This window comes from Tetrao urogallus, assembly GCF_951394365.1.
Source record: "Tetrao urogallus genome assembly, chromosome: 27".
Lineage (NCBI taxonomy): Eukaryota > Metazoa > Chordata > Aves > Galliformes > Phasianidae > Tetrao > Tetrao urogallus.
Window position 1 is genome coordinate 2,253,081 of NC_136840.1, and position 137,920 is coordinate 2,391,000.

Genomic DNA, 137,920 nt, shown 5'->3' on the forward strand with positions numbered 1-137,920 from the left:
AGGTTGGAGGCTGCAAACAACACCTTTTGAATAGTGCAAATAATGAAATACAACAGAGGACAAACAAATGGATGCTATGGAAACAAGGCTTGTCACCCCATGCAGGGCAGAAGTCAGCAGGAGGGATGTGGCTCTTTCCAAAGGCTGCAGTGACCTTAATGCCACTGAAACGTTTTCCCCCTGCCTGCTCTGAGGCTCCAGCTGCAGCCTGGCAGTGGTTTGGGTCACAGGGAACTGATCACCTGGGGCTCTCTGTTGCCCTTGGAGGAGAGCTAACACAAAACAGCAAGGTGTGGGCTGTGCTGCTTGCTGGACTGCTTGAATCTCTTCCGTGGAGTCACTGAGGCAGTGCTCAGACCCAACAGATCTGGGCTTTGCCTTCGCTGGCAGCATTTGCTGTACTTGCCAACAAAACCACTGGCTGGAGCCTGACGGGCATGAGATCCCTGTGGCCACTTTGAACCCAGCACTGCTGCGTGCTCCTGCAGAGCAGAGGAGGGCTGTCCCTACAGGGCCCAGTGCCTGGAGCAGCTGCTTTCTCCAATCCAGTTTGGATCTGGAGGTAAAGCTTTCCTGGGGTGCTGTGCACGTGGCCGTGAGCAATGGTCCTTATCTGCACCTCCCAAAGGCTGCAGCACTCCAGCCCAGTGCTACAGCAGGAGAGCAGTGCCTCATCCTTCTCCCATGAGAAGTCAGCATCTCCTTTGCTCAAGGCTGCTATTGCTCTCTCCATGCTGTGTGTTTAAGGCTTTTATTTCTCAAGGTCCCAAGCTAAGAGTATCCTTGCTAAGCCCACAGCTGGGATCAGGCCCTTGTATCGCGTTTCCTAGCCCAAGCAGCTGTCTGCATCAGTACTGCAAAGCCTGTGATAACCTACAAGCTGGGCAGACAAGTTCAGGGCTGACAGCACGTGTTGCCACAGGGAGTCACAGTGTAAGTGCTGTGTGTGTGTTTGCAGAAGTGGATTTTGGTTGGTTGGTTTTTTTCCTACCCAAAATGGAGGAAAACCATCTTTATCTCCAGGCAGCAGCAAGTACTGGGGAAGCAGCATGCGGGGCACGGCAGCAGAGGAGAGAGGAAGGCAGAGAAGAAATCTGAACTTTCCTGGTGAGTACTCAATTGAATTGTATCTAAGAAAGCAAAGGGAGAACAGTGGAGTAAATCTTGCGTCTTGACGTGCTTTTGTGCACAATAAAAGAGGAAGGAAGCCCTGTGTGCTGAAAGGCCAAAGGAAAGCCCAACCAGTGCTGTAAATAAGGAACATTATTCCCTCCAATGGACTTTATGTCATCTGGGGTCTCCTAGGAAGGTTGGAAGTGTAGGCATAAGGTGACTTACAAGAAGTGGCTGAACAGCAAGGGTGGTCATTGGCTTCCTGGCAAAGGCTGGTCCAGTGTAACACCTATTGTCTGGTAGATCTCCTTCAGAACCAGCAGAACGGTGTCCTCTGACTCCCTGGAGGTGGGGACACAGGCGTGAGCAGGCAATGCTTCTCCTCACCTTGGTGTTAAGAATGGCAGCGTTCTGCCTACAGCAGACACGAATCTGAAGCTTGACAGTTAGGCAGGAGCTTACCAGTAGCAGAGATGCCCTTGCAGTGCAAATAAATACTCATTAAAGCTCTCAATGGGCTTTTCCTGCAGCACGTAGTCAATGCGATTCCCCCCGTTCAGCTTCCCCACGTTAATGAGGGAGGGATCCTCCTTTGCTGGTGCCTGGGCCTCCTCCGGCTTTGGATCTGGAGGAAGGAACAGCAGTTTGTCTCAGCAGCAGCACACAGCAAAGCGCTGCCTGGTGCTCCTCCAGCCCTGTGCTCACTGACCTGGCTGCTTCTCTGCGCTCGCCTCCGTCTCTGCCTCCCCCTCACTGCTTGTTCCTTCCACAGCTGCCAGCGGGGCGCGGGTGAAGGACTGCCAGGCCACCCGCAGGGACCCCAGCAGGTTGTTCTTCAGATCCACGCTCATACGCGTCAGCCCTTCTTTCAGCTCTGCAAAGGCAAGGGGCTGCTCTCAGGCACGAGGCCGTGGCTTTGGGCTGGGGCGAGGGGTGGCCGTGCTCCTTACCGAGGTGCATCCTCTTCCTGCCTTTGTGGTGTGGGAGCAGCATGGGCTCAAATTCCAGATCTGGGACAATCATGGGCTCAATCCTGTATGCCACCGGGTCGAACTGTGGGGAGAGCAGTGAGCGTGGGCTGAGCGCTGTGCCTCGCACCGGAGGGCTGCAGCTCTTATACCTACGGGGTGGAAGATGTTGAAGAAGCCCTTGCAGGTGGGCAGGCTGTAATCCGGGTTGATTCGCTTCACCCCTCGCACCGTGAGGAACATCCCAATGGGAGACCCAAAGGCAAAGAAGATGGCGGGCTTGTAGAGCAGCTGAGGGTAGTTGGCAGAGACCTACAGAGAGAAGGGAGGGTTGGGTTTTTGTTTCATGAGACACGTTCCGTGCTGCTGTGGTCCCACTGCTCCCAGCTCAGCTGTTACCTGCCCCAGGCTGATGTCTGGGTATGGGCCATCCCTGCTGGCAGTGGTGCTGTGCTGCCTGGCAGCGCTGTGTTCTTTGGTGCCCTGCACAACACAGAGGAGCCCTGGTGAGGGCAGGTCCTGCAGGCTGCATGGGGACCCTGCACGAGTCTGAGCTGAGTGATGTGGCTGGGAAGGAGGAGACTGAGCCGTGCAGAAGCCATACCTGCATCTCCCTCCTGGAGCTGATGTAATGGAGGAGCTTCATTCGTGGTCCTAAGGGAATTCCCATTTCTTCAAGGTTTTTCTCTCCGCACAAGAGCTAGAAAGTAAGCAGTGCAGATATCAGCACGCGCCGCTCTGCTCCTGTGCAGTCAGACCTTTGTTCTTTGTCCTTCTGCTCCTGCTGTGCTAAGAGACATTTTGTGTGCAGGTGATTCAGTATTGGGAAGATGCACCCAGGTGGGGAGGACTGGAAAGTAAAACAAAGAAACACAAAGACAGCAAAACAACGGAGCTGCTCACCAGCGCTTCCCCATCTATTTTCTCCTTCTCAAAAGCAGGGCAGTACTCAGACAGATCCAACTTCTGGAGGATTTCTTTTACTTCCTCAGCACCCCTGCTGCTTGAAGTTACCTCGGATCCCTGCAAACGAAGCCCACAGGGATTGTGCTTTTTTCTCTTGGTGCATTTCAGAACTTCTCTACCTTCCCCACTGCCATGCATGGTGCATGGGAACGCCTGTACTCAGCTGCAGAGCTCGTACCTCCCTGCTGTGCTCATCCTCGGGAGCAGCCTTCTGGTTCGTCAGGAGATCAAACAAAATGAGGGACCCTAAAACCCAGGACAGAGCATCATTGGCTCCTAAGGGAAAAGCCTGAGGATCAGGACAGTCCCTGCTCAACACGACAGGGATATCTGTGGGACTTACCCAAGCTGTGACCTGCAATGGAAACCCCCCCTTTAAAGTCTGGGTTCCTCTGCAGGAAGAGGAGGTAGAGGCGGTTCATTTCTGAGGCCACCGTGTCCAGGATGGTCTGGCAATAAGTGGAGCTGTTGTAGAAGAAAGCATCCAGGATGGTGTCGTTGATGAAGTGACGCAGGCGGCTGATGCTCGGCAAAGTGATTCGCTCCAGATCCCTGTGGGGGCAAAAAAAGAGCAGAGGAAACTGCAGTCAGAGGTGCCCGTGAGCCCTCCCACATCTCTAAGGCAAAGCTTGAGTTCAGAGGAGGCCTGCTGCCATCCTGATATTGCAATCCTTCATTGGAGGCCAAAGCACAACGCCCAGGAGCCCCCGTAGAGGAGTGTCAGAGCCCCTTCCTCCCAATGGAAGCCAAGAGAAGGCAGCAGCCTCCCAGGGCTGTGGGCACTCACACGTCCACACCGGTGGAGTGCAGGGAGCTGTGCCAATTGACAGGCAGGAATTCCACCCGGCCGATCTGCTGCTGCTCCTGTGCCTTCCTGAAGTGTGCTTGCAGCATGCTCAGGGAAACGCTCCTGAAGTCGTTGACTGGAAAACAAGGCATGAACTCTTAGCAAAGCAGCAGGGCTGCAGGGCAAGGCTTGTGCATCAACAACGCTTAATAAGATAAAAGAAAAGATCATTACCGGGGGAAATCCCAGCAGGGTCTTTAATCTGCTGCTGCCACCCTAAGACCTTGAATCTTTAACTACAAGCTCAAGGGAAGCTCCATGTCCTTACATGTGTGTTTACTGGATTCTGCTGCCCCATCTGTGACAAGCCTCCTGCCCCATGTGCAATGCTTTAAGACGGCACACGGGGCAAGAAAAGCACTCTTAGGAACGTAAAGGGAAGAACAAATGTTGTGAAGATGCCTATTTTACAAGGGGAAGCCTGAGGGAGAACAGATCACTCTGTTTTGAGAAGGGGGAGAGATTGATTTCCATGATTTTAATTGGGCAGCCGTGGAAACAGTTGTGCTAGATGAACGTATGGAAGAACAGACTGCATTTGAGCAGATGTAATCAGTTCCTGTGTCATAGCTTAGCAGGTTTAGACAGCTGGAAAACCCACATCCAGTGTGAAAAAACACCCATTTTGGAGCAGCAGCAGAATGCGACGATGAAAAGCAGTTGCCCAAACCTTTCCAGACAGTGGGATTTCATGGCTTAGTGAGCATTGATTCACTCTCCCCACTGCAGTCAGCAAATCGGGCCACGCAGCCAGCCCAGCTGAGCGCCAGGATGCTTTGAATTGCGCTCTGACAGCGTTTCTCATTGTCCAAGGCTTTACCCTCAGCTCAAAGCAGCCTGTGGATGGGAGCAGCAGCCCTGCCTGGCTCCACACCTACCGCACTGCACGATGCTCCTGAAGCGGATGTCACAGGCCGGGCCGATGCCATGCACCACAAAAACCAGGTGGTCAATCTGCAGAGGTTCTCCTGAGGGTAGAAAGAGGTCGGAGCTCAGCCCTAGAGACCGAGGCTCGGAAAGGAACTGACCCAGTGACCCCACCTGCAGCTCTGACGGGCACCAGGTGGGGCAACATTCTGTTCTCTACTTCCCACACACTTTGGTTTGCATAAGTACTTTCCCAAGTGGAAAATGAAGGGGTTAGACAGGAAGACGTGCCTGTCCTCACTGCCAGGTTAGCTCGCAGAGCTGGGTCACGGCTGCAGAGCAGGGAAAGGGCGAGCAGCAGGCAGCCACCAGCCTGGAGCTGAGAGCTGTGCTCCCTTCATGCTTTGGATAACTGTAAGGGAGGCTCCAAGTTTACCCCACGCTCACCGTTGGGGATCTCAGCAGCGATGTTCTCCACTCCTCTCTTCACAGTCCTTGGTCGCCCTTGTTCTGTAGGAGTTGAGCCCCAGTCGTCGGAGGTGGCAACGGGGTGGTAGTGAACCATCAGCTGTGAGCAAGGAGGGCTGATCACTGTGCTGCACTGGGTGCTGGAGCCAAGAGCATCACCGGGCTCCCAGGAAGGCTGGCAAGTGGCACTGATGGCCAAAGGCTGTCCCTGCCCGGCCACCAGGCTCTGCTCACCTTGGGGTTGTGCAAAATGATGACTTCTCTGCTTGGGGATTCCAACTTCTTCTTCCACTCATCCAAGGTTACAGCAATCATGTACGCTTCCTGAGGAAGAGAACGTCCTCTCTGAGTCAGCTGAGGGCATTCCTATGAATATTCAACCACTTGAGACCTTTCCCACCCATTTCAAGTGCTGCTTTGTGAAAGAGGCATAGAAATCATCCAGGCCCAAACTGGTGAGGCCGCAGGATTCTCTGTGTATCGCCTGCTAAAGTTTCCAAAAAGCCACTGTTGTGAATAGAAGCAGAAAGCTTCCCCACCAGAGCCATGTATTTTGATACATTAGGATACAGATGACTGTAATCACAGCAGAGAAAGCCCCCAGCCTTTACAGCAGGGACCAGCAAGCATTCTGTGGGTCCCTGCAGCAGGAAGAACTGTTTCTTGCATTTACAAAGCTGTGAGCAGAGTGAGGGTGGCTGTGCTACGACAGCAAGAACCGAATTGTGGTACCAGGCAGGGTCAGGGGGAAACACAGAACAAAGACAGCAGGGAGAGGCTGCAGGATGGGCCAGAGCTGCATGGCTGGCAAAGAACAACCGGGCATTGAGCAGAACGCTCTGGGAATGGGGAGGAAGGGGAAGCAGAGGAGTATTTAGTTATGTTAATCAGCCGTGAAAACGCCAAAGCCTGTTGTGAGTTCGTGTCCTCAGGTGCAACAGCAGCGCAGATGGAGTTTGGGATGTCAGGGCAGCATTTGGCAGGGAGAAGCAGAGCTTGTTGGTGAGCTGTGTGCTCCCGGGATGTGTTTACCTCCAGTTCCTGGCTGAAGCTCTCCGAGTAGGGGACGTATTTGTTATCCTTGTCCCCTTTGTAGAACCAGGTGCAGCGGCGCACCTCGGACACCTCCTCCTCCCAGAACACTGCCAGGCGCTGCCTCTGCTTCAGGTGCACGTCGTACCTCCCGCCCGACGTCGGCACCACCACGTCTCCTTTATCCTTCCCTGAAGACCACAATGAATCGTGTGAGGGCCAAAAAGTTGAGCTGTGTGCTGAACCAGAGGCAGGAGACTGCAGCAGCTCTGCGGGTTCACACCATGAAAGAGCAGCAGCAGCAGCAACCACCAGTGCTGCCCTTACAGCCTGCGGGGAGATGCCCAAACATCCCCGGGGCAGCAGGTGAGAGGAAAGCACTCAGCTGTAAGCAGCCACCTCCCTTCCAGCTTTGGGCACAGCCTTTCAGGGGCTCTCCCTGCCTGGGCTGAGGTGGCAACGTGTGAAATTGTGGCCCTGGCATCCTGGAGGGCTGCAGATCTCCGCGTTCAAAGCGTTCCCCTCCAGAACCCAGAGCTCTGCTCAGATCCCAGCACAGCCCCCACTGCCCGTGCTGTGAAGCAGCAGTGTCTCCTCGGACAGATCTCCCTGCTGCCATTTCTGCCCTCCTGCTCATGTTTTTGTCCCCCCTTTCAAAGGTGCTTCGCAACACAAAGGTGTATAATTAACAGCACGTGCTAAATTAACGAGGCCGGACCTTACATTCCCTCCTCCATCCTCACTGTCCGTTCACTTACAGCTCCAGCACTGGATGCGCTGCCACCAAACACAAGTCTCAATTACAAATTCCAAAGGGGGAATGTGGCAACCCAGGCAGGAGCTGTGGGCTTTCCCCGTGCATCACCACCCTGCTTCCCTCGGGCACGCACCTGATGCTTCCCATCGACCTCACCAGGCCGGTTCCCCATCACGCATGCAGGGGATGAGGTGTTTACAGCAGGAAGCTATCGAAGCACAGCCCTGACAGCTGAAGGCAATGGCTGCAGCACCGTCACAGTGTCGGATCGCATTGGCTGCACTCAGGCTGCGATGGAGGCAGCCGGGGCTGCGGACGGCTCCCTTACCTGCACCGTGAGCCTCTTCCAGCCGCTCCGAGTCCTGAACGCTGAACGGCAGCCACCGTTCCCTCCCGCCGGTCACCTTGCAGTAAAACCAATGCGGAGCGACCGCTTCGTACCCATTCCCCGCGTCCCACTCCGCAGCTTCGGCAGCGATCCGCGAGGGCACCGTCGGATTTTGCTCCTGAGCAGACATGACGCTCCTGGACAAAAGGAAAGGACGGACAGATGGACGGAGCCGCGGATCTCTACGCCCACCCTCACGCACTCCGCAACGGGAGGCCGCACTCCGCTTCCCCACCGCGTTTCCCTCCGCTCTCAATGACGGACGCACCGACGCTGGCCGTTCACGCACGTCGGGTGCGTCCGCCGCTCCCGCACCGCGCGGCTCCCCGGCCCGAGCGGCGGCACGGCGCTGCTTCCCGGCCCCGCTCTCAGCCCGGCTCCTCGCTCCGCTCCGTTCTCCGCCCGCTCGGGGCGGCGCTTCTCCTCCCCGCCCCCGGCGCTGCCTCCGTTCCGCGTTGCGCCTGCTCGTGGGGCCGGGCGGGGATCGGGGCGGTGCACCCCGCACACGCGTGGATACGGCGGCCGTTTCACCCCGCGGGGGCCGCGATAACGCCTCGCCCGATTGCGAGGCCGGCGTTAATTAAAGGCCGGCGTTAATTAATTACAGCCCTGAGCCGGATGCGCGACCGCGGTTCGGGGCTGCGGTCACTGCGGGGTTCTCCCGCGGCCGGGGACGCCGCCGTGCCCGTCGTGCTTTTTGAGCAGCTTACCATCACTCCCTTCCCCACCCTCAGCCAACCCTTCCCGCAGCGGAGGCTCAGCGCCGGAAGAGGAAGCATTGCAAAGGAATTCGTTACCTGGATGAGTTTGACACTAAAACGCCCCAAAAGAGCCCCCCGTGCCCCCCAGTACCGTGTACACACGGCACAGCTTTTCCTACAGTCAGGTATCAGATACCTTTCCTACCACATCGCTGCAGAAGAAAACCTTTGCCCCGACCCACGGAGCGCTGCCGACGCGGCAGTTTGTGCGCAGCTCTTCTGCTCTGCCTGCCCGCATTGCGGTGTCACCGCTCCAAGGTAACCGGGGCTGCTCCACGTGTCTCCCTGCACGGCTAGAACCCACCGACCTCTTTATCTGACAGCGAGCCTTGGAGCAAAGAGGGTGCAAGGAGATGATGTGGGTTTGTTCCCGGTGTGATCCCGGCTGCTGGAAATGAAACAAATGTCAGAAAATAGTTTCAATCAGCTCCTCAGATTCTAAAGCGACCAAATCTTCTGCCTTCACAGCCCTGGAAGCAGGGACTGCCCGTGGAAGCAGCAGCACTGTCAGCCCCTTGTGGCATTTGGACCTGGTGATGCTCACACAACAGACAACAGGGGATGCTGTAGGGCCGACTGCAGCCATCTCACATCTGCTCCCCTTGGCTGCAGCGTGACTCACACAGACCAGCTTTTGCAAGAGCAAATTCCAGTCCTCGTTGAGATCCTACCCAAAAGGAATGAGAAGCTTTGTGCCAACAGCTGTGCTGGTCTGATAGAAAACAAGCGGGGTAACGGAGGAAGAAATTGGCTTTGGTAATTCCTTGGCAATTCCAGCTCCTTCCCACCCCCCAGGGATGCCTCAGTGTGCGTCTGACTGCTACCTGTGACCTCAGCCACATCCAAAGAGCTGCAAAGGTCAATCCATGCGTGCTCTCCATCACTGCCCTGCAAGCTGCCCTGAGGGTGGCAGCCAAGAGTAAATCCCTAAACAGCAGCCAGCAGTCCTGCAGTGGGGCTGCAGCACTCAGAGCCCCCCAGCAGCACCCAACGAGGGCTCCATGTGCCACATTCATCCCTAAACTCCACCTATTGCTGCAGCCTGGCTGGGCTCTGCCTGCAGGGCAGCTCTAAGCTGAGCAAACTGCACAAAACTTCCCTTTAAAAGAAGAAGAAAAAAACCAAAACCAAACGAGGAGACTTTGAGAAACTGAATTACAAAATAACATTTAAAAGTCATCAGGGTTTATTATCTCATTACACACAGCAATGATTCGCTTAACGTGTTGTAACCAGAAGATTAACAGTAATTAAAAAGTGGATTCGACCCACGCGACCTGAAAAGCATTTCTGCACCTCCCATTGACCAGGGCTGCGCTGCTGCACGGCTCTGCCTGCACCTCTCTGTTTTCCAGGTGAAGAATTCACAGTTCCAGGCTGTGTTCCCACATCCACGTGGCATCACAGGACAGCTTCACACCAGCTGCTGTCTGCAGCACATCATCATCAGCAGCAGCAGAGCTACAGGAACGCACTGGAAACAAAAAGAACCCTGGGGTGACACACAGCAGCGAGGGATCTGAGGCTGAAAGCAGTGATGGACAACCAAGAGCCTTCATTTACGGCTGCACGGTGACAAATGTGACGAGTGCTGCAGCACCGTGGATTGGGCCTGGTTTGGGGAACTTTGTGCAGTGAATTTTCTTCTTGCTGAGGGAAGGATGCTGACCTCCAGAGAGCCCCACAGCGCTGAGCACCTCAGGTTGGTGCTGCTTCTTCACATCCCAGAACAAACAACTCAATTTGCTGCTTTCATCCTCTCTTAATTGGTCCACTGCTGAGCTGTTGGTTGGGGCTGGGCTTTCCTGTGGGTTTGGGTTGGTTGTTTTCTTTTTCTTTTCAATCAGGATTTATTGCTTTTTCATTGTCAGTAGTGCTTAGCAGAAAGAGCTGAGATGTGGAAAAACTCTTTGGAACCTCCACAACAGGCTGCGTTGTGGCTGATACGCTTTCACAATCCCTTCCTTTCCAGCTTTTCCAGTATGGCCTGAATTCTGTGGACAGCTTCCTTCCTGGCCTGCCGGACGCCGTCCTGCCCACCAGTCTCAATGGAATCCAGTTCTAACAGCAGCTTGGTCAGCATCTCCTCCAGAAGCCGGTAGGATTTATCTGTCTTTTTTCCTACAAATTCATCCACCTCTTGTTCCAGTTGTTCAGCCTGCTCTGTGACGTGCAGGATTCTCTGAATCTCTGGCTGGATGGCTGCAGAATTCATTGAAGTGTGGTTGCCAGCTTTGCAGCCTGCCTCCTGGTTTCCAGCCAACTGCCTCCGCGTTGTGCTGTTGTACAATTGAGGCTGTGCGCTGTACTGCACCTTGGGGTTGGATGGAGAGGACTTGGCATTGAGCAGAGTGGGTGGTTTGTGGTCATTCACTGTCCCAGAGTGCTGGTGATTGCCCTCAGAATAGTAGCTGTGTTGGTTTGCACTTTGCTCGGGTTTGTCGTAAGCAGATTCCTACAATCAGAGGAGAAAAAAACCCAAAATCTGCGTTACAGAGGCTTTAGATGAGATCCACCCCACTTCAAGACCTGCCCCTCAAGGTCTGCTATCAGTGCTTTCTGGAATTACAGTCCTGAGATTTTGCTGGCAGTACTCAGAACTGCTGCTTTGTTTCTGCCTCCTGGGAGCCGACTCTGCTTGTAGAAAGGAGCACTGAGGAGCTGCGTGCGTGTTTTGGGAAAGGCAGCACGATCTGAGCTCTGGTTGCAACCAGAACCTGTGTGTCAAAACCATCAGAGCATCACTGTACCTTTGAGTCCCACGCAGGAGGATGAGATGCAGCCCCACTGCCAGTCCAGGGCGGTTGTGATTCGGTGAGGAATTGGTTCCCATGTGCTGGAGCTGTGGGCCATGCATACTGTGGCTGCACCCCATAGGTGGGGGGAACCCAAGCCTCCTCCTGTGCCCTGGGCTGTGGGTTGGCCCCGGGGCTGTGGTCTCCATACGGATATTGTGGAACAGGCATCCCTGGGGTCTGCGGGGAGAAGGGGGACAGGCGTTAATCCCAAGTCACTCCCAGCACCACTATTCTGTGCCAGACAGCTCTGGGAAGAACCCCAGCACTGGGATTGCTGTCTGCTTTCTGTTCTACAGCCCACGACCTCAGAGCTCCCTGCAGAAAGGGGCAAGTCCAAGTTTTTACAAGAGCTCGCAGAGCGAACCGGTTGGGTTCAGAAACCATTTGGACCCCACAGAGGTGTGCACTGCAGGTTCTTCCTCTGTGGGGCAGCGCGGGAGCTGTGCCATGCAAACCCCAAATGCTGCACAGTGGTGTCTCATGGTGTCTCACCTGAGGTGGGGAGTATCCAGCAGGCTGCTGCCTGCGCTGTGAGCAGCCCTCTGCAGGGCAGTCCTGTGTGCCACAGCCCCACGGAGGGGCAGGAGGGGGGGGTCGGTACGGGGCTGTGCTGTCAGTGCTGTAGGATGGCCCCGAGCAGCTGTAGGTTCGTGTCTGTGGCAGTGCTGTGTAATGCGGAGCGGCCGGAGGGTACGGGGCGGTGTAGGATCCGTTGGTGTAGGGAGAATCCATGCCCTGGGAAGGAGAAAAGGGAGAAAACGGAGGGAAAACGTGTTGGGATGCACATTAGGAGGTTTAGTTGGGTTCTGTCAGTCCCTGAGTGTGGCTGATGGGGGGGAGAAACACCCCAGGAAAGTTCTTTTCCAAGCTACAAACGACGCGAGGAGGTGAGATTTTCCAACCCCCAAACCCGAGCTGCAGGGATTCCAGCGCCGAGCTGCAGCCACCGCATGAAATCGGGGCTTTGAAACGTTTGTATGAAGGGTGACTGCATCGCAAGCGGCGGGGTTTTATGGCACAGCAGCCTTCGATGCGCATCCCACGGCATGGAAACAACGCGCAGCTCGGTTCGGGACGGAGCAGAACGGGAGGGAAGTGGAACTGCACCCGCAACCCCCCGCCCCGCATACCGACCTGCCGCTCCTGCGCGTCCGCTCCGCCGGGAAAACGCCTGAAGCCGAACGCTCGGGGCTGCGCGGGGTTCCAATAGCCGGGACCCGGCGGCTCCTGTAGGGAAAACGCCGTTACGCGGTGCGCTCAACCCGAGCAGCGGTGTAACGGGCCGTACTCGGCTCCACCCGTCCTTACCTGCCCGCCCGCCGGGCCCCAGGGCGCGGTACGGCCGCGGGGCTCCATGTCTGCCTCCCGGCACGGCCGAGACAGCCCCGCAGCGCGACGAATGGATGGAAAGCCCCCAAGAAGCGACCAATAGGATGCGAGGACCCCGGGGCTCAACCAATGGGAGGCCGTTCTGCGCGCAGTACCGGCGCTGTTTTTAAAGGGGCAGAGCACTTTTCAGCGCCGCCTTTATCCGCCCGGTGCGGGGCGGTTCCGCGGTGCGCGGCGGCGCTTCCGCCACCATGAACTACATGCCGGGTACGGCCAGCCTCATCCAGGACATCGACAGTGAGTGCGACCGCGGTTCCGTTGTACTGCAGGGAGCGAAGGGTAAAACTGTCGGGGGCGCGGTTTTACCGTTCGTTCCCTGGGTTGATCCCTTCCCGGTTTCCCGCAGAGAAACACCTGGTCCTGCTGCGGGACGGTCGGACGCTGATCGGCTTCCTACGCAGCATCGATCAGTTCGGTACGTTGCGGGAGGGGGGGAGGGAGGGGAGCAGCACCGGGAGCGGAGCTCTGATGGAACCCACGTGGCCGTGCATAGCGATAGGAGCGCAGTTTACGATCCCCCTCCATCCCGAGTTATGATCTCACCTCGGGGCGGCACCGTCTGAGCACATCCTTCCCCCTCAGTGCCTGGGGACAGCACTTGTGCCTATGGCTGAGCCTCTCAATCCTTGCCCCGCACCCCACAGCACCGGGGATGCCTTCATCAGCCCTGGGTTGGGGCTGTTTTGGGGTCCCGTTTTGGGGCTGGAAGGGCTGCAGGCTTTGGGGATGGTGGGGTTTAGAGGGTGCTCAACATATGGGGTGCGTGGTCATGCAGTCCAGGAGCTGCTCCCCATGCTTTGGGCCGTGGTTTGATTCAGGTGAGGTGCTCTGTTTGGTGAAAAAGCAATTAAAAAAATGGGGCTTTTCTTTGTTTTTTTTTTTTAATTGCCACAGCAAATCTGGTGCTGCATCAAACCGTGGAGCGCATTCACGTGGGCAAGAAATATGGAGACATCCCTCGAGGGATCTTTGTCGTGAGAGGAGAGAACGTGGTGCTGCTGGGGGAGATCGTGAGTGAGCCCCGTGCCCTGCAGCCCCACAGCCTGCAGCTCTGCTAACACAACTCCTTGCTTGCAGGACCTGGAAAAAGAGAGCGACACGCTGCTGCAGCAGGTATCCATCGAGGAGATCCTGGAGGAGCAGCGAGTGGAGCTGCAGGCCAAGCAGGAATCAGAGAAGCTGAAGGTGCAGGCGTTGAAGGAACGTGGCCTGGTGGTGCCCAGGGCTGACACGTTGGATGAGTACTGATGGGATGGGAACGGCTGCCCACAGAACTCAGCTCTGTGCTGCGTGGTGCAGGCACTGAAATCGTGGTTTCTGTTCCTCCTTGAGGAAAAGGAGGAGAGATGACATCGGGGCGCCCTCGGAGGTAACCGGACGCTCCGGGGTGCGTGGCAGTTTCTGTTCAGAGATGAACACCTCTGTTCTTTTTTGGTTTGTGTCTTCCGGCTCCTCGCATGGAGCTGAGTGAGAGCTTCCCTTCACCTGTAAATAAATCCCTGACCTCAGCAGCAACAGCTTTGCCTGTGTTTGGGGTGTTGCTCTGTGTGATGCCGGGCACAGCGGGACTCTCCAGGACACAGTGAGGTCCCTGCGGGACAGCTCAGGTGCTGTGCCTCCTCCCTTGTTCAGCCCTGTTCACCCAGGCGCAGCTGTTTGCCTACATCTGTGGCCACTAATTAGCTAATTACCTGCTGAGTTGCTCCCAAACAGCAGAGCTGCCTCACCTGGCTGTTCCTGCTGCCCCTCTCATCCTCCTGCAGCACCTCCAAACTTGAGGGAGGACCACGTGTGTGGCTCAGACAAGTAGGAGCTGAACTGGGTGCTGCGGGCTCCAGCACTTGGAGGCAAGGCAGGAAAAAAGAGAGCTTGAGGTCTTTTGTTGCCACACGTCCTCTGCTCTGTGATGTTGTCGGGCTCCCATTGGTGTCTGTTTCTGCATCGGTGCTGCCTTTCAGCCCATGTTATCTTATCACCTGCTCCCTGCGAGGGGGGGGGGGGGGGGGGGAGGGCTGTGGGTTGATCTCTGCTCTCCAAATAGCATCAAAGCAGCCTTGGGACGGTGGGGGGGCACCCCAGGGCCCCTGCACAGGGAGGGGACATGGCTTCAGCCTCCCCCCTGCTGGAACCTCTCCTGGGGACTGAGTACTGAGATGTGGAATGGGGGTAGAAAAGGGAATTGTCCTGGTGGCTCAGGGCGCTGTGTGAGCAGAGGTGAGCGATGTGTGAGGTGCAGGCAGTGCATTGAGATGCTGAATGTCAAAAGGGATGTGAGGTTTGACATTCAGGGCTGTACAGTGGGGCTGGGACCCCTCCTTTCTTGCAGCTCCTGGGCATGGTGGTGTTGTGGGACACCTGAGGAGGTGCTGATGTGACACTGTGCAGTCGGTGAGCGTTCAGGGGCACCTCAGTTTTGCAGGTATCCCTAAGTTTTGCCCTAGAATAAAGGCACCCTGGAGCTGAAGGGGTGGCTCTGTGAGGGAGCAGTTCAGTTCCTCTCAAAAACAAGTGCATGTCCTTGCTCCGAGGCCGTGTGTTCGGGGCTGCTGCTCCATTAGGATAACAGCAGTGCAGAGCTGGAAATCTCTGAGCTGGGAAGGCCTGTGCTGCTGCATTGCCAGGGCAGCAATCTGGGAAGGAGATGCTCAGCTGCTGCCTTCCTGTGGTCCCTCCATACCCCGTCCCATCGCAGGTGAGATGTGAGATGTGCTGTGCTCAGTCTGATTGGAGAGGATCCATCCAGATCCCTCCTGGAGGTGTGGGCAGGAGCAGCGCAGCCATTTCCAGGCACAGGTAGGGCTGAGCACCACAGGGCTGTGCTGCAGTTCCCCCTGTGCCCTCAGCACCACAGTGAGTGGGTGACCTCCCCCCCCTCACCAAACTGTTGCGACAGCAAAGAGGAGCAAGGTCAGCATCCCCGCAGCAGAGTGCAGGAGCTGACGTCAAAGGAAGCAGCTGTGATTCACAGCTTTTGGGGAGCACTCAGTGCTGGGGCTGTAACTCATCCCACAGATGTCATTTCAGCCTTGAACATTATCGCTGCTCTTGCACCACCCCCAGGAGATGTGGGGCTGCCCCCCTCAGTGCAGCAGAACGTGGCTGGGACCCCCACCCCACAGCCTCCCTCTGCGCTTTGCAGCCCTGCTCTGCATGCACAACCCTCAGCTGCAGCTCCATGCAAGCTGTCTACAAAGTTCTCTCAGCCTCATAACGTGCACAGAGCATCCATGTGCATTCCCCACGTGCCGTGCAGCAGCAGAGGGGGACAGCAGAGTTTGCCCCACGTATCTGGGCAGCAGCAGCTGCATAAGGATGTGCGCATGCGCTGCTGCTGACACCCACTGTGACCCACAGCCCCCAGCAGATGCATGGGGAGATGGAACTGCCCTTGGCCTGCAGGGCACTGCCGTAAGTGATGGCTCTTATCTCGGTGCTGACAAGCCAGCATCCTTCAGCTGGTGGATTTAAGGCCCAGCCTTGGGGCTGAGGCACAGCAGTATTTGCAGCAGTCACCAGAACTGAGCTCCACTGCGCTGCAGAGATGCTGCCTGCCACCTTCAAGCTGTGTGCTGCCATCTCCTACCAACACCTGCGCAACGTGACCGGTGAGAGGCCCGCGCCACGCGTTTTGCTGTCTGCACGACTCCTTTCTGCTCTACTTCTGGACTGGGGGATGGAGGCTGTGTGATGTTTCCAGTGGGGCTGCAGCTCTGGAGCGTGCAGTCACTCTTCAGCTGCTCTCAGGCTGTTGCATGCTCTCCACGTGGTGCTTGGAGCAAAGCCTGAGCAGCACGGATCCGCTCCCATCCTCCAGTATTGCGATGGGGGGAAGCTTCTCTCCCAGGGACTTCAGCAGCCGGGCTGGGTGCAAGCAAACAAGCGAGACTTTTTCCAACCTGACACCTCAGGGCTGTGTTGTGATGTGCTCTCTGCCCTCAGGGCTGCGCAGACAGGCTGCAGTGGCCATCAGCCAGGAGCTCAGCAAGCTGTCGTGCCGCAGCGTGGGGCCCAGCACGTGGATCAGCCAGGTCCGCAGGCGAAGCTCTCTGCTCAGTAAGTGCCGCTTTCCTGGGATCTGCCTCCTCCAGGTCGGTGCTTGGGAGGAAATCTGCTCGTGGTGCTGTGAGCTTTGCTAATGGAAATGCAGCGGGTGGTGGGAACTGAGCTCCAGGCCGAGTCGTGGGGCACGGAGAGGTTGGTTTGATAGAGGTAGAGCTGGCGGGTATTGTGATGTGTCAGCGCTCTTATTCCTGCTTCTGCCTGCTCTTTCTCAGGCTCCAGGCTGGAGGAGAAGCCCTTCAGCGAGATGGAGATGTCCTACATCAAACAAGGAGAGGAAGCCCTGCAGAAATCACTCAGCATCCTCGGGGATCAGGAGGGCTGGAAGACGGAGACGGTGGTGGTGAGCCCTCCTGTGGCCGCGCAGCGATGCGGTGGCTTTCGTGTGAGTATCTGCGGTGCTGATCTGCCTTTCCCCCGTCAGGACAACGGAGACAAAGTGCTGAGCAAAGTGCTGCCGGACGTGGGCAAGGTGTTCCGACTGGAGGTGGTGGTGGATCAGCCCCTGGATGCTGTGTACAGTGAGCTGGTGGACAACATGGAGCAGATGGGAGACTGGAATCCCAGCGTCCAAGAGGTGAAGGTAGGAGGAAAACGGGGTGTTCGTGGGGACAGCAGAATCCTGCTGTGCTGCTTGATGCACGTTCACACAGCTCTGTGTGCTGTCACAACAGCCAAAGAGTGGCTGTGAGCATTGCTGCAGGCGCAGGGGTTTTCCCTCCCATTCCTTGGGGGAAGTCAGACGCACAGACACGATGCCACGAGGGGGATTTTTTGCAGCATGTCGTTGTTTGAATTGCTCAGATCCTCCAGAAGGTTGGGAAGGACACCCTGATAACCCACGAGACAGCAGCTGCTGTACCTGGGAACATCGTTGGGCCGCGGGATTTTGTGAGTGTGAGGTGCTCCCGACGCCGAGGCTCCACCTGCGTGCTGGCAGGGATGTCCACCAAGCACGGAGCCATGCCCGAGCAGCAGGGATTTATCAGGTAATTAATTACCACCTGGGGTGTTTAATGAACTCCGAATTCACACCTCGGCTTTCAGCAGGGGCTCAGGGTTGGGTTGACGTTTCAAAGCGGTCAGTTTGCGTTTTGGGAAGGGAGAAGTTGTTGTGAAGGAGCTCCAAGTGCTCTGGCAGTGTCAGCTTTTGCTGTCTGACACGGGTGCTCCTGTCCTCCTAACAGAGCTGAGAATGGCCCCACATGCATGGTGCTGCGCCCGCTGGCTGGCAGTCCCTCGCAGACCAAGTTAACGTGGCTTCTTAGCATTGACCTGAAGGTAAATCCTGCACTGAACTGCTTCAAAGGCAAGGCAGGAGTTGTGGCTGAGGCACTGATGGGCTGCTTGTTCCTCTGCAGGGCTGGCTGCCAAAGACCATCATCAACCAGGTCCTGTCCCAGACCCAGGTGGACTTTGCCAAGCACCTCCGGCAGCGCATGGCGCGGGCTGCTGAGTGCACAGGCTGCCACTGAGAGCTTCGTTCAGGGCTGACAGCTGGGATCTCGTCCCTAGATAAGTCAGATACAACTCGATTCTGGCCTGTGCTAACAAGACAGGCCTTTAATAGTAGGCAGTAGTAATAAAGCTTAACTAATTAGCCAGGAGCCTGATTCAGAAGGCAGTGCCAGCAGCAAGCGGATGCCGTACCTGAAGGAGCACGTTGTTGCTGGGACCTCCCAGCTAATTACTTGAAGCTTTATTAGTCTGCAGTAAAAAGGCCTTGGCTAATTAGTTATTAGGGAAGAGTCCCAGGAGCCTCGTTCAGAAGGCAGGGCCAGGCAGTGCTGCTCCGTGTGCAGAACACAGGGCTTAGCCTCAAATGCATTCCCCTCCTTTCCCCTAGCGAAGCAGCTCTAAGTTATTTGATGTGATTTTGCACAGGAAGATTATTTATTCAAAGTTGTGCAATGATTGTCATTAGCAGGAGTCCCTGGGAAACTCGTCATTGCTTCCATAGACAGCTTCAGATTTAAAGTAGGTACTTTAAGGTTGCAGGTTATGAAGGGGGAACTGCGATACTTCAACAAAAAGCACAAGGCAGAAACGAGGGAAGAGTTTAAAAGAAGAGTTTATGGTTCAACTGGCTGCCAGTTTATGTAAAAAAACAAAAGAAAAACAAAAAATCCAGCTTGGGCAGAAGCCCAAATTTCAGTCTTACATGCAGTAGTCTCGTTACAACACAATCCTGGATGGGAACTGTTGAGATTTAGCCAAGCACAGCTAAGCAGAAGTGGCAGAGTTGCTTCTGCAGGGATGGAGACAGCAGGTGGGTCCAAGCACACAGCTGGTCCCACTGAACGACGACTGTTGTGAGTCAGATGGGGAAATGATCTCAACACAGTCGTTGCTTCTTCAGCTAGCCACACTGTGAGCTCCTGGAGCCTCGCAGAGATGCTCACAAACAGCACAATACACACTAGGACAGCATTGACTTGGACTCAGCACAGTGGCACTGCATGAATCTCCAGCATGCACGCGCTGCACCTGCTGCCCAGAGCTGCGTTGGCTTCGTGTTTGTTCGTTATGGGTTGTTCTGAGCTGCACGTTCCTCCAGAATAAAATCCACCTGGGTTGAGTCGCTGCCTTATTGTGCTGCCCCTGCTTTCTTCAAGGCTCCCAGGGGGGGCTTCGTCTTCCATCCACTTCTGTCTCCACATGATACAGGACGTCTGCCAGCGTGTGTTCCACTACAGCTCCCCAGCCCATGTCGCTCATCTGCAAAGGGAGCAGAAGGCCAAGACAAAAACACGTTTGCTTAAACAAAGCCAGGCTTAACCACCAAGTTTGTTTCTCATCCTTGTTCTGCTTTTCTCTTGCTATTGCCTCTCCCAGATTTTTAAATGCATTCCTTCTGGCTGCACCATCAAGCTGTGAGTAGAAGCGACGATGCTAAGTGCAGCCCTGCTGTAAATCTCCCCTCCCAGCATTGAATTCCCACTCCCTTTCTGTTGAAATGCTGTGCTGTGAGGTGAGGGAGATGCATGCTGTTACTTACGGGGCGGTAGGTGACATCTCTGGGGGGGTACTTGAAATATGGCCCAAAGTTGATAGAAACCTACAGAAAACATTTATTTGTCAGTACAAAGCTGGACAACTTTGCTTGCTTTATTTCCCCCCCCCCCATTCTTCAACCCTGACCCTCTTACACTCCTGAGCATAACTGCACCCTGCACAGATACCTGTAAATATACATCTCTGCATTAAAGGACAGCATTAATTAGGAGCTTGATGAGGTTAAATAACACAAGGTGAATAAATGCATTGTTCTGGGCTGCCTCCACCACCATAAAACTCTGCCTCTCCTCTCTGCTCACTTCACTGGGCTTGCTTGGCCCGTTCCCAGCACGCACACACTCTGCATCACCAGAACTATGGCTGGACTGGGGCATTATCTTTGAAAGCATGTTGTTACCGTGCAGCCTTTGTACAAAGAAATAGCAGGGAAATAAACTCCTTCAAAAATGTCTTTAAAAGCGACTCCTTGGCTGGCGCCGTTCTTGAAGAATATGATCTGAAAGGGAAAAGGAGAAGTTTTGCAGTCGGTTCCTTGGCAAAAGGCAGCTTATCAACAAGGGTAACGTGGAATAAACAGAAACAGAAAGCAGCCTCAGCAGGTTCTCCACCCATACTGAGTGCTGCATCTGCACTGACCAGTGCTCAGCTCACCTGGCTTCCCGGCGCTTGTTTCAGGCTCTTTTCTGCTTTGTCCACAAAATCCTTCTCTTCAAAGTACAAATAGCTTTTAAATTTGATCAAAGCCTGAAATGTATCAAGAAACCATGATTTCAGAAATGGGGACATGTCACAGAATGGCAAAGCTGCAGGGGCTCTGCCCTGGGACAGGCGTGCCTGATGGCTGACGGTGCCCCAAAGTGCTTCACCTTATCTTTGTAAGTGTCAGGCAGCGACTTGGCAGTCTCAGTATCTTCTGGAAGACTGATGTAAAAACCCAGAACGTCCCCCTGTCCGTAGCCAGATGAATAATGCTTCCCTATGGACTGGTGAAACTTTGTTCCCTTTTTGCTGCGCCAGGAGTAACTGAATTTGTCGTAGCCCAGAGGTGCCTGGAGGTTCCCTGCAGAAACCAGAGTTTCCTCATGAACACACAAAGCATGGAACAGCCCAGAAGGTGTCCTTTCAGGTGCTGAGCTCACAGTTCCATTCAACACAGCACAAGTGTTAAGCAAAGCCAAGCACATAACAGCAGAAAGATCTGCCAGCAGTGAAGTTCTGCACAGTTTAGAGAACCAAAAGAGTTTATCCTAGGCAAGGGGCAAATTAGACATCACTCAATAGTCTAGGTTGAAAGTGCTGAAGAAAAAAATAAAGTACCAACATCTGGTTAGAACCCAAGGCCTGCTAAAAACGTTTGGTGAAGTTATTTACCCAGTGGCTGCGACCAGCCTAATCTGGCAGCTGTGTCTGGGGGCATCTCATCCATGGAGATCTCAAAGTACCACGCTCCCTTCCTCACCCCGTGCGAGGCTCGTACCATGGAGTAGCCCTTCTCCCCGACAACAGTCAGCCTGTCATCTGAGATCTTCAGCTGAGGAGCTGCACGAGGGAACAGGAAACACAACACAGCTCATTTCTGACCCCTAAAACAGGCAGTGATACCAGAAGGAAGCGAATGTAAAGAAGTGGGTTTCACGTTTTTCACCTCTTAAGCCGACGTTTGCAAGCTCAGCACACGGGGTTACAGGAGACAGCTGACCCCAGGAAGAGCTGCAGCACGACCTGCACGCCATCAGCAAACCCCATACCTCGGTCATGCAGCGCCAGGAGGACCCTTTCATACAGGCAGGCTCTGTACAGATCCCCAGGAATGGGTTTTCCTGCCCAGCAATCCAGCTCCAGCTTCTCTGGGTCGGGTGCGTGGGGATCTGGCTCAGCCAAGATGTAACGATAGCCGTCCTTGTTGAAGGGGTGCTCCAAGGGGTAACCGTGGGGCGGCAAACGCTGCGCAGAGAACAACGGGTCACTGTGAAACACAAAAGCTACAGGTTGGCATCTCGCTGTGCCTACAGTTTGTTCACGACCCGACTGAGTCCCTGTGCTGCTCCAGCCCTCCTCACCTCCGGGTTTTTTTGGCTGTTCCAGTCGTTGAGCCGTCTTGCTGTTTGCGTTTCGCTCCCCTTCCTTTCCCGCTGCCTCCTGCTGCGATGCCTCCTTTCCAAGAGGAAAACAAACACCTCGTTCAGCAGCTGCTGAGCAGGGAGAGCCTGTGAGCATGGAATCTCCACAAGGACAGAAAAAGCCTCGTTCCCATCAGTTGGGGTCGCTTATGGTTCCTCCTACACGGTTATGACCAAAAAGGACATCAGGGAGGATGAGCGCAGCAACCACCATCAGCTCTGTTCTTTCCCTTTGTGGAGATTCCAGTCACACAGCTTGGATTATTTCTGCAAAAAGCAGCAGAGAAACCCACTCCACAGCACAGCACCGCCTGATTCTAAGCACAAAGTGTCACCCCAGTGACGTTGCTGTGCTGCAGAAACACCGGCACTGATAGCATCTTTCAATCTGCAAAACGAAATACGCCCAAGTCGTATAAAACAAGACAGCAATGCAGGTGTTTCTCTTCAGTATGGTCCAAACTGGCACTGTGTCACCTCACACTGCAGCAGCTGATGTCCAGGATGAGCTGTGTGTCAAATCTCACCAAGCTAACACAGGTATCGATGTTTTCATGGGTGAAATGGCACGTGCAGTTTATCATGACACTATTTCATAGAGAAATCTCTTGATTTGCAAGGAGAACTGTGGGGTCTGTGGGCACTGCAGACAAACACCTTCAGGAACCACGCAATGTGCTGTAACTACAGCAAGCTTTTGCATCAGCAGCACCAGCCCTGTGCTGTGAGGGATTCAGACCTCGAAGGGACGCCACATTCTGCACGCACCTGACACCAGCTGAGCTGCACTCATGGACTTGAGCAAGAAATACACAGCCTTTCCAGTTTCTCATCACTTCTTTATGCAAGGAATCCAAGCAGCACACACAGCTTCCAGCCCACGGGCGTTATGATTTAAAATAGCCAAAGATATCAGGTCAAATCTTACAGAGTGAAAGATCAACACAACTGGAAACAAAACCTTAAGCCAGTCGAGTGGGGGCAGAATATGATGCACTAAAAGCTTCTAACTGCTAAACGTTAGGAAGTGAAATGCTTGGTTTGCATCTTTCTCACAGTCACACCAGGACACACCTCTGATCTTTCATTCAATTCAAGCTTTTAACTGAACTGAGCACAAAAGCTTTCCAGAACACAGCAATACTTAAGTGTTAGAAGCTGAAAGGTAAACATTCACCTCCGAGAGAGGCTCCATCTGTAGGAACAGAAGTGGCACCACATACGTGACAAACTTCCAGTAAAGAAAACAACAAGCAGTGCATGAAATGGAGACAGTGCAGCTTCAACCCTCTTGTTAAAAGCCCCAGCCACTTCCTGCTAGCTGTTCAGCAGGCTTCACACTCAATGGCACAGCCTTGGGCACAAAGAAACCTCATCAGCTCTTCAGTTTCCTACAGCAGGATGGCTGAGATTCATCTTAATGAGTGAGGGAAAGCTCTCAGCACAGCTGTCCTTGCATAAAAATGGAACAGCAGCAAAATGCAAGCAGCAAGTTTGAGGAAAACAGATCACAAATATTTCCCCTGGCTCCCTGCAAGTCCCAGAGTGAGGAGAGCAGCAAAAGGGCAGCAAGATTGGCTGGGTGTGTTTGGAAAGCACGACACAGAACCTCAGCTCACAGTGGGTTTAATTGCTGCACGCCCAGCTACAGGGCTGGGGAAGTGCAGCTCTGCCCCAAACCCTGAGGGGAAAAAAAAACCATAAAGAGCCTCGTTAAAGAACTTGCCATTTAAATTGCCACTCGTGGACACAGCGTTGTTCTGCTTCTGGTTGTCGTACGCAGGACCAATATTGGCAAGATCCTGGAAAAGGAAAGAAAGAGAACTAAGCAGATGCACACATTGAGACAAACAGCACCTCCTCGTGCTGCACTCCTCCTGGCACAACACTGGCTCGTGTGACCTTGGAAACTTTATTTCACAGAGCATAAGACAGCAGCAAAACCAGCCTCCCTCCCTTCCTCTTCCCCCCCCAGTCAGGATGCTCTCCTTCCATCTGCCATCACACACTTGGTCCAGAAGCCCAAACTTTGGGTAGTCTTCTTCAGGATCCTTACTCCCTGGGTCTGGGTGCTCCTTCACTAAGAACACATCTCTTTCTTTACACTGAAACAGAGAACACAATGAGATCATATCAAGTTTTGTTAACAAATCTTCCCCATTTTGCTCTCCTTGAGCGTCAGGCCGCAGTTCTCACTCACAGAAAACCCCCCATGAACCCCAACTACGTACCATAGTTTTGACAATATTATTAGGCCAAGTCATCTTCCCTGGTCTCTGTCTCGTGGTCATGCACTCCCAGTATTTATCAATGAATGGAATAATATCCTGTTAAAAAAACAACCACCCAAATCCAGTCTTAAATACAGAGTCTGAAAGCCAACATTTGGCTGAAGCTGCTCTTCAGTGAAAGCACAGCTGACTTGAACACGTGCTGACTGTTGTGACACAAGTACCTTATCTTTGGAGAACATGGTTTTTGGATGCTCATCTTGTGTCCTTGACTGCCACGTTAAGTTGGCCAGAGCACTAAGGCACATTTCCTTGAGATCTTCAAAACAAAGATAACCCAAAGCTCCAGTTGCATTCCACAGAGGAGATCAGCACACAAACACAAGCACAGCCTCACTGGATGCACAGCACCACTCCAAACCCAACCTCATCCCACACCACACACAGCATTTCCATGCCTTATGAAGTCAGCAGCAGAGCAGCAATGTTTCAGACAGAGCTGCCCAATGCCTGCTGCTAAATTCTCTGGTCATTTCTGCCAGTTTCAGCTGACATCAGGCAACTTCACCTCATGCAAGGCTTCCATGAGTGAAACTCTGACACTTACTTGCTTGCTTCCTTAAGAAATACGTGTTCCCACTGTGGTGGCAAACGTTGCAATGGAAACTGTAGTTGGTCATGAAAGGCAAACAAGAGCTGGAAAAGAGCAGATCAGTTTGTAAGTTCTACTGCATGCCTTATGTGCTGCTTCAGGTAAGAGATGAATGCTCCCTCTCTATAAATAACACTTTCTTGGGTCAGCAATCATTGCAGCAGACGAAGTTGATCGCTGGAAAACAGTAAACTTCTTTCCTCCCCCACCTGTTTGCCTAACGACTGAATCTCACTGAGCAGCACGCAGTGCTCCAATGAGGGCTGCACAGAAGCACAGAGACCTCATTAACAACGTTCAAACTTTTGTCTTCGTGGGGTTTTAGTGTCTGTGTGGCTGTCAGCTGCCTCGAGCAACTCTGAGCTCTGACAGGAGAGGGGAAAGGGCAGCACCAACTGAAAGCTCTTCATGTGGTATGCAGGGAGGAGGTTTGGTTATGAAAGAAATGAGTGGGGGGCTGCCAATGCCAAACCACAGGGCCACTGTAGGGCACCCAAGGGCCACTTGAAGGCCACTAATGAGGGACCTGAAGGCTATTAGCATCCAAAGGCCACCCAAGGGGCCACCAGTGGGGCACCTGATGGCCACCCAAAGGCCACCAAAGAGGGACCCGGGGATCATCAACATCCAAGGGCCACTCAAGGGGCCATCGTAGGGCACTCAAGGGGCCACTGTAAGGTACCCAAGGGGCCACCTGAGGGCCACCAATGGGGCACTTGAGGGCCACCAACATCAGAGGGCCACACAAGAGGCCACCATAGGGCACCCAAGGGCCACCTGAGAGCCATCCAAAGGCCACCCACTGGCCACAACCGGGGCACCTGAGCATCATCAACATCCAAAGGCCAACCAAGGGACCACCAATGGGGCACCCAAGGGCCATCATCATCCAAGGGCCACACAAGGAGCCACTGTAGGGCACCCAAGGGCCACCTGAGAGCCTCCCAGAGGCCACCAATGGGGCACCTGAGGGCCATCAACACCCAAGGGGCCAACGTAAGGTACCCAAAGGCCACCTGAGAGCCTCCCAAAGGCCACCAAAGGGGCACCTGAAGGCCATCAACACCCAAAAGCCACACAAGGGGCCACCAGTGGGGCACCTGAGGGCCACCCAAAGGCCACCCAAAGGCCACCAGGGGGCCACCCGAGCCCCACGCCGCACACATACGTGGTGTCGATGCCGAAGGTGTCCGCCGTGAACCACTTGGTGCAGATGCCGCACTGCAGTTCGATCTCTCCCAGCTGCCGCCCGTTCTCCTCGTCCACCGACCCCGCCTGTGTGTCCATGGCCTCGGGGCCGTCAGGGGCGGCCTCCTGCGGGCGGCACAGCGCCGGTTATCGCCGTCAAAGCCCTCACCCCCCCGCCCCGCTATGTACCCCACGTACCATCGGGTCCTTTCCGCTCGCGGTTTCGGTCTCCACAGCGGCGGCGGCGGCGGTGGCGGCGTCCCCCGGCGCGGCCTCCCCCCTGCAAGGCCACAAACGACTCCTCAGCGCGGCTCAACCCCGGGCCGCGGCCTCCCAGCCCCGCGCTCCGTTCCCGCCCTACCCGCTCTCGGCGTCGGCTGCGCTCGGTTCGGGCGGGGCGGGCGGTTCAGAGGCCGGAGGCTCGGGAGCCGCCTCAGCGCTCTCCTCCGCGGGAGCCGCCATCGCCGCCGCAGCAGCCGCCGCCGCCATTGCTGTGGACGTTCTCGCGAGAGTTGGTCCCAAGCTCTGCTCTCGCGAGATTTCCGGTTTCATGGTCCCAAGAGCTGCTCTCGCGCGATTCTCGGCTTAAAAGGGCGATGCTCGCGGTGGGACCCACATCCCGAGGGCGGCGGCGCCCCCTACAGGCGGCCGGCGGAGAGAGGGAGGTGACGTCACCGCGTAGATGTGACGTCATCATGCTCAGCCATGACGTCACGCAGCCAGCCGGCCAGCGGGCGGGGCTTCCGAGCCTCTAGGAGGTAGAGAAATGGGACAAAGAGCCAAAAAGATCACAAAGCAACTGAGGTTGGAAGGGACATCAGGGGGTGGCGTGGGACAACAACTCTGCTCAGAAAGAACACCTACAATGGGCTGCCCTGCTGTAACTGCTGTAGTTACAGTCACAACAGATGAAAACAGCCCAGAAGCAGCTGAAAAAAAGTGAATCACGTGTCAGAGATCATGAAGAAAAGAGCAGAGAAAGGCAGACCAGTCTGAGAGTCCCACATGGGCTCTGCGGGTTCTTCTGGTCCCCTCTTCTCAAAATGACAGTGAAAGTGGAAGAGTCCAGAGGAGAGCATCAATGGCTTCTACAGCACAACGCCCCATAACTGCGTGGGGCTCCGCAGCCCCAATGGAGATTATATAGAGAAGGAAGGGAATGGATGGGATCGTTCATTCTTTGGGAGGAATCAATAGAAGCTCTGTGAGCCCCCCCAGGCTCCTTCCAGGGCCGGTGCTGCATGCAGGGGATAAAGCTGAGCAGATGAACTGTGCCAAAGAACACTGACTGCTTAACACTGGCCTAAATCCGAGAGCAAAATACAGACGAGGAATCTGTTGGGGTTGGTAAACGTGGAGAAGATGGCCAGGCAGGGGATCTGCTCAGAAATACATAAATAAATAAGTACTACTAATAATAATTAACGAGTTTTTGTGCCATCGGATGTAAGAGTGGGGCTGGGGGATCCCGGGAGGGACGGGAACGCGGGGAGGGGTGGGGAGGAGGAGGGATGGGGGGTGGACAGGGACGGGAAAAAGAGGGGAGGGGGCTCTCGGGGCGGCGCTCGGGTCCTCGCTACAAATAGCGAGCGGTGCTCGTCCCGGTGCAGCCATGCGGACCCCACTGCGCCCCGCGCTGCTGCTGCTGCTTCTTCTCTGCGGCTCCGTCCTGCTGCGCTCTGCACCCCCGCGCTGTCCCCCGCTGATGCTGCAGCTGCTCCGCGCTCCCCCCGCACCGCTCCGCGCAGCCTCCGCCACCGCGCTCAGCATCGCCCCGCACGGTGAGTCAGACCCGATCCGGCGCTGTCCCTGCGCGTCCCTCTGCACTGGGACGGCGCTGTGTCTCACACACCCCTGTCCCGGGACTGGCATCTCTGCCTGAGCATCTCCTTCCCCGAGCTCCCCTACCGCGGGATCAGCGCTGTCCGTGAGCATCCCCGTTCCTGAGCATCCCTGTCCCGGGACCGGCGCTGTCCCTGCACATCCCTCTGAGCTGGAACAGCACAGTCCCCATGCCTCCCTGTCTCAGGACAGACACTGACCCCGAGCATCCCCATCCTGAGCATCCCCATCCTGAGTATCCCCATCCCAGCCCCATGGGTGCTCACCGTCCCCACTTGCCTTCCAGGCTCCCTGCAGAATGGCTCCCGCTGGGCTTTTTCCTTTGATATGACGTCCCTGTCTGGCAGCCAGGAGGTGAGCCTGGCCGAGCTGCGCATCCGTCCACATGCTCTGTCCTTGTCCTTGTCCCACAACATCACCATGGACATCTACCACAGCCCGCGGCAGCCGTGCCAGGGCACCAAGGAACTCTTCCTGGGCACCGTGGCTGGTGGTCCCTCATCCCGTCAGGCCGGTTGGGCAGTGTTCAACATCACCAGCACCCTCAGGGCATGGCTGCACCAGGACACAGATCCTGATCCTTCAGCCACCCCGCTCACTGCCCCACCGGATCCCCAAGAGACAGCAGTGCCCCAGGAGCTGGCAGACAGCGTCCTGCTGCTCGTCTTCTCCAAGGACAAAGCACCTGGAGAGCACAGCCTCCTCAAGGCAGTGGAGAACTCCAAGCACGTCATGCGTGATGGTCCCAGGGATGTCGGCACTCGTCGGCACCGCCGCACCGGGAAGGAGAGGCAGAAGCTCAGGATGAACGATGCTCCTGCTGCCAGCCAGGGGGACGAGGCCAAGTCCCTGTGCAGGAGGGTGGACATGACGGTGGACTTTGAACAGACGGGCTGGGGCAGCTGGATCGTCTACCCCAAAAAGTACAACGCCTACCGCTGTGAGGGGCTGTGCCCATCACCTGTGGATGAGAGCTTCAAGCCCACCAATCACGCATACATGCAGGTAAGAGGGTCTTGCTGCCCCGTGCTCCCACCTTCCCTGTACCCTTACAGGGATGGGACCTGATGCCATGTCCCCATGTGTCCCTCAGAGCCTGCTGCAGCTCTACAAGCCCAACCAGGTGCCGTGCCCTGCCTGTTCCCCCGTCAGGATGAGCCCCCTCTCCATGCTGTACTACGAGAAGGGTGAGATCGTCGTCCGCCACCACGAGGATATGGTCATCGAGGAGTGCGGCTGCAACTGAGGGAGCTCAGCCCCCACTGCACCCAGCCCACAGCTCCTCTGCATCCCACACGCCTGCAGGTCTGGCTGTGCTGGGACAGAAGCGGGGATGCAGCAGGGAACGTCCCTGCAGTGGCGGTGCTGCAGGGCACAGCCAGACCCAGGTGATGCGTGGGGAGGTCACTGGGTGCTGCTCTGCAGGAGAAGTCTGAGCTCCCCGAGCTCCCTGCTGGTGAATGCTGTGCAGGGCTCTGTGTGTTGCACACCATGAACACCTCCTGGTGCTGGAGGGTCTCCGAGGGACACCTGCAGCACTGATATCCATCCACGCTCAGCATCCAAAGAACTGAGATTTGCAGCGTTCTTCAAGGCTCTGGGCATTTTCTTTGATGTTTTCTATTGTACTTGGAATAAAATTCTATCCGATTTGTATTAAAAGTTTCCAGTAAAAACCCAGGTGAGCTGGGTGCCCCTGGAAGCAGCATATCTGAGCCCCCCTGCCCTCCTGCCTGTCCCAGAGCCCCATCCATTGCCGTTCCCATCTGCACTGGGCTCACACTTTCCCAGCCCCTCGCTGGATCGGGTGGTAGAGAAAGAGCTGTGTTTGTACAACCCCTCAATAAATTATGTATTTAAGCAATAGTCGCTCAATCTGTGCCTCTTCCCACCTTCTCACCCCTCCTCTCTTCGCTGCTGGGTGGTCTTTGGGATGCACCCCCCGAGCTCTTGTGCGAGCAGCTGGGCAGCAAATGGGTATCCCGACCTCCCAGGAGCAATGCACAATCGCAGCCCCCCTCCCCAGTGCTCTGCCACGAGACACAGCCTCAGGCATGGGGTGGGGGGGGGGGTCTGGGGGCTCCCTGCGTGCAGCACACGAAGGGCTTTTGTAGAACAAAGGGACCCCCAAACGATGCCACGGCAGTAGATATCGCCCTGCCTGCTCCAGGAACGGGAAACCGAGGGTGATGAAGGAGGTGTTCCCACCCTGATCGCAGATTGCGGGTTGCTCAACAGCAAGCCGGGAAGCACCTGCAGCCTTTGAAGGGAAATGGAAGGCTGAGTGGATTTTCCATTTATTTACCCCTCGGAGATAAGGGCAGGGCTGCGCTCTCGCGCTGCGGTAACCTCGAGCCGGGAGGAGGGGGGGGGGAGAGGATGGAATGGGGCTGAAACCGCTGCCCCGTCGGACCCCCTGCCCCGATTCCACATCTCCAATCCACATCCCGGCGGCGGGGAAACAAAGCTCGTCTGTGTCCCCTCTCCGTCATTAGAGGGTCATTTGCGGGAGCTGTTAAGCGCTGGGAGAGGGCGGCCGTGCTGCTAACCCCCGGCGGGGGGCACACACCCGCGGTCTGGGCTCTGCGCTCCTCCTGCGGTGGATCCCACATTATTTCACCCTTCCTTTGCATTCTAGGAATGCGCTCTTAGATGCTATTGCACCGAGAGGGCACCGAGCATCTCCCTCCCTTGCTTGCCAGCTTCCTGCCCTCTGCCCCTCGCATCCCCTCGTGGCCCCCAGACCCTCTCCAGGAGCCGTATCTCCGACATCTCAGCCCCTCCATCACCTCTGTCTGAAAGGAGCCTCGGGTTCAAAAGTTATCGTGGGCAGACAGGCCCCGTGAGAGCAGGGGGGGGGAAACACAGACTGGGATTGTGGCTGTTGGGGACATCAAAGCTGCGCCGTGACAGGTATCAGAGCTGGGGATGGGGATGGATCTGCGAGCTGCTCTGCCCAATACACATCAACTGCAGGACAGACTCAGGACAGTCAAACTGTAAGGGCAGCTGCAGCCCTTGGTGCTGCTTGCTGTGGGGTCTTGCTCTCCAAGGAGCACAGCCAGGCTGTGCTTATGGGCCCAACACCAACTCTAACCTCAGATCCAACCCAGTGTCAACCCTTCAGCACTCCATCAGGGGCAACGCGTGGTAGGGATGGGTGGAGGGGATGCAGGAACCCAATGGCTCCAACCCCGCCACAGCCTTCCCATGGGCACCGTCTCCTGCCCCATGTTTTGTACCCAGGTGCTGCTCTCTGCTCTGCAGAGCCCAAGGCTGCACGCGCCCCAGGAGGCGATGATAAGCGCAGTTTATTTTGGATGCACGGGGAAAGAAGGAGTGAGAACAAACAGATGGAAGGGCTTATCAAAGGCACAGGGCAATATTTGCTCAGTGGGTTGATTAAGGCACTATTCAGGTCCGGCAGGCAGCGCCAATCCCATGACTGGAACGTGGAGCAGGACGGAGGCTCTCCGCTCTGCCTTGCTGCAGACAAAAGGGGCAGGGAGGGAAAATGCAGCGACAAAAGCAACACTTGTCCCCTTGTACCACCCTGAGAGCATCCCAGCTGTGCCATGCAGCCACCCACAGCCACTTCACCTCCCGCCGTGCACACAGCAGCGCCGCCTGCCCCCTCTCCTGGTGCAAAGCAGTGGGTGAGGAGCAAACGCTGACCCAGAAGGGGCCTTCGTGGGAGCACCAAGCTGCTCTCTGCTTGGCTCGGGGCCCCAGGCACGCAGGAGATGAACCCAAAGAGCCTGGCTGAAGGATGTGGGGCTGCAAAGAGGCGCTGGGGACGCACAGTTCCACACCACCACCGACCTCCCACAGCTGCGTGGTGCAGCACTGAGGGCGCTGATGTGCCCATGGCCCCAGGGCCCCACTCTGCCCATCCTGCAGGAATCCCAACCTGCACAGAGCCCGATTCACACCCGGCCAGGTGCTCCTCCCTCTGCCCCACATCGCTGGGGCGGGCAGCAGGGGCTTTGATGCTCCCCCAGATCTACATATGCACGCAGACACCGATGCATAGCTATCTCGGGCATGGACAAAATACTTAGCACCTAAATGCACGCTGCTGCATGCTGCGACCCCCTGAGCATGGGGGGGGGGGGAAGGTAACAGGGCTTAGAGGAATTACTTGCAATAGCTGTCACTCGTTCCAAAAACAAACCAACAAACCCTCAGAGCTGCTTCTGTACTGATACAGGAACCCACGGTTTGCACCAGCAGGCAGCACCCAAAGGCACGAGCACTTGGCAGGGCTCTGCCCATCTCTGTACCTTACAGATAACTAAGGGCATCTGTTCACCTCAAGATAGGGGACTTCTTTTGCTTTTCTACCACGCCTGATCTCAAAGGTCATGCAACTCCTTTAAGCTGGAAAGCCGTGCTTGTGATGAATGACAAACGTTTAGGTTAGGGCACAGCAGGACAGCAAGCTTCAGCACCAAATGCACGCAGCTCACTGCTGCAAACGTCATCTGTGAGCCTGTCACAGCTCTTTGCTCTACCCAAAACAACCAGATCAGACAAATTAACACCACGGGGGCGAGGTCTCCTCTCAACTAACTTGCTATCTGGGCCAGAAAGCGCAGCTGGAGCTGCTGTGGTTGTGTAGAAAGCAGGTGAACTCCAGGTTAACTCCAAGCACACGTGGAGCCGCAGCCTCTGCAATTCAGCAGCGCCATTCCTCTGGATGCGTTAATTCGAGCTGGAAAGATGAGCCAGGCCCAGCTGCAGGGCACAGCACACAGCAAGAGCAGCTGCTCGCCTCAAAACCCAGTGACACCGAAGGCAGGGAGACTGAATGCGTCCCCATTAAGGCTTCAAAAAACACCGAATCTTATCTTAACAAATGCGAGCTTTATCTGCATCAATTGCTCTGTTCTGTTTCTTTTGTTACTTGTTATTAAAGGCTTGCAGGTCATAATGCCACCATTGAGCTCAATTAGCAGATATTTAAGTATTATCGGCCAAGAGTGATTTAAAGAGACGCTCATTGTCTTTTAGGAAGTCCCAAGTTCAGGCCATGTCCTAACAGGCTTTCTTTTCCTTTGAAACGCCTCCTCAGGCATTAGCACCACCTCTAAAGCAATGGAACAGCAGCACGTTAGAGACTACTGCATAATTCACATTCGTTACACTGCACAGAGACCAGAAATGTAAATGTATTTTTTGGGGGAAGAGCTGAAAATCCCTCAAAATCAAGCAAATTTATTTCCAGCCTCCCAAGTTAAACTCACAAACCTTAATTCCTTCCCATTACACGATAAGGATACCTAAAGACACGAGTTTCAGCACGAATCATAAAGAAAGCCTAGGAAACGTGACAGTTTGCTCACATGCTGGAGAAGATGGGCAGTTTTGGAAGGGCAGGAGCTGCAGCACAGAGCATCAGGGCACTCAGCTGCAGGTGGCTCCTATTGAACTCGATGAGACACTTCTCCTAAAGCCTGATTGAGCCTTGAGAGGATGAGCAGGAGAAAAAACTCAGGGGACGTCTGCACCACGACCTGGCAAAAGAATGACCTGAAAGCACACGATGGAGAGTTTTTGATCACTGTTTCTGGAAGCAGGCTCAGAGCACACATTTCCTGCAGTCATCAGGTGTTGATCCCAAGCCTGACTGCAAAACCACCCCAATTCTGCAACAGGCTGCTAGTTGCCGTGAGCTGGAATGAATACAGACCAGAACCAATATTTATTGCATACCAGGAGAGTCCAAATGATTTATTTCTCCCTCATATTGCATTTCTGTAACTTTTACAGTATTAAAATGATTAACAAAAGCATAAAACTGGAAACAAAAACAATCATTGAGGCTGTCTCCCCTGGCACCCCAGCATCAGCAGGGTCTGCACTGTATTCACACCCACACGGAGAGGCTGAGCTTCAGTCCTTGTAACAGGATGCACTCTGTTCTCAGAAGGGAATAAACTGCCTTTCCCAAGAAACAGGAAGGCACTGAAGGCATGGGCTGCTGTAAGCCTGGCTGGTGGGAATCCTCAAACAAGGTCCTGGTTCTTCATTGGAGAAGCACTCTCAGGGCACGTGCTTTAGATGTCCATGTCAAACTGCTCTTCTTCACCTGCTGAGACAGAGCAAACGTAGGAGAGTCCTAAAAGCTTCAAATTAAGCACCAAATATTGTAGTCAAACAGCCTTCAGGTGTGCCTAAGAAATGCATTCGTTTGGACTTCAGGTCTGCAGTCAGGAAGCGAGTCTGGCACCAAGAGCAGGCTGTGCAAGCAGAATGCAGGCCCTCTGCTCAGAGTGAACCTCAGGCAGACAGCCAGGAGCAGAAGAAACGCCCTTTGTGTCACTTCTACACCTGGATTTCACTGCTGCAGACTTCTGTTGCCAGTGACAGGAGAGATATTTTACCTCAGTTACCTGTATAGATGTCTCCCTAGCTCATGCAACCTGATAGGATGCCAGCAGGAACAGCAGGGCTCTATTTCTGACACCAGAACTTGTCTGGATTAAAAACCAAAAAGGCAGAGCCAAGCAGGCACACAGCATGCAGCCAATGCTTCAGTTTGCCAGTGAGCCACTAAAGGTCACCAGTGTGTAAAAAAGCCATTAAGCAATACTGACCCTGCAAAGATTTTGCTTAGAGTAAGCAGGGAAGCCAGCTAATGAGCGTTCAGACCTTTATTTTTAGGGATTAGGACCATCAATCACACTTGGTAGGTTCAGGTTCCTTCAAGGAGCAATCTCAACAACAGCAGCTGCTCTTTTTGCTCCAATAACTTCAGATGTGTTCACGTGCACACTGGTCAATGCCCTCTATTCTGCTGTGAACCAACTTCCACCCTGCAATCTGAAGCAGAGCTGCAAGCTTCTGCAGAAAGCACCCAAAAAACTCCCAACCAATTCCTGCCCTGAATTATAACTCGATTTAAAAAGAAGGTAAACAGCTGAGATGTGGCAGAGGATAAAGGCCAAAAAAAAACAGCTGCACCCGTTCTCTCACCACAGGAGAGATCCCAAATGCTTAATTAACGAGTAGCAACAGCACAAATTACAGTGAAATGATTGAGAACTTGTTGGTGTTAGCCGTGGTTTACAGGGATCTCCTGGCTCCATGTAGGAAGCAGCAGCACTCTCACTTGTCCTCGTGTACCCACCTACGTTTGCTTTCTCATCGTAGTTCTGGACGTGGTTGTTTTCAATCTTTAACTCCTCCACAATGGGGCTGGTAACACCTGGAATGTCCGGAAGGTCAGAAGGTGGTGTTTTGGCAACCGGAGAATTACGGCACTCCATCAGGAATTTACGATCATAAATAATCCTGGTTCCTGGAAGGAAAAAGCAACGAGGTCAGATTTTAGGATTTTGATGTACATTTGTGTCACCTCCCAAGCAGCAGCAAAGAGGGAAAGAGAGACTCCAAAACTCTGCTTGCAGCGGATCTTATGTTAGAATGGTGCAGAGCACAGGAAAACCCGCAGCAAACAGTGAATGTTCAACCAGAGGACATCCTGCCCCCCTCCTGCCTGAGCAGCACAGCTCCAGCAAGGCACAGAGGGAGCTGCAGAGCTGGAACTCCGTGCTGTTTTCTAGGAATAACACCACAACCAACAGCACATTCCTAGTAAAGGAACTGGTGCTGGAAAAAGCTCAAAACCACGCACAGAAAACGGATTCCTCCAAACAGACCACGGCCCTCATTCAGGGAATTACTGACAAACATCTTTTTTGTCCCTAGAAGGAATGCTGCAAACCGCCCTGCTGCTCTGCTTCCCTCCAGGCACAAGGGAAAAGCAACTTCTTGAGCACTGCCTGAAAAGCTTCAGCTACAAGCACACAAATGCAGGCAAACAAACTCCAAGAACATCTGCCCAGCAACATTAAACTCACTTTGCTTTGAAGCACCGTTAAAAAAACCCCAAGCAACGGTGTATTACGTTTCAAGGACATCGAATCACCCTGCTAATGAGCTCCCAAAACAAATGGAAGCTACTCCCCAATAAAATATTTTGAGTTTGAGCCGTTCTGCTTGATCACAGAGGGGAATGAATCCAATTCAGAACTGCAGCGTGGCAGCTGGCCTGGATTCGATAAGGACAACTGACAGCCTGAGCACTAAGTGTTAAATTACAGGGAGGTTGCGACAGCAAGGACAGCAGTTCCTAGAACTGCAGCTCATGTACCAAGTATCAGGAGCACAGTCCATAACAGGCAGACGCAGCTCTCCCTCCCATGCATTCATCTGCTGGTTCACGTGCCCGGCGCTCCTGAAAGCTGACACCCACAGCAAGCAGAGCAGAGGGGCTCAAAGCTTCCAAAAGGGGTTTGCATGCACAGAGCAGCTCTTGCTGCATGTTGCTGAGGCGCACGTGGGCTCGGGGAAAGACAAAGTGTGCCCTCAGCAAAGGGCATGGTGCCAAGGCAAGCATGAAGGGAATAGCAAAGAACAGGGCTCTGCTGAGAGGTCACACGTCACCTTTTACACGCTCCTCGTTCCCTTACACTGTGCTTTTTTTTTTTTTAACCTCTGCTGCCTACAGTCAGGAAAACCAGCTTTTTCCTGTGCTATCAGGGACTCTCCTCACCCCACCAACCCTTTGCTGACCCTGCAGATCGCTGGGGCTGACGCTGCCCCAGTAGGGCTGGCACTGAGCACTCCTTCCACCCCTCAGCCGAGCGCTGCCTGCAGGCAGAGGGGGCTTCAAAGATCCCAGTGCTCAGTTATTCTTTGGCACAGCAACGATTTGCTTCTTCCTCCTGACTTCAGCAACTTTGCAGTAAGTCCCAGGCTTCTCTCAGCAGACATTTGCTGTTGCTCTCCAGGCTCGAGCTGGCTCACCCCCAAGCACCTCTAATGAACCTCAGCGTTTCAACACAGGCAGTTCGGTGTGAAAGGAATTGAAAACCACTCTCAGAACTGCTCTCCTTTGGGACCCGGGCACAAAAGCATTGCGCTGTCACAGGAGAGCCCAGGGCTTTGCCAGGCGTGCACACCCTCATAGCAAACAGCTCCGTGCTTTCCTTCCACACTCTGGACATTCATTAACTCTGCAGCACAGAAAAACAAGCGATAACCCTGGAGGGCTCGTTGTGCTGCACTGCAGCCTTATTATCCATCTCCATTCAGCTACTCGGAGCACGCCTAAGAAGCATTCTGTTTCTCCTCTCTTCCATGACATGATTACTGTGAGTGCTATTTAAGTGCCTTCAGCTATTTGCTGCTTTCATCGGAGGGAGGACGTGGCAGAAATAACACACAAACCCTTCAGTTTCCCCAACCCAAAACACGCCTGCATCAGCAGCACAGACTTCCCTTTTCTCTCTACGTTTTACCCCACGGAACATTTTATGCTGTGAAGAGAACGCGCGCCCGAACGGCCCACAGAACACAATGCTCTGCCTCCGTTCGGTTTGCTCTCCTGGCACGGCTTCAAGAACGGTTTCATCATTCCCGCTCCTCACATCAAACCTTTTTCAGCAGCGGAGCTGATTTTCTAAGAGGCGAAAAAAGAGAAAAGCACAAATCCGAGCCCTGGGAGCGGGAGGGCGGCCCCGAAAACCCCGGCACGGCCCCGCTGGGCCACGAGGACCCCCGCAAAGGGGAAACCCCCCCCCCAAAAAAACCCCAACCCTCGGCCCCACCGCACAGCCCTCCTCCCCCCCACACCGGACCCCTCAGCTCGAGTCCAGGCCCACAGCCCGGGCCCAAGCGCTCACCGCCCGGCGTGGTCCCGAAGACGGTGCCCCCCGGCGTGGTGCTGTAATCGCCGGGCGGCAGCGGGGCGCCGTCGGGCAGGGCAAGGCGCTTGCCGGGACCCGGGATGTCGCGGCTCGGTGTCTGTCCCTGGCAGCAGCGGCCCGACATGGCGCCGGGACACGGGCTGCTGCTGCTGCGGCCGCCCCGCCGCCTGCCCGCCGCTTCCGGTGCAAGCCACGCCCCTTCCGCCGCGCGGTGCGATGGGAAACGGAGGGGGGCGGTGTCTTCGCTCATGGGCGGGGCCTAAGCTGTTGAGGGCGTGGCCGACAGAGAGGCGTGGTCCAATGAGGGGGCGTGACGTCAGGAGCGTGGTCCAATGAGGGGGCGTGGCTTATAGAGAGGCGGAGCACGCGTGGTTTCTGTGCCCGCTGCTGCCGGTGCCCCTTACCGGTACCGGATGGTCCTGCAGGACGCGAAATCAATGCGCTGTTACAGGGATCATGTGCTCCCAGTAACCCCCCAGTGCTCCCAGTGCGCTTAAGAATTCCCCACTGCTCCCTGTTGTCCCAGTGCCTCCTGCCTACCCCAGGGTCTCTGCATGTGGCAGCGCCCAACCCCTCTCCTCGCTGTCTGCTGCATCGATCACCGTGCACTGGGCAGGAAAACACCACGTCCGGCCATGCAGCCTTGACCCCCGACCCAGCGAGGCGCCCAGGCACCGCTTAACGAGGCCTGAGGCCATTTCCTCCTCCTGCTCACAGAGAATAGACCATTATGGGGTCAAGGAGCTGCGGGGAGGTCATCTGTTGGGGCACATCCTGGCTGGGGTGGGGTTGGGAGCCGTGATCTCTGTGCTGTCTTGGCATCAGTGCCTGGCATCCCATGGGATCTCGGGTCAGGGGGGACAGGACTGTGGGCTACTGGGAGCCCCCAGCCCCAAAAGAGGGTCGGGGGACAGCCCTGAGCTGGAAGCAATGTCATTCCCATATATGCTGATAACATCTCCGCATCAGGGATGGAGCTGGCACTGAGCAGCCTCAGGAATGCACAGTCCTAACAATGGCCCTTCCTCCTCATCCCTCCCTGCCACTCATTTCCCACTTGGACTGAAGATAAAAAGCAGAGAGAAGGGGGAGAAGTCACCTGGACCAGGGCAGGAGCAGCCAACTGTGGGCAATACATCAGCAGTAGTTCCATTGGAAATAAGGCACTTACGTTGGGAGCATCAATTCATGTTGACAGCACCCATTGGTGACAACGTGCTCATCTCTGGGGTATTTCAGCTTTCCAAAAGAGCTGGAAAGCTTTTATCATCCTCGTGTGATAGAAGGTTATCGCTTTATTGCCTTCTAAATTGGGAACAGAAATGCACTTGTAGGTGTTTGTCCTTTCTGCACACCGCTGATTTGGCCACTGCTGGGAATTGCTGCCTGTGGAAACAGGGAAGGGGTGTTGTGAAAATCTTTCTCCTCTGGCAGGTTCCCATTGGAGGCAGCTCCCTGCTATGGCTCATAGAAAACACATCCCTTGGGTCATGAAATATTGGGTATTTCTTCATGGGTGCCCCATGGCACCCACCCATGGCCAAGGGGAAGGCAGCTGGGGGTGTTATGTGCTGCGGCATTTCCACCCCATCCGTGTTTACATTCCTCTCTGATCACCAGTGCAGATAACGCCAAACCCACATCCACTTTGCCCGCCCAAGGGCTGTTTGTGCAGATCAAAGTTGCCCCCAGTAAACAAACCCATCCTGCCCATGGGAAGTGCCTCCGCCCTGCGAGGGAGAAATCCTGGGGACGATGTGTGCAGGGGATGCTGTGCACCCCTAAATGGACCCTGAGTGCTGCTTGGCTCGTGCTCTGCAGAGGAATTTGGCACGGCAGGGAATGGCACAGCGTGAGCTGTGTTTTCAGGAGCCACATCTCATGCTCACAGCTGCTTGGCACGAATAGTGGGGTTCAGCCACACGTCAGGTGCCGGAGCATCCCTCACTGCCCCACTGCTAACTCCTGCCCACTGCCTGAACCCAGCAGCACAGCCCTCAGGAATGAACCTTCTCCCCATTTGCAACGCATTTCTGAGAAAGCTCCCAGAACCAGGAGGAGCGTGGGGTGAAAAATAGCCGTGATGACATGGGAGAGCTGAGCCTGACGTGGCCGCTGCCATTGCTGCTGTTGTTTCCCTGTTTCTGCACATGGAGCAAATACAGCAGGGACAGGCATGGGCAGGCTGCAGGGCTGCGGTAGATGAGGATAAAGATGGGAATGGGGATGGCACAGGTGGTGCGTGGGGCTGTGTTGGGGTTTTGGATATCTGAAAGCAGCAGGATCCAACCCCAGTCTGGAGATACTGCCTGGTCTCACCCTGCTGTCACCCGAAGGATTTTTTGCCCTCTCTGTCTGCAAACCCAGATGTTTTCAGATGTTATTTTTGCTGTTTTTTTTTTTTTTAATAGAATTTTCCACATTATTATTATTATTTTTTTTGTGTGTGTGTGTGAAATTGGTGCCGCTGTTACTGCAGACTCGTCCCTCCTTCCCCTCCACTTCTGTTTTTCTTTAGCAATAGCTGCTGGAAAACCAGTCAGCAGGAGAGAGGGAGAAGCACTTGTGAGTGTGTCTGCAAAGCCTTGGCAGAGCACATAAAAGTGAGCAAATCCCTTCAGCCCAGGGGATGGAAATGCCCTGGAAGCTTTGCCATGTGCTCTGTGTTCCATACCTGACTGCGCTCCCACCTGAAGCATCCGCCCACCCCACAGGGCTGGGATGGGAAGGGCAGGAGCACACCGTGCATCCCTTGCAGATGTGGTGGATTTGGAGCCTGCCTTGGCCAACTTGGTTCTAAAAATGGCTGCTTGCACGGAAGCCAGCAGAACATCCCATTTTTATTAGTTTGAATTGTTTGGTGCAGAGAATGCTTCACTTCCTGCAGCTGGCTGAGCCCATCCGACAACCCTCGGGGAGGAGAGTTTATAGAGAGCTCAGAGTTTATGCAGTGCTTCCTCCGGCCTTCCTGGGACAGGCAGTACCCAGGGGTTAATGCTCCCTCACAGCCTGTTTATGTGCTGACAAGGAAACGTGCTGACAGATCGTCCCAAACAACTTCAAAGAAAGATTTGGGAATCCGATATGGAAACTATTCCCAATGTTTCAGCACGGCGACTAATCACCAGCACAAACAGTAAAGGCAGAGAGGGACCACTGCCAACAGCCACTGCCATTGCCCTGCCCCCTGCCCATCCCAGTGCTCCATCCCAATGCCACGCCATAGGGTTTGGGTTAAACCCATGCTCCCTGAGCAACTCCTGCCCTACCAGTGTGGCCATGTGGCCCTGGGGATGCGCTGCACTTTGCAATGCAGCCCTGGCTCCAGCAGCCCTTTGGCACCATCCCTTACTGGTGCAAAGCTGAACTGGGTGCAGCTCTGCCCTGCTCTGTGCAGAGCTCTTCTTTTTCCTGTCCTGATGAGGAAGAGGAGCTGGCAGCACCCAGCCTGTGTCCCAGCCTGCGGTGGCAGCGGCGATGCTGCAGTGGCTCATGCTGCTTTTATCACTTGTTCTGTAACAGCAAGCGTGCAGACAGTGCGCTGGGGAGAGCAAGAGTTCCCAGCTATAAAAAGCTTTTGTTTTATCCTGATGTGGCATCAGCCTGACTCAGGCTTGGCAGGATTCAGTGTGCTGCTTTTAATGACGCTGGGAGGAGAAGCTGGCGTGTGCCCATCACTTCTACGCTGCCTTCCCTCCTCTCTGCCTCCTCCATGCCTTGGAGCCAGGGCGCAGCCAGCTCTGTGGGGCTCATGGGTGCAGTTACAAACTGAACATGAGAGGTGGAGGATTAAAGCTCACAGGAGTGCTCCCCCCTACCTGCACTGTGCCAGGCACTGCTGTATGCCTCATCCCCTCGCTGGGTACAGGGGATTAATAGGACCTGAGCACTCCCTGTGGGCCTTACACACATTGTTAGGGTTTGCTGTGTGCACGCTGCCTCCTTGGCATGGGGGAAGGCTGCAGGACAGGAGCTAGCTGGCTCTACATCCCCATAGGCAGCAGTGCCAGTGTGCCCAGACTGTCAGGACCAGGTGAGGGCTTCTCCCCTCCAAACACACCCATGGGTGCTGGTAGCTCCCAGAGCACAGAGCTGTGCTGCTCTGCCTGTTCCCACTGCAATTCTGCTCTCTCCAAGAAGGGATCTTCTCTAATCCATCCTGTCTCTATCTATAAAGATGTATTTTTAAAACATCCATTGTTTATTCTGTAGCAACAGAGCAGCCAAGGGAGCTGCTCTGATCTGTGGCATAAACATATTTTCCCAGAGTTTTTCAAACAGCCACTTGACCCCATGGGTCCCCGTGGCTGGCAGGGCTCCCACTGCTCAGCACTGTGCAGGTGGCACATGGCAGAGGTGGCAGAGGGGACACATGCCGTGGTGGCTGCTGGGCCTTGGAGGGGGACAGCAGGGAGACAAAGGGGGCAGGAGGAGAAAGCAAGAGAGAGCTGTGCAGGATCTCTGCTTTGCAGGAGGCATTTCCAGCCTCTTTGCTGGTGGGTTCCTGCTCGTTGCCAGGAGCCGAATGCTGTGCTGGTGGAGCAGCCATCTGGGCTTCAGCTTTTCCAGCTGCAGAAGTGGGATGAAAACACTGAGCCACACTCAGTGTTTTCAGGAGGAAGGATCTCATATAGGTGTCCACATGGCAGCAGGCAGGTGGTCAGAGTGTGCCATGAACATGCAAACACCCCAAAGCCTTCATTTTCTGTTATCCACTGTCATTCCCACAGCACTTTATTCTTTCAGGCACACTCACTATGGCTCCACGTGCCAACACACACTGGGGCTACGTGTGCCATCACACTAAGAAGATTGTGGCTCTCCCTGTGCACGTTTTGCTCATGCCATGCGTCGTTTGAGCCCAGTGACACCTCACACTGGAAATAGTAAGCTCAGAACTCAGCCTGTGCCAGCAATTAGTGCCAGAGGTGGAGCTGAAGGGGTTGTTTGCATCAGGAGTTCATCTGACCGCTTTGAAGAACCCAAACAGCCTTGTAAAGATAAAGCTTGTAAAAAAAGCGGGCTCTGTTTTGCTAGCTCATGAATGGGAAGAAATGCCAACTGGATAATTATTTACACATTTCCTTTCCTTCTTTGTCAACATTCCCCCCATTTGGCCAAAACTTCAAAACGCCATATTTGGAGAGCGCCCGTCTTAGAAGTTCCAGTATTTGTATAAATAGCTGATAGTGAAAAAATTGCCCTGCCCTGGAGTCTGCCCAGGGGCCTTTGGAAGGAGCAGCACTGGGAACAGGGGCAGGAATGGGAGCAGCACGGTGCACAACTCCCTGGGCATCCCAAAGGATGGATTATGGGGATCCCAAAATCACCAGCACTGACTCAAACTTAAGGGGGTAGCAGTGCGTGGTTACAGAAGCTGGGGAAAGGGTTCGGGCATTAAATGTGGCGGTGAAAGAGCGGCTGTTGGATGATTTCTTTGGGGCGAGGCTGTCATTTTGCCATCCCTGTTCTGATGGCAGCCGGGTCAGTGTCTTCACTGCGTACCCTGGAATGCGAGGAGAACAGAGAGGAGCACGGAGCAAAGAGCTGGGATGCAGGGCAGGATGCACAATAAGGAACTAGGAGCCGTGTACGTGGAGAATAAAGGCGAGTGGTGTGAGGGGCGCAGTTGGGTCCGGCTACGCAGCGTCGGGGGTATCCGGCCCGGGGGCAGCAGGGAGGCGGTGCTCCCGCTTTGCTTTCATTGATCTCCGCATAGGGGCAGCCCGGGGCCGCCCCGTGCCTTTAAAGGCTCCTCCTCCGAGTAGCGGCCACGGACGGAGTCCGACGTCGGTGCAGCCTCGACGGCGGCGGCCGCCCCGAGCCCCGCTCCGGCCCCGGCAGCCGTGGAGCGCACGGGGGGCAAAGGAACGCACGGAGCTGGGCCGCCCCCCCTCTCCCCCCGCCGAAGTGATGACCCCGCTTCCCGCAGGCAACGGCACCGTCCCTAATTGCAGCTGGGCCGCCGTTCTGAGCCGGCAGTGGGCGGTGGGAGCCGCGCTGAGCATCACCATTCTGGTCATCGTGGCCGGCAACCTGCTGGTCATCGTGGCCATCGCCAAGACGCCGCGGCTGCAGACCATGACCAACGTCTTTGTCACCTCGTTGGCCTGCGCCGACCTGGTCATGGGCTTGCTGGTGGTGCCACCGGGGGCCACCATCCTGCTGAGCGGCCACTGGCCCTATGGGACGGTGGTGTGTGAGCTGTGGACCTCTCTGGATGTGCTGTGTGTGACGGCGAGCATCGAGACGCTGTGCGCCATCGCCGTGGATCGCTACCTGGCCATCACGGCACCGCTGCAGTACGAGGCGCTGGTGACCAAGGGCAGAGCGTGGGCTGTGGTGTGCATGGTGTGGGCCATCTCTGCCTTCATCTCCTTCCTGCCCATCATGAACCACTGGTGGCGGGACGGGGCGGACGAGCAGGCGGTGCGCTGTTACGATGATCCACGCTGCTGTGACTTTGTCACCAACATGACCTACGCCATCGTCTCCTCCACCGTCTCCTTCTACGTGCCGCTGCTCGTCATGATCTTCGTCTACGTCCGTGTCTTTGCTGTGGCCACACGCCACGTCCAGCTCATCGGCAAGGACAAGGTGAGGTTCCTGCAGGAGAACCCCAGCCTCAGCTCCAGGGGAGGGCGGTGGCGTCGGCCGTCCCGCCTGTTGGCCATCAAGGAGCACAAGGCGCTCAAGACCTTGGGCATCATCATGGGCACCTTCACGCTCTGCTGGCTGCCCTTCTTCGTGGCCAACATCATCAAGGTGTTCTGCCGGCCACTGGTGCCCGACCAGCTGTTCCTCTTCCTCAATTGGTTGGGCTACGTCAACTCAGCCTTCAATCCCATCATCTACTGCCGCAGCCCCGACTTCAGGAGCGCTTTCCGCAAGCTGCTTTGCTGCCCGCGCCGCGCCGACCGCCGGCTGCACGCTGCCCCACAGGACCCACAGCACTGCTCCTGTGCCTTCAGCCCTCGGGGGGACCCCGTGGAGGACGGCAAGGCTGTGGACCCCGGGCAGCTCAGGGAGGACAGCGAGGTGCAGGGGAGCGGCAGGAGGGAGGAGAATGCCTCATCACATGCTGGTGGCCACCAGCAGCGGCCTCTGGGCGAGTGCTGGCTGCAGGGCACGCAGAACATGCTGTGCGAGCAGCTGGATGAGTGAGTACTGTGTGCGTGCTTGGGGTGCAGGGTGCTGTTCTGGGGGACTGCTGGTGATGGGGCTGCGGTCTGATGAATGCAGAGCTGGTGAGCACTGGGATGGGGTATAGAATGGGAACTGCTGCCCAACGCCTTTGGGCTTCCCTAAAGCCCCCTGCCAGGCTGCAGAGCTGAGGTTCTTTGTGCCTCCCTGGGCACTTTGTCCCTTTCTGGGAGTGCCCCAACAACCGGAATGAGGTTCATTTCCTCAGGTAGTAAAACGCTGCTGGGACACCAGGAGTGTGTTCCTGTCCCTGGGATCTTTTCCCTTCTCCCCTCACTCCCGATGACTTCAGGGAGCCCCTGCTGTTATGGGGAGGATGTGGGCTCTTTACACTCTATGCTCTCTCATTTAAGGTTCACCAGCAGAGAGATGCCGGCGGGTCCCTCGGTCTGACTGGGAATGCAGCAGAGCAGGGAGCACTGTAAGTGTGTGTTCCATCTGGGAGCAGTGCCACAGGAGACCCAAGAGTCTGGCTGCAGCAGGGCCACCCCTGTCTCTGCAACAGTCCCCTCTGACCAGCTTGGCTGTCCCCTTCCCTGGGGGAGCTCAGCCCTTGGCTGGGTCACAGCCATGTGCCTGCATCGGGCATGTGAGCTGACGCAGGCGTCTGCTGACACGTTTCTGTGCTGCCCAGAGTGCTTAACCCCCTTCAGAGCAGCTTGCTCTGCTGCTGAGGCCAGGACCCCCCTTTGCACTCTCTCCTTCTAGGGGCTCAGCTCCTGGAGTGGTTGCTTTGCATCCCCAGAGTTGTGATGCTGGGGGGATGCACACCGTCAGCTCCTGCTGTCTTCTTGCAGATGTTGGGATGGGGACGCTGTGTGGGGAAGGAGTGGCACTGAGGGTACAACGCTGGAAGGACCCTCTGGTGCACGCACCCACACGGAGAGCAAAGGGGATCCTCCGGTGCTGGAGAGATAAAGGCAGCAGCAAAAAGATCCTGAGCCCCTCACGATGAGGTTCCAGCACAGCTTCTGGGGATGGGGACGCTGCCACCACAGATGGATTGGCACTGGGACGTGGTGACCAGCAGCTCTGCTTGCCCACGGGACCCCATCTTCCCAGGTTGTGTCGCTGACAAAGGAAAAGAGGATCTCCTGCTGGCAAGAAACTGCTCCGTGATCTGCACTGGGTCCTGCCCCAAACAATGCAGTGAGCTCCCGGGGCCGGGTGTGATGCTGGGAGCCACAGCAAGGGAAAAGCACAGGCGGAAGAGCAGCGAGGGATAAAAAGTGCTGCAGGAGAGGCTTTCCCCAGAGCCCTGCACGATGCTGTGGGTTCTGGCGGCGGTGATGCTCTGCTCTTGCTCTGAAGCCTCTGCGTGCTGTAGGAACAGGCAGCAGCACCGCACCGCTGCACGGCCGTTCCATGCACAGCACGGAGCACAGCGGCACAGAGGGCGCTGTGCAAAAAAAACACGGGTGTTTGTGACCGCACCGTCCCACCTCGCTGGGACTTCGGGGATGATATCGGTTGTAAACGTGCGTCGTGGTGACTGTAATGCTTTTGTGTGAAATAAACCTCGGGAATCACTCGGCAGCTTTCACCTGCATCACCGGCGCCTTGCCCTTCCTAAGGGTAGGGGGCTGCCTGAGGCTGGATGCTCACGGGCACCCATCCCCATAGCGCCTGGGGGTCCCTCCCAAGGACCGGGCACAGCCTCTGTGCTGCTCGCAGCCCCAGGGAGGCTCTGCGCCCCATCCCGGGGGTTTGCCAGCCCAGCAAATAGCCGTATCGTCCCATTCACATTCGGAATCAGGCTGCGGGGTCCGAGCGGAGCCACGGCGACCATCCGGAGCCTCAGTGCCACCTCCCGGCGCTGCGCGGAACTCGTAACGTGTAACGGGAATAAAGAGAAAAGCAAATCCGCCGGGGTGGTCCTGCAGCTTCGAACCACTTGTGGCTCTTCGCTGCTGTCTGCAGCCGCCCCGAGCGCTGAGCAAAGGAGCTCTGAGGATACACTGACAGCACCTGAGAGCCTCTATTTGTCCTCCGCAGCACCTGCGCTGCATTTCCGATTTACAGCGCTGATGGGCTGCCGCTGCTCTTTATTTGCAGCACAAGGGGAGCTCGTGTTCGGTGCTTTTTCTGGCCAGGTGGGGGCTGCAGGGCAATGTGTGGGGCTGGGGTTGGTTTCCATTGAGACCTTAGTGCTGGACGAGCCTCCTTCAATGGGCTGTGCTGTTCTTAATGCTGTTCTTAATGCTGTCATTGTGGTTTTATTTCTCATTTAACAGTGCTATCCCAGCCAACAAGGCATTGCTCTATTTGCCTCCAACTCTTGCAGAAAGCAAGCTGTGCTGGTGGGAGCTGCCAGCACGATGCTGCCCTGGCTCTGGACTTTGGGAACCTTCTCTAAGCATTCTAAAGTCACTTTTCTTCTGCCTGTTACAATTACAGACCAGCTGAAGGCTGCTTTCTCTGGTGCTTGTTCTGTAGGGCCTGGTTCCTGGTGCTGTGCAGGATGAGCAGCTCTTCCCCTGCTCTCAGGTCACTGTCAGAGGACAGGACAGCTGCTGTGCTGTGGGGTGAGCAGCAGCCCCCAGTGCATTGTAGGGGGGAGGCAAAGGGTGCTTTTCCCTTTGCTTTCTGCACCCCTGAGGTTTGCAGGGGAAGCAGCTGGTGCACGCAGGGACTGAGCTGTGTGTCCACAGGCTGTGAGCTGGGTGTGAACAGCCAGAGCTGCGTGGTGAAGGAGGATGATGACTTCCTAGAGCACCTGGTCCTGCTGAAGACGGTAAGGTGTGGGGCTTGCTGGTGTCACCTTGCTGCCCCACTGTAGGGCCTCTGCTCTGTCATGGGGGCTCTGCCCAACCCACAGATCTCCCTGGGGGCCGATGCCAGGGATGAGTTGCACGTGGTGGCTGTGGAGTCCAAGAACACCTACGGAGACCACAAACCGGTGCCCATCGCATCCCTGCGTGTCTCAGTGCTCCCCATGGTAAGAACAGGGAATGATTCACCCTGGGTAATCTGTGGACTTTTTCCAGCTCTGGAATTGTCCAGGCTGTGCCTGCAAAGCGCTCTGTGCTGCAGTGCATCTCCTGTCTTGTGGCTGTTGTGGAGGCTGGGTGGATCTGGGGGGTTGCTCTGAGCTTTGGCTCTTTGCAGATCAGTCTCAAAGGTCTGGAGTTTGTCCCTCCTGTCACCTTCATGCTGCAGTGTGGAACTGGACCGGTTTATCTCAGCGGGCAGCACGTTACCTGTGAGTCCTAACTGGGCTATGGGGCTGGACAGCAGCAGGGCTGGTCCTGCAGTGGCTTTGTGGCAGCTTCTGCCCTGGGGATGGGGAGCCCTGCCCTGTAGGAAGCACCCACACCAGGGTGCTGGGCCTGACTATGCTCCTCCCCATAGTGGAAGATGTCCCCAAGTGCAAAGCCCACGAGGAAGAGCTGTTGGATATGGATGGAGGTGATGAGGACGATGCCAGGGCAGCGCAGGATGGAGAATAGTTGCAGCTCTGGATGGGATGGATCCTTACACAAGGACACAACGGGCTTCTGCTTTGGATAGATCCTTCTCTCCATCTCAATCGTGTTCTGATTGTGCTGCTGCTGGGATGCTGTGGGTTGTGCTGCTGAGCTGTGGGTCTCAGAGCATCCTATTGAGCACCATTGCCCCTTCCCTACACTGGCACCTCCCAGATGGTCTTAAAATGTGTGTGTTGTGTCCCCCCTGTGCAGCCCTTTTGCCAATCAATCTGCAGTCATAATGGTGGTTTTGTTCCAGTCGGAATTACTCTGGCAATTGCTTGGATAAACAGAGTAAAGTTACGTTGCAGCTTTCACAGCAGCCCAGGGAAATGCAGCCAAAGTCTGTTCAGAACAAGCAGCCATTGAAGTAATCAAATTAAAGCTCCTAATTGAGGAAAATTGCCCAAATCAGTTATTTGCATGATAGCAGCTGGCTGGGAATTTCTCTGCAGCGGAATGAGGAGCAGAGCTGGGTGTGGGCTGGTGGCACACTGGGCTGACAGCAATGGGATGAGTTTGGAAAGATGCCCCCTGGGCACAGCACTGCTTCCCCACTCACCTTCCCTACTCTGGGTTTTAATACCCCAGCCCTGTGTGAGAGCCATCCTTGCTGCTCTAAAAAATCAAAGGGTGACAGTTTCTCCTGTTGTGTGCTGGCAGGAGAAGCAAACAGGTAAAGTGCTGTAAGATTGTGATGCAGCTCCTTGCCTTGCTGTGGTACCCTGAAAGGAGCAGCTCTCTGCCCCATGGGGTTGTGGGGACAGAACTCACTCTGCACAAACCGTGAGCCATCAATTAGACTTGGCTGCAAAAGCAGTGTGGTCCCTGCATGGCTGCAGCTGCGCCCTGAAACAGGAGGGCTGTGCTTGGCCATGCCTTCACCCCTCCTGTGGCCGCATCCTGCAACACAGAGAGGGCTTTGGCATAACCATGGCAACTGCCAGGTAAGTAATAGATGGCACTCAGTGCCATGGGAACCAAAGAGGAGTGAGCGGGGTGCTGGGCTCTGCACCTTCCTGGTGCCCCAGTGTGAGGTGTGTGGTCCCATCTGTGTCACTGTGAGGGTGGCACTGGGTGCAGGTGAAGGTTGGGGCTGACACCAATAGGAGCCCTGTGCAGTTCATTCAGCACACAGCACAGACTTCTGAAATCTTTGGAGTGGGTTTTTCTTCACTTAATCGGACTCGGGAGCCAAACGACAGCTGATACGGGGAGAAACGGTCAGAGCTGTGAGCTCTGTGTGGAGGAAGAGCGGGAGGCGATGTGTGGAAATAGCTCAGGAAATTAAAGTTTGCCTGCGGTGTGGTTTGAGATGATTCAGTTGGGGGGGGGGGGGGGGGTGGAAGCTGTGCTGTGCTGGGGATGCTCTCCCCATGGGCAGAGCCGGCGCCGGTGAGTTCCCTCCTTCCCTCCCCCCCCCTCTCTTTCCCTTTGCGGCTGATTGAACGAAAGTCCGGCGTGGCTTCGGGGAGGACGGCGGGTTACCCTCAGTGCAGCCTCTCGGATCGCAGCAGAGGAGAGGTGCAGCCCGGCTGCTGCCAGCCCTGACGTTTGGATTGCCTGGCTAATCTCGTTACGGGGACGGATGAGCGGAGTGCAGGCGCGCAGGGCTGCAACAGTGCAAAAGTAGCAGAGCATCCTTATTCGTTTACCCATTAACGTCCTTTGTGATTTCCAGAAGCATTAGGAGCTCCTTTCTGGCGGAGCTGCGATTCCCTCCTGCAGTGCCGCCGGAGTGCTCCGTGTTCTGCTGCTGAGCCCGGGCTGAGGTGAGTGCATCCCTCCCAGTTTTGGGGCCAGAGCTCCTCTTTCTCCTTTCTCTTCCCTCCGTGGAGCTGTTCCACTTTGTGCTGCCATCCCTAAGGGGCTGCTTGCTGGCACTGCCTCTCTTCTGACCCCCTTGCACACCATTCCCTTGCCAGCAGGCTGCAGCGGAGAACTCCCAGGCTCAGGACATGTCCATGGGAGCCACCTGAGCCATTGGGTTTTGGAGTCCTGGGATATCCTACAGCCACCCCAAAGAGGCCATGGAGCCCGGTGGCGATGGTGCCAATGCCAGCTCCTCTGGACTGGCCCTGCAGAGCCGCCCCAACGGCAGCACACAGTTCACTGGGGTGCAGCTCATCCAGTCCTTCAAGCCCCTCATCATCCCCTGCTATGCCCTGGTGGTCCTGATCGGCATCTTCGGCAACTACCTGCTGCTCTACGTCATCTGCAAGAGCAAGAAGATGCACAACGTCACCAATTTCTTCATTGGGAACCTGGCCTTCTCGGACATGTTGATGTGTGCCACCTGCGTGCCCTTCACCCTGGCGTACGCCTTCAACCCGCAGGGATGGATTTTTGGGAAGTTCCTGTGCTACTTTGTGTTCCTGATGCAGCCCATGACAGTCTATGTCTCTGTGTTCACACTCACGGCCATCGCAGTTGATAGGTAAGGGGACATGGGGGTGGCACGGGGTCCCCACCATGGGCAGGATGGGGCTGATGCTGCTCAGTGGTGCAGCTCAGGGTGCTCAGTGCTGGGCATAGAGCTGGAAAAGGAAAATCCCAGGGCTTCTGCTGCATGGGTGCTACAGAAGAGCTGCTGTTTGATGGGTTCGTGCTCCCAGCTGTAGCACTTCTGGTGCTGTTTGCACTATGCAGTGGGCAATGCTACCAAACTGGGTGTGGGCATCCAGGGGCTTTGTCACTGGGCAGCAGTGCCCCTGCTCTGAGCTCAGGCTGGATGTTGCCTTCTCTGGTGATGCCTGTGGTTTAGAAATGTGCAGATCTGCCCCCATATAAAAGTTCCATGGACCCAAAACGGGAGGCTGTGCTGTACAAGCAACTTCACTGTGCTCAAATCAATGGTGGTGGCACTGCTGTGACTGTGCCAATGGAGCTGACGCCTGGGTCTGCAATGTTCCCATGCCACCAGCTCTATCGTGAGCACAGCAGGGATGGGCTCCAGCAAAGTGCCCCAGCGCAGCCTTCTTCCTCCACCTCAGAGCAGAGAGATTTTCATCCTGGGTTTTCATCCTTTGCTGCACCAATTTGCACCAAAATTACATTGTGTTCTGTCACCTGAATGGAGAGTGCTTGTGCTTTCTGAAATGGACACAGGCAGGACCTGATGGTAGTGGGAGGGAGGGGGAGGGAATGTATGAAAACTGTGTTTCCATAAATACATGGCTTCATCAGAGAAGCTGCACAAGCCAGGCAGGGCCCAAACCACTGATATTGGGGGAGAGAGCCCTAGAGCAAAGGGGAAAGGCAGAACCAAGGGAGGATGAGGTGGAATAGCTGAGAAAACTCTGTGGAGCTGAGCTTCTGTGCCAGTGGGTTTGAGGTATAACTTGCATGAGCTTGCCCTGTTCTTTTGCTCTTCATCAAAGCCGCTTTTTGGGGATGGAAGCAGAAATTTGAGCTCTTCCTACTACAGAGGCATCCACGGTCCTCACCGTGAATCATTACTGAGCTTCATCTTGTGTGGCTTCATCCCAGTCCCTTTGGCTGTGGCACACCCTGGCTGGAGCTCTGCTGCATTCCCAGCCCATGCCCAGCTCAGTGGCTGTGCCCTGACCGCAGGCAGAGGGTTCAGTCTCTCCCTCAGTGAGGCACAGCTGTCATGCAGGATAGAATGGGAAGGAGCCACGTGAAATCCCAGCCTTGCCGTGATGATGATCTGGGGTGGGAAACGCGCCCTAACCCTCCATCCCCACACTTTAAGGGCTATGGGGTGCTCTCTCCCACAGGTACTATGCCACCGTGCACCCCCTGAAGAAGCGCCTGTCGCTCACCAGCTGCATCTATGTGGTGGGGGCCATCTGGCTGCTGTCCTGTGCTCTGGTGGCCCCTGCTGTGGCCCACACGTACCACGTGGAGTTCGAGCAGCAGGGCTTTGCCATCTGTGAGGAGTTCTGGATGGAGCAGGAGGAGCAGCGCCTGGCCTATGCCTACAGCACGCTGATTGTCACCTACATCCTGCCTCTCTCTGCTGTCTCCCTGTCTTACCTCTGCATCTCTGTGAAGCTGCGGAACCGCGTGGTGCCCGGGCATCCCACGCAGAGCCAAGCTCAATCTGACCGCTTGAGGAAGAGGAAGATTTTCCGCCTCATCGTGCTGGTGGTGGCTGCTTTCGGGGTTTGCTGGCTGCCCATCCACGTCTTCAACATCATCCGTGACATCGACATCGACCTCATCGACAAGCATTATTTCCTGCTCATCCAGCTGCTGTGCCACTGGTTTGCTATGAGCTCCGCCTGCTGCAACCCTTTCCTCTACGCCTGGCTGCACGACCGCTTCCGTGGGGAGCTGCGCAAGATGTTCTCCTGCGAGCCACGAATCCTCCCAGCCAGCCACTGTGCTGCTGCTGTGCTCTGAGCTTGGCTCCAGCACTGGGGTATTGTAGTCCTGAATGAATGAAATAATGCCCTGGGAAAGCCAGGAGGAGTTTGGTTGGGTTGTAATTAGCTGCCTGTCGTGTTAATTTAATAGTATGACTTCCATTAAATCCAGGATTGGGTGTTGAGAATGGAATTTTGCATGAGGTGGTCACACCTGGAGTGTCTCTATGCGTACCAGCAAGCTGGCAGTGTGTGCCCTGCACGCATGGAGCTGTGCTCGGGGTCATGGAATCGTGGAGTCATAGGGTCATTTGAGCTGGAAGGGACCCTTAAAGGCCATCTGGTCCAACTCCCCTGCCATGAACTGGGGTGCTTACAGCTCCATCAGATGCTCAGAGCCCCATGCTGACTGACCTTGAATGTCTCTAGGTTGCATCTCTCTGAGTGACCTATGCCAGCACCTCCCCACCCTTGCTGTAAGCAGCTTTTTCCTTATACTCAGCCTAAATCTCCCTCTTTTAGCTTGAAACTGTTTCCCTTTGTCCTGTCACAACAGACCCTGCTGAAGTGTTGGTCCCCATCTTCCTTCCAGCTCTGTTGGGTACCAAAAGGTGCTCTCAGGTGCAGCTCCTTGTCCCTATAACCCACACCATTGGAGCTGTCCCCATTCCAGGCAGCTGTGGGCAGCAGAAGCCATGCTGACCCTTCCCTGACTCATTTGGCCACTGCCTGGGTGCAATTTGCTGTGGGCTTGAGTCTCAATTTGCACCGCCTGTGATTGCACATTGTGTACCTAATGGAGCTGGCTATTTATAGCTGATGGGTTCTGCTCTCCAAGGCAGGGACACGGCTCCAAAACTGCTGTTTTCATACTTAATTCCAGCTGCTGGAGGGGCTGTGCTCAGCCATGGCCCAGAGGGGAGGGCAGAAGTGTGGGCACAGGTGGGGCGACCCATGTGCAGCCTGGGGGCTGAATCTGGGGGTAAAAGAGGTAGTGGGGATGGATGGTATGGGGGTCAATGTGGGGCTCACAGCCCAGGTGGGTTCTGGGGGTGGAGGAGGAAGAAAAGGAGGAGAAATAGGTGCTCCTGGTGGCAGGAATGGGTGAAGAAGGGGTTGGAAACATTCCTGCCATGCACCTGTGCAGAAACATATTCCTGTGTGGACACGTGTACCTATACACACACCCCTATATGCACACACACACACACACACACACCTGTGCCCTTTACAAACATCTGTATGCACACACATGCACACCTGTACTCACACACACCTGCACTCACACACCTTTATATGCACACACCTGCACTCACACACCTCTATATGCACTAACACACCTGCACACACCTCTATATGCACTCACACACCTGCAGTCACACACCTGCAATCACACACCTCTATATGCACACACCTGCACTCACCTCTATATGCACTCACACACCTCTATATGCACACACACCTGCACTCATACACCTCTATATGCACACACACACCTCTACATGCACACACCTGCACACACACACCTCTATATGCACACATACACCTTTATATGCACACACCTGCACTCACACATCTCTATATGCACACACACCTGCACTCATACACCTCTATATGCACACATACACCTTTATATGCACACACCTGCACTCACACACCTCTATATGCACACACACCTCTACATGCACACACCTGCACTCACACACCTCTATATGCACACATACACCTTTATATGCACACACCTGCACTCACACATCTCTATATGCACACACACCTTTATATGCACACACCTGCACTCACACGCCTTTATATGCACACACACACCTCTATATGCACACACCTGCACTCACACACCTTTATATGCACACACCTGCACTCACACACCTCTATATGCACACATACACCTTTATATGCACACACCTGCGCTCACACACCTCTATATGCACACATACACCTTTATATGCACACACCTGCACTCACACACCTCTATATGCACAGACACCTGTATATGCACACACCTGCACTCACACATCTCTATATGCACACACACACACCTCTATATGCACACACCTGCACTCACACACACTTTTATATGCACACACCTGCACTCACACACCTCTATATGCACACATACACCTTTATATGCACACACCTGCGCTCACACACCTCTATATGCACACGCACACCTCTATGTGCACACACACACCTTTATATGCACACACACACCTTCATATGCACACACCTGCACTCACACACACTTTTATATGCACACACCTGCACTCACACACCTCTATATGCACACATACACCTTTATATGCACACACCTGCACTCACACACCTCTATATGCACACGCACACCTCTATGTGCACACACACACCTTTATATGCACACACACACCTTCATATGCACACACCTGCACTCACACACCTCTATATGCACACACACACCTTTATATGCACACATGCACCTCTATATGCACACACCTGCACTCACACACCTTTATATGCACCCACACCTCTATATGCACACACCTGCACTCACACACACACCTTTATATGCACACACCTGCACTCACACACCTTTATATGCACACACACACCTTTATATGCACACACCTGCACTCACACACCTCTATATGCACACATACACCTTTATATGCACACACCTGCACTCACACATCTCTATATGCACACACACACACCTCTATATGCACACACCTGCACTCACACACACTTTTATATGCACACACCTGCACTCACACACCTCTATATGCACACATACACCTTTATATGCACACACCTGCACTCACACACCTTTATATGCACTCACACACCTCTATATGCACACACCTGCACTCACACACACACCTTTATATGCACACACCTGCGCTCACACACCTTTATATGCACACACACACCTTTATATGCACACACCTGCACTCACACACCTTTATATGCACTCACACACCTCTATATGCACACACCTGCACTCACACACACACCTTTATATGCACACACCTGCACTCACACACCTTTATATGCACTCACACACCTCTATATGCACACACCTGCACTCACACACACACCTTTATATGCACACACCTGCACTCACACACCTTTATATGCACTCACACACCTCTATATGCACACACCTGCACTCACACACACACCTTTATATGCACACACCTGCACTCACACACCTTTATATGCACTCACACACCTCTATATGCACACACACACCTCTATATGCACACACCTGCACTCACACACCTTTATATGCACTCACACACCTTTATGTGCACATACCTGCACACCGCACTCTCAGGCCCCGCCCACAGCGAGGCCACGCCCCTTTCGCCAAGCTCCGCCCACACCGCATATCTCGCGAGATCGAGGGCGTGGCTGACGCCACACCGCGTCGGGAGCTTCCGGCTCCTCATCGCTCCGCACCGCCCGCCATGGCGGCGGCGGCGGCGGCCCCGCGCTGGGTGCCGACCCACGTCCAGGTGACGGTGCTTCAGGCGCGGGGGCTGCGCTCCAAAGCGGCCGACGGGCACGGCGGCAGCGATGCTTACGCCGTCATGGCGTTGGGCCGCGACAAGTTCTCCACGTCGGTGGCGGAGCGATGCCAGGGGCAGCCGTTGTGGAGGGAGGAGGCGACGTTCGAACTGCCGCCGCCGCCTCGACCCGCAGCGCTGCGCCTCACCGTGCTGCACCGAGCGCTCGTCGGCCTCGATAAGTTCCTGGGCCGCGCCGAAGTCGATCTGGCGGCGCTGAGGGAGGACGGAGGGCGGAGGCATTGCAGGTGAGGGGACGGAGAGACCGGCGGTGGCACTGCGGGCTGCGGGGGGGGGGGGGGGGTCGTTGGGAGGAGCCTCAGCGGGTTTGCTGATGACACCGAGCTGAGTGGTGGGGATGAGGCGATGGGATGCCGTTCAGAGGGACCTCAGTAGGCTTGGAGGATGAACCTCAACACGGCAGAGTGCAAGGTTTGGCACTTGGGCCGGAGGGACGGCAGGCATCAATACGGACTGGAAGGAGAGGTCCTTTGAGCAGCCCTGCAGAGAACGACCTGGGGGTCTTGATGGGTCAAAAGCTTAACATGAGCGAGCAGTGTGTGATTACAGCTCAGAAAGCAAATGGGATCCTGGGCTCCATCACCAGAGGGGTGGCAGCAGGGACAGGGAGGCGATCGTCCCCCTCTGCTCTGCTCCTGTGAAGCCCCATCTGCAGCACTGCGTCCAGGGCTGGAGCCCCCAGGACAAGAAGGACAGGGAGCTGTTGGAGAGGGTCCAGAGGAGCCACAAAGATGAGCAGGGGGCTGGAGCACCTCCAGTATGAAGACAGGGTGAGGGCGTTGGGCTTGTTCAGCCTGGAGAAAAGAATTCTGCGGGGTGACCTCATTGCAGCCTTCAGTACCTAAAGGGAGCCTACAAACAGGAGGGGAGTCAACTCTTTGAAAGGGGAGATGACAGCAGGACAAGGGGAAATGGTTTGAAGTTGAGGAGGGAAGATTGAGGTTGGATGTCAGGGGAAAGTTCTTTGCCATGAGAGCAGTGAGGTGCTGGAACAGCTGCCCAGAGAGGCTGTGATGCCCCGTCCATCCCTGGAGGTGTTCAAGGCCAGATTGGATGGGGCTCTGGGCAGCCTGGGCTGGTGTTAAATGGGGAGGTTGGTGGCCCTGTGTGTGGTAGGGGGTTGGAGATTTGTGATCCTTGAAGTCCCTTCCAATCCTGGCGATTCTGTGAAGGCTCCCAAGGGGCTCTTGAAGGGATTTGAGTGGTTCTGGGCACCCTTTAGGGGGGAGCTGAGGGTGCTGCTGGGAATGCCTGAGGGAACGCTGGCATCCATCCTGTAGGGCTGCATTGGGATCTGATGATATGGGGGGCAATGGGGATCTGAGCCCCGCTGCTGTGGCACTGCTGGTGATCCGAGCGATCTCCTCAGGGCTGTGCTCAGCTTTCCTCTTTAAATATTTACATGTGAGAGCCAGCAGGTCACGGTGAGAGGGAGGAAGTTATCTGGAGAAGCTCTGTGTGTTGGCAGCACATTGTTCATCCAGTTCCAATCCCCTGCTATGTGCAGGGTTGCCAACCAGCAGACCAGGCTGCCCAGAGCCACATCCAGCCTGGCCTTGAATGCTTCCAGAGACATCCACAACCTCCTTGGGCAACCTGTTCCAGCGCCTCACCACCCCCTGTGTGAAAAACTTCCTCCTAATATCCAACCCAAACCTCCCCTGTCTCAGTTGAGACTTAGTTCAGGCAGGGAACGAAAGCGCAGTGCTGCCAGCGCACATGGATTTGTCTTAATGAATGCTTAGCAGAGCTTAATCGCGTGTAAGAGCAGATAATTCGGCGTTATATGGGCTCATGTCACTGCTGGCTGTTAGGCTGTGAGCAGGAAGGTGTCTCCTTTAATAGGCTGTGCAGCTCTGTGTCATACTTACACCTTTGGACGTACACAGCTGTGCGGTGTCCTGAAAGCCCTGGGGTGGTTCCTGGAGCTTGGGACAGCACCAGCACTTTGTGATGTGGTTTGAGAACGGCAATGAGTCACCTTCCTCCTGTGCTGTTCACACCGGTTTGGTCAGAGCCAGGTCTGGGTCGTGTTTGTTAACAAAGCTTGTGAAGTCCTAATTAGCACATAGCTGTCATTAGGGGCTGTGTCAGGCTGTAATGTGTTTACATGCAGAGCCTGGTGCTTACAGCCAGCGAGTTGGCATGGGCTCCTTTCTTTGTGTTGGGACCAAGGGAGAAGCATGGAAAAATGCTACTTCGGTGCTCCTGGGAAAACTGATGATATTCCCCATCATTAGCATCGATTTGCTCTTGCTTTCCTGTTTGCAGCTTGTTCCTTCCACCATCACGTAGCTGCTGTGATGGCATAGAGCATCAGGGGCTGCTGCTGAGCCCTGTGCTGTGACCTGGGTGCTGGCCAGAGCCACTGCTTGTGTTTTGGAGTGGCTGACAGCGCTGGTTGTTTGCAGCTAAAATTTGCCTATGCAATGCAGGTAGCTCCTAGAAACTACACGATGCAGAGCAAAGTCTGCCCTGTGCTTTGCTGGGATCAAGCATGGGCACAGAGGGCTGTCCAGGGAGGTTCCAGCTTCCCACAGCCTTCGCTCATTCACTTCTGCTTTGTTTTGTTCATCAGAGCAAATTGCTTTTTCTTATTCTCCTCCACACAAAGTACTGAAGTGTGAACTCGATGGAGTTCTGCCCTTTGCAAGGCAATGTCAGTGTTCTCCAGGCGTCCTTTGTATCAACTCAGTGGAGGGAGGACGCCTGCAGCTCGCTCAGTAGACACAAAATAAACAAATACTTTGGCATGCAGCACTGATAACCTCCCTTCTCTGGCACTACTGTGCTTTGAATGTCATTGAGGGGGACATAAGGAGCAGGAATTGAGCAAGTGCAGTGCAGGCAGGTGCTGGGTTTGCAGCTTGGTTCCCATTCTGTGCTGTGTTTCAGAAGGGAATAAGGCTCTGCCTGGAGCAGATCTCGTGGTTTGACCCAGTTGCTCTCTCACAGAGCTGAGTGGCAGTCCCAGCCGTTCTGTAACTCTTGTTTTGGATCTTGCTGTGTTGATTAGGGGTTCTTTAGCTTAAGAAGCATTACCATAGCTGCTGAAAAGGAGCTGGAATGAATGGTATGAGGGTGTGGGAGGCATGTAACCTTTCTGGTACAGCGTCAGCAGCTCCCTTTGCACCCACTTCAAAGCCTTAAATCTGTGAATTTCAGGAAGCCTGAAGAAAGTACAGGAAAAAAAGTGGCAGAGCTGACCCACGTCAATTCCATGTGTTGTTCGAGATCCCAAACAAAAAGACAAATTTCACTAACAACTTTCTCTTCGCAATAAGAAGTGTTTTCCTGTGGGTTCTGGGATGGTGACGTCGTCGTAAGATTAAAGGTTTTGCTTTCTTTCCTGCACTGTAGGCTTTTTGCATTCTTACAGCACCCCCTGTTAAGTTCTTGGTGTGTCTGGGGGTCGCTCACATTGTTGGTCCTCAACCATGTCTTGTTGAGGATAGAAATCTCCTTGTTTTTTTTGCAGGTGGTACAAACTGCGCTCCAAACCAGGGAAAAAGGAAAAGGAGAGAGGGGAGATCGAAGTAGACATCCAGTTCATGAGGAGCAACTTGACTGCCAGCATGTTTGATCTGTCCATGAAGGACAAGGCCCGCTCCCCGTTTGGCAAACTCAAGGACAAGCTGAAGGGGAAGCGGAGCAGTGGATTCTCTGACACAGCCTCAGCCATCGTGCCCAACACGACGCACTCCCCTGCCGACAGCGAAGATGAAGCATCTGAGAAGGAAAAGAAGAAATCCAAGTTCAAAACGCTGTTTTCCAAACCTGGCCTCCAGAAGACTTCCCTCTCCCAGTCCATGTCGGTGCTGCCCACACCTCAGCCCGTGGCTGCCAGGGTGAGGCTCAGACCCACGGATTTCCAGCCGCAGTGGGATGATGAGGATTCGGAGACCTCTCCAACCTCGGAAGGTGAGTGTGCACCCTGCATGCACGGGGCTGTGCTCAGAGCCATGAGAGGTGCTGGAACAGGCTGCCCAGAGAGGTGGTGGATGCCCCGTCCTTGGAGGTGTTCAAGGCCAGGTTGGATGGGGCCCTGGGCAGCCTGGTTTAGCATTAAACGTGGAGGTTGGTGGCCCTGCATGTGGCAGGGGGTTGGAGATTCGTGATCCTTGAGGTCCCTTCCAACCCTGGCCATTCTGTGAGTCATAGAGGCGTTTGAGTTGGAAGGGACCTTTAAAGGCCATCTGGTCCAACTACCCTGCGATGAACAGGGGCACCACAGTTCCATCAGGGTGCTCAGAGCAGCATCCAGCCTGACCTGGAACTTCTGCAGGTACAGGCATTCTCAGCTAAGCTTCTCTTGGGCTGGCTTAGCAGCCGTGAGCCTAACCTGCAGTGGTGTGGTTCCATAGTGGATATCTGGTAGGTTGTAGGTGCTGAGAAGCTGCGTGCAGAGGGCTGGCAGCACTGAGGGACCCAGAGGAGTCACACTCATGCAGCTGTGATCATTTAACGAGTTGTTAATAGCAAGCATCAGAGAAATCTTGAATTTCCCCCCATTTATTTTTTTCCAGGAACCTTTGAAATTCCTCTAGATGAGAAGTCCTCTCCTTCTGTATTTAAACATCGTAAAGCAGCAACTTTGGACAGCAGGCAGCTGAACCAACCAGCTGCTGGCAACACCAAGAAAGAAGGGCTCTCTTTATTTAGCGGCCTTAAATCTAAAAACGATCCGGTTTCCAAGTCCAGTTTGTGTATCAATGGCAGTCATGTTTATATGGAAGAGAGCACCCTGAAGGACAGCACTCCAGCTTCTTCTCCCTCTCCTCGCAACTTCAGGAAGAAGCAGGTCTCTGCTTCAGAAGAGAATCTCTCTTTCAGGTCTGCTAAAGGACCTGAGGAGACGGAAAGAACGACTCCCAGCAATGCTTTGTCTGGGTCTGCATCCTTGGAGACCTTTAAAGCTATGTCTTTGCCATCGTACAAATTGCTGAGCAGTGAGGAATGTGTGGAAACCAGCATTCCTGTGAGTGTTGAAGTTACCAAAGAGACCAAAAAAACAGACCAGAAAAAGTCTGCCTTGCTTTCGCTGGTCACGGGGAAAAAGGAAGCGGCGAAAACCAGCGATGCTGAAAGTATTCCAGACAGAACTCAGAAGGAAGAGGAAAACAAAGCTACAGAAGAGAAAAATGAACAGGAAGCCAAATGCCTTGAACCTCCAACAGATTTAAGCAGAGGAAACCCTTCGGAAGACATTCAGCCAGAAGGCTTCACAAGTAAGCAGCCATTCAACCCTTTTGACGAAGAAAGGAAACCTGAGAAAGCAGCTGCACCAGCAAAGACCAAAGCTGTCAAACCCAGGTCAGTGACTTTTGCTCCACGTGCTGACATAAATGGTGACACGCAGTGGCTGTAGGTTTGGTTAGGGTGCTTCCTACCCCAGAGCAGCACTTCTGAGCTTGATGTGCTGCACGCAGCAGCAGCGTGCTGCTCAGGGGGAGGGGAGTTGAGGGCTTGGAGCCAGGCATTGGTCACAGGTATCTCTTTTTTAATTTTTCAATGTGAATAATAGATTGATAGAGGGATATTACCTGTGAGTGATGCCAAAATAGCAGTTCCCTGAGCACAAGCATCTTTTCACAGTCTGGGGTAAGTTTCTTGCTGGCTCCTTTTGCAGAAACTAACATTCTTCTGTCAGAGCTGCGTGGCTTGGAACACATCCAAGGGCTGAAATATCAGTTCTAACATCTCTGCTTCTCCCTTCTGTTATTTGCTGTGGTCTTCAAAAGAGTTAACCTTGGGGCCCTTCTGCTTCTGACATTCACAGCAGCAGCAAGTACATCTGGGGCATTTTGTACTCAAGGCTTTTTCGGAAATTCTGCTCCTTCATGTGTGTTTGTGATATCATATATATGTCTGTCTGTATATATGTGTGTAAATACATCTGTCTTACTAATAAGGCTATGTTTTGCCTGCCTCTAACCCTCTGTTTTCAGTGCTTCTTCCTGTTTAAACATCTTGCACACAAAGTGTCTTACTAATGAAAGTGCTTGGGATGCAGAAGTTGAGGCAGTTGAGGCAACCTGAATGTGCAGATGGCAGCAGAAGCATTTTGACATCCATCAGGTGTTTGTGAGGAGCTTTTAAGCATATTTAGTCTGTTAGATAAGCTCCTGGCTCTCTTGCTGTGTAATTTATCTCCATTGTCAGGCAGTGGTGCAATCTGGTGCTGAAGCTTGTCTGTTGCTGCCTCGTGTTGCATCCACAGGTGACATGCAAGTTTTTTGTCCCTTTTGCAGACTGGGCCTGTCTTCAGAGGAGGAAACCAAAGCCACTCTTCCTACTCTTGCACCTGATTCCCTTCCTGCTTATCTGCCTGTGCCCCACATCAGTAGTGACAACAATCCTTTTGTTCCTAAACTAGGACAGAAAGTAGCAGGCTCCGAGGGCGTTACTTCTGCATCTCTTCCTTCTCCTTTCACTGCAGAGCTTTTAAGTGGCAAGAACCCCTTTAATCCCAGCTGGGGCAGGGAGTCCCCAGCCCCGGGTTCTGACCACACTGCCATCCCTTCATCCCATCACCTTGCAGCCTCTGCTCCCAAAGGGCTCCCAAAGGTCTCTCATAGTGGCAATAATCCTTTTGCTTCTGAATGGGGCCGGGATCCTGGAGGCTCTGATGCATGTGCTTCCGCATCTCCTCTGCCTGCACCTTCTCTCCATTCTGGTGGTCGCTTTAATGGCAATAACCCCTTTCTATCCAAGACTGGATGGGGGGTGGATGAGCCAGGTCTCACAGCTGTCTCTGCTTCTTCCCCTGTTGCCCTTCCTGGTGATGGAGACAATTCCTCAGCAGGACTTTCTGCTGATCTGAGCTACTCTGCTGTCGCTGCTTCAGGTGTGAGTGTGGCTTCAACTCGTAATGTAAATGCTGTAGCAAACCCTGCTGGCACTCTTTCTGTCAACCCTGGTGTGGCTCCAAAGAATCAGTGTGATTCTGTACAGGGGCAGGTGGGCCCTTCTTTAGATACAAGCGAGTCAGTGCTCTTCACAGAGAACAGTGCTGAACAGTCACCTTCCTCTGAGAGTAAACTCAAAGAGAAGCAGGAGGTGCTGAGTGAAAAGAGGAGGGAGGAGCATTCACCCACTCAGGATGCTCCTGCATCTCCAGTGCCATCTGTGAACCCAGCCCACACGCAGCCTCCTCAGGAAGCTGCAGCAGGGAGAGCTGGCAGGGAGGGGGCTGTCGCACCACAGCCTGCACCACGGCTGTCTTTAATGCAGCAATGCCCCCCAGTTCCTCAGGCTGATGAGTTAAGTGTCGGGCCTTCAGGAGAGGGCGAAGGCTCTGCATCTGGCCTTGCTTTACAGATTGAGAAAAGCCCCGGTGCTCGTGGGTCCCTCCCCCAGAACGGCTCAGTGGCAGCCCTCGTCCCACCAGTAAAACTCAGAGCTGACAGCCTTAGCAGACGTGTGAGGAAGGAAGGGGATGAGGAGCTGTTTGATTCTCTCACGAATCTGCAGTCTGCCCTTTCAGTTACCGGAGATCACGGCGTGAGGCCGGCTGCCCTTCCTGCTATTCCTGAGGCAGGCTCTGATGATGAGCTGCAGGGTGACTGTCAGGAAAACCACGGCGTTGCTGCAGGTGATCAGGACATTAAAGAGCCTGTAGATAGAATGCCTTTGCACGAGAACCAGAAGGAGAGCTCTGATAGCTCTGCTGCGGGCAGAGTAACCCTGTGTGCAGCAGGAGGAAGTGCTGTGCCTGTGCTGCCTGCAGGAGGGCACGGCCACGGGGTCAGTAAGCAGACACCTGACTCAGGTATGCCGCCTCATTCCAGTGAGCAAAGTCATTTTGAGAAACAAGAAAGGAGTGCTGGTGCTGGGGAGCGTGCAGAGAGTGACTTCTTTGAGCCTTCTGTTTCCTCTTCTTCCCTGTCGTGTTCTTCCCAGCCTCGCTCCTCCTCTCGCTCCCTCTCCTCTGACACCCCAAGTCAGAGAGCAGAGTCTCCGAAAAAGCCAACAGCAGAGGGCTTCGCAGATAAAGCAGGAAATTCTGGCAAGAAGAAGCTTCTTCAGGCATGGGTTTCACCCTCTGAAACGTACCCTAACCAAACTCAACAGAGTGGTGAAACCGTGTCTCCTAAGCACAGGTGAGAGAACACGGGAAATGCACTGAAGGTATCTCAGTGCTGAGAGCCTTGCCCTCGATGTGAGCGTTGCCTTTGATGTGAGCTTTGCCTTTTCCTGCTCTGTTAGAACCAGTGCTATGAATCCTGAGCAATAAAACACCTTGTGACACTTTATGGCACAAAATCCCATCAGATAAATTGCACTGCCTGCATGTCCCAGGAGAGCAGAAGCATTTGGTGTTTTGAAAGAACCACAGATTCATTAAGAACTCATACACTGGTGCACAGAAGATGGGAATAACTGCTGGTGTTACTGCCTTCTCCTGTGGACTGACCTTGCTTTTTCCTTTATGACATTGTTTAGGATATATTTCCCTTGTTACTGCTTCTTTATCTCCTGAAGTCTTATGGAGTTCTTTATGCCTGAAGTCAGTAAAGACAGCAGAAAGAACTGGAGTGCACTTAGAGGAGCCGAGGCAGAGATGCTTGATCTTCCCAAAGTAGAATCTTTAATCTCTGGAGTGGGAGGGAGCGCAGAGTAGGGATTTCCCCCAGTTTCTCACTGCATTTGTTTTCACTCTGAAGATGTAATGCCAGTATCAATGTACTGCTTGAATGACACGAGCCCTTTGTGATGTTACAGACTTCACCCTGTGAAGCCAATGAACACCACAGCAAATAAATCCCAAAGCAAAGACCTGAATGTCATCAGCGCTATGAATGAGAAGCTGCTGGAGATGAACATAAAGGTAAGGTGGAGAGAAGCACTTCAAACTCAGCTCCCATACACTGCTTAGGATTGTGTCTCCTGTTTTGTGCTTGTGCTCACACCATGGGGAACGTGCTGTTTCCTTTTGCCCTTAGAGGTGGGGGCATTCTTGCATCTCATCAGTAACAGCATCAGAGCCTCCTGTTTGCTCAGGGGTTTCTGAGTGGAGGGGATGGAAGGCTGCTGCCTGACTGCCCAGAGGTGAGCAGGACGTTCAGAGCTGCAGCTCTGAGTGATGCTGCTGTGCTGGTCCTGCTTGTGAGCTGCATAACTTGGATCAGCAGGAAAGACTGGACAAATTGGTCAGTGTCGATACACAAACATGATTAGTCTGCAAAGCTTCTTTTTGCCCTGAAGTAGGTTTGTGGATCTTAAAGATGGGGAAAAGGTATCCTGGGGGGGCTGCTGCCTTGTGATGTGTTGATTTTACATCCTCTGCTTCCTAAAAGCGTCGCTGTGCAGCTTGTATAACCATTGTATAACCACTCAGATTTAATGAGAGGGTGATTCTTCTGATAATCTTGGTCTCAAGTGACCTCTAAAGCTAATCCTGCAGTGCCTCCTTCCGGGACAAGTGGAAAAGAAGAAAGTTTAATTTAAATGGTAGAAACCTGTCATGTTGAAATATTTGTGGAGTTTAAGGCAGAGTTTTCCAAGTGTGTTTGTGGTGATAATCTGAAGGAGAGTGAAATGCCTGAGGCCTGTGGGAGGGTTTGTGCTGTTTCACCTGAGTTTGACCTCCCAGGTCCTCAGTGTATTTCAGGTCTGTGCAGTCATAAGGTTTCAATGAGCAGCATCCACTGAGATTGGATGTAGCTCTACAAAGGTGGGAAGCAGCAATACTTCTGAGGAGCAGCTTTGTGTTGGCAGATGGACGTGCAAGGCAGTTCCTTGCTGCCTGAACTCCAAACCACCTCTTGGACAGCATTCAGTTCTTACCTGCAGTGTGAGATGACCCTGCCTTTCTTTTGCAGAAATACAATCCTTCGGATCCTGCCTATGCTTATGCTCAGCTCACACATGATGAGCTGATCCAGCTGGTCCTGAAACAGAGGGACACAATCACCAAGAAGGATCTCCAGGTGCGCGAGCTTGAAGACTACATTGACAACTTGCTTGTCAGAGTCATGGAAGAAACCCCAAACATTCTTCGTGTTTCAACTTCTGGAAACAGAAAAGCTGGGAAGATGTAGGAGCTCTCTGGATGTCAAACAAAGGGCTGAGCTCCTGCCAGCAGAGTTTGGTTAATAAGGAGACGACATGAAATAGGTGACACCGCTGTGCTGCCTGCAGACAATGAGCTCTTCTGTTTCTGGCTTGAGCAGCCATCAGTTGGAGTAGTGCTTACGTCAGCTCTGGTACATGGAGCCCAGAAGTAGAATCATTTCCCATATTTATTTTTTGGTCTTTTTCCATGATTGGGGAAGATTTGTTCAGGCATTTAACCCAAAGTCTGATTGCCACAGGAAGGATGAAGGGTTTGTTGTTGTTTTGTGTGTTTCCCTTGCCAGCAAAGCGCTGCTGATCCTTCGATGAAGATTTTTTTCTCTGTTGTTTTTGAGCAGCTTTGATAGATCAGTTACTCATCTGTCTGCACCTGAAGTTGTAGTGCAATATAAAATCTCATACAGTAGAGCTCGAGGATTTGATTTTTCCTTTTATCTTTTGACACTGGAGGAATCCAAAGAATGAATGCTTCAAGAACAGAGCCGTGTGGGCTGCATTTGAAAAGCAATTTAATGCTCTGAAACGGGGTGCAAGTTTAAACCTCAGTTTGGAAAGGAGGAAACAAAGCAAAATGAATGAGACAACACAAGCAAAGCAGTTCTCCAAGGGGAAGGCTTACAGGGTTTTAAACACGGATGCTGTGGGATGTTTGTGTTCCATGGGAATAAGGAGTAGCACTGGGTTTGGGCTGACGGTACGTTGTGGTGGAAGCTGTTCTCCTCTGGATTTAAACTCCTGATTCAAAGGCTGTTTGAACATGGAAGGCAAAGGTACAAACACCTGGATTCTGCTCAGTAGTCCTGGGTTGGGGTGGATTTCTGTGTACACATGCATGGCCTGTGGCTTCTGTGTGAAAGTTCTGTGACGGTTTTGGTGTCAGACCATTGCAGTTTATTGCATGTAAGTGCCTTGAATTTTGGAGCTTACCCTGGAGCAGCCTTCAAGGGCAATCAGGCTTAAAACTCATCTCTTTTTTTTTTGTATCCAGCATACAAAAGGAACCAAATTCCACTCTTCCCCTTGGGATGGGAGCAGTCAATATCAGCACTCAGATCCTGCTGTGTTCTTTGTGACCTGAGTTCAGAAAGGAATGAAAATGCTGCTGGCTCTGCAAGACAATCAAATATTCCTTAATTTGTGGCTTCTTTGCAGCTCAGTAGAGACAAATGCTTCTCAGCATTGCCTCAGGCAGAGAACAGCAGCACAGGGCTGTGAAGCAGCCACTGCAGCAGGCTTTCTCCACTGAAAGTTAAACGTGCCCCTGTTTTTTGTGGTGATCTCTTGTCAAAGGTCAACAAACCGAATTTCTTTGCAGCTCTTAAGTTCACCAGAGTTTGTGAATGCCTTGAAAGAAAGCTGAAATACCAAAGGAGTGTGCAGCAGAGGAACACAGTGAGCGCTCCTACCTTCTGTGATTGAAGTAATCTATTAATTAGGTCACTTCTGACGTAGCCTGAAAGGAGTTTCTAACACAGTTTTCCTACAGCAAAGCACTTTATTGAGGGATTGATTATTAACCTCTTAGCAATAATCTTACTAGTTTCGTAAAACACTGAAAATTACTGGAGACTTCTCAAGTAAATGCTGTATTTTTGTAGTGGAAAGTAGCTAATATATTATCCTAGAGATGTTTGTTGATTGGAAAACTCAAAGCGTGCTGTTAATCACATTTCCTTTCTGTAATTGGGCGGATGGCTGAAATCAAAGCTCTCCTGACAGCTCTCCTGCATCAGAAGCTCAAATGGAGGGAAACCTTTTGCTTTAAGCATCTTTAAGAGTCTCTGAAGGCTCGAGGTGGTGCTTTTCTGTACCCTCGTCTGTGAAAGATGGCTCTGAGATGCAGAAGTTCTGAGCAGTACCTTCAGCTCTTGCAGGGCTTTGGGTGGCTCCGCTCGGCGTTGCTGGGAATGGATGCTGCTCCTTGTGCCTGGAAACAGCAGCGGGGTGGAGGAGTGCTTTGCTTCCTCCCTGTGGATCTCTGGAAAGAAATGGTTCCCAATACCTCATGGATAAACTTCTAGCTTTCTGATTTTTCTGGTTTAGAGAGACAGAAAAACCAGTAGTGCCTTCAAACAACGTTAACAGTTCCAAACAGGTGCTGCTGTTGGTAGTCATCACTGGACACAGGCTGAGGGAAGGCCTGATGTGTTTTTATGGTTCTCACTTCAGCAGTGAGGGCACTGCTGTGGTTCCTGCTGCGCTCTGTGATGCTGTGTGCAGTGCTGCAGTCTGGATTCCACGAAGCTTTTACAGTGGGTTTTGTGCATTCCTTTTGGCTACGATGTGCATCTCGAGGTTCTGCACGCAAACGAAACACTGATTAATGAGTCTCCTTAGAGACAAAGCCTTAAGACTTGCACTGTCCTTTGCCAGTTACCACTTTGCCCATCGAGGTGTATGGCCTTTGCGTGGTGGGTTATCTCCTGTGGTGACAGGTGCTGCTGCAGGCAGCGCTCCTGGATGAGCCACACTTCCATTCCGCAGCTGTGGAAACGTGGCACAAACCTCAGACCTCCATCTTTGGTTAGCAACACTATTTAAAGCTTTTCTTTGGTGTAAGGGGTGCTCGCCTTGATTTTAAGGGACCTAAGAATCGAGTGCATTTTCTTGTTTGATTACTGAAGGACCTATTTGTATTTTTCTGTTTATGGGGTCTGCTTTTATTTGCAGGTACTGTTTGTTTTTAACCCCCCTTTGGTTTTGTGGAACACTACAATAAAATTACTTTAATTCCAATGTTCTCATCGCTGTGTTTTTTCCTGTGTCAGAGGGAAAGGCAGCGGATGTCTGAGCGCAGCTCCACGAGCCCTTCCTCAACCTGTTTGTGATGGTCAGAGTCACCTGATTTCTGGATAACATCTCCTAATTGAGGTGTGGGATGCTTGGTATGTTCTGTCTCCTGGCAGCTGTGGGGCAGAGGGGACTTTGAAGCACGCTTGAGAACAGGTGAAAAAGGCAGCAATTGCTCAACAGTGACCCGCAGCCCTGAACCCACAGCCTGTGCTGCTGCAGGCAAAGCTCGGCTGCTCCTCGTGTTGAACGTCCTCGCCCTGCAGCTCCTTTATGCTGCATTCATCCCCGCCAGCTGCCCGTGATGTAAACATCTGACGGGGTGGGAAAACCTGCCGGGCGAGCTCATCACGGAGCCGAGAGTTTCTGCGAGCAGAAAATGTGCAAAAGGTCCTCGGCCGGGAGCAAAAGCAGCCGCAGTTCCGCGGAGATCCGCGAGGGAGGCGCCGCTCAGCGACGGGGGGCGGAACGCGCGGAGCCGGAACGCAAAGCTCGGGAGCGGCGTTCCGCCCGGACCTCGACGGAGGTTGCACCGCGCGGCGTTGTGATTGGCTGAGAGCGGTGCGCCCCCCGCGCGGGTCCCCATGGCGGCGCACGGCCGCTGCCCCGAGTGCGGCTCCGCTGCGCTGCTGGAGGACGCGCACTACGCGCAGCAGCAGTTGGTGTGCGCCGCGTGCGGCTGCGTGCTGGCCGAGGGGCTGCTGACCACCACCTACAGCGACGAGGGGCAGCTGCGAGGTGAGGGCTGTGCCGAACGGGGCACCGCAACAACCCCGTGCAGCGCTACGGGCTTAGGGCTGAGTGGTTGGATGACCGTGAAGAGGAAAGGGACCTGGGGGTGCTGGTTGATGCTGAACGCGAGCCAGCAGTGTGCCCAGGTGGCCAAGGGGGCCAACGGCATCCTGGCCTGTATTAGAAATAGTGCGGCCAGCAGGAGCAGGGAGGTGAGCATCCCTCTGTACTCAGCACTGGTGAGGCTGCATCTCCAGTCCTGTGTTCGGTTTTGAGCCCCTCGCTACAAAAAAGGCATTGAGGCCCTGGAACGTGTCCAGAGAAGGGCAACGAAACTGGTGAGGGGTCTGGAGCACAAGTCTTATGAGGAGCAGCTGAGGGAGCTGGGGTTGTTCAGTGTGGAGAAGAGGAGGCTCAGGGGAGACCTCACTGCACTCTACAGCTTCCTGAAGGGAGGCTGTGATGAGGAGGGGTTTGGCCTCTTCTCGCAGGCAACAACCAGGACCCGAGGAAACGGCTGCAAGTTGTAGCAGAGGAGGTTTAGGTTGGACATAAGGAAGAACTTTTTCTCTCAGGCACTGCAATGGCTGCACAGGGAGGTGGTGGAGTCGCCGTCCCTGGCAGCGTTCAAGAGGCATCTGGATGAGGAGCTGCGAGATCTGGTTTAGTGCTTGTGGTAGCAGTGGTGATGGGAGGGCGGTTGCACAGGATGGTCTTGCAGGTCCTTTCCAACCTTGTGATTCTATGGTTCTGTGGTGCTCTCGGTGCTGACTGCTGCTGTTTCTTTCAGAGGTGTCCTATTCGCAGAGCACTGGGCAGAAGGAGCAGTTGAACCGCTGCGAGCAGCGAGGTAAGAGCAGACACCCCCACCTTGGGTTTCTTTCACTTTCTTTCACTTTGAAATCGTCCCCCTTGTCCAGTCATAGCAGGCTCTGCTGAAGGGTCCGTCCCCTTCATCCTTACAGCCCCTTGGCTGCTCTCAGGCCTGCCTGGAGCCCTCCCTTTCCTGGCTGCACAATGCCCATGCTCTGCTTGTCCTCACAGGGCAGTATTCCATCCCTCGGATCATTTCTGCTTTGCTGTAATTCTAACACACCTCTGAAATGGTAAAAAGCCTTCAGGAGCTGACAGTCGAACACGAAGGAAGGAGTTAGTTCTGCTGATCCTTAAGGGCAGTGTCTTTTTTCAGGGATCAGACGGGTCCAGGATCTCTGTAAGGTTCTTCGGCTCCCGTCGGTGTTTGAGGGAACGGCCGTCTCCTACTTCCAGAGGGCACTGCAGCACCCCTCCTTCCACCTGGTCAGCCTGGAGAAGAAGGAGCTCCTGGTGGGCTGCTGCGTGCTGGCAACCTGTCGGCAGCACAACTGGCCACTGACGTTGGGAACGATCTGCTCCCTCCTCTATGCAAAGCAGGAATTGGTCACCAGCGTCTACCTGAGCCTTCAGAAGGAGCTCGGGATCTCAGTGCCGGCGCTGAGCCTTTCAGATCTGGTGAAGACTCACCTTAACAGGTAATGGGAACCTGCGACCCGTGTTGCGCTTTGTGTGCAACACCAGTTTGTGCAGGAGCTTCCAGATGCAGTTGCTGTGGAAAGCTGTTTGGAGAGCAGGCAGTGAGGGACTTAGGCATGGCGAGCTACTGCTTAGCTCGAGAGCAGGGTGTGTTTGCCCTTAAAGACCTCACTATGGCTTTCTTGGTGTTTATTTAGATGGCTGACTGCAGCAGTGGCTGCCACTGTGGTGGAGTATCAGCGAGCCCTCAGGAGGCTGAGGACAGAAATCCCTCACAGTCTGAGCCGTGTTGCTGTAGCCACGTCCCGATGCTTTTCCTGCTGCTAACAGCGGGTTTCCTCCTCTTCCAGTTTCCGGCTGTTCCAGCGCACAGAGGACATCCCTGTCCTGTTTGTGGAGGACAAGGAGTCGATGCTCGCCCGGACCATGCAGGTGGTGGAGCTGGCCAGCGAGACGTGGCTGGTGACAGGCCGGCACCCCGTCCCCATCGTCACAGCTGCAGCCTTCCTGTCCTGGCAGTCACTGCAGCCCTCCGCCCGCCTCACCTGCACGTTCACACAGTTCTGCAAGGCAGCAGGCGTCGACCTGCCTCCCCCAGCACGCCTGAGGCTGAAGGAGCTTTATGACATCCTCCTGAGGATGGCAGCTGAGCTCGCTTGGCTGAAGGTGCTTAACTTGGACAAGAAGACGGTGGTCAAATACATCGGGGATCTGCTGCAGCACCGAAGCTTCCTGCTGAAAAATGCCTTCCGTGCAGCAGATGTGGAGGAGCAGCAGAGGGCAGCCCAGGCCGAGGGCTCCTCCAGCAATCCTCCAGCAGCAGCAGGGACAGCACAGGCCGAGGGCTGTCCCGCAGAAGGGAAACAGAAGGCTGTGGGCAGCCGGAGGCCCTTACTGCCACCCTGCCTCCTCCGTCCAAGGAAGAGGCTGCGCACTGCAGCCTTGAGCGCTTCGGATGCTGGCGTCACTGGAGACGATCCCATCTCTGACGGTGAAATAGAGCAGTACCTGAGGGGCCCAGAGGAGATCAGGGCATTCAGGAGGGCCAAAGCGTGGCAGTAAAGATGAACGTCACTGGAACACCGGAGCACCAGAGAGTCTGGAACCAAAAGCGTAAATCCTGGTGGTTAAAGAGCTGTCGAGTGCTGCAGGGAGGAAATGGGGTGGGGTGGGGAGTGGGCGATGGCTTCTTTCGTGTTCTGGACCACAATGAGTCATTTTAATTAGAAGTAAATACAAACACAGGTGCCAGGAATGGTTTCAGCTGCTCCGGCGTCGGCTGGACAGGGAAACCAATGGGGATCTGCAGCCAAGTGACAGCAGTGGGGTCTACGAGCACAGCACTGCTGGCTGTTCAGTTCACACACTGTGAGGCAGTGACCTGTGTCTGCCTAACGGGCTGTTGTGTTTGCATGCAGAATCTGTGGGGAATAACAGCACTTTTGGCAGATTTTGCAAATCTTTAATATATTAAACAAAACGTATCTGCTAGAAACATTCTATTCATATAAAAATGCAAAAAGACCCCTTTAAAGACATTTCTTTGGCATATTTTCCCTTCCCTCCCCCATGTATATTGCAAGAAGCTCTCTGTTGATCTGTCATTTGCTTGTAATGTAAACATACAAAAAAAAAAGTGTAATTAATAATACCAAGCTTTTTATATAATACTGTCACAGTGCAGCAAGCATATATAACAACTCAGCATCAGCAAGACTGTGTGGGCTGCAGAATTGACATAAGGATGTAAATTGCATCGAATTCCAGGCACAATAAACGTGGCATGAAGCAGGCTGTTGGTCAGGGAAGTCTGGCAGCCCAGGGACACAGCAAAGCCAGTGAACTGCAGCCCTGCAGGACGAGGGGTTCCAAAGGGAGAGGAGTTGGATTCTGAAGGGGAGAAAAATCTGCCTCTAAGTGCTGTTTTGCTCTGCTGACTCCTGGATCCCTCGGCTGTGGGGTAGCAGAGGGCTGGCTTGAATGCTTCCCAGCACTGCAGTCCTTTGCTGCTCCCCGGGACCCCGTGGGAGGTAGGTAAATAATTAAACCCATTTGCACACGTGAGAGAACTGAGGCTGAAAACAGCACAGATAGACTCCCCTCGTTTTCCTTTAAGCAAATGGAGACCTGGGAGTGCTCCTAGAGCTTCCTACAGCCTGCAGTGAGTCTGGCTTTTTTTTGCCTGCTGGAAAAAAGGGGGAGCTGTTTTTAAATGGGGAAGAATAAGTGCTTAGCAAAGTTCCAGCCCTTTGAACGTACTGCAGTCCTTAGGAAGGGCCCTGACAGCACCGTGGGCACCTCACTGTCCAGGAGCAGCCTCCTGTGAGGGAGGAGCCCACACTGGAGGGACAGGAGGTGGCTCAGCACAGCACTGTTGGTGTCCTGGCTTTGTGGGAGCAAAGCCTGCTAGGTCCTGTGTGCACACATGGGTGAAGGATGAGGACCTGCTTTGGTGCCTGCACCCAATTGGGCTCTTTGGTTCCTGGAGGAGATGGGCAACCCGTGTCCACCTCAGGCAGAGCAGTGCTGCTGCTCCACCCGTTTGCATAGGTCACACCTGGGAGGGTTTGGGAGCATTTTCCTGCGGTGCTTTTAGTGTCTGACATCCACAGAGTGCAGACAGTTTCTCGGATCAGTGCCTTCTCTTACCTTGTGCTTGCTTCGCAATATGGCTTTTGCTTTGGCAACCCTCGGGGCTCACTGCTGTCCTTTAAGATAACAACGTTTGCTTTTCATAACACTTCAAACTGAGACTCTTTCAGAAAAAGCTCATTTGGGGCCACCCAAGCGTCTGCACGACCTGCCTACATCTTTGGGAGTATTGCATTCGTGGCTGTGGGAGAGCATTGCTGCTAAGGCGGAGGCACTTGCATCAAGTCTATACATATATACATTCACCAATATAGAAATTTGAAAAATAGACATTTGTTTCCTTTGTATCTTATAAAATAGCATTTAGGATCAGTTTGAAGTGAGGTGCGGGAGCGACGGAAGCGAGGCTGCAATTCGTGCTGCTGAAAAGCAATGGTTGCCTTTCACCTCCGCCTCTCGGTGCTGCAACCTGGGCAGGCTGTGACGCCCGTCCTGCGGGGATGAGGCCCCACGTAGTGCACTTAGCCACGCTCGCAGCCTCTCTCCAGCCTCCTCCGTGCACAGCCTCCAGCCTAGGAGGGCGTGCTGCAGCACTATGGCCATCTGCTCCTTCCCCATCCCTCACACCGTAGTTTCGCTTTTCCAGAGCCCGCTTCTCATCCCCGCCCCGCCGTCAGCACCGGCCAGGTTGACGTCGTACTTGCTGCCCTTCAAGGCTCCGTTGTGGCTGCCCACGTTTAGGGGGTAGGAGCGTCGCTTCGCCTCCCTCTCCGCCTGCTTCACGTTGTCTCTGCTCCGCCGTCGCGCCTCCAGAAAGCCGTCGCTGCCCTCCGACTGGCTGGGTGCCACCTCCCCATCCTGGGTGCCCGCGGCTCGCTGCGCAGCGCAGTTGTTCATGGGGCTGTTCCTGCTGCTGTGGTAGCTCTCGGAATGGCTGTTGTGCACGCTGCCGCTTTCGCTCTGCTCGGAGGAGGGGCCCCGCAGCACCTTCAAGCGGTGGTGCTTCCCCTCGCGGTGCTGCTTAGTTCTGCTCTTGTGGTTCCTGCGGTGGTTGTTGGCGTTTCTCCCCACCCCGGAGCTTCTCCCCCCGTCGCCGTGCTCCGCTTCCTCAGCCTGGCTCTGTGCCGCCCGCAGGTTGGTCAGCTTGCAGCGGCCGGCGGCTGAGCCCGCGCTGCTGGGTGAGGAGGAGGACGTGGCGCTGCGGGCGGCTTCGGGATCGCAGCTGATGAACATCTGGGAGCCGTCCTCTACCGCCGCCGTGCCGGGGTGGCTGTAGGGCTGCATGGGCAGCGCAGAGCGGTAGGAGGGGCAGCAGGAGAACCACGAGCCCAGCACGTCCCGGCGACGGACGCAGTGATGGATGAAGATGAAGAGTCCCAGCGCCACGGCCGTCACCCCGTAGAGGCAGCTGAAGACGACGTTGAGATCTCCACGCTGGGACACGGCCATGGCTCCAAACGTCCATAAGGCCACATACATGGCGTGCACAGCCAGCAGTGCCCAGAGCTGTGCCTGCAGTGAGTACACACCATCCACCTCCGGGCAATGCGTCCCTGAGTGCAGCGTCACTGAGATGGAGCCTGAGTCTGTCAGCAGCTCCCCGTTGGTCCCCAGCCTCGGCGGTGTGCCTGGCAACTCCGGGGGCTCCTTCCCACGGGGAGCCTGGCACTGCAGGCTGAGTCCAGCACACAGCAGGTACAGCCAGGTGACCAGCAGGATGAAGGCCACCGGCACGTAGAAGGCACCCAGGCTGGGCCTCCACACCAGCCAGCAGCTGCAGGGGAAAGAAAAGGATCCAATCAGTATAGCTTCAGCCCCTGGACATGTCCAATGGCCTCTCTCCATGGGTTATGCATGGCTCGTCAATAGACAGCTCCTGGGATGGATTCCACAAGCATTTCCCTGGATTCCCAGCACTGCTGGCTTCCCTTCCCCTTGCCCAGGCTGAGGAAGGCAGCAGGACACTTACTAAGGGTTGTTGTCGTGGTAGTTGTGGATGTTGACAGCCGCTGTGATGCCGCAGATGATGAGGGGGATCCCACCAGCAATCAGATAGAACCTGAAAAGAGAGAGCACACCAAGAGCACACCGGGGTGCTGGGTCAGAGCACACCAAAATTATGCCATGCTGCCGAGTGCAATTCCCAATTGGGAGGACCCAGGGAGGAGTCCCAGGCAGGGGATGGCAGTACCGCAGCATGGGCCGAGGGGTCGGCGGTGCTGAATCCCCATCTGGCTGCCGAGGTGCTTTCCAGGTCGCCTCCTTGTAGAGGACACGGGCTTTCACCACCATCCACAGCAGTGTGGACAGGGAGGAGTAGTGCAAAATGATGCCGACCTGCGGGACGAGGTGACGTGGTCAGCACAAGGGTGATGCAGCCAAGGGAAGCTCGACTGTTCAGCTTGGAGGAAGGCCCCATTTGGGGTCCCCCCCGTTGCAGCAGTGGCACCCACCGCTTGGCAGACGACCAGGTAGCCGGTGAGGGTGATGCCTCCTGCAAACACTGCTGATGTCATGGCCATGTGGAAGCAGAGGTTAAGGAGCATGTGCCAGCACTTCCGCGTGATATGAATGGTGCTGGAGGGAGCAGAAGGGAGCGGTGAGCTGCCTGGCTTGGGCTGTCCACCTCCAGCCATACCCCCACCTCCAGCCAAGGCCACACCGTGATGCTCACCCGTGGTGGACGATGTATGTGATGATGGTGGTGAAGAGGCAGAGCAGCAGCACGGCTGTGCAGGTGTACATGGCTGGGTGCAGCACCTCCACTGGACCTCGTGCCTCGCTGGGGAACCCGCTCAGCTCCTGCACGGCACCACACAGCCCGTCAGACCCTACCCCATAGCCCCACAGCCTGCAGTACCACGCAACATACACCTCCACAGTGCGAGCACAGAGCCCCAGTGCTCACCCCCCACCTGCTGCCCCATTTACCATGAGCACAGCCACGTTGCTGAGGTGCCGGCAGTGCAGGGAGGTGACGTTGGGCTCACGGGCAGCCAGCTGGCAGCCCTCGGCGCTCCAACCCCCCATGCCCCCCAGCACCTCAAAGTTCCAGTAGGCAGCCACGGGGTCTGCACCCTCCCCGGGGTGTCGCAGCGACACGGCCACCGGCTCCGTCAGGTTCCCTACACTGCAGCCATCTGCAGGGATGGAGAGAGCTGGTGAGCCAGGGGGATCCCCCCCCCCCCAAAAAAAAACACCACTTTCCCTTCAGCAGCACAGCCCAAAGAAATGGCTTTGCTCTGCAGGAGCGCTGCGGAGAACAGCTCTAATCTCTATAGAAAGGCAGCCCTGCTGGCACACAGCCCTTACATGTCCCTGCATAGATGACTGGCGTGGCCACGCTGCGCCGCTTGCCGTCGTCTGCTAGACGTGAGGAGTTCCCTGTGCTGCAGAAGAGCTTCCCGTTGCGGAACACCAACAGCTGCAACTTGCAGTCGGCCAGCGGGGTGGGTGGAACGGGGCTGGCAAAGAGGCTGGGCGGCAGCTGGATGGAGGCCAGGGCAATGCTGTTCTGTGGGCACGCAGTCATCGGTGAGATCAAGCCGCACCCTCAAAAACCCCCTCACCCCCATCAGACCCATACCTTGATGTGGAAACTGCTCAGGGAGACGTTGGGGCGTCCTGTGGTGCAGCGCAGTCGCAGCTGCTGGTCAGGTTGGGGCTCGGCTGCCTGCTCAGCCAGGGCCGTGCGCCCAGGAGGGCCCCCATCCCGGCGCTGGAACGCCACGCAGCTCAGCCCCACGTAGCTCTCAGGCTTTACCACGTACGCCTCGAAGGCGATGTTGCGTGAGTTCTGCCAGGCACAGAGCAGTGAGGCGGCTGTCAGCCCAGCATGGGCAGAGACCCCTAACATGGGCATGGACGGACCCCCACCGCGTGCAGGGACTCACCACTGCCATGTGCTGGGAGTTGGTGCTGAGGGTGTGCGCTGCGATCTTCTCCAGGGAACGCACGATGCTGGTGCATGCCTTCTCTTCTTTCTGTGACATCCAGAGGATGTGGTCGTCCACCAGCATGATGTTGCTTGCCATCTCCACGATCACATCGGTGAGCTGCGAGGAGAGCCGGCTGCAGGTCGCGCTCAGTTCATTCATCCCCAGTTCATGCTTCCCTCCCAGTACCCACCATGCACGGATGGGGAAAGCAAAGAACAGCAGCATTACCTGCTTGATCTGGTCCACGTAGCCAATAAACTTCTCAATCATCTGAGCCACGTAGAGGACATCAACCATATCTGAGAAGTTGGCAGCCTCGGCTGTGTAGACGCGCAGCTGGTGAGCCAGTGTCAGTGCATTGGAGGCATTGATGGGCATCTGTAGGGTGGCACAACCACAGGGCACGATCACTGCTGTGCCTGACCCCAACCTCAGCAATCCGTGCGGGGCTGAACAGCTGGCTCACCAGCACAAAGGTGTAGAGCACACGGGTGATGTCGTTGGTGTAGAGGCAGTGGGAGTAGTCGCCCTCCTCCCAGCGCCCCGCACGGTCACAACGCCTGGACGCTTGCTTCTCTGCTGCTGGACCCCCACTTGCTGGCCCCGAGGCGAAGGGGTACTGCAGGCATGACTGGAAGGCGGTGATGCCAGCCAGCGTGCGGGGCCACCTGGATGCGCACACACACACAGTGACAGTGGGGCAATGCTCCCCACGAAGCTGCTGTCCCCCCATCCCACATCCTGCTCGGCTCAGAGCAGCGCAGGGGGGCACCGCTAATCGAAGCCACATTGACTGCAGCAGTAATTTATATTCTGGAACAGCCCTGCCGAGGTTACGGCAGACGCCCAGAGCCTTTCGTCTTGTGCCAGAGAAATTCCAACACCTCTGCTGCTGGAGCCTGGCTGCGATGCCGGCACGGGAAGGCCTTCAAAGGCGCTCATGCTCCCTGTGGCTGCTAATTGCAAGCAGATGATTGGGCACCTGTGGGCCCCCGCCTGCAGGCAGCCCCCTGCCCGGCACGCATCGCACACGGCCACGGCCACACTGCTACTGGTCTCTACCTGAAGTCCCCTCGGTTGTTGGTGACGCGCTCTGCAGGGCAGTAGGACGCAGAGGTCTCCAGCACCACGATCTCCACCTTCTTGCTGACGTTGCCCTGCGAGGTGGAGACGGCACACTCCCACTCACCGTTGGCGGAGACGTGGATGTTGGAGAGGATGAGTTCACTGTGGGCAGAGGGGACACGTTGGCATGGAGGGGCAGTCCCTGGAGTAGGGACATGCACCAAGAAACAATGCCAACACTTTGCATCCCACCTACAGCACTTGGTACCCGCAAACCTGCAAGCCCTGCACTGTCCCCAGCCCATATGCACTCCATCTCCACCTCTATCTCCATCCTAATCCCTATTCCCATCCTTATCCCTGTTCAATCCTCTCCCCATCCCACCTCCGTTCCTACCCCCATTCACATCTCTATCCCCATCATCCCCATCTCAATCCCGATCCCATCCTGTTCCCACCTGGTGATGAAGGTGCAGTCATGGATGAGGCTCTCCTCCACGATGACGCCCGCCCGCTCATCCTCCTGCACTCGCTGCTGGTTGTGGTACCAATGGATCTGGGTGCTGTTGTCCAAATAGGTGGCGGTGCACTGGAAGGGCAGTCGGTCCCCCTGGAACACCACCTGGCGCAGCGACGGGATGAGGTGGTGGGTGTGCAGCTCCGGGGTGCCGGCTGCAGGGGTGGGGGGTGGTGGGGAGGGGAAGGATGGGACACACACACATGTGGTGTGAGGCCCCCCCGGCCCTGGCACACTGCCCACACCCTTCTTCTCTCCTGCTCACCGCATTGCAGCTGGTTCTCCTGTGCGCTACGCAGCGGGGTGCTGTGCAGGTGCCGTGGGTACACACACAACGTCCGCTCCGAGATCTGCGCTGAGCGGTTGCGGGCCCAGGGAAGCACCCAGAGCAAATTGCAGTCACACGTCAGGTATTCGGTGGCAAAATCCCTGCAAGGGTCAGCAGCCGTGTGGGGAGGCTGAAGGTGGAGGTGGCACAGCTGTGCACAACTCAGAGAGGGTCTGTGTTTGGGGGTGGACGTGGTGTACTCACACGACTTTCAGTGAGGGCAGCTCGTCAAAGACGCCAGGGGGGAGGCTGGAGAAAATGTTTCCTGACATGTTACTGCAAGAAGCACAAAGCTGTGGAGGAGACTGGGACATGCTTGGAAAACCTAAAGTCCTCTCACATCCTGGAGCTGCTGGTGTCACCCACTGGTCTGGGCATCCTCATCCCCACCTCCATCCCATCCCCACCCAGTCCTAGAGATGAAAGCTTTTAGGAGGGGACCAGGAGTCCGAGCCCCCTGATGTGTCCCATTTACAGCCCCCACCACCCAACACAGTGTGTGGGAGATGGTGGCCCTTCTAGGGGAGCCCACGGCACTGCTTACAGTCGGAGGAGGTTGGTGAGACCCTGGAAGACGCTGGCGCTCAGACAACCGATGCGGTTGTTGGAGAGGTCCCTGCAAGGAAGTAGAGGGGCTGTGAGTGCTGGAGATGCTGAGCTGCTCCCAATCCCCACGGGCTGCCCTGCACTCCCCGGGTACTTACAGACGCTTCAGCTCGGGGAGCCCAAGGAAGGCGCCTGGCTGCACCGTGCTGATCAGGTTGTTCTTCAGGTCCCTGAGGGGAGACAGACACGGAGCTCAGGGCGTGCAGCCAGCATCCTGCCCCTTCCATCAGCACAGCTCCACAGTGCTCCCAGCCAGATGGAAGCCTTGGGAACGCAGCCTCACTCCCAGCACACTGCAGCCACACAGAGCCAGGCACCCCAGGGACACATCAGGGCCCCACACGTACCGTGCTCACCTTTCCCTCCTGCAGAGCTGTTTCCAGAGCAGCCTTATCCCAGCAAGGCTACTAGGATAAGAGCACGCTGCAAATGTCAGTGCAGCTTCACAGTGGCTTTGCAGCCCGGAGGAAGCTCGATTGGGTTATTACACTGATTGCAGGCGTGTATCTTATCAGAGGCACGCCAGGCACGCAGCAGCCGCTGCAGTAGGGACGTAGGGAGAGCTCTCAGCTGCTGCGCTTCTGCTGAGCAGAGGTGTCCCATGGGTACAAGGCACACAGCCAGCTCTCAGGGCGCTGGGCAGGGTGCAGAGGTGTGCAGGGCTGTGGGTGTGCAGGGCTGTGGGTGTGCAGGGCTGTGGGTGTGCAGATTTACAGGGGTGGCTCAGGTGAGCCCCAGTGCTGAAGGAACAGCTCCACTCACCCACACCTGTAGTGCAAACCCAGCCATCCCAACAACCCTCCCCATCCCAACAACCCTCCCCATCCCAACAACCCTCCCCATCCCAACAACCCTCCACCACAGAACACGCCTGACCCTGGGACAGCAGCCTGGCCCCACGGACGGACAGACAGACAGACAGACAGACAGACAGACAGACAGAAAGACCCACCCCACACCTGCGGCACCGGCACTGTGGGATCTCCACAACTCTGCACGCGGCACCGTTCAACGTCCCCCCCTCCCCACACACAGCGTTGTTCATTCATTCCTTTGTTGGACCTTTCCCAGTGCTTCCATGTGCAGGCAGCTCACACAGGCTTTTAGTTGTGCTCCCAGCCCCATCTACAGCACGTGGGATGGAGTTACCATGAGTGTGATTTTCTCCCGTGCTCGCTCCCATCAGAGCCTTTCAGCACAGTGCCCAATGCCTGGCTGACAGGAGCCACTGTCACCATGGGGCTACCTCAAAACTCACAGTCCTGTATGGGGCCATCGAGGGACCCATCCTGGCCAAATCCCAGCCCCTGAGCACGGTGGTGCCGGCGGAGGGCACGGCACTCCCAGTTGGGGCTGCGCTAATGAGGGTGGCCGCATACCGGCCCTGCTCACACTCATTAATCTCATTACGCCGCCACATATCAGTGGTGATGCTGAGCTGCCAGCCCCGAGGGGCGGTGGGCGTGGGGCTCTTGGGAATGGCTTGGGGACTCTGGAAACAGCTCAGCCCCAATGACTGCGTCACACCGGGACGCCAAACCCCCATGGCCCCATGACCAAAGCAAGGGGGCCCCTGAGGTCCTTGTGGTGCCAGCACAGCCCCTCTGTGGGGCTTCTCTGTGCTGCAGCCCTGGACCGACCCGATGCATAGAATTAGAGCTGCTGTCGGGAGCAATCAGGCGCAGCCCTGTGCAGGCTGGGGGACGGGGGGATGCTGCCCATGGCTGTGCTCTGAGCTGAGCTTCAGTGGAGGCCACCCCATGCTACACACACAGAGACCTCAGGGCATGGGGATGTGCAGACCTTCAGCACCCAGGGGCTGCGGTTCCCAGGTATCACCCCTGGGCTAGGCTGCTCCCTGTCCAGGCTCATTAATCCTCTCGTTAATGAGAACTCAGTGCCAGGAGCCTAAATGTGACCCCATACTTCAACCACAGCATGGGAGAAACTTGGGTCCACAAAATGACTGCTTCAAATAGAATCCCAAAACTGCTCCATGCGTATTTTCATGGCTTCAAAAATCTCACGTCAGCCTCAACACCATGCACTGGGAACACAAGCCCAGAGGCAATGCCATGCCCTGCAGTTCCTGCCCTGACCCAGCACTGCACACCCACTCCCCATGGAGCAGCTGGCCTCTTCTGGCCAGGGCAGGTGCACACTGCATAACTCAAACAAGCTTCACGTTCATAAATGCTTCCTTGTTTGAGCTAATGAGATCCAGGCTGTGCTGATCCCACTGCCCATGGGGAGCAGTGGTGAGACCCCTGGGTAGTGGGGCTGGGACCAATGGGTGCTGTGGTGCCAATCAGAAGCCTGGGCACCATGGAGGGGTCCCTGCACCCCAAAGGAATAAGGACATCCTTGGCACCATGTGCCACGGGATGGTGCAGGCACAGTGCCCTGCAGGGACCCTCCTGCAAAGGGGTGGGCACCCATGGGCTGTCCCCACAGCTGGAGCCCCCCGGCCCCGGTGTCACCCCATCCCTGTGGGGCTGAGGAATGTGTGAGCCCCTTGAAGGGGAACAAAACACCCTCAGTGTGCCCGTCCCCACTCCTAAAAACCTACAGATCAGATCCATATGGGGGCCATAAATCTCCTCTTATTAACGCTCCCATCATAGAGATGCCTTTCATGGAGAGATAAGAAAGTTGACTTTGTTTGGGGGGACAATGTCGCTTTTCATACCAGCCCCCACTGAGTGTGGCCCCCCCCGGTGCCTCTGCCCCAATCCAGCTTCCAGAGACCCCAGGATGCCTGTGGGTGCTGGTGGCAAACCCAATGCCCAGAGGCTCACTGAGTAGCCTAACCCACACCACCCCCAGCCTCCATTCACTCACAGCTTCTCCAGCGCCCGCAGCCCGAAGAAGGAGCCGTTCTGCAGCACTGTGATCTTGTTGTTGCTCAGCAGCCTGTGGGGATGAGAGCACAGGGATGGAAGGAGAGGGAAGGTGCTGTTACATGGGCTGTGATGGAGATGCCCAAGGATCAGTGAGGCTGGGGGATTGGGAATAGCTGGATCTGTGGCAAGGTGGCATCGCTGGGGGATGACACGGGACACAGAGCACCCTTGTGGGGACACCATGCCATGGTGGCACTGGGCTGGAGGTCCCAAGGGCTGTATCAGTGCCTGGGGCATCACAGCATAGAGTTGCACGTGTAGGCAATAAGAACCCCCAAACCTGCACTGAGCAGCATCGAGGAATCCTCAGCCCCCACCCCATTAGAGATCAGTGTGGCAGGAAGCGCAGAGGGAAACCGCAGCAGGGAGGGCTCCCCGGGAACCCCATCCGGGGGCGAGCAGCAGGAAAAAAGGCCTCATTGAGGGCTGTGCCAGGGCTGTTTACACACGGGCCGTCCCTGCAGCTGCGCTGAATGGGAACTGTGTGCTGCAGACAGGACGAGCTCCGCACCATCCCAGTCCCAGGGGGCAGACGTCGGGTTTCCCTGGCCTCATTCCCGCATCGCAGCCAAGACTGGGGGACTCCAGAGGGGTTGCAACCTATCCCCAGCAGCAGCTCAGCCCTATCCCATTCCATGGCACTCACATGGCACCCAGTTCTCTCACTACAGCCCCCAAGGGATGCTGCTGCAGTGGAGCACGCTGCTCTCCATGGATGTTGCACTCACCACTGTGTCCCCACCACCATGTGCTCTCCACAAGGGTGCAGCTTTGGCTGGGGTTACAACCAGGGCTGCACCCAGCTGGGAACATGGCCCCCAGCCCACCATGGGCCCCAGGAAGGAGCCCCCATGCCAGGAGATGTCTTTGTTCTTCTGACCCCTGGGACCATCAGCTGTGTTTCTGCCATAAAAACAAAACTCCCCTCCATAAAAGGCAAAGCTCAGGCTGTCCAAGATGAAATCAGTATCCTGTGTGATCTGCAGCCAGGCTGCGGGGAGAGCAGAGGCGGGAGCAGCCTCCATCCTGTGCCTGATGGAGCTGGGACCCCCTGCACCTATTTGTGCAAGGAACAAAGCTCCCAATGAGTGACCAAAGGATGCTGGTCTTTTTTCCCAGGCAGCCCCACTGGGCTCCACGGAGATCCATGAGTTAGTGGTGATGTGTCTCTGCTGGCACCACTCAAAGCAAGGAACCAAGAAAGCTCTGAATGCATGAGATGGATGCATGGGGCTGCAGGAGGGATCCAGCCATGGCAGTGGGTCCCTGTCAGGATCCTTACAGCCATTGATGCAGGGGGACGTGGTCCCTGTGCCCAGGCTGCCTGCAAGGCTTGGCACACCATGAAAGTGCAGAACCACGAGCAGGACATGGCACTGAAGTGGGACAGTTCTGCAGCACCCAGGAACCCGTTGGCTGACGCTGCGTTCATCGAGTGATGCTGGATCACTCCCCAAGGGTAATGCAGAGATGACAGAGCAGAGCATGAAGGAAAAGCAAGGGGTGGGTGATGGGTCCCACTGGGTCCCACCTCCTCTCCCCAGACCCCATTACCAATGGCACGGAGCCCACGAGGCACCAGCGCAGGCGCAGAGATGGAGAAATCCCTTTCCCTTCTCATTTTTCTTCCCCTCATCTCAAAAAAGAGGAGCCAAAAAATGGAACAAAAAAAAAAAAAAAAAAACCAACTAAAAAACCCCAACCAACAAAAAACACACACACACACACACAAAAAAAAACAACAACCCAAACAAGCTTGTTTTTTCAAGCGTGCTGGAATCCACTTGGATAAATAACTGCTCCAGAACCCGGCCTGCTGGAACAATAAACTTCCTATGTCCCCGACCAAAAAAGGAGGCAGCGGCCGCGCTCCCCGCAGCCGGCGTGCAGCGGGAGGAGGACGCGGCACGGAGGTTAATAGTGGGGCGAGGATGGTGGGGGTGGGGAGCACAGCTATGCTTTGCTCTCTGAGTGCATTAATTTAAAGCATATGCTGTGTGCAGATAGGGCCGTGCCCTGCGCGGCGCTCGGCCGCCGGCGGGGGATTGTAGGAAGGGTGAAGCGGGGGCCCCTGGTGCTCCCCAACCCCCTCCTCCCCCCCCCCCAAACCGGGGCGGTGCCACCAGCTCACGTCACACCAGGCTATTTCGGATGGTGAAAATTATTGTTCCAACCCTCAGCACAGGAAAAAGGAGCCCCTGAGAGAGGGAAAAGTGGTCAGAGTGGAGCGGTGCAGGGATGGCCCTGGGGACGTCACGTCCCTGTCACCCCACGGCTCTGCAGGGTCCCCAGTCTGTAGGGATGGGAAGGAAAAAAACCCACTGACCCCTAAAAACTGCCCAATCAATATCAAAAGGTTTCCAAAAGAAAGCGCCTGCAGGGCCCAGGATAAGCAGAGGGGAGTTCAAGTAGAACTGGAAATTGGTCATAAGTCAAAGCCCTCCATTCCCTGCAGACAATCTGTAATTTCAGTGCAATCAAGCTGTGTGCAGAAATGAGGCCTGCGTTGGGATTCCACATCTGGAAGAGGTTTGGGCTCCTGCCCGTGTGACAGCAGGGCCAACAGGGTGATTGGGGCGGGTGGGGACGCAGCACACTTCCATCAGGGTGTGAGCACGGGGTGGAGGGGGGGCATTCAGCCCCATTAGCAAAGGCAGCAGTGCTGCAGGGACATCCCCAGCCAATGCCCTGAGATGCCAGTGCCCAGCACCAAGGAAACTGCAGTCCCAGGAGGATGGATGATGCCCACTGGAGCAGGACGTGTGGCAAGCAGCACAACGGGAAGCAAAGCACAAAGAGGTGCAGGAACTGCACAGGGTGGGTGGCAGAGAGCACACAAATGTCTGCTTGGGTTGCATGGGGACATTGTGTCACCAAACCCCACGCGTGCTCCTGGCCAGCACTGCAGCAAAGAACTGCACGGCTCTGCACAAAATGCACCGTGTGCCCCACGGTCGAGCTGCCCCTGGGGCACGCAGGAACTGTGGGCTGCCCAGAGGGATGTCCCCACAGCCTTAACCACACCTGGCAGCACTGGGAGATGCTGGGTGAACCTGGAGCCCCTGGTTTTGATTGTCCCATCTGGAAAAGGTTTAGCATAAATCATGTTTACTGCGAGAGAGCAGAGCCCAGGGTCACCACGTATTTGTAGGTTTCTGTCTATGCCAGTAGGTTTCGTGTCACGTCGGAGCGGGGTTGTGTCACGTCCTGATGCTGCCATGCAGTCACCCCAAAAAGAAGCTCAAGAGCAAGCGAGGAATGGGACGCTGCTCCCAAATACAACTCAACAAAGCACTCCCAACCCTTGTGGGTGCCTGCAGTGGGCTGACACGTCACAGCACCCCAGGGCAGGGATTGCAAGAGCAGAGCAGCGTGGGGAGAGCACTGCTGCAGCGTGCAGCTCCAGCACAGCAGCACGGGATGGGACCACAGCTTCAGGGCCATCGATGCTTCCATTGCGACCACTACATTTCAGAGCTCACGGTGCCACACAGCTCGGATGAGCTTTGAGGACATGCTCCATATTTATGGGTTTTCACCAGGCCAACATCATCACCCTGAAATGAAGCCTCTGCACAGCGAAGGGCAGATGGGAAAACATGAACTGCTCCAAAGCAGCCACAGGACCCCCATGCAAGAGCAAATACGTGGTCATTGGGCAGGACCGGGAGCACCCTGTGCACTGCAGGACCTCAAAAGCAGGACAAGGTTCTGGTGGGACGGGTGAAAGTGCCGATTCCAGCAGCGGCCGTGCCGTCACTGCCCTCCCAGGCAGCTTTAATTCAAACCTCCCTGCCGCAGTTATAAATAAACACACACCGCTGCCAGCGCCTGCCCAGATCCCGGAGCTCCCCTGCCCAGGGCCGAGCGGAGGGAGAGAAGCGACAACTCAGCCCCATGGCAGAGCCCAAATCCACAGCATATCAGATCCGTCTGGAGCAAATATTCCCAGTAAAAAGCTTTCAAACAAAAACATCCTCCCCCAGCGCTCCGATCAGCAAACATCGCGGAAGGAAACGCGGGGATGGAGCCCGTTTCCTGCGCTTCCACATCGGGTCCACTCTGCGCACCCACATTTCCAGCCCACGGAGACGAAGAGATCCCGGGGCGTCTCCACGACGGCTTTAAAACCCCATCGAACAGCGCTCCGCGTTACGCAGAGCAGAAAAACCGCTACAGTCGGAGCAGAGCCGCCGAGCTCACGAGAATCGGTAGAGTTCGCTCTGCGTGGGACGAAGGGACGCGGGCACGCGTGTGCGCGGTACTCACAGCGTGGCGGTGCCGTCGGGCAGCAGCCGCGGTTCGGGAGGTGCGGGGAGGGCCGCTCCGTTGCACAGAACCCGGCGGCGGGGCACGGTGGGGCCGCTCGCCTTGTGCCGCTCCGCCGCGCACTTACAGCCCACGCTTTGCACCGCGCAGCTCCGCACCGCCGCCGATTCCGCAGCCCCGCTCAGCGCCGCCGCCGCCGCTAAGAGCAGAGCCGCCGCCGCCGCCCCCCGCATCGCCCCGGCACCGGGAGCTCCGGCTCCCCGAGCCCCGGGGCGGCTCCGGCGGCGCCTCCCCCGCTTGCAGCGCTCCGCCGCCAGCCCTGGCGCCTCCCCCGGACCGCCCCCCGCCACCGCCTTCTTCTTCTCCTCCTCCTCCCCCCCGGCCCGGCCACCACCGGACGGCCCCGGGTGGGGTGCAAGAACGGGGATCCCGAGGGGGCAGAGAGGCGTCGGACATGGCGCGGAGCTGCAGGGCAAAGGGCTCAGCCCGACGGCACGGAGCGGGGCTCGAAGCGCAGAGCTGGAACCCTGTGCGTCCAGCGGGAGATGGAGCCCCGGGCATCCATGGAGAGAGAGAGATGGAGAGCTGGGCATCCATAGAGACACAGAGAGAGACGGAGCCCTGTGCCTCCATGGAGAGAGATGGAGATGCAGCTCCATGTATCCACAAGAAAACATGCAGCCCCGCACCTACAGAGCTCACATGGTCCATACAGACCATGACGTGACCCTGCAGTGACAAGCACTGCATCCCAGGGACATGCAGCCCTGCTGGCCCCCCAGGGCCCCACACTGCAACCAATGCACAAACTTTCACTGTCACTTCACTGCTTCGCTCCCTCCTGGCCCCTTCTCTGCAGTCAGCATTCCTCCCTGCTCGCTTTTAACTTTGTTTGCCTCAGTGCTTTTCATGCTAAGTTCAATATTTTCCTTCCTGCTCCCTCCCTCCCACGTCCCCACTGTCCCCTGTGCTCCCCCAGCCCCTCTCAGCCCCACGTTCATCTTCTCCATGCACGCCACTCACTGCAGCTCCAAATCAAAAGCGATCAAAGCACGAAACGAATTCTTTGGGAAGCCTCCAGGAAGAGGGAGAAGAGGGCCACAGAATGGAGGCAGAGGCTGATTGGGGAAAGCAGTTTCTCTCCAGGGCCAGCAGTGTATGGAGGAGGAAGAAATTGACTCCATTCTCTAAATAAATAGATCTCACTGTGGTGGTGGGCGTAAGGAGATACTCATCACACTCCCATCATTATAAGAGCACAAACCCAGCTCCAGGAGCTTGGTCACCAAGTCACAGTCATGCACACCGTGCCCCTTTGCACTCCTTTTCTTTATTTTTTTTTGAGCAAAATTTCCACTGCAGCAATCACTTCCCACTGCTCATTGCTTCAGGATGCTGGGCCCGGACTCCACAGCTGGAGCTGGGAGCAGCAGGAAACTGTTTGTATCCAGCATCCGCCCTGAGATCCTGCATGAACAGGTGATGGCCAATGGGAGGAAGAGGCTCCACTGACCCCCAAAACAAACACTGAGCCCTGCCTCCTCTTCATGCTCTGCAGAAAGCACGAGCGGTGCTCTCTCCTCCTCCTCCTGTAGGTAACACAGCAATGCTCTGCCACTAGATCAAGCCCTACAACAACTTCTCATCACCCTGCAGTGTTTGTAAAGGATGCACCATTTCTCCTCGGGGAAGCTGCTCACACCACCGCAACCCTGGTGCCCCTCTTCTTTCTCTTTCTGAGGGCAGTGACTCCATAACCAAAGGCTTCGAGGGCTCTGGAGAACCTCAGCATTAAACTGGGGGCTCTTCATACATGAACAAGGCAGGACTTGGCACAGCCCTCAGCCCTGGAGGACACTGGTCAGTGCTGTCACCATCTGAGGGTGGTCGGAGCACTGGAGCTGTCTCCACCACACACTGAAGCAATCAAGCTACTCTACGTGGTCTTCAGAATCCCAATCCCCTATAAAATTACCTCTAAGAACAGTCAAAACTTTGTCCAAGCCCATAATGTGAGCTGCCTGGCCCCATCGCTGCTCAGCTCCAGCAGGGCTCCCCACGTGGCTCAGCCCCAGGTCCTTTCAAGTGCTTCCAACCCCTCTCCACACTTTCCCAGAGCCCCTCCAGCCCCTTCCGACACCTCCTGCAAGGAGACCACGCAGCATCCCATCCTCAGCCACAATATCAAGGATGTGCAGTGCCAAACCCGGTACCCCTCGCCCTCATTTGGGTGTAACAGTGCTCCTTCTCCACTGCAGGCACAGGGAAAGACAACAAGCACGAGACTTGAAATTCCTTTCACTGGGATCCAATAAAAACCTTGGCAGTTGCCGGCCTTCCTGCCGGAAACCCGATCTCCAAGAAATAAACACTGTTTGCACTTTGAAAGGCTGTGTCACACAGGCTGTGGGGCTGGGGCATGGGGCAGCTTCTGCCTACCTCGGGCACCTCCAGCAGCTGCAGATCCAGTGCTGTCCATGGGGAGCTCTGCAGTCCCATAGGGACGTGCAGCACCCTGGTGTGACGTGCAGAGTGGGTCTGGTTGGTGCAGCAAGAGCTGTGAAACGTCAGCAAGCAGCCTTCGTGCCCCTCCAAATCTCAGCATCCATTGCATCCCTGCACGTGTGCTGCGTGAATCGCAGGCACTTCTTGACAGGGAGGTCAAGCTGCAAGCCACAGACTCTGCAACACAAAAGATATGGATCTGATACAATAAATCAAGCCTGGCTTTGGGGAAGAAGGGAAGTGAGTGCTGTCTGCGCTCTTGGCTAAGAAAGGAAACTGGAGCACAGCAGCTTTAAGTGCCTCTAATGGGGACAGGCTGCAGCTCAGCACTCTCCCATGATGGTCGTTGCACCAAGAGCCATGAAAGAAGCAGCAGCAGCACCTTGTCCTACCCTGGGATCATCCCAGCTTTATTCCTTCCAGAGGCAGCCAGCTCCCAGGTGTTCCCTGCAGCAGATGTGCAGCTCTGCAGATGCTGCTGCGGGGGGTCCCTGTGCTGCTGGGACCTTTGGCTGGCCCCAGGTGGGCAACACTGGGGTCTGCATGAGTGTTACCTGGTGGGGCTTACCTGAAACCTACAGCTGTGCATTCCCATTGCCACTGAGAGGTGGTGGTTCTGTGCCAGCAGCAGGCGCTGAAGCCACGAGGAGGAAGAGTCCCTCAGGCCATGAAACAAGCCTTCATCTGCTGGCAGCATTCCTCCAAGGCAAATATTGACAGTGACACTGTCCCTACGAGCAGTGAGTGAGAGCACTGCTGCTCCAACAGACCAGCAGAGTGCTTTTCAAGGATGTAAATAAAGCTTGTGTTGCAAGGGGCCTAAGTGCCTGGGCAGAGGGGTTCATTAAGAGCCCTTTGTCTGCAGTTTGCTTGCTCTGCTCCTCTGTAGGAGGAGCCCAAGGTGGGCACTGAGGGTGCAGGAGCAGCAGAAGGTGCCTGTGGGTGCTGCACTGACCTCAGGAAGGCCCAACCATGTGAGGAGCACGGCAGAGCTCTCAAAGAGATCAGAAACCCTGCTGCAAGTGGGATGGCAGAGAAAAGCAGCTGCAGAGCAGAGGAGCAGTGGCTACACTGCTCTCCTCTCTCTTTAGCGCGTTGTCACCGCACAGCAGTCTGCTGCAGCTGCTGGAGCAGCACCCCAGTCCCATCCTACGGCCACCTGCGCTGGAGCAGAGCCCCATCCTGCAGCTGGGAGCTCACAGAATCAGAGCTGGGGGAGCCCTTGAATGCCTTTAGCAGACAGATCGGAAAACCAGCAGACCACACACTTCTGTGAGCCTGTCTGCTCCTAAAGAACCACCGTGCAGAGTCAGACCTCCAGGGCATGGAAGCCAGGACAAAGCCTGCCCTGCACGCAGCACCCCGCACGCTTACCTTAACTGCTTCATTAAGCATGATGAGGGTTGAGTTTCAACTCAGGAAATAAGTGCAAAACGCCTGAGAGAGGAAAAGTGGGAGTGTAAGGAAGCCATAAAGGCAGACAATTCCCACAGATGTTCAACATCAATCCAGCCCACTCTTCTGTGCTCAGACATTCGAACTGTGACCATGCAGCTTGCTCCAGCTTAGGAAGCTTTATAAGCAGCACTACTTTAGCAAACAAACACTGCAGGGACACCGGCAGTCTTTACACATTTGCATCAAACTCAGAAAGAAGAATGCGTGTCCCGAGTTCATTCCGTATAATAAATAAAGCTTTTAATACGGTGAAGTTTGCAAACAAAATCCGCGGTCGGGACGTTTCACCAGTGCAGAAATTCAGAGATGAAGGAGAAAGGGATGAACTACGGGATGGAGAGCAGTTATTTGTGAGCCCCATCACCCATCTGTCCCCGCAGGGCCGGGGGAGCAGCGCCACCCAGAGGCTCCTCCAGAGCAGCTCTCCCCAGCGCGCAGCTCGGCAGCCACTTGTCCCCTTTTCATCTCACATATCTCCACTTTCATCGCTCTGCTTCAGCTGCCGTCCCCTCCAAGCCAGAGACCAACAGATCTCACCGAACAACAAGCCCAGATTACAAACAAAAAAAAAAAGCTCCAGCAACTCTCAGGGCTAGAACATAAAAATAACATCTTTAATAGCTTTATAGTTGGCACAGATGGCGTTTGAATTCACCACTTTTTATTAACAAACTATGAAACAACGCATTGTGCAGTTCCAGAGAGGGCAGCTCAGACTGCATGTTGCTTTTAAACCACGTAGCTACAACAGGTTGGTGTTGGAGTTCACTCTTTGCATTTATAGTCAGAAAGTAAAACCAACAGCTAGATTTGATTGCATACACAGAGAAAAGCCTAGGAAGGATGCTTCTGCTGGCAACCAATGCCTCCTCTCAGCAGCACACAAAAACCCAGAGCACAGAGCTGTAACAGATTACATGAGACTTGCTGAGTTTACTGCTGGCTGGCACAGAGCTTCTGCTCGGATCTTGAACAGTTACCACAATGAGAGCCCTGTTTCCCTCCTGCAAGAGGGGTGAAGGCCAGACCAGCACTTCAAATGCATGTAACCAATGGGAAAAGCCTGTAACATCCGTCAGAAAGAACAAACACCAGCTGAAAAGTCCCACACTTGCAATCTGCAACCAAAACATCAGGCCATGAACTCAAAACTCTGTTCTTTACCCATCCTCGTGTGCTTGTTATTCATCCTCTGTTTAAACGGATGCCATCTCTTCAGCACGCTCAGTGTCACCACGTGCTACAGTACCAAGCATTGCTCAATAGCCACCCCAGGCAAAGGAAACACTTCCATGTCTCTCATGTAACTTGTTTAATGAACAATGTAGCCCTGAATGACAACATAATGACCCGCACTGCTGAGGATACATCTTGTCCAGGAGCAACTCCATCCTGACAAACATTTGCTCAAACCTACTTATCCAAAAGTCACTGTTCACCATGTGCCTGAAGCAGCCAAGATTCTACAGTCATCTTCAACCTTAACTTCTCTTATCATTTTTGGTTATAGACATTTCCAGTTTCTATGGGTGCTCTCTAATAATCACAATAAATTACGAGGCGTTTCTGGCCTCTGTTCTGTTATGAGGAATTCCTTCCCCCTGCCGTGACTTGGAGCTGGCAAGGATGGAAGTAAGAATGCATAGTGAGGTCTCCTATCATCTGTCCTCTGCTGAGGCCACTTATTTTCCCCATCTAATGACCCCGTGCCATTGAGGCCTCTGTTTTGCCTTCAGTTCCAGCAGGAGCCTTACCACCATCTGCCTTGTTGGAATAATCGCGCTCTCCAAAAATGGTGCTTCCGATCCTGACGTTTGTGGATCCAACCTCAATCTATGGAAGGAGACAGAAAGAAGGAACTCAGCGCAGGTGGATGGCTGATCTCGATGCTCCCCCATCTCACAGAAAGGCAGCTCCCTCTCTGACAGAGAAGGGGGGGCAGAAGGAAACGACTTACTGCGTGCTGGAAGTCTGTGGACATGCCCATGCTCAGCTCCACCTTCTCAATGGGGAGATTCAGCTTCTCACACACTTCTTGACGCAAAGACAGCAGCACCTAGAAGGAAGAAGAGAAAAATCACACATTTGGTGACATTTTGGACACGTTTTCAAGGTTTCACTCATCACGATTTCTGCCTTTTTTTGAAGCCTCCCTGACACAGAAGCTGAAGGTCCCACACTCCTCTGATGCTCGCTCTGCAGCACTGAAGACTCCCCACTACAGGCACACACAAGTCTACAGAACCAATTATGGCAGATAAAGAAATGCAGAACCAGTTCCCCTTCCTGACACAGCCCTATGCACAGTGTAAGAGGCTGAAGGAATAATTCTCTTCAGATAAAAAGCAGGACCAGAGGATTCAGAACAAAAACTGCTGCATAAGGTGCACTGTTGATATCCTGGCTACAGCTTGAGAAAAAAGATGGGACAAAAAAATGCACACGCATCAGGCATTTGCAGAAATGAGCCCATCACTTTATTTAATACCGATACTTCACAGATCTGTACCACTCTGAACCAGGTCTGTGCTTCTATTGGCAATCTACAATCAGATTTATACCCTCAGTGTAATGGGAGGCCAGCCAACAGTTGACGTTTGCTTCCAAAAATCTTACCTGGAAGTCAGGATTTGGCCCCTTGCTAAGGTCATGTCCAATGCTGCCAATTGTCATCAGCCCCACAAATTCCAGGCTTGGACACTTGTTGATAACATGCTCCACAGCAGCTGCAGTGTCTCTGGGAGGCAGGCCATGCTTACCTAGCAAAAAGTAGGGTGATCTGTGCCAAGTTCCGTGACAGAACTCCCCCCCACAGCCAGGCAGAAGCTAACTGATGGTTAAGTATCATCTCAGCAGAGAGAAACTCCTTAAGAACACAAACCAACACATCCAGGTTGCTTCTTTTATCAAGTCAGCAGGACAGATCTGCACGTCATCACAAAAAGTGTCTGCCACTTACTGTCTTCTCCACTGGTGTTAACTTGCACCATGACTTTCAGCTTCTGAGGTGACCCTTTTTTCTGCCATGAGCTGTTGACTCTGTCTGCCAGTTTCACAGAATCCACTGTTTCCAACATGAACAGGTTAGGGACAGCTAGGGAGAAAACACAGAGACTTCAAGCTGCCTGTGTAACACAAGAATAGTTATTCACAGTTGTGCACAGCTAGCAGCAGACTGTAGCAAGAGATAGCAAAGTGAATCAGGACTAAAACACAGGGCAGCACCAAGTTCTTTCATTTGCTAATTGGTATTCTTGCTAGCTTGCAATTATCAGTACTCATAGGTGACAAAGATGGTTATTATTTAAACTATAGGAGAATACTGCCCATGGGACACCACAAATAAAGATAAACAGAGCTTACCGATCAGCTTGTTGACATTACTTTTCTGCAGATGGCCAATAAAATGCCACTTGATCTCTGGACAAGACGACAGAATCTGTAAGCAAAAGGAACAGGTGGGTCTGAATGAGGATTCCTCCTTCTTTCATGCAGTAATTAGGTCCTGCTTTGCCCACAAACAAGATACCAGATATCCAGTCTTCTTCTGTTTACTCTGAACAGCACAGCTCAGACAGCACTTGTGTGCACTGAGATTGCTTCACGCTCTGGAGAGAAGCAGGGCTGCGGCAGCAGAAAGTTCATCGCAAGGTAAGTGGGAAAGGCTCTTTTCTAAGAGAACAATCACAAAACGAACTGCTTTCCCCAAAACAAAGATGTTACCATTTTAAAATGAGGACTGTGCCCGTCTTAGGGCAGAGATCATGAGAGATAAAGTGCCGCTCAGACATTTTATAACTAAGGTGCATGTATTCATATATTCACAGAGCTATATATTCACTGGAGCTTGCAAGGCAAGTAGGGGGAAGAGTGAAGAGGCACAGAGCTAAGAATAACCTTCAAAAAAGCACGGAGATTTCAGAAGTCGATTTAACAGCCTCCATCACCACCTCCCTACAAAAAGCCAGGACTTCTGCTGGACAGCCTTCAGGACACAGCTTTGTGAGGAGGAATAACACACACACACAAAAAAGCACGCACTTACTCTGGAATCCGACGCCTTTTCTAGCAGCTCCTGAACCTAGGAGAACACAAGAAGATCTTGTTAGGATCCACACGGTGCTCCCCGTGCACACAGCACAGCCTGCACTCACGTAGTTCTCCCCAAAGCTGCGCTGCCCGTGGCTGTAGGCGTCCAGCACCATCTCCGCGGGCTTCGTCTTGCTGACAGCCACCAAACGCGGCTGCACGTCCGGGAGACCCTGCGGGAAGAACGCTGAGTGTCGGGGGCGGCCCTGCAGCCCCGCAACCCCGCTCACACCGCGCTGCTTACGGCGGTAGGCCCGTTGCCATGGAGACGGGCGGGCCGCCCTCGCGATGCGGGCTTGCCTCCGCGGCTCGCAGGCCTATCTCCGCACGCAGCGCTTCTCCCCCCGAACCCAAGTCTCCTCAGAGCTTCAGCAACAGAACTCACCTGCGGCCTCCGCGCTGCCGCCTGCTGCACCTGCTCGGTGACGGCCCGCAGCGCCGGTCCCAGCCCTTCCCCGGCTGCCATGCCCGCTCTCCACATCCCCGGCCGCCGCCGCGCCGACTTCCGCCACACACGCGTGACGTTCCCGCCCCCCCCTCACGGCGGCCAATCCAAAAGCGCAGTCGCCGCCGCAGACCAATGGCAGCGAGGGGCGGGAAAGCGGGGCCGCCATGATGGGAAGGATGGCGGCGCCATATTGGGAGGGTAGGGGGGGGTCATGGCGTAGAGTGCTGAGAGGAAGGTCAGGCGGGGAGGCCGGGTGTCCGCAGCTCCCCAGGGCTTTAGAGGCTTTCTGCCGAGCTCTGGTGAAGCTTCCTGTCAGTGAAGGCAGTGAGAAAGGAGAAGAGGCCCGTGCTGCGCTCTCAGTTTGGTGTCTGCACGTACAAATACACCAAATCTGCACTGCAAATAAACCAAATCGTTGCCATCCGCATCCAGAACAGCTGCTGTAGGGCACAGCTCTCAGCATTAAAGTAAGCAAATCAACCATAAAACGGGCTCCATCGCTCACCCCATAGGCCCTATGTAAACCCACGGCTGTGCCACGGAAGCCCACAGCTGTGGGGCGCAGGCAGGCAGTGCCAAGCTGCATGGAAGGTGCCAGCTGGAAGCCATCAGCCAAAATAATTCCCTCATGCACAGAACTTGCCCTCCTCCCCCCCCCTCCCAGCTTTGAGCACCAACAGTTTTTACACAGCTGCTCCAAAAAGCCTGGCAATTATTTTCCTGCTGACTTCACTTGCCAAACTTTTGTGACAGTGATTTTCTGTAGTTCTGCAACTCCATACCCTCCCACAGCCGTACTCCTGGTAATGCCTCCCTGCAAACCCACCCCCTCGTCGTGTTAAAGGCCCATAAAACCAGACCGCGATTAAAATTGAAGGCCATTTTATTGTCATAGCAAGTATCAAAATAAAAAGGCTTTTAAATTCAGTATACAGATCCACAGCTGCACTGGTAAAGCATCACCGTGCCCCTGCCAACAGTTGTAGCAGTGCCAAACAGCAAACCTGTGCTTCCTTGTTAGGCAGAGCTGTTTCAGCAGTTAGATCTTCCTTTTGAGACTGCAAGATCACAGAGATGACAGAATGACAGCGAAAGAGATAAATGGGATAAAGGTTTACATGTAGTGACACACCTCCTCTGGAAAAATTAAGGAAATTATACATAGAATGAAGAACTCGAATGAAAAGCAACGATCAACCCTGGCCTGTAAGGTCTGGTATAATTTCAACTTTGTTCTTGCTTTTTTGTTGCTGTTAATCTGTTAATAGGTTAACTAAATTACTTGGTTTTCAGCCGGTGCAGAACCACAAAGGTTCCAAAGTGTTTTAAAAATGCAAGTTTGAAATCAATAATACTGGCTGCTCCTTCTGTTCTTCCCCTTCCTCTGAGAAATACTTCAGCAGTAACGTTTTCAATTTAAAATCCATAAGACCTATTTATTCCAAGCTATTGTTTTACTGTGAACTCATACGAAAACATCCTCTGTTAATACTTGGTTTCTTTGTGTCCCCTCATTAGTGAAAACACTTTCACAAAAAGCAGGTTTTAATTACTAATGGAAAACCTTAACACGAATGCAAAATAATGCCAAACAACTGAGATCACCCTAAAAGTTTAGGTACTGTTACCTCACCCCTACATTTCTGCTGTTCTCTGCTCAACATCTTGCAGAGACCTATTTAGAAAAGTGAGCTGTATTACAGCCTACCTCTCAATGCAGGTTTTATGACCACTGTGCTGTCAGCCCGAGGATGGAACTATCCTTAGCTTAAGACTTTCCAGCAAATACAAAGATGACATAAAGGAGATGGGACTTTTCTCCAGCAGAAACTGACAATCTCTTTTATTTTGCATTTTCAAGTATCAACTGTAATTCTTCTAATAGGGAAAATAAAACTGAAATGAAAATACTGGAAAAAAGCAGCAGAAATTAATGAGATTTCTATCTTAGTGTAAATCACTTATTTAAAACGATTAATGCATTAAAAACACTGAAATGTGAAACCAAGCTTTGTAAGCAGCAAGCATGTGGGGCAAAAGATCACAAATTCAACAGGTTGGTCCTGACCAACTTAGTGCTTATGCTTTCATCATCTCATAAGGATGCATTGGCTGCAAGCTATAACAGCAATTAATAAGCAGGCTCTCCTGCTAAGTAGCAGATGGATTTGGGGGGGAGAGGAAGAAAAAAGTTTTCTAGCCCTGAACTTTTGCCTTTAACACCCCCTCAAGTTTTGCACATGTAAAACAAAAGACCTCCTTGCATCTGGTAAGTAAAAAACGAATCAGTTTTCTGAAACGAAAGGTGCATCACACCTCACCGTTCTGAGCAAAGAATGAACATTTCTCTTTGAACAGCCCAGAAAAGAGGTTGTCATTTTTTGCCCTGTGATTTTTTTTTTATTTCAAAATGGTGCCTTTGAGCCCATTGCTCCTAGGAGATCTTCCTCTCAAGGTCCATTCTGAAAAGGAAAAAAATCACCCAGGTACAACGTTCCATTCATTTCAGCTTCTCTGAACATCCTCTAATACAACACTGCAAATACTGAAATTCCACTGGCCTCACAGACCAGCAGAGGTACTGCAGTGACTGTGGGATGAATCATTCAAGCAGCTTTTCACCAGCAAGGCTTTTTGCAAGGTCAGGGTCCCTGAGACAAGAATTGCATTCTCTCTGCTTTTTTCTGACTATGACAACTGTGACGAGCACCTTGCTTGCAGCCTGGTTTCACCAAAAGTTAAGTTCAATTAGCCACTGGCAGGCACTGCCTCCACCAGCACATCTCAGCCCCTCAGCCAGCAGATAAACACCAACTCCCCTCTCCTCTACCCAAATACGACCAATGGAAAAGAAACCAGTGTTAATAACGCAGAAAATGAGCAGTTTGGGCCACTACCTGTGTGACACGTGGTCTAAGGCTTACATCTCCCCCAGGGTAACCTGCAACACTTCAGCTGAAGTGCTGTTACTGTGCACAAGGTTTCAACTGCACTACTGAAAAAAGAAAAAAAACACTTTGGCTCAGACCTCAGTAAATGGTAGTTTCATGGTTTTGCTACACCTTGCAGGCAGGATGGGCCTGCAATGCACACATGGACTGCACACATGGACTGCCAGCCCCAGTGCCCCAGGCAGCGACCCACCGTCTGAGCGATGCCCTGAAGCAGACATGGGTAGTGTACAAAAAGTCTAGCACCTTTTTAAAGTTGTTGTGTTTTTTTTTTTTCCTTCTCCAAGGGTGTTTGAATTAAGTACTAGAAATTTCCAACTAGAAAATAAAAGGTCATAGCAGCAATCCCCCCTCCTGCCAAAATCTCAAAACTTCCAACTGCTACCAACAACCTCAATTAACTAATTAACCATCTAAGCTGGCTGCAGGACAGATAGCCTAGCTAGCCTCTCTGGAATCACTGGGTTTATCAGCCCATTAGAAGGGAGAGGTGCATCTAGCAGACATATCTGGAGCAGATTACTTAGCAGTTACCAGAAACACCACTCCATAAATACCAAAGTCATTGTGTCTAATTGTCATACAAAAGATTGAGAGGATTACATTTTATCTCTTTCAGTACAGGAAAAGGGGAAAACAAAAAAAAAAAGGAACTTCCCAGTTCACGTTTCTTTTGATATAAAACAAATACAAATGTTTCTTTTCAGTTGGTGTTATGAAGCAGTTTTGTGTCCTCGCTGGGTCCTGCCCCATCCTCTTCATGGATTCCTTCTGCCAGTCCCTCCACAAATTTACTCTGGCTACCTGCATAGTCCATGAACATGTTGGGAATATCTTTGCCAAAATAGATCTTGCTGTTTGCTGCAATAGCCTTGTATTTCATCAGCTGCAAGTACTCGGGAGTTAACTTCAGCTGCACAAAAAGAAAACATCACCAACAGCTCAGACTCATTCATAGGCACAGGAGGCATCTACCTTTCCAGAACACTAGTGGGCATGCTCACCCACTCTCAGCTGAAACGACGAGTTCCCTGAACAATTCTCTCTTTCAGCATGTCTAAGCAAAGTCTCTGAGCCCCAGGGACTGAATGGCAAAGTGAGAAAGTGATGGAAGCAGCTGGGGAAATGTTCAGTCCAAACGTATCACAGAGATGGAGATGCTCTGAAGCACGTAACTCACTGAAAGCTCTCGCAATACAAGCTACTAGAACTGCCTTTTTTTCCCCCCCAGAGTGGATTAAAGAGTCCGTTCCACAAGGCAGAGATCACTCTTTCAGGATAATGACATTATAAAAGAGTGAACGGAATATCTAACTGGAACAGAACTTGTGCACAACCATCTCAGACCCTCTGTCCATTTGTACTGACCCTTACAACACAGGAAATCTTCCTGCTGGGATGTCCTGGGAACATGATGTAGACAATAATGAGTCCAGCAGTTGCATCCATGTATTTTCTGTCTCTAGGGTTTCGTTTTTTGCAGGAACAAGGCTTTGCCAGGCTAATGAGTTTGGTGAATAACATCTCCATTTGTTCTTTACCTGAATACTTGTTTACTTTAAAGCCTGTCACTCTGCAGATCTCCCCCCTGCCTGGGTTACTTGCTAGCTTGCAGACTGAAATGGATCAACACGTCTCATTACAGCAGCATGAAAGGGCAACACTGAGAGTGATATTCTTTCTACAGTGGGAGTCATGGCCCCATTAGCATCTACCAGATCTGTCTCCAGTCGTAAACCAGATATTTCATGTAATCTGACACAAATTCATCTGTCTGGAGCAAAAAGTGAATTTGCAAGTAAGGACATAATTGTTGTTTCAGTCTCAAAGATAACTTCTCTGTCTTTGTTTTGCTTTTTTTGACCAAAACAACTAGACACAATGAGCAAGCAGCAAAGACAGACTGCTCTGCTGCTGAGTACTTCTATACAGCCTACTGTAAGGAGCTCTGCTTCAAAGCCCAGCATAAGGAAGTAATACCTTGTTAGCTTCAGCTACTTTCATAGCAGTGTAGCATTCAGCATCAGCTCTTGCCTTCTCTCTTGCAAGAAACGCAGCATCTGGAAGAAAACATATGCTCCCATATTCAGATTTTTGTTTCCAGTCACGTTAGCACCATTTACAGCTGGAAGATTTTTAAAGCAGCAAGCACCACATCTGAACTGTAAGGGACACGACAAGGGGAAGAGGGAACAAAACTGGAAACCCAGAAACGGGATCTGCCTTTACATCTAAAATGCTACAGGATGATAATATTAAATAATTGTATCTGCGACTGAAGACCTCAAAGCATTTTATAAACATGAGGTTTTTATTACTGTCCTGTCACACAGGCAGAGAATGCTCTTTCTTCTCTAGCCAGCCACTAACTCTCGTGCTGCAAACAAAACAACTGTAGGGCTGCAAAAGTGATATTTACCCATGACATTTGCACAGGACTCCAGGAACTGCACAGCAGTCTGCTCTGCAGATGAAGTCTGTGGCTGTGAATGCAATTCCCCAGATGGGGTTCTGTCTGGGATACTGAGGTTAAAGCTCTGGCATGTAGGGGCAGGCAGCTTTAACCTTTCTAGGCTCTGCCCCACGGACAGATGTTGGCAGAGCTGTTCTGCTGCAGTATCAGTGACCGTGTCAAGGCCCTGATCCCAAAGGACACTGAACCTCCCTGCTCCTAACAAAGACATTTAAGGAAAGAAACACTTCCCTTCTCTGTACTGCGTTCCTCTTTTTGGCTTCTGACTTTCTATCTGTCAGATGACACCGAAGTGATGCCAAGCCATCAAGTTAAGGCTGAGATGAGTTTAATCTGGCTGGTTTGATGTGATCTCTTGAGATTCTTTCCATAAAAGGGAGCCACATATTTGTAATACATGTTAATTTGGATCTGAGAATTGCACAGCTGGATAATCCTATTTGTTTATCTAGATTAGTGGGGAGCCCTGTGAGCAACACTTAAAAACAGGATGGTTTTCTTGAGACTTCCTCTTTGGGCTAACAACTACAGTAGTGCCTATCAGGGACACTTAAAAGAATGAAGACCTGAATCCTCTACAGGCACAGAGCTGAGCTGAAGGCCTGACACACATTTATAAGAAATAAAAGCTTATTGTACTTCTGCAAATAACTTCATAATGAGAAGCTGCTGATCTGTAAAACTCTTAAATTGGCTCCTCAGTGGACCTCTGCAAAGGTTGACAGGACCTACAATGAAAGGAACTGAAAACAAGGCTTTGCCACTTGGAGCTGGAAATGCAGACCTCTTTTCACATCCTGGAATTTGCTTGGTAAAGCACTGCCTTGGATGAGACGTCTTCTTAATTTAACAGTACAACCTCCTAGAGAGATCACCATCACAAAAAGCTTTAAGAAACACACTCTGTAAAAAAAACCCCACAACATTCCTATTCCCACCTCTGGTCAAGTCTATTTGCTAAATAAAAAGGTCGAAGAAGCAAAATGCAGATTAAACAGAAAGGTTACAGAACCAGGAACGACTCAGACCTGAAGATTTTCTTCAGATAAGTCACCACACAACATTTTCTTATTGTTCATCACTCACCTTCAATCTCTGAAATCCGTTTCTCTGTTTCTTTTTCCATCACTTTCTGTCCATAAGTTATTTCAGCAACTTGGGCTATTTTTTCTGCCTCTGAAATTAAAGACAGCACGTCCGCATTGTCATCACAGTCTTCCTATTGCCAAAGCAACTTCACCCCCAGAAGCCCTTCCTACCCTCTTCTGGTGGCAGTCATTACTAAGAATTTTCAGCCCTCACAACGTATCAGCCTACATTTGTGGGCAAAGCTGGAACCCACTTGAGTTTCTTTGGAAGAGCATCAGATCAGCAGCACAAAGATGCAGCAGAGAAATCACCCAACACTGAAGCAGGTGCATAACTCCCTTTGTTCCCAGTTTGGTTTCTGCTTGCTGCCTACCCCACCCCAAACCAATAGCTACTGCTGTCAGACAAAGCCATACAGACCAATGAGGGCCTTCTTCCTTTCTGTCTCTGCTTCCTTTTCCACCACCTTCTGCTTCTGTGCTGCTATCAGCAGCTTTGTCTTCTCGCTCTCCCTGGGGTGGCAGAAAAGACAGTTATAAAATGTCAGCTCACAAAACAGCTTGGCCAACCACACCACCATTGGCTCAAACCTCCTTCAAGTACAAGTTGAGAGCCACAGAAAGTGAGAGCAAGAACCTTCAGAGCCTTTTTCTAAACCAAGATCTCATGTGACAGCTTATTTTCCTCCATTTGGACACACACAGCTTTGAAATCATCATTCAGTCAAATGGATGTGTGCATTTTACATGCTAAAGTCTTCTCCACCTTATCACTTTGGGCACATAAAGTGTGTGTGTACACATACTGAAAAGAATATAAATAGTCTGCTCCTGCTCTCAATCAGGGAAGGGATTGGAGCCAAGAGCCAATCTTTCTCAACTGGATTTATGGCAAGAGATAAGAACACACTGATTGAGGATTCTAATGTGACCTTATTGCACATGACTTACCAGGACAGCAAAAGGTCAGGCAGAATGGATGAGAGGGAACTGATTCTAGCCTGTGCAGACTCTGTTGGCAGAGTGCTCAGAGAACATAAGCATTTCTGAATAATTGAGTGCAAGAAAAGGCAGCTGGCTCACAGCATTGAAAAGGGATCAGTATGTCAAGTGCTTTTAAAGAAAGTTATTCCAAAGCTTTGCAAGTCTTCAGCCTGTTGAATCAACAGTTTCTCCATCCTAGTCAAACAGCAGGATTAGTGGTGGAATCTATCCACCTGCCACTCACTCACATGCTCTGTGAGGCCTTTTTAAAATAGAGCCAGTGTCAAGGGGAAGGAGCCCTTGGGCAAATAACTACTAAGTGTTCAAGATGGAGTAACACCCTCAGCAGTGACCTGCAGCCACTTACAGACACGAGCTTGTCTGGTGCAGCCTCACCAGAGCTGTTCTGAATGGCAGCAAGGCAGCACGAGGCAGAGCACAGGCCACTCTGATTCAGTGCATGCTGTGAAAACACATTAATCTGGATGACCGACTCCTTTTGGTAACACAAAGGTGCAAGTCTCAGGCACTTACATGAGCTCATAATTCCTCCGGATTGTTTCAGGGATGTTTGGCTTTGTAACTCGAACTGCCTGGAAAGAGAGACAGAAGAAAACATAGGCAAGCAGCCAACAATCAAAAGGCAAACGGCCCCGAGGCTGCAGAGGGTGGGGGAGCTCACACTTGTGGTGAGCTCTGCCAGACAAAGCTTTCACGCTTTTACATGCTCTGCAGAGCAAAAGCTGGACTGAATGATCTCCTGACAGGAGGAACAAGCTGGATAAGCTAGGATTGAGGGTATCACTTAAAGAAAGCCAACAAGGCAAAACTAAGAGGGGACAGAAGGACATTCTCATTCCTCACGTTAGCAAAGCCTGTACTTGCAGGGAATTTTCTAAGAGCCACATCTTGCTATTTCCTCCTAGCCCTTCCCCCTCGTGATCTATGCATCTCCAAAGACAGCCCTGATTACCTGTATAATTAATCCAGGGGCCATTGTAGTCAGGTCTTGCTGCAATGCCAGTTTAAGGTTTTCATCGATCTGATCTGGTGGAAGGAAAGAAAGGAGGTAAGAAATGTAAGCTGATATTGAAATGCTGGGCTGAGAAACACCATCCCTAACCTCAGGTGTCGCTCACACCTTTTTCAGCACGTCAAGCAATGGTGACCAATGACAAGCAGTTGGGAAAGACTAAAGAAGTGTGGCAAGCATAAAATTGAAGTTCTCTTCACTTTTCAATAACTTACAGTTTGGATTTCCTTTGAGCCAGAAGCAGCATTTTTATGGCAAAGAATCTGTGCTCTAACTCACTTCCATACTGATACCTTCCCAACTGGATTCTGGAGCAGATCTGATCCAGCTAAACCTTGAATGATTAGGAACTACATCTGTGCCAGCAGCAAAGAGAATGGAAAGGCAGAAACGTAAAACGGCTGCATGACTTATTTTAATAGGCTGCAACAATTTCAGTGGTAAAGCCTGTTTGGCTGAATGGATAATGGTTTATTCCAGCATAGCTAAGAAATTTCAAAAGGAAGCACAAAACAAAACCCTTCTTCAGTGAAGAGTTCTAAGGATAGCAGTGTTTCCAGTTGGGGCCTGCTGAGAAATTCAAAGGGAAAATAAAAATGTAAGAGCCTTGAAAGTGATCACATTGCACTCCTTGATTATTTGCTTTGGTCCCAGTTTAGCGAGCTGGAACTCACACTCACAATGAAGTTCAGCCAGGAGTTTAGGAAACAGCTGTTATCAGTTTCCTGCACCTGCTTGCAGATGTGGGGGCAGAGAATGACATAAGTCTGCTTGAAATGGGCTGTGCCCCATTTCAGAACTCCGGAGCCAGAAAACTTTCAGCTCAGACTGAAAGAGTTACACAGGGGTTTATACAAGTTCCTTCTGTGCAAATTGGTTGCCTTGAGTCCATTTCAAGCAGTTGTCATCAGCAGCTGCTGACATCTGGAGTCTCCATTGACAAAGAACCAGCACATTCACCAACAACCCCATAAAGGAACAGGAGGCAAACTGAGCCCTCGTTCTGTATTTTGTGCAGAGGCCCCATCAGAAAGGGGATAGCCAAGCTTCTTGGAAAGCCCTAATTAAACAGAGAAGTGGTTTGCAAACACCTTGTGCTCTTTGAGGCCCTTGGCACTGAAATCTCAGCCACTAATCCTGTACAGTTTGGGTCCAAACCGTTCACAGCAACACTTCATCTGCAGCCAGCACTGCTGTACTGCCAGATGCTGGAAGGGATTTCTTCTCACTCCAAAGCCATAATGAAAACACTCAGCACTGGCAGAGACTGGACATTTTCTACCAAGAAACCACCACTTTTCTTCAGGCTGTCTCTCATAATGCACTCCCAGTGTTTGTGCTGCCTGATTTCCCACTGCTCTGCAGAGAGGAAGGGAAAGTCAGCAGGCCCTCACCACACAGCTCTGGTTTGTAGCACTCACAGCACCCAGGAACCACAGCAACGTGCACAACACAAAAATCATCAAGCTATTAAGACAGGGAGCACTTCTTTCTTTTTAACAGCTAAGAACAAAAGACTGCCTTTTCCATCTGGAGTAGCAAATATTGCAACTGACTCAACCAGCCACATTTGCTAAACACACATAATGCAGCAGAATTACTACTCCCTTCCCTAAATTCTGTGCTGCTTCTGACAGGTTTGGGCTTGTTTTTTTTTTTTGTGTGTGTGTGTAATACTGTGAAGCACTGTAAAAAGATAAAATGAGGTCAATATAACTGGTTAACAGTTGTGACTCCAAACAGAACAGGCACTAGATGAATATGCAAGAAGCTCCCCAGCTGAAACCAGAGACTTCTGTACCAGCAGACAATGCAAATAGCTGGCAGAGATGTCATGCAAGGAGCCATCAATCCGAGAGTGAAAGGCCAGAGAGGCAGCTCACCAAACAGCTCAATGTAGACCTCCTGGAGCGTGTGGACACTGCAGAACTGGTTAAGCTCATGGTGAATCTTGTTGAAGATGAGAGCTTTGTCGTAGTCAGCAGTGTAGTTCTTCACTATGTCATATACTGCAAAGGAAGTGCAACTGACATCAACAGCTGGGATAGAGAGAGGCCACAGGGCGGGCTGGGTGCTGGCAGCCTGAGTTTATGGCTCAGTCACAGCAGCAAGAAACGCAGTGATGGGCTGCAACAAGAAAAGCACCCAAAAGAGAAGAGGCTGCACCACAACCACTTTCTTCCGGGGAGTTTTAATTACTGCTGAGATTTCATCACACCCCAACCAATATCTGGTCACGTGCCTCATAAACAGGGTGACATCTCAGTAATGGCAGCCTGCTCTTGATTATCTGCAAATCACTCGCCAGCAAACGCACAGGGTGTGTCTGAGTTGCAGAACACACAGGCTGAAAGAAGGCTGCACAGGTCCTTTTCTGTGTCACATTCCAACCTTCTGCTCTCTGCCTGTTGCACATCTCGTTATTCAAATTACAAGATCCTCACTGAAGCATAAAGCCCAGTAGGGCCATAACAATAATAAAAGAAGCAATGGGTGGAATTCAGCTGTCAGTGAAGCAATCAGTAGCAAAGAACAAGTATGTGCAAGAAAAAAAATAAACAAAGTGTCTGGTAGAGCTGGTTTAAAACCCAGGAAATACAGAGCTCCACAAGGCACAGAGCATGCAAGCACACAATGCTTGCAGTACTGCTCAGCTCCAAATGAACAGCTTTTGCCTGCTAACCTCTTCTGGCACTAGCAGGAGAATAACCACCACTCTGGATGGCAGGACGCACAGGGTCACAGGGGAAGAACTCACCTGCACTCTGGATCAGGAAATTCACCACCTCGATTCTGTCAAAGTAAATCATCACTCCTCCACTGCAAAAAGGAAGGAAAATAAATAAAAAAATAAAAAAATAAAAAATAGGGGAAAGCTTGCAGGAGGAGGAAAGCTCTGCCCTGCAGCCAGAGAGCCTCTGAGCAGAGCACACCCCCCTCTAGTGGGCTGAGCACAACATTCACATCCTTCTGTGCAGCACCGCTGCGACAAGCCCCAGTACAGCCCCATGCCTGGCACCACGCTCCCGGTTTATCCACAAAATGGATCATGAAACGTGAGCCTAGGCTTAGTGACCACCATATGGAAATATAAACTGATTTCTTCCCTATTTCCAACCGTATCGAGCAATCCACGTCCTTCCCTTGATTCAGTTTAGGCAAGAAGAGTGGAAGCAACTTATTCACTAAGATTTGATAACATTCAATTAAATTCTACAAAAAAAATAAGATTGAAACACGCTCTGAACTTAACCACAGTGCAGTTTCCTTCTGAGATGGGACCACACCAAGAATCAGGTTCCCAACTCCTGCTGGCACTGCCTGCAACAGTTCCATACGTGGAAGCTCGGGGGAAATAAGTGGTGCGGGGACACTGATACGGGCAGCACAGAACGGGACAAAGCATTAAGGAGCCTTTCGTTGACTTTCTGCGGGGGGGGGGGGGGGGGGAACACAAAGCGAAAGCACAGCAGGTGTGCTAAAGCACGGGGGAAGGAGGAGGGGGAGGAAAAGGGATGAAAAAGGCGTTCATGAAAACCGGAGAACCGCGGGGAATGAGAGCCGAGCACCTCACCTCGTACCGCACGGAACGTTTTTCACCTCATCGGTCTGCAGCGTGGTCTGAAAACGACGGAAGAAACGTTCCTTCGAGAGCAGCTCCTCACCGCACCGCCGCGGGCCCGCATCTCACCCCCAACCCCGCAACCCGGGGCGGCACGCAGCCCAGCCCAGCCCCACAGCACCTGCACTGACTTGTAGGACGTGATGAAGGGCAGCATGAGGTGAAAACCCGGCCCGCTGGTGGAGGTCAGCAACGCGCCGCCGCTGCGGGGAGAAGCGAACAGCGACCGTGAGCGCAGGCCCGGCCCGGGGATGAGAGAAGGGAAGGCGCGGAGGCCGCTCACCGGTAGTAGACTCCGATGTGACCTTCCTCGATCTTATGGATGGCGGAGAGGAAGGCGGCGGCGAGGAAGCTGAGGACGAGAGCGGCGATGGCGCCCAGCTGGGCCATGCCCGGCCTCGGCACGACGCGGCGCTGCGCCCGCCTTCCCGCAACGGCGCGGCTGTGACGTCACTAATGCGCGACGCCGCAGCGCGCCGCCAGAGGGCGGCGGAGGAACGGAGTCCTCAGGATTGTGGGTTCGAATCCCGCCCGCGCCAACACGCACCGAGCGGCTCCTCGGCCCCGCAGCCCCGCTGCCGAGCGAGGTCCTGGTGGAAGACACGGGGCTCTGTCTCACCCCGTGTGAACCTCGTGTCCAGGGAGCCACTCTGCAGGAGGTTCTCCCATGAACTGAGCCGCTGCTCTCATGCGGGATCACCATTTGTTGCCCACTGTGCTGGGGAAGGGCATCACCAAACCCCAAAGTCACCCCAAAGTCACCCCAAGGTCGCCCCAAGGTCACCCCAAAGGGTTTGCACCCCACTACCAGCCCACATCACCCCTTCTGCCCAGCAATCAGCACTCTGCTCCCACCGCGGGGACTCTCAGCCATCCAGAGTGCGGAAATGCATTACATTCCCACCTCTGTAACTGTTGAAGGGGGCTTAAAAACATAGAGGGATCGTAAAGTGCCAATAAATAGTCTAATTTCATTCTTATATTGATAGATCTCCCAGGGTTATATATCGCAAAGCTGTCAGAAGGGTTCGGTGCTGTTCAGAAATAGAGAGTGAAGTATCTGCTCTATCTGTCCAAATGTTACAGCTCTTAAATAAGTGCAAAAGGCGCCCGAGATGAAATACTCTCTCCATAAGATTTTTAAAAAATGCTTGCCCAGATTTAAGGCCCTGATAAAATGTATTAAATCTTTAAAGGTTTTAATGAATCTCGTATGTGTTTCATAAATCACAAGCCTCTGCTCAGCCCTGCTCAGTTTAATAAGAGTAAACTAGGAAATTGCTCCGAGCTGAAGCAAAATGCACTCATATAATATTGCAAAGTAATAGATGTTTAAGTGTGGGGTGTTCTGGCTCGCAGGAGAGGCTTTGCTGCATAACATGGGCACTATATCATTGCCCAGAATAGGAAACCAGCTGCGGCCACGTGTTTAACAGCATCAAGATGTGAGCGAGCACAAAGGTAAATATTATTTGTAATAATCCTGGAAAAAAAAAAAAAAAAAGCCAAAAAAATCATTACTCCTCCACCTCGGGCCAGGAACATTCAGCAGTGTCTGCCCCAGCAGCACAGACTCTTTTACAACACCAACAAATGCTTCACTGCACCCACACTCCAAGCCTTTTCAGCTCTGCCCATTCCTCCTTATCCCACAGAAGTGAAAATCTGTTGGGGATTTTACTGCAAAAACCGAGAGGAGTCTGAAGGTCTTTGAGACAGTCCTGTCAGCATCGTCACCCTCAGCCCCTGCCACCTGCTGCCTTGCACCAGGACAAGATGGAATGGGACAGGACAGGGCAGGACAGCACGGAATGGGGCAGCCAGGATGGTCCCAGTGCTGGCGGCACCAGCCCAGCAGGAGGGAGGCTGAGACCCACTGTGATTGCTGCGTAAAAGTCTGTCCAACCTCATTAGCTGTCACAAGTAACAATACCAAGCTGGCAATAAAGGCAATTTCGAGCCTGTTGGCCATTAATCACTGCCTGACAGTTGTGAATAGAGGTGGAAAAACTCTGTCCCCGTGGTTCCTGCTTCGACGTTTAAGGTTACCTTATGTGCAGCCGTGTGGGGAGCAGCGGGGTGGAAAGATCACACTTGTTCAGACCCCATTCCTGTCCCTATCCCCATCCCATCCCATCCCATCCCATCCCATCCCATTCACACATCCATCTCCATCCCATCCCCATCCCCATGCCATGCCATCCCTGCAGGGCTGTGGGATGGTGTGGGGCTTTCCATCCACTTCCCAAGGTTTTGAAAGGGAAAGTGGGAAGAGAGAAGGTGTGGGGGAGGGTAGGGGAAGGGGGGAGAAATACTTAACAAATTAAGTCTATCGAATGTTATTTGCAGATTACAGTGCAGAATTGTGTTAAAGTATGTCCGGGCTCGTTACATGTCAGTGCTAACAATACAGCACTTGGCAATCAAGGCAGCTCTCTGGCGTTGGCCATTAATCATCCCCTGACAGTCCTGAGCCGGAAAGGAGGAAACTGCTCACATGTGCTCGATGCACCTATTTACACACGCTGCAATCACGTCAGGAAAAGTTTTCTTTGACTCGCTGCCTGTCCAAGCCCTGCTGTTGGGCCATAGGCACAGGGGTCTTCGTTCCATAGGACACCAGCATAGGGGCACGAGAGACCAAGCTCTGCTTCCCAGCCCGAGGGAGCGTCCCCCCATCCCATGTGCTGCAGTTTAGGGCTGGCCTGGGGGGGCTGCGCTGGGGGCAGAGCTCGCCCTGCAGACGCCAGTGCTGTGGCTGGGTGCCAGAGTGCCAGGTCACCCTTCCAGAGCATAAAAGGAGCCATGTGTCCAGCCCCCCGGTGCTGGTTTCTAAAGGGAAATGATGAATGGTTCTTGGAAACCACAGCTCAGCCCGGGAGAGAAAGGAGATTTAGCGTGAACACGCATGAGAATGGCACATGGATCATCCCTGCAATCTGCAGCAGCAGAGTGTCGTGGGGAAGAGAGGGTAATCCTGACTGCAGGACCTCACAAAGGGGCAGAAAAGCCCCTGCATTGGGAATGGGATCCAAAGTGCTCCTTCCCCAAAGTCCCTGAGGTAGAATGGAGAAGCACGAGGGGAGTTTGCACCAAAACCCAGCAGATGTCCTGCCTGCAAATGCAATTGTTTAAGAAAAAAAGGAGCCAGCAAACAATTTTTGGCACAGAGGAACAGCTTCATTCTGCCCAGGGAGACACTGGGGGATACCAGGGTGGCATTGGGTGGAACTGGGGGACACTGGGTGGGAAATATGGGGACACTGGGGGGACAGCGAGTGGCGCGGATCCATGGCTCCATCCTGGGGATGGAAGCAGGAGTGGCTCTGGATTGAAGCAGAGCCACACGCAGCCCCATCCTGGCCAGCAGAGGTGCTCAGGAAGGGCTCCAGGACACTGATTTATTTGTGGGATTCCGGGAAGGGCCGGGGAAGCCTCGGCGAGGTGCTGAAGCCCAGGTCAGGAGTCAGCAGCGTCTCAGTGATATATTTAGAGTGGGAGAAGGCGAGTGACAGGAGGAAAAAAATAATGCTCCGTGGAGGAGGTGCAGATCCATTCCCTTGGCCGGGAGTCGCTGGATGATCTGAGCCAGGGAACAGATAGTTGGATTTCCCTGGTTTCTCCCTTCAAATAAATCACAGCTCCAGAGCCCTTTAAACCCTGCAATATGATCTGTTCCAATAAGGAAGGGAATGAAAGGCTGCGTCTCTCTGGAAGCCTCCAGAGCCATAAATCTCCTATGTACAAACACATACCAGATTTCCAAGCGCATTTATTTTATTGTATTGTTTTAAACAGAAAAATCAAACTGCAATAAACTCAGTCCCTCATTAGCTGTCTCTGTGTCCCAGCCAAACGCTGCTAACGAATCAAATCAGGACAAAGGAATGTGGCTGGAGGTCAACAGTCCAGCCGGGCGCTGACCCCCAAAAAGCAGTGGGGAGACTTAGGGGAGGTGGGGGGGGGGGAGGCATGGGGAGACAGCCCATGTCCTGCACAGCCTTCCTCTGGGTGCTGGGACTCTCTTGGGGCTTTGTGGGGGGTCCCCGCTTTGGGCTGAGCATGCTGTGCTCTGTGAGGCTGAACGTGCATGCAGCAACTTGCAAAGCATGCATGAAGCACGGGGCACAGGCTCCTGGTAGGGCCAGCTTGGGGGCTGTTGGTCATTAATCATTTGCTGACAGTCCTGCAGGGTCCGGCTGCACGAGCGTGGTCCAGCAGGGGCGCAGGGACCGGCGCTGGGTTCACCCAGCTGGGGGTCCCCATTGGAGCCCCCTCCCCACCCTACAGCGTTGCTCTGAGCTCTGCCAGCACTTTGGGTCTGCGTGAGCGCGTGGGAATAGGGGGGCATCCTGCAGCCTTTGTGCCGTGGTAGCAAGAACTGTTTTGGGGTGAAAACCTATAAAAGAGGAAAGAAGCGGGGGTGCAGGACAGGGAACACGGATGCGGAGCAGAGGCAGCGCTTTGCTCTGATCCTGGAAAAAGCAAAAAAGGAGAAGGAAGGAGGAGGCTGTCCCCAGATTTACGGCCGGGAGCCCCCCCAGCGCCCGAGCCTCAGCCCACAGAGAAATTCTTTACTTATTGACATCACATTTGTCATCTCTAAATACATATGCAGGCCCGTGTTTCTGAATCCATAAACATCTTTAACTAACTCCGCTCGGCTAGGCCTCTTTCAGCAGTAATTTATATTTAACTTTTTCCATATGCTGGCCCTGTCGTGTTGGTGTCATTTCCGGGAGAGCCGATGGGGTTTTGGGGGGGGGGGGAGGTGGGGTTGGGGCTGCTGGAGCAGCGCGGCTGCTGGCACGGCGCGAGCAACCGCCCAGCAGAGCCAGCACTCATTAATCATTGGAACTCCTCAACTGCCAGCTCCTTTCAAGATCTTTCAAGAAGTGTTTTCACCCAAAATAGAGTTGAAAACGCGCCGGGTCCTACTTTCAGAGTCTCATCCATCTGGCCATTATGGGGAGTGTCAGGCGGCTCTGACAGACAAGGCTGCTCTGTTCGAGGGGCCCCGGCTCCCGCAACCTGTCATACCACGGGCTGACGGCTCCATTGGTACCTACAGAAGAGATAAAAGCACGGCAGGCAGGGGAGAGGGGTGAGCACGGGACCCCCGGGTGGGATGCAAGATGCTGATGGCACCCGTAGGGCTGAGCTCCCTGGCGCCTCTGCCCCTCTGACAAATCACTGCACTGCACCGGGGTGCAATGGAAGGGCAGCAGAGTGAGATGTGAGCTGCAAACCTGGGGGCTCCTGAACCCCTTCCTGCTGCACTGCGGCTCTGAGCATCCCCTACAAACTGAGCACCCCTTGTAAATCAACCGCGGGCTCCATCCCCCCAGCTCTCTCCACACCCCCTGTGAGAGCAATGCTCGCTGCATGCAAACCTCGAATCGTTCCAGCAGCGTGAGTCAGAGCCCAGAAATAACACACTGGGTCCGAGTGCTACGGGATCTTCCCCCGTAGCACGAAGGGCTGCGAGCTTTCCTCCTGCAGAGGGTGAAGCAACGCGATGCTGGGGCTCCTGGGAACCCTGAGCTCTTCTCGTAGCTCTTCCCAGGAAAAGTGCTGCTGAACCCAGCCCACGTTTGCTCCTTGCTCTCCAGGCATACAGCAGGGCTGCTCCGTGCCCACGCTGCACAGGTTTGGGAGCCATAACACAGCCAGGGAGGGCCCGACGCGTTCCTGCAGCTGGAGGAGCTGCTGCTGCTGCCCGAGCAGTCATTCCAAATCTGAAATTCAGCCACAGTCTGGGAAATGAGCACAGTGGGCACAGAGGTCTTTTCTCAGCTCCATTCCTCGGTGCTCCATTCCTGCTCCCACCCCACCCGAGTGCATTGAGAGGTTTTGTTGTCGGGCTGGGCTGAGCGATCATTTTTCTCACCAACACCAGGCAGCTCCATGCCTGCGGCTCAGCGCCTCGGAGCGAGCGCTGTGCTTCATGTCAGAGACATTTTCCACACAAAACGACTCGTTCCACCTTGGAAGTCAGGCCTGGCTGCTGTCCCTCCGCACCCACGGATGTCACTGGGGCTGTGTTGAGCTGGAACAGAAACCCCGTGGAGGTAACAATTGCTCCGGCAGAAACAATTCGTCACTTCTGCAGGAGAGCTGCCCAGCGGAGCTCCCAGGTGCTGGGTTCGTAGCCAGCTCTGCAGGCATCAGCCCCATCCCAGCACAAAGACATGGGATGGCTGAGTGTCCTCACGTGTTGGTGCCAGAGGGGGTCCTGTCCCCACGCTGTGCTCAGGGAAGGCAGGAGAGGAGCACAGCAGCTCCGGCTCGCAGCGAGCGAACACGCCAGGAAAGAACAGCACAGCAAATCTCACACACTCCCATCTCCTTTCTTCTCTTCCCAAAGGAGAGGAGCAACAGAGAAGGCTGAAACTCATCCAGAAAGCATCCCAAAACGTTTTCGTCTCCCTCTCCTCTTTGCTGTGCTCCGGCACCTCCCTGTGGTGCTGTGCTGGGTGGGGGTCCAGGAGGGCTCCATGGAGGTGCTGGGGCTGCAAACACACAGCATCGAGTCGGTTGGGTTCCCTGGGTGCCCACGGCCACGTCTGTCCATCCACAGCGAGGCTGCCTTCCCCCATCGCAACACCATGGAGTGAAGTCATGGCACACGGCTTCCATAAACACCGCATTGGAAAACATTATGGTCTGTGGAAATCTGTTTGTTATTGCGAATGGAGCTGAAGGAATACACTCTGTAAACGAAGCTGTCAGCCCAGCGTCTCCCCCAGCGTCCTCCAGTGAGCGTTTAGCTGAAACATTTGTGTATATACAGAATTACGACTCTTCAGTTATTCATCATGATAATAAACAGAGAGATAACTATTAACCATGCATCACCGTAACCAACAGCATCACCAGCACAGCCCGGCGCAGATCTGAGCGGGCGATGGATGCGGGGCAATGGCTGCAGGGCTGCAGTGCTCCACAGCTGTGCTGGGTGCTGCAGGGAGAAGCAGCAGCTGCATGCTGTGCCCACTTCGCTGCCACGCTGCAACCAGCACGAACCTCTGTCCTGCTGCAGGGAAGGTGTCTGCAGGCCCACTGCATCCACACGTTGGCCCACTGTGGCTTTGGCCGCGGCAGCCACGGGAAGTCACTCAAAGCCTTCTCCGGCCTGCAGCTCTCCACGCTATGGGCACCCTTTATTTTGGGGTATTCAAAGCCCTCGCTCCTTGCTCCTGCCCACACGCTGCTATCAGCCCTGCTGGGGACAAACCACAGCCGCCTTCCTGAGCCCTCCTCCCTGTTTCTCCACGCCGAGCACCCCTGGAGCGGAGCCGCGGGCACGGAGCACAGAGCCTGTATTATCCGGGGCGTCCACCGGGGGAAAGAAAAGCTGCTTTGTGCAGCTGGGAAGCTTCTCATCCACCCACCACAGCTCAGCAGCTCGACCGGAGCCCTCGGCCTCAACCCTGCAAGACTTTGCTTCCCAGAGCTTTGTGCGGGGTTCCCATCCGAACCGACACAGCTCGCGTTCTGTTGGATGCAGGGATGCTTCGGGCCGTACCGGTGGGATACCGACGAGGAATGCAGGATGGCTGAGTGCAGTGCGTGCGCTCCTGGGCCGTCCCAACCCCGGCATGAGGTACAGTGCTGCCTTTGTTGGGTTTGGGGCAGAGCCTTCACCCTGCATGGAGGAACCCGTGTGCGTTCCGCACAGCGCGGAGCGTCCGACTGCTTCCACACACCGCGGCCTCAGCAACCGCTGCAATAAATCAATAGGAAAATAGAGGCTGCCAGTTAGACTAAACAAGTGCATTTGCAAGGATTGCTAACCCTCATTAATCACTCTGACAGTCCTAAAAACACATTTCCCCTTTAATGACTGTATTTGGATAATCAGTGCTTTTTCCTCCCCGGTCGGAGCCGGGCTAACTGACAGCTGGTGTTATTAGAGCCGGCCGTGGGGATCGGGGTCACCTGAGAGTCAACCGCTGGAGGTCTCCTGCAATTCAGGGCTCGCTGGAAAAGTTGTTGTTATGCAATGCTGAGCTTCGTTTGCTGCCAGCACAGCTTCCAGCACACCCTTCTGTGGCCCAACACCCACCTGCGCTGCCCCAGCCCGGCGCTCCCTGCCTGCTCTGAAAGGCCCTTTCTGGTCCCTCTTTCCCTCCAGGTGAATTCCCGGAGAGGTTGGAAACCTCGTGCCTTTCTCTCTATAAACGATGCAACACATTCATGCTCGGCACGTGATGAAAATGGTAATTCAAACCCATACAACTCTAAATTAAGCCATACATTACCCGACCCACTCAGCCACATATTTTGCAGAAAGACAGGATTGAATCAAATCTAAACCGAAACTGTGGAGTGCGGGATGTTAGACAGAATGATTAATAAAGTGCATCCCAGTGCTCTGATTATAAAATGAATTCTGCAGTACCTGGGCAGGCGATAGGTGGGGAGTTATTTAATATCTCGGCAACGCTCTCATTTCCCTGCAGATAAAGCCCTGAGTGTCAATTGCTATCAGATGATACTTGGCAGTGTTTACACATGCTTGCCCCGGTGCTGCAGTCTTTAGGGAGGGGAAAAGCAGTTCCCCAAGGAGCTGTCAGCATTATGGGATGCATTGGAGCAGCACCGGAGGTGCAGAGAAGGCATGGCTCAGTTCTGTAGCAAGAAAAACTCCAGGGGGGTTCGGAGAGAATTGAGAGGCAGAGATCCCCCTGCAGAGCGGGGCTGACCAGAGCTGGCATGGAGCACCCCGACAGCCCGCAGGCATCCCATGCACTGTGGGCACAGCAGCCACAGAGCACAGAGAGCATGCAGTGAGGACACCTCAAAGCACAGGGGAGCAAAACGCCCACAGCAGCGACCTGTGTGGGATTTCAAAGCCGCAGTGGAGGAGCGGTGATCTACGCCATGATTTACACCACCACTGCCCTGCAATGCCCAGCACCAAAGGTCGCAGCTGCTGCAATGCCCACAGGGTTGGCACTCAGCAAGGATGTGGGGATGGGTGGCACCGAGCCTGGCATCCCGGGGAAGAGCAAGGAGCAAACCCCATCCTGCAGCACCCAGGCCTTCATGCTACCAACACCGACCAGACCTGGGCCAGATTCATTGCAGACCCCAAAACTGGGGTCTGACAGCCACGGGACAGCTGGACCCCCACCTGCCCTATATGCATTGGGGAGCTCCAGCCATCACCCGGCCCCTGGCTGCTCACTGGAAGGAAAAATAAAAACCCCATTGGCCAAACAAGTCTCTGTTTTAAGCGCATTATTTTTCAGCTCAAAAGACACAAAGGAATTTAAACGCGGGGCATAAGGCAATATAGAGCAGGCAATTAACTGGGATTAATTGCATGACTCACCCGAAAAAATGCAACAGGAGCAAAGCACTCAACAGCAGGGGAAAAAAAAAAGGAAAAGCCATGTGGGGCAATGGGAGCAGTGGGGCTGTGCAGGGAGCAGCGTTTGGCACAGGTGTTGGTGTGGGGTGGGCTCAGCAGAGCAGCCCCCGGCCCATAGAGGTGGGTGGGAATGACGAAACGGAGAGGGGGGGTTGGCACAGCTCATCCTGTGCGGGGATGGCGGTGGGGAGGGGGTCCCTAAGCCTGAATTCCTATGGGGATGCAGCTGCGGGGGGGGAGGGACAGGAACACCGGGGATCCTCGCACCAATTCTCGAACCTTCCCTCTCTCCTCCACGCACGGACAAACCCAGCACAACCCCCCCGTTCCCCCCGCAACACATCCACGCGCGATCCCGGCACCGCTCCTTACCGGGATCGCCCCGAACCCCGCACCGCCCGCAGCCCCGCGCCGCTAGATGGAGCCCGCATCCCGCATCGCATCCCGCACCACCGGGCGAACGGACAAAGCCGCGGGGTCGAGGGGAAGAGAAACCACACCACAGGGTGAATATAACCAAGTATTCATTTATTAACAAAATAAGACTTACCAAGCCGCAGCTCTTAAGTCACCCGCAATGCTCGCAGCCCTCCCGGCCGGGCGGCCCCGCGCCCGCCGCCGCCACCGCCGCCGTTCCGTCCGTGGGGCCGCCGCCGCCGTCGGGGTGGAAGCCCGCAGCCCCGAGGGGAGGAGGAGGAGGAGAAAGGATAAGGGGGAGAAAATGGGATTCGTCCCCGCGGAAGGGCCGGGCGAGAGCCGCGGGGCGGGGGCCGCTCCATCCGCAGCCCCAAAACGCATTGGCAAAAAAAAAAGAAAAAAAAAAAAAAAAAGAAAAAAAAAACACCAATAATAATTAAAAAATGGACGTCTGTTAACTTCACAAAGGAAGAGAAACTGAATCCCAGAACGATAAATGAGGTGGGGGGGGGGGGGGGGGGGGAGGAGGAGGAAGAGGAGGAGGAGGAGGAGGAAGAAACGTGGTTGAATTTTTTTTTGTCTTTTTGTTCCTCTATGCGTTGGGAGTCATGCAAGAATTTCTCAGGGGGAAAACGAAGAAGGGGGGGGAAGGAAAAAAAAAAAATCAATTAAAAGAAATAACAGGGAAAAAAAAAACAACGAAAAAAAAAAAAAAAAACAAAGTCCCACACCTGCAAAGAAAATATTTTTTCTTTTTTTTTTTTTCTTTTCTTTCTTTTTTTTTTTTTTTTTTTTTTTTTTTTGGACACAGACTTTTTTTTGCATACCATCGATTCATTGGTGTATTAATGCACTTATATTCCCAGCTTTAAGCTAACATACAGTAAATAAATACACAGTTCCAAGGAGGGAGCCGAGGGGGGGGGGGTCGGGAGGGAAGGGGGGGGAGGGGGCTCGGCGAGGGGAAGGGGCCGCCGTGGTTACTGATATCCCAGTGCAGAAGCTGAAGTCAGTCTTTGGCCATAGAGAGCGTAGGGGGAGTAGTAAGGTCCGGCAGCCGGCAACGACGGCACGGGGAGAGCTCCGGCTGCGGGCAAATGGCTCTTGCCGTACGGGTGATACCTGTTGAGTCCCAAAGTGTGTGGGCTCCTCAAGGACAGGGAGGCCGGTAACGTGCTGGGGCTGCCGGGGGCGGCGGGCGGGAGGTGGAGGTGACAGGAAGCGGCCGAACCCAACCCCGACGTGGGATAACCGGCCAAGAGTTTCTCCGCGCCCGGCAGCGCCGTGTGGGTCCGTAGGTGGGTGAGCAGCTCCTCCGAGGTGGCAAACCTCTTATCGCAGGGTCCGCTGGCAGACACCCAATTGCATATGTGAGGCAGGGGGTCGTTCTGCAGCATGAAGCCGTAGGTGTAGAGGGGGTGGCCGGGCAGGCTGGGGGTGCCGCCGGAGGAGAGCGTGGTGTGCACCGAATGCAGGGGGTGCGCGGGGTACACCAGGGGGTATCCGCTCTTCAGGCTGCCGGCGTCGTGCACGCAGCTGGAGCAGTTGCCGGAGCCCAGGTGCGAGGCGCTGTGGTAGCTCAGGCAGTACGGGTCCCGGCATAATCCCTGCATGAAGGAGGGCGGCGAGGCCCCGGTCAGCGGGCTGGAGCTGGGCGGCTTCCCCGGCAGCCCCAGCGCCCCGGGCAGCTGGCTGCCCACCAGCCCCGCTTTGCTGGGGTCCAACCCGGGCACGAACTGCGAGGGGTACCCGGCGTAGGCGCCCACGATGGAGCCGTGGTAACCGATGCTGGAAGGCGGCAGCGGGAAGACGGAGTGGCCCGGCTTGTAAGGAGACACGGGGGCCACATGGCCGGCGGCGGGCGGCAGCGCTGGGGGCTCCGATTTGCGGCCCGATGAGGGGGGTTCGCCGTGCGCCCCGGACTCCGCCGCCGCCCCGCGCCCCAAAGCCCCGCTCGCCCCGTCGGGGCCGGGCTTGCCCGCCTCGGGCTCCTTCTTGTCGTCGGCGCCCTTGGGCTCGGCGTGCTGCGGGGACGCGCCGCGGGAGCCGCCCGGGGATGCGGCGCTGTGCGGGGGGAACGGCGGGCAGGCGGCGCTGGGCACGCGGAAGCCGGCCTTGTCCGGGCCCTCCTTGCGCGGCTCCCCGCCCTTGGAGTAGGGCTTGAAGCTGGACTTGTCCTCGGGCGGAGCGTCCCCGCTGCCGCCCGGCGGTTTGAGCGCGGCGGGGCGGGCGGAGGGCTCCTTGTCGGCGGCGGGCAGCCCGGCGGAGGCGACGGCGTTCAGCTTGGAGGAGGGCGGAGGGTCGGGTTTGCCGATCTGCGAGCAGGTCTGGGCCAGCAGCGCCAGAGGGCTCTTCTTGGCGTCCAGCTGCGGGCGGAGCGGAGCGCGGCGCCGGTCAGGGGGGGACCCGACGGCACCCCCCGGTCCGGCCCCCCCCCCCCCCACCCCAACCCCATCCCACGTCTCACGTCCCACCCCGGGGCCAGCGGGCGGCGAGCCAGAGCGCGGGGACGGGAAGGGAAAAGGATCGGGGAGAGAAAGGGGAGCGGGGGGAACACTGACCTCGATGGGGCTGACGGGCGTGGAGGAGAGCGGCTGGAGGTATTCGGGGTGCAGGAGGTGGCCGCTGTGGGCGCTGAGCATCTTCAGGACGCGGATGGGCAGCCGGCTGGCCTGGCGCAGCGGGTCGGCGGGGGGCGGCCGGGGCGACGGGGCGCCCGCGGCTCCGCGGCTCGGCGGGGTCCTCGGCCGGGGCCCGCCGGGGGCACCGCTCATTTGGGGCGGGCGGCGGCGGCGGGCGGCGCGCCGGGCTCCGCGGGGCCGGGCCGGGCCGGGCGGGCGGCGGAGCGGCGGCGGCGGCGGCCCCGGCGAGACAAAACCCTTCCCCTTCCCGACCGACACGTCAAATAGCCCCGATGGCGGCCGCGCTCCGAGGGGGCCGGCGCCGCGCACCAATCCGCGCCCGGCCGGGCCCCCGGGGCGGGGAGAGCGCCGGTGGGGGGGGCGAAGCGCCGCCGCCGCGCCGCCGCGTGGGGGAGAGCGGCCGCCGGCACAGCGCAGCGCAGCTCGGCACGGCTCGGCTCGGCTCGGTTCGGCATCGCACGGATTAATACGGCACAGCGTGGCTTGGCAAAGCATGGCACGGCTCGGCATGGCTCGGCTCGGCTCGCAGGGCTTAGCACGGTGCTGCTGGCACAGCTCAGAACGGCATGGCGTGGCTCAGCCGGTGAGGTTTATCATGGCATAGCTTGGCTTGGCTGGCACGGTTTATCATGGCACGGCACAGCTTAGCTGCCACAGCACAGCTCAGCTATGCACAGCTTGCCGTGGCACGGCACAGCTTGGCACCCCGTTCCTGCAGGATGACCCTTCTGGCACCCTGCCTTGTGCACACCCAGCACACGGTGAAGCTGCTGCCAGGTCAGCAGTGTCGCCCGAATCTGAGTTGCCAACACGGTTTGCACGTGTACATATTTATTTTGCACATAATGTAATCACCAGCATTAAATTCCTTTTATCAGCAGCAGCACTTGGCCGTGGCAAAGTGTTCCCTGCTGTTGTAGGAAAAGGGTATGTGGGCACTGAATGTTGCATGCCATCACCTGTCCTTGGGGTGCACCTGCAGTGGGGAGCCAACCCCACAAAAAGTGCCATTTCCTTACACTGCAACCTGCAACACTTTCACTGGTTTTCCACTCTCTTTCATTTACACTCTTAAACATTTCCCAGTATCAGTGCATCCTCCCATGGGTTCCATCTGAGAGAGAGGAACTGGAGGGACTGAGTTCATGGTGCATGGAGGTGATGCTGGAGCACAGAACCACCTCTGGTTTCAGGGTCTCTGCTGCAGGGAGAGAAACAGAGACGAGCAATGAAACACACCACCTCCTGGCAGATGCTTTATGTTCCAACAGTGCTGCCATTACTGAGCCCACAGGGTCGCCTCTCACAGAGCTGTGTGCTCTGGACTCTGGGAAGTGGCTCTGTTGGGTCCACCATCACCAGCATGGTCTTGATACAGCCCGACGCTGCTTCTCCTCTGCTATCAATAACACTGACTGCTGGGCTGTCATTTTCCCCTCTTTGGGGGCTTTTCTTCTTTCCCCCTCAAAGCTGACCTCAAAACTGATGCAGGAGGAGAGACCTCTGTTGAAAGGAGCCATTCAAGTCCAAAGGAAAGAGGAAAAAAAGTCTGTCCTCAAACTAATTCAACTTGTGTTCCAAGAACAACACGGCATTAACAAACTAAAATAATGCTCCTATAACAGAAAGAGCACAAAACACAGACCATGGCCAATGTGTTGTGTAGCCCTTGGTGCTTTTATACTCTTATTTTAGTGAGGTTTTGTTGCTATATCAGTAAGAGCACAAGACGTTGGCCATTGTCAACGCATTGCATAGCCCTCAGTGCTCTTATTCCTTATGTTTGGTCTTTTGGGTTTTCTGCTCTACCAGTAAGAGCACAAAATGTAGTCCATGGCCGATGCGTTGCATAGCCCTTGGTGCTCTTCTTCTCCATTTTTGGTCTGTTGGGTTTTTTGCTCTACCAGTAAGAGCACAAAATGTACTCCATAACCGATGCGTTGTGTAGCCCTTAGTGCTTTCATTCTCTCTTTCTGGTCTTTTGGGTTTTCTGCTCTACCATTAAAAGCCCCAAGCGTAGACCATGGCCAATGTGTTGCGTAGCCCTTGGTGCTCTTCTCTATTTTTGGCCTTTTGGATTTTCTCCTGTACCAGTAAGAGCACAGAATGTACTCCATAGCTGATGCATTGTGTAACCCTTGGTGCTTTCGTTCTCCATGTTTGGTCTTTTGGGTTTTCTGCTCCACCAGTAAGAGCACCAGGCATAGACCATGGCCAATGTGTTGCGTGGCCCTTGGTGCTCTTCTTCTCTATTTTCGATCGTTTGCTTTTCTCCTGTACCAGCAAGAGCACAGAATGCACTCCACGACCAACACAATCGCGTGGCCTTTGATGCTCTCATTCCCTATTTTCGGTCTTCTGGTGTTTGCCAGGTCCCACCGTGGCCCCATGGAAGCGATGCCAACAGCCACACTGTGCCCATGGCCCCACGGCCGCTCCCCAGCTCCGCGCCGCTCGGATCGCAGCAGAACAAACGCATAAAAATGATCTTATTTATTACAGGAGACATGTTTTAAAACAACTGACAAAATTGCAAGATGTAAAACGACAAGCGAGCGCTTTTTCTTTTTTAAACCCATATAGACTTCTGGCAATGATAAAAATAGTGTTTTCCTTTTTAAAGTTGGAATTAATCTTTCTTTCGAAAGCAATCATGTAGCGGGAGAGGCAGGAAGACGCTCGGATATTAACTGGTGCTTGCTGGGTGATGGTTACTTATGGGAGAGCCGGTGGCCGCTTTCCTCTGCAGGGCGATTCACATTAAAGCATGGCGCCAACATTAAAGGAAAAAGGTGAGATTTTTTTTTTGTTTTTTTCTGTTTTGTTTCGTTTCGTTTTGGTTTTTTTCCCCCCCGCTCCCTTGATGTGTGACTAACAGCTGTTTTTCCCCGCGACAAATCAGTGGGGTCTTCCTGTTGTTGATGTAATGAAGCTGTTTCCTGGTGTGAAATTCTGCAGGATGAATGGCGCGAGGGGGGAGGAGAGCGTCGCCCACTTATCAAAGCTGCGCCGTGCTCGGGGATGGGCAGCAGATCAAAACGCACAGCGTGGCTGACACCGGGGCACTCTGACATCGCTTTGGACTTCTTTCACTGTTTGCCTTCCCGTGCAACGCTGCTGTGTCAGCGTGGCTTGAGCCGGCCTCCGTTTGCACCGCGGCGGTTGAGCGGTGCCGCCTCGTGCCTCGGTTTCCCCATCGGTGAGGTGAGGATTGAGCAGAGGCTCCGCCGCAGCGTTCAGCATCACGGCTCTCTGGGGGTGATGCACCCCTCCCTGTGTTCCATCCAGCCTCTGCGGGTGGGTCCAGCCCTCAGCATCACTCATACCTCTGTTTCCTTTAGTTCTTTGCCAGTGTTAGTTAATTAAACTATGCAAATTAAAACAACTTAATTTATATAATATCAGTGCCGGAGCCTCAAACCATTTGGTGTAGCTCATCTGGCACGTACGTTACATAAAATGTTTGGAGCGGCTCTAATAAAAATGAAAAAGGCTGTAAATCAAGTTTAATTTATTCATTTTCTGTACGGTATTAAAGCATGCCAAAATCAGATTATTTATGAGCCCTTCATAACAATAGGCATTTTTATTGGTTGCAAATGACAAAAGGGTTTCTCAGAGGGATTTTTTTTTCTCCCTTTAAATTTTTTGAATGCCTTTTCAGAAACATTTATTTGTTTGGACGCTATGATCTCAAAGAAAAATGTTTAATCATTGATACAGTAAAAATAATTTATATTTAGATGCTGAAAAACACACCAGGCTTTCAAACATAAATACACGCAGCTAATCCAGCCCAAAGGCTCCGCGTCTCTGTGCACCGTGGGCCGCAGCGAAGAGCTGTGATTGAGACCCACTTTCCTAAATTCCTCCTTTTCTGAATGGGGATCTCCTGTAAGTCTTGTCAGAAGGACATTTGGGATGTTTTCCTATTAATGATGAGCAGGGTAGGTTGCAGAGCTCTGCGCTCCTCTCCTCGCCCATCAAATTCTCAGTGCTGCGACTGCATCCCGTGAGCTCTCCTACCTGCTCAGGTGGAGCAGCTGTGCTGGTGAATGGTGGAAGCACAACTTGGCCTTTGCCTCCCCACCACTTCAGCTGCCTTTCATCCACTCTCTGGTACAGGAGGAGCAAGAGCTCGGGATGGGTGAGGGCTCCCCGCAAAGCACTAGGGGCAATGCTGGCACCCTTCATGCACCCCATCCTATCACCATCCCCACCCCATCACCATCTCCATCTCATTGCTGTCCCCATCCCCACTCCCATCCCCATCCCCACTCCCATCCCCATCCCAACTGCCATCCCCATCCCCATTTCCACCCTCATTCCCATCCCCACTCTCCCCATCCTCGCTTCCATTCCATACCCCCTACAAGGGAAGGGCTTTCTCCTTGCCTGGCCTGGCCGATCCTGAGAAAAAAAAAGGAAGAGAAAAAGAGGGAAACCCCTCCCCGGGAGAATTAGCATCCAGGCTCTGTCAGTCACAGGGAGCTTTTGGTAAAAGGGGCCCCTTGTCAACCTCTGCCTTTGATGTGACTGGGACGGAGGTGCTCAATTAAAAGCCTATCAGTCTGTAAGTAAATCAACGCCTATCAGGCTTGTCACATCAAACAAACGATTATTGCACGAACCCACCCACCCCATTAATCTGGCTGTTCCTTCTTGACAGCTCAGGGTCAGGGCACTGTAAATCCTGCACTGGATTGCAGCCACCTGGAGCAGGATTAAAGCAGCCCTGCAGCACGTGCTGCTGTGCCCAATTACAGCCCGGCGCCGGGGGTTGCAGGGTGCAAGGTGGGGGTCCCAACAGTGCTGTGATGCGCAGGGTGGAATGGTGCTGCATTGGTACCAGGGATGCTCTGAGTGCTGTTCCAGCAGCAGCAGCAACCATCTGGCTGCTGGGATAATGGGAGCAGCCCCAGCATGGCTCCTGGTTGCTCTGGGAAGGTGTTGTGAGTGAGGATGGTGCTCCAAACAACCATGAGCTCGTAGGTGCAGAGGGTCACAGCTGCATCGCAGCGGCTGCTATGAAGGATGTCAACCCCATCCCATCCAAAGCAGGACAGGTGTCTTCAGCAGACGTGCTCATGGAGTGTGCATGGAGCACCGCACAGCTTGCATGGAGCAGGGCTTCACCTCTTGGTAACTCACACACTGGAAGAACCCAAGGGGCTTTGCCCTGGGTCTGGGTTAGCAGGAGTGATGCTAACCCAGCCATGTGTTCTCGTGGGGGGCTCAAGCCCTGGTGTTGTCCCATCAGGACAGCACTGGGGAGCATCCAGGGCTGTGGAGCAAACAGCTGAGCTGGGCACTGCGCAGGGCTGCAGAGAACAAGCGGCCCATTCAGGCCAGGCAGCAGCTCAACTCCATGCACTGCCCCAGGGCAGCTGGAGCTTGTGATTTCTCCAAACAGAGGCGAGGGCTGTTTTGGGAGAGGAAAAACCTCGGATCACATGAGGGCACGGAGTGGGGCAGGCACATGGGAGAGTGCAGCCGGGCTTTGCTGTGTGCTGGAGCTGCCCGTGGCTGTGGAGCTGATCCCAAAGGCATGAACACGAGGTGATAGTGAACAAGAGGCAGACTGCTTTGATATGGGATGTGGCGTCTCCTACTGATAAGTGGTATCACGACCAATGGGTCCCCATCACCCTCACTGCCACCCGTCAGACCCCAGCAACTCTCCTTTCCCCACATCTGGTGACACTCACGCAACCCACACTGATGGTGGCACCCAGCTCTGTCCCAGGGGTGCCCAGGGGAGCCCGGCCCTGGGGGTTGCCTCCCACCCATGATCAATGCTGAGTTTAAGTAAGGTTTATTGGTATCCGTAATTTAACATGACATATTTCTAGCACGAATTACTCTGAGATCATCTTCTGCATAAAATATGACAGGAATCTTTTAAGTGCAAGCATAGCCCTCAGTTAATTTAATAACTGAGATGGAAAATGGAATAGCATTAAATTTAATATTATACATAATGCTCCTACACTTCCTTCACCTGCTGCTGGCAGCATTTGTTTTCCCTTCTCCCTCATCTGCAGCCCAACTCATCCTGCAGCTCTGACCCCACGTGAAGGCAATGGGTCTCCATGTGAAGGCAGTGGGGTGCTCCTCCACTCCCCCCACCTCAGGGTGAAGTGGGAGCCGTGGGGCTGAGAGACCACAGCACGAATCCCTGCCCTCCCTGCAGCACCCAGCAGTGCTTGGCACAGGACCCTGTGCTGCCGGTGGTCCCATGGCTGTGCTGCTCTGCTCAGCTGTGACCGTGTGCTGCTCCTTCCCGAGGGTCTCCCCAGAATGACCTGTTTCATACGCTGCATGCTGAACAACAGCACGGATGGCCTTCATGGCTGTGAAACAAAACAGCTCTTTATGAAGAAAAGTTTTCCCCAAGCAGCCTGCAGCTGGCACCTGGCCCTGCGCACGCCGGCCCATCCAGGGCTCCTCTTCCAAACTCTTCCCCTTTGTCCACCAGCTCTGTGCAGGCAGCCACCAGCAGCAAGATCCAGCAGCAATAACTCAGTGCACTGATCAAACCAGACCTTGCTGCAGGACAGGGCTGCTTCAAAGGCGGAGGAGTAGTTACATGAGAAGGACTTGGAATACGATGGCGCCTAACGATGCGCCTGGTGCGTGCAGCCAACCGCGAGGCCAGCGGCAAACAAGGGGTTAACTCAAATCGCACCAGCTAATTCACCCCTCAGCTCAAAGCAGAGAGGAGGACAGGAGATAATTGCCGGGCGAGCAGAGCCTACTTGACCCGGCGAGCCTGTCCCTGTTCGTGTCTCGCTCTTGCCCTCTGTGCTCAGTTTCGCTGCTGATCTCTGGGCCGCTGCTCTCCATCAACGTCTGCAGAAAATACTCCCGCTGTAATTAGCCAAATGGCCGCACCTCACCCCCAGCACGCTGCTGGCAGTGATGGAGCTGAGCTGCTTCTGCAAGAAGCTGCCCAACGGCTGCACGGGGCAGAGTCCCACCTCCCCATCCCATGCGTGTTGGCACCAGCGGTGTGCAGTGGGCACTCAGGGTGTGCACTGGTACCGATGATGTGCACTGGGTACCAGGGATGTGCACTGAGCTCTGATAATGTGCATTGGTATTGGGGTTGCATACTGGTGTCCCCGCTGGGTACAGGGGGACAAGGGGTCACAGCATCCTGGGGTGTCTTTGCCAAGACACTCCACGCCAGGTTTTCTGCTCACTGCAGGATTTGAGAGCTCGGCAAGCATTCGGTGAGTGCCCATGCACTGCAGCAGTGATCAATACAGCTCTCAGCTTCACCCCTTAGCACCAGCACAGAGCAGTCTGGGAGCTGCTACGGCCGGGGGCTGCCAGCAGGATCCATCCTGCAGCCCCATCTGCTCTGGTTCAAAGGGCTGAGATGGAGCTCTGTGCTGCGGTGAAATGGGTGTTGGAGGGATTAGGGCAGGAGGGGCCGGCGCTGCTGGGAGCAGAACGGACTCTTTATCAGAGAGAAGCAGAGCCTGACAGCGCTGTAACTCCCACTTCTTAAGGAGATGAGCTTGCAGTAAAACAAGGAGCACGTGAGAGGTGAGCAGACAAAATGGCAGAGCCCTGTGAGCCCAGCACCAGCCAGAGCACAGCTGAACAGAGGGAGCACTCAGCAAAGCCCTGCCTGCTGGAGCGGCACTGCTGCTGCGCCGCTGCCAGAACAGTGCTTTACTGTAACTTGGAAAGTTTCGTGCATGGGTTTCAACACCTCACTCTCACACCACATAATGCAAAAGCTAATTCTACTTTCAGGCTGATGTCAACATTCCCCTTTATTGCCACGGCGAAATGTGAAGACTACATTAATTTGCATTTGCTGTGTGCAAGTAACGCGTTCCAGATCATCGTGGTAACTCCTCAAAGGTATAGAAGAGAATTTCCTGGATCGTGTGCTGGATGGAAAAAGCTGCTGGGATCCAGGAGAAGGAAACGGCATTGTGTGTTTTCATAACTCCACCTGGAAGCGGTGCAGAGGAGCGGGGGAACAAAGCGGGGCTCTGCACACTGTTGGTGCACGGAGGATGCGGGGTCTGAGCAACAGAGCACCGAAATCCACGGGCAGGGGCACAGCTGCACCACGAAGCCTTTAACACGTCCTTCCTCCATAAGACAAATAAGCTGTTGCTAACTGGAAGTCACGCCGCTCTTACTTGGAGCAACGTGCTGAACAGACGGGCGCTGGGGCTGAGATAATGATGACCCTTTGTGCGTGGAGCTGACGGATGCATCGCGCCCCGCGCGGAGCTCACCTCACACCCGCAGTAAATCACGGGCACTGAGCTCAGTGCTCCACGTGCACGTGGCCGTGGCGCAGAGCTGGGGTGGGTTTCCCATTGCCCCGAGTGATGGCGGTGATCTCACATCCCAGCACCACGGGAAGGAGGTGGGAATGGGGTCCTGGGGAGCCTCGTACCTCCACCACCCCAAACCCTACGCGCTGATCCCGCGGTGCTGCATGGGAGCGATGGATTCATTTCCGTTTATGATCTGTGATGATGATACCCCTGAAGGATAAAAGTCTATACATAATAATCTCTCTCTTCAGCTTTGTTAACAACTTCAATTAACAGAGAGCTGCGTAATGCTTCATCAGCCGTTTGGATTACAGATGAAATTAAGCCATCATATTTATGAACTGCGCGGAGAGTTCGAGGAGGACTCCACATATTTTACGTTTAATAACTTGCCCTCTCCTTTTATTTATAATGCTAATAATGATTTGGTGGCTGCTTTGGGGGGAAAACATAAATGACAAAGCGAGCAGTCAGGGGTGAGCTGTGCTTTATGGGCTTTGCCTGTTCCCTCACGTCGAGCACAGGGCTCCTGCGCTGCCATTGCACTGCGCTCAGCTCTTCTCCAACCTGTGTGGGGCATGTTTAACCCATGGAGCAGCCCCAGTGAAGGGAAACCTCTGGTTTTGGGACTGCCCGTGCTCCTTCCATAGGGTGCCAGTTGGACATCCTTTTGCACAGCCCATTTCTTCCCATCCTGTAGGGTTGCCCGCAGCGGTGCCGCTAAATGGGGATGGAGATGGCACAGTGGAGACCATGGGACCCAGTGTTGGTGCCACCTCCATGCTGAATCCGTGCCCCACAGCACATCCCAAGCACTGGCACGCAGAGGGGCTGGGCATGGTTAATTAATCTGAGCAAAGACTGAAGCCCAAAAGATGGGGAGCAGCACACTGAAAGATGACGGCTGGCAAAAATCATTAGGAGCATCTTTCAACAATCCATACGCCGCTATCGATCCCCTTATAGATCATGTTCCTTTCCCCTTTTTTGCAGGATCTTCTGGATCGATACGGCAAGTGCATCGAGACTGTAGCAACACATTTAAAACCTTATAAAAGGTTATTTAGTTGCTAACGGTGCAGCAGTTTCTGCAAAGCCTGCCAAAAGGTTACAGCTTTTTGGGCATCATAAATTACGGACGACGGGGAAAAAAAGTAAGTGCGGTTTTCTTTATTGTCTCGGTGATGGATGGGCTCCCGAACAAGACACAAAATACATCATATCACCTTTAATGGGACCACATTTCTGTAGCCATAACTCACAATTTTAAAATAGAAAATGGTGAAATATGGCGTTGTATATTCCACTCCTGACATATTTATGAGTCCTTCCCTTCTTATAAATACAGTGATTGCTATTTCAAAGCAGCGTGTCAGGTATGAGCAGAGCACAAACAGCTGCTGCGATTGAAAAATTATAGCCAGAGTTGGACGTTTTCAAAAACTCTCTCTAGCAGCAGTAAATTTACAATGTTTGCACTAACTGTTATTAAAACCAAATCCATATCTTGGCAACAGGAACCCACCGCTCCGGCGCAGCTGGCGTGGCAGCACGGGGCCGCGTGGGGAGAACCCTGAGCACTGCTGCATGGGGCTGAGCCCCACGTCCTGCCCCACTGATGTCCCCACGACGGGGTCCCCAGGAGCTCCGTCCCAGCTCAGGACTGGGCACGCGTTTTCAGGCAGTGCCGTTCCTGTATCGATGCTTCCATGCATTCTGCAGGGTGTGCTCCTCTCCAGGAACCCTCCTGAATGTCGCTGGCCTCTGGGAGCACTGGGAACTCTCCGGCCTCATTTAAGCACATAAAAGGCCTCTAATTAGCTTTTTGTTTAGTCCGATTATGAATGGGAGTTTTGACCTTTCAAAGTGATTCGCTTCTTAAGCGAGGGAATTGGCGTCGTATCAGTTTCTGTCCTGCACCACACTGCTTTGGCCCTTTAGCTTTCCTTCCCCCACTTCGGCCCCATAAGCTGCCCCCATCCCCCCACCCCCAGGTGTGGGACTGAGGCTGTGGGGTCTCCATCCACCTCCCACCCTCCGAACGCTCTTTGTGTCAGCGAAATTCAGAGCCTTTTATCTCCAATTTACATTCCTTTATCAGGGCAAGGCCCTCCAGAGGTGCATTTTATTACCCTGGGTTATTAAACAAAAACTTTTTGATAATGAGAGGCTGGGAGCTGCTTGCTCACCCCACTGCTGCCGCGTTATCGGAGCCGTCCCCACGCAGTTCTTGCTCTGGGGTCTCTCCTATCTCTGGTTCAGATTAGCCAGCCCCACTGCGAGATGCCCTGTCTCCTGCATGGTGAATAGAAAGAGATAAATTCTTGCACGGAGTAAGCCTTTTTGGAGAACTGCTCCTGAGAGCTGGTGGCTTTGGGGATGAATGGGAAGGGGAGGATCAAGGATTTGCAGATAATCACTGCCCTTGCCTTTCCTCTTGGATAGGAGGAGGTTGCAAGCCCAGAGTGGGATTGGGACAGGGGAAGAACTGCCCCTAAGACAAGTGTCATTCCCACATCTCATTCCATCCCATCCAACCAAACCCATCCCACCCCATCCCTTCCCATCAGATTACCTCACATCTCACTTTGCTTTGTCCCATTCCATTCCATTCCATTCCATTCCAGACCTTCCTATCCCAACATATCCAGTCCCCACCTCATCCCACCTCATCCCATCCCACCTCATCCCATCCCATCCCATCCCATCCCATCCCATCCCATCCCATCCCATCCCATCCCATCCCATCCCATCCCATCCCATCCCATCCCATCCCATCCCATCCCATCCCATCCCTTCTCACTTTACTTCCACCCACCCCATCCCATTCCAATCCATCTCTACAGCCCCCCATCCACTCCATGAGCCTCTCATGGAGGCTGCAGAGCCCAGCAGTGATTTCTGCACTAAGAGCCCCAAGTGTCCCCACCCCCTGTGACCCCGCATCCCCCGCCTGCAGCCAACCCTCGCCTCCCACAGCCTCCCCCCTCCCCAAAGCAGAGTCTGCAATATTTTCTTCCCTGCACACATGCGAAGACCTTTGAGTTGACTGCTCTGTTTTATAACATTGCTGTTTCCTGGCCTGGCTTTATTACATCTGTTCTTTGGGGTATGGTGTTATAAATTGGGTATGTGATGACGTGTAATCACTAACTGCAAAGCCAATACATTTTCGCTGCAACAGCAGCAAGACAAATAAAGGAGAGAAGGAGAGGCTGGCGAGGCTCTGACAAAGGGAGATATATACGCAGGCACACACTGTTATAATTTAAACATCTGATTGGGGATTGAAAGCAGTGTTATCCTAATGGAGCGGGGCTCTGCTGGTGCTTGGATGGTGCAGCCGAAGGCGGAGCGGGTGGAGCAGCAGAGATCTCTTGTGCAACTGTACAAATGTGGCTGAGATGGGACAGGAGATAAACGGGAGAGGGACGGAGGGAGGCGGCCGCTGCAGCTCCAGCTGTACCTGCATGCTGCTGCACTGCTTCATCATGATAAATGCCATCGGAAAATCAATCCGCTGTGTACTTTTGGGAATTACAACTATCATTTTGGTGTGATTTATCTGCTGGATAACACGGGCGAGGGCTCTTTGTTCATCATTTTGAAAGTTCATTTAAAATTGCTTTGAGTTCCTGGGTTTGTGACGCAGCCGGTGGGTCTCTGCTCAGCAGCACGATGTGCTGGGGGAGAGGGGCTGCTTCATTCCTGACCCTGCATGGGGCTGTGACTGGGGTCAGTATGTGCTGGGTGCTGCCAGCCGTTCCCTCATTCCCTTTTTCAGCAGCCCAACCTGTTTGTCCTGCCCTCCTGCTTGCATGGATACGAGCATTTCCCATGGAGCTGGAGGGGACAGCATAGGATTGGGACAGCAATGCGCGGTGTTGGCACGGGGGACAGAGGGGGCCATGAGAATCGTCTGGGCTGGGAAGAGGCTTTGAGGCCTCTCGGAAGGGCACCCACTCTCAGGCTGCGTTCCCAGCACCTAAAAACAGTGCTGGCTCTGCACATGTACTTTTTTATGGTTGTTTATACCAGGTGTGCGCTCCGGCATCGGGGGCTTTAATTACAAGGAGGAAGAAATGCTCTCTGTGGTTTTGCATTACAGGCTGGAGCATAAACCTCAAATAAATCACGTGGGAAGCAGTTGACAGTGAGCAGAGGCTGCTGAGGGGAGAAAGCCAGGGACACAGCAGCTTCCCTGCAGCGGGACCCCAATGTGGGTGTAACGCGGGGTCCTCTGCGTGGCAGAGCAGCATGGTGCAACGCTGTGCAATGCCTTGCAGTGCTGTGCAATGCCTTGCAGTGCTGTGCAGTGCCATGCAGCACTGTGCAATGCATGCAGCACTGTGCATTGCCATGCAGCATTGTGCATTGCCATGCAGCATTGTGCAGCGCCATGCTCCTCTTGTATGCCAGCACCAGCGCTGCTTCCTCTCCGCTTGGGACCCGCTGCCCCTTGCATGCCTGTGCTTTGCTGCTGCCCTGCCTGTCCCCTGCCCCCAGCCAGGCTCCCATTGCAGCTCCCTTCTGGTTTTCATTACCCTCCTCTGAGCTGAAGGCGAACAGCCTAATTTGGAATAACAGCCGAGTGAGTGCGAAGGGGAAAAATCCTGCACTCTCTCTTTTCCTGAGCTAATCCCCTGACAAATTCTGCAGGGCCCTGGCTGAGGGCTTGTTCCAGAGATGTCCCTGATTGAAATGGAAATACTCCCCTCTCCTCTCCCTTAAAGGAGAAGCTTCCCTGTGTTTATAAAGCCTTCCAAGGGTTTATGATTTTATTTTCATGGCCGGCCTTCCCCAGGAATGTGGCAGCCGGCTCAAGGGCTGCAGGAAGCACTGCTGCCCATAAACCCCTGCACTCAGAGCTCCCTGGCTGACATTGTCATGAAACAAAAATATTCCTGATGCTTATCAGAGCCCCACATCAAAGGCGCTGGGGCCATAAATCTCCCAGAGACAGCGCTGCGCCCTCCAAATCAAAGCAGCTCTCTGGGTTGACAGTGTACCCTACACATGGGGGGGATCCTGGGGGCCCCAGCCTTGGGTTTGCACCAACAGGCTGAGAGAACCAGGCTCATTTCATCCCCAACCAGGGTTAACCCCACTTAAAATCAGGTGTGTGCGTGTGCATGGATGGAGAAGGTCCTGAGCAAAGTGAGCATTGGTGACGGGTGACCCCGATGTCCCTGGCCCAGGCAGGCTGACAGCACTGTGCAGCTCTCCCTGCTTTTGTTGCCAGCTGGAGCCAGGAGCGCTCCTGCAGATCATTTCAATTCAGGTAAATCAGCGCTTTCCACTCCCCAAAGGATATTTCCCACCAGTTGGGCTGCAGGGTCACCTCCAGCAGAGAAGACCTTGAGTGATGGATGCTGCGTCTCGCAGGTGAGTTGTTCCAAAAGTTAATTATCTCCCTGGTTGCTCGCTTGGGAATGTAATCAGGCTCTGCTGCACTGATGCCCTGACGAACAATTACAGCAGGGCCCGAAGGGGAGCTCCTATCTCACCCTGCAGCCGGAGCAGTGCAGGACCCGAGTCCTCCTGCTGTTTGCAGCACACGGGGGATGCTTCCCTTCCCTGCTAGCAGGGCAATGGAGCCAGAGCCTTGACGAGCAAGGCTGGAGCTGCAGGAGAGCCAGACACTAATGTGACATCTCTCCCAGCACTTGCCATTCCCTCCCTTCCTTGGCTTTGATGTTAACTTCTTACAAGCTCTGAGACAGCAGTAGGATTTGATCAGGAAATCATGCATGTTAATAGTAAGTCCCTCTCCTGCTCCTTCGGGATGCTTTGTCTGCGTCTTTGGGGTGATGCAAACCTTTATCTCAGTGTGCCAAAGGGATGGGCCATGCCCTGCCCGTGGGCCCTCAATGGGAGCTGAGAAGCCTTGGCCACAAGGGCAGCACGCGGTCCTGCTGCTCTCATCCTCCTCCCAAAGTAGGTTACGTGGCTATCAATGCTTGTGATGCTCCAGCACTTCTGATATTTAGTCACTGCACCAGTGTCGGATGGGTCTAAATTATTTATAGCTGTTCTATCCTGTTTTCTCAAGTCATTTGGGGAGAGGTGACAGGTGACGACTTCTTGCAGCAGATGCTACGAGGCGGTGAGGTGCTGCCGCTCAGATGAGAAGAAAAGAGAAAGTGTCTTCAACAGGGAGAAGTGACAAAGCGACACAGGAGCTGCCTCGTTTAATAATCAAGAAGGAGGGAAAAAAACCTCCTTAGGTCTCTAGAAAAGAAACACATTCCTCCTAAATAGGGGGAGAAACCCCCCCCCCCTTTGCCTCTGTAGCCCTTTACTTGGGACTTCATTGCTCTTTTAGGATGCATTGCATGGACAGAGTATGGGGACGAGTGGAAGGCAGGGACATGGCAGCTGCCCACAGGTTGGCATAGGTATGGTCTCATGCTTTTCTCAACTGAGCACCCTGTCCTGCTCTGCTGGGCTTTGCTGCTTTCCTGCTTGGCAGCATGAGCAGAGCCCACTGACACCTCTGCATACATCCAGCTCCCCACTGTCTGAGCTGCATCCCATAGGACACGGTCCCCAGAGGTCTGTAGGATGGGGTCAGCAGCTCCATCCCGCCGTCCCCAGCCCTGCAGCACGTGCATGCAATGCATGCATCACAGCTCCTCTTACAGCTACAAGTGCCGGCTGCGTTCTTGCTGCTGGAAGGAGATGTTCCTTTAGTTCAAGTGCCCGCTGCCTCCTGCACTGTGCTGACAGAGGGTTTAATCCCTGCTGACAGGCACTGTTTGTACAGGGGCCGTGCTTGCAGCCTGGTTCTTGTTGCACAGTGGTTGCATAGCAGAGGAGCAGGGCAAGACGCCTCTGTGCTCTTCTGCAGGACGCGATGGCAGACGAAGATTCTTGCAATAATGTGATAATTGCACAAGCATTAGCAATGTCTACAGAGAGGATGGGAGAGCAGGGAGGGCTGGGCTCCTGCTGCAGGGCTCAGCACTGGGCTGGGGACTCCCTGTGCTCCCATTGCTCCTTGGTGCCCCCCGCCCCATGGTGCCCCTCAGCTCAGAGCAATGGGCAGCACTGAACTCCAGGTCCCTCCCAGCAGCTCCAGCCATGACACATGCACAAAGGCACCTTTTTATAGGTAGGAAATTATAGGTGCCACGACTTCAAAGGCTTTTGCAACAAGAGCTTTCCCTTTGATAAGTGACAGCATCATTAATGGTGATTTATTACACGGGCTATTTCGACAAACAGAAATAACCAGTTTCTTTTCATTTGGCGCGGTGGTTCATTTTGCTCTGGGCTACCCAGACATACAAGGTGGCTGCTAACAGCTGTTTTACTGCTGGTAAGACATCTCATTTATTAACTTGTCATCATGTGTCATAAAGTTTAGCAAAATGCTAGATGATTGTGTACTTAAGCCAGGTAATTACCCCATTATTAAGGCTGCCTCCTTTATTTATTTGCTCTTCTGGTGGTTTGTTCCTACCTTTGCTCTACATACTGCCTTAGTCACAGGGCACGGGGATGCACTGCCTTGTAATTAGTGCTATGTTGGCCTCCACTCTGCATTTAGGACATGAAAGGTGTCCTGCTGGCTCGTGGGGATGGGAACACAGCACCGGGGTGACGCTGCTCAGAGGGGTTTCATGCCCTCAGGGCTGCCTCCTGCCCCCACCTCTGAGCACCACGAACATGGCCATAACAGCAGAAAGAGCTGAGAAAACACCTGTGTTGAAGGTGTCCAAGAGCTGGACGCCAGGAAGTGCAGGGCAGCATGCTGCCATGGACTTGGATGCTGGTCATTGGCTCCACGTAGCTTTTTTGTGCTGTACTTTGGTGCCATACAAAGATTTGTCTTCTTGGGCAATGAGAGACTTGGGTGCTGCCAGGGATTCCAGCATCACCTTGTCCCGCTGTCCCAGAAGTTGCCCTGAGTCCTTTGGGTGATGTTTCTCCGAGAGGTGCTGCGGATTCAATTTCTGTAGCTCCCCAAGGTTGGGAGTCATCCCAAACTGAGAGATTTCCTGCAGTCTTTCTCGAGGAGCTGGTGCTCTTTTAATACAGGAGAGTGTATGTTTGGCCATGGCCACGTGGAAGGAAAGATGTGCTCCCAGGGATCAGAGGCAGTTGAGCAACGCAGTAGCCGTGCACAGGGAGAGCCTCCACCCATCACTTATTAAAATGCCATTTTTAGTACAAAGAGATGTTAGAAGTGAAAATGGGTGAAATACCTCTTACATCCCCCATTGATTTCCTGGGATATTTACAACTGTGGTGCTATTGATCTCCCCAAAGTGCTGGATGTTCTCACTCGTTATGTATGACGCTCACAGTGAGAAAGTATTTTTGGCAAAGAGACCATGAGCGCGCCAGAAACATTGATCCATGAAGATCAGGGCTGTAGCAGCAGCACTGCCCCCAGATCCCTCCACAAAGCGGTGCTGAGCATCACCCCACAGCTGCCCCAGCCCTGTCCCTTCCAGGAGCACAACAGCAGCAGCGGTGCTTCCCTGCTTTCATCTCACAGGTCCAAGCCCCTGTGGCTCCACTTTGGGCTGAGCCACTGTCACTGCTTCTCCTTGAACCACAGCAGGAGGGACAAGAAGGCTGTATGTTCAAGTCAAGTTCAGGAGCTCTGCAGAAGCTCCTATCTCAAGTACTGCGCTCAAGCATCAGCCCAAGGGGCAGCTAAAGGCCGTGGGTCACTCTGCTTCCCTGAAACTGCCCAAGGATGGCAGAGACAAAGCATCGTCCTCATCCCCAAGACACCCACATGCCCAAGTCACCTACATCCCTGAGGCAGGAGAGGTGCTGGGTACAATCTCCTATCGTCTGCAGCATGGGCTGGCTCCTGGACGCCCTGCCTACTGGAGCCCCTCGCTGTGATGGTGTGGGGATGGGGAAGGAGCCTCCAGCTTGTGGTTCTCCACTCAGGGGGGGAATTTCCCTAGGACCACTGCTTTGATATTGGGTTAAAGTGCCCTCCCAGCAAAGGGCACAAGTGGGGTTTTCTCGCTATAAGAGCACACCCCATGTGCTGCCACCACTTTGCAGCCTTGCAGCCAGTGGCTGGGGTGAGGTTCCCATTTCCAGACCCAGCAGCTGGAAACTGCCCCCAGTTCTGGTGAGTGCAGTCCCGGGCGCTGCCTCCAAGCGCGGTTTCCAGCAAAGAGCCAGAGGGAGCGGGGCGCAGGAAACCGCGTGGTGTAAAGTTTCTGGAGATCCTTTTGCCGCTGTGTCAGCCCCAATTACATCAGTCAAAGCACATTATGTGGCTGGCGGGCTCTAATGGGAAGTGACAGATGTGACGGGGCGCGGGCGGGCGCTGGAACCAGCACTGCGATCCCTAGGGATGGGTCCCCCCCCCCTCCTTGAGCTGCATGAAGCTCTCCCGAAGAAAAATCCACCACTGAGATTCAGAGGGGATTCTCACCTGCTATCCATCCTCCCTGACC

At 54.1% G+C, this 137,920-nt stretch overlaps 16 protein-coding genes across 17 annotated transcripts; 8 read left to right on the plus strand and 8 right to left on the minus strand.

Annotated features, from left to right (window-relative positions):
* Positions 1 to 1,364: 1,364 nt before the first annotated feature.
* On the minus strand, positions 1,365 to 8,753 carry DDHD2 (DDHD domain containing 2; the record flags this gene model as incomplete). Its single annotated transcript, XM_079547518.1, is given in 19 exon segments — positions 1,365 to 1,455; positions 1,576 to 1,738; positions 1,823 to 1,987; positions 2,064 to 2,166; positions 2,238 to 2,393; positions 2,481 to 2,564; positions 2,686 to 2,781; positions 2,985 to 3,104; positions 3,226 to 3,293; positions 3,391 to 3,599; positions 3,835 to 3,970; positions 4,773 to 4,862; positions 5,209 to 5,329; positions 5,464 to 5,553; positions 6,262 to 6,452; positions 7,347 to 7,543; positions 8,313 to 8,398; positions 8,400 to 8,555; positions 8,712 to 8,753. Coding segments are annotated over 19 exon segments (2,364 nt in total).
* A 1,365-nt stretch (positions 8,754 to 10,118) lies between these two features.
* On the minus strand, positions 10,119 to 12,321 carry BAG4 (BAG cochaperone 4; the record flags this gene model as incomplete). The annotated part of the gene is made up of 5 exons (XM_079547351.1): positions 10,119 to 10,622; positions 10,918 to 11,142; positions 11,458 to 11,700; positions 12,100 to 12,192; positions 12,274 to 12,321. 5 exons carry the CDS (start codon positions 12,319 to 12,321, stop codon positions 10,119 to 10,121), a joined length of 1,113 nt encoding a protein of 370 aa, XP_079403477.1.
* A 224-nt stretch (positions 12,322 to 12,545) lies between these two features.
* On the plus strand, positions 12,546 to 13,686 carry LSM1 (LSM1 homolog, mRNA degradation associated; the record flags this gene model as incomplete). The annotated part of the gene is made up of 4 exons (XM_079547465.1): positions 12,546 to 12,591; positions 12,701 to 12,769; positions 13,249 to 13,364; positions 13,432 to 13,686. The coding sequence occupies 4 exons, from the start codon at positions 12,546 to 12,548 to the stop codon at positions 13,600 to 13,602; spliced, it is 402 nt and encodes a 133-aa protein (XP_079403591.1). The 3' UTR covers positions 13,603 to 13,686.
* Positions 13,687 to 15,895: 2,209 nt separating this feature from the next.
* STAR (steroidogenic acute regulatory protein) lies at positions 15,896 to 17,888 on the plus strand (the record flags this gene model as incomplete). The annotated part of the gene is made up of 7 exons (XM_079547519.1): positions 15,896 to 15,959; positions 16,294 to 16,407; positions 16,629 to 16,756; positions 16,838 to 16,996; positions 17,218 to 17,402; positions 17,601 to 17,694; positions 17,775 to 17,888. The coding sequence occupies 7 exons, from the start codon at positions 15,896 to 15,898 to the stop codon at positions 17,886 to 17,888; spliced, it is 858 nt and encodes a 285-aa protein (XP_079403645.1).
* Positions 17,889 to 18,929: 1,041 nt separating this feature from the next.
* On the minus strand, positions 18,930 to 25,736 carry ASH2L (ASH2 like, histone lysine methyltransferase complex subunit; the record flags this gene model as incomplete). 2 transcript variants are annotated; one of them, XM_079547445.1, is made up of 14 exons in its annotated part: positions 18,930 to 19,131; positions 19,412 to 19,471; positions 19,829 to 19,927; positions 20,083 to 20,175; positions 20,298 to 20,491; positions 20,803 to 20,970; positions 21,180 to 21,397; positions 21,492 to 21,585; positions 23,278 to 23,353; positions 23,561 to 23,656; positions 23,783 to 23,878; positions 24,007 to 24,101; positions 24,390 to 24,478; positions 25,603 to 25,736. In XM_079547445.1, 14 exons carry the CDS (start codon positions 25,719 to 25,721, stop codon positions 19,024 to 19,026), a joined length of 1,605 nt encoding a protein of 534 aa, XP_079403571.1. In that variant the 3' UTR covers positions 18,930 to 19,023. The 2 variants fall into 2 exon arrangements, with proteins under 2 accessions (XP_079403571.1, XP_079403572.1); XM_079547446.1 differs by lacking the exon at positions 19,829 to 19,927 and having other exon boundaries at positions 25,603 to 25,721.
* A 1,573-nt stretch (positions 25,737 to 27,309) lies between these two features.
* NODAL (nodal growth differentiation factor) lies at positions 27,310 to 28,710 on the plus strand (the record flags this gene model as incomplete). The annotated part of the gene is made up of 3 exons (XM_079547475.1): positions 27,310 to 27,403; positions 27,751 to 28,469; positions 28,558 to 28,710. Exons 1-3 carry the CDS (start codon positions 27,328 to 27,330, stop codon positions 28,708 to 28,710), a joined length of 948 nt encoding a protein of 315 aa, XP_079403601.1. The 5' UTR covers positions 27,310 to 27,327.
* A 4,806-nt stretch (positions 28,711 to 33,516) lies between these two features.
* EIF4EBP1 (eukaryotic translation initiation factor 4E binding protein 1) lies at positions 33,517 to 37,304 on the minus strand (the record flags this gene model as incomplete). Its single annotated transcript, XM_079547400.1, has 3 exons — positions 33,517 to 33,555; positions 34,597 to 34,767; positions 37,157 to 37,304. The coding sequence occupies 3 exons, from the start codon at positions 37,302 to 37,304 to the stop codon at positions 33,524 to 33,526; spliced, it is 351 nt and encodes a 116-aa protein (XP_079403526.1). The 3' UTR covers positions 33,517 to 33,523.
* A 5,789-nt stretch (positions 37,305 to 43,093) lies between these two features.
* On the plus strand, positions 43,094 to 44,776 carry ADRB3 (adrenoceptor beta 3; the record flags this gene model as incomplete). Its single annotated transcript, XM_079547461.1, has 2 exons — positions 43,094 to 44,340; positions 44,737 to 44,776. 2 exons carry the CDS (start codon positions 43,094 to 43,096, stop codon positions 44,774 to 44,776), a joined length of 1,287 nt encoding a protein of 428 aa, XP_079403587.1.
* Positions 44,777 to 45,360: 584 nt separating this feature from the next.
* LOC306956106 (nucleophosmin-like) lies at positions 45,361 to 47,832 on the plus strand (the record flags this gene model as incomplete). Its single annotated transcript, XM_079547520.1, is given in 8 exon segments — positions 45,361 to 45,445; positions 46,618 to 46,736; positions 46,740 to 46,745; positions 46,749 to 46,908; positions 47,035 to 47,117; positions 47,202 to 47,321; positions 47,492 to 47,585; positions 47,735 to 47,832. Coding segments are annotated over 8 exon segments (765 nt in total).
* Positions 47,833 to 49,880: 2,048 nt separating this feature from the next.
* Positions 49,881 to 52,218, plus strand: LOC306956013 (prolactin-releasing peptide receptor-like; the record flags this gene model as incomplete). The annotated part of the gene is made up of 2 exons (XM_079547409.1): positions 49,881 to 50,287; positions 51,591 to 52,218. 2 exons carry the CDS (start codon positions 49,881 to 49,883, stop codon positions 52,216 to 52,218), a joined length of 1,035 nt encoding a protein of 344 aa, XP_079403535.1.
* A 3,421-nt stretch (positions 52,219 to 55,639) lies between these two features.
* On the plus strand, positions 55,640 to 65,802 carry RAB11FIP1 (RAB11 family interacting protein 1; the record flags this gene model as incomplete). The annotated part of the gene is made up of 6 exons (XM_079547521.1): positions 55,640 to 55,986; positions 59,238 to 59,680; positions 60,286 to 61,072; positions 62,011 to 63,861; positions 64,484 to 64,589; positions 65,584 to 65,802. 6 exons carry the CDS (start codon positions 55,640 to 55,642, stop codon positions 65,800 to 65,802), a joined length of 3,753 nt encoding a protein of 1,250 aa, XP_079403647.1.
* Positions 65,803 to 69,210: 3,408 nt separating this feature from the next.
* BRF2 (BRF2 general transcription factor IIIB subunit) lies at positions 69,211 to 71,932 on the plus strand (the record flags this gene model as incomplete). Its single annotated transcript, XM_079547448.1, has 4 exons — positions 69,211 to 69,364; positions 70,149 to 70,208; positions 70,548 to 70,869; positions 71,221 to 71,932. The coding sequence occupies 4 exons, from the start codon at positions 69,211 to 69,213 to the stop codon at positions 71,930 to 71,932; spliced, it is 1,248 nt and encodes a 415-aa protein (XP_079403574.1).
* A 2,151-nt stretch (positions 71,933 to 74,083) lies between these two features.
* Positions 74,084 to 87,321, minus strand: ADGRA2 (adhesion G protein-coupled receptor A2; the record flags this gene model as incomplete). Its single annotated transcript, XM_079547432.1, has 19 exons — positions 74,084 to 75,236; positions 75,432 to 75,521; positions 75,654 to 75,799; positions 75,916 to 76,039; positions 76,137 to 76,264; positions 76,394 to 76,602; positions 76,775 to 76,976; positions 77,049 to 77,258; positions 77,356 to 77,517; positions 77,629 to 77,778; positions 77,867 to 78,068; positions 78,463 to 78,627; positions 78,924 to 79,137; positions 79,248 to 79,411; positions 79,515 to 79,586; positions 79,855 to 79,926; positions 80,015 to 80,086; positions 82,758 to 82,829; positions 87,089 to 87,321. The coding sequence occupies 19 exons, from the start codon at positions 87,319 to 87,321 to the stop codon at positions 74,084 to 74,086; spliced, it is 3,840 nt and encodes a 1,279-aa protein (XP_079403558.1).
* A 5,425-nt stretch (positions 87,322 to 92,746) lies between these two features.
* Positions 92,747 to 95,621, minus strand: PLPBP (pyridoxal phosphate binding protein; the record flags this gene model as incomplete). The annotated part of the gene is made up of 8 exons (XM_079547367.1): positions 92,747 to 92,884; positions 93,009 to 93,107; positions 93,668 to 93,810; positions 94,011 to 94,145; positions 94,415 to 94,490; positions 95,097 to 95,132; positions 95,206 to 95,313; positions 95,526 to 95,621. The coding sequence occupies 8 exons, from the start codon at positions 95,619 to 95,621 to the stop codon at positions 92,747 to 92,749; spliced, it is 831 nt and encodes a 276-aa protein (XP_079403493.1).
* Positions 95,622 to 99,242: 3,621 nt separating this feature from the next.
* ERLIN2 (ER lipid raft associated 2) lies at positions 99,243 to 108,129 on the minus strand (the record flags this gene model as incomplete). The annotated part of the gene is made up of 11 exons (XM_079547482.1): positions 99,243 to 99,452; positions 100,520 to 100,599; positions 102,099 to 102,188; positions 102,522 to 102,613; positions 103,619 to 103,677; positions 104,058 to 104,131; positions 106,001 to 106,126; positions 106,876 to 106,937; positions 107,692 to 107,738; positions 107,861 to 107,942; positions 108,023 to 108,129. 11 exons carry the CDS (start codon positions 108,127 to 108,129, stop codon positions 99,243 to 99,245), a joined length of 1,029 nt encoding a protein of 342 aa, XP_079403608.1.
* A 10,386-nt stretch (positions 108,130 to 118,515) lies between these two features.
* On the minus strand, positions 118,516 to 120,309 carry ZNF703 (zinc finger protein 703; the record flags this gene model as incomplete). The annotated part of the gene is made up of 2 exons (XM_079547424.1): positions 118,516 to 119,901; positions 120,097 to 120,309. 2 exons carry the CDS (start codon positions 120,307 to 120,309, stop codon positions 118,516 to 118,518), a joined length of 1,599 nt encoding a protein of 532 aa, XP_079403550.1.
* Positions 120,310 to 137,920: the final 17,611 nt, after the last annotated feature.